This window comes from Natator depressus, chromosome 22, assembly GCF_965152275.1.
Source record: "Natator depressus isolate rNatDep1 chromosome 22, rNatDep2.hap1, whole genome shotgun sequence".
In the NCBI taxonomy this organism is placed as follows: domain Eukaryota; kingdom Metazoa; phylum Chordata; order Testudines; family Cheloniidae; genus Natator; species Natator depressus.
The window spans coordinates 10428529-10568508 of NC_134255.1; the positions used below are offsets into that span (position 1 = coordinate 10428529).

Below are 139980 nucleotides of genomic sequence, written 5' to 3' on the forward strand. Positions count from 1 at the left end.
TCTCTACACATTTCAAATGCACCCATCACTGCCATATGTAGGCTGCCTCAGAGAGATGTTGGGGAATGAATTAATCATGGTAACGTGCATTGTGTTCTGTAGATCAAGGATGCTGCTATATAAATGCAAAGTATTATTACTATTATTAATGAGGAAATAAGAGTGGGCGGTGAGTGTCCAGCACTGTGCTGTTCCATGGCACATAATGTCTGGCAGCTGGGCTTGGAGCCCTGTATGTACTCCCCTTGTCATGTTAGCTTACTCCTTCATCTGCCTTCTCACTGCTCCTTACAGGGACCTTCTCCATGTCTGCAGACTGCAACATGGACTGCCAGACCTGCTGCCTCATTGACTGCAATAAGGGTCACTACTACACAGCTGGCAACTGCCTGGAGTGCCCCGTTGGATTTTAGTAAGCAAGTCATCTTCCTCTCTGATATTCCCCTTCCCCCTGCTCACCCTCCACTTGGAAAATAAAACATTAGGGAGCTTTGGAGGTGAGAGACTCTCAAGAAAACTCGAGGAGACAATCTATAAACTGGCCAAGCAGCTAGGGTGAAACAGGAAGTGGTGATATGGAGTCCCTCATGTTTGTAACCTTCTCTGACAATTAATGATGGTGCATAAGGTCTTTCCCCTCCATAACCCTGCCCAGGACTTCGAAATACCCAGTATAGAGACACCCTCTGAGGAATCCACCCAAGCCGTTAACATGGAACTAGTACGTATGAAGGGGACATCTTGGGAGTGCTAGTCCCTCATACATGGATCATCTACTTGTAGCCAAGAAAGCATCTTTTTCTTTATCCTAGTAATGCTACCTACGGATTTCTCTCAACTCCACTGGAAGTCAATGGGAGATGTAAGTGCTCAGCCTTTAGTATACTAATACCAGGTTCTCAATAGGATGGAACCCAGGAGGTTGCAAAGAGATACTGGTGCTGTGTTCCAAGGAGTATAAGCTTGGCAAAGGCCAGCTTCCAGCTGAGTCAAACTTCACAGAGCTCCAGTCTACTCAGCCAAAGAGAGTCAGAACTAACACCAGCAGCACCCGGTTCTGCATTTCAGTCTCAGCTCTCTTAGTATACAGGATGCACATACAATGCATCTGGCCACTGGTTAGAGGAATCCTCTGCTATCAAATCTATTCCGCTTTCTGGACAACTATTTGCAGATGTGCCAGTGGAGAAATGTTGTGATAGTTAGGCATGGAGTGTTAACCTGGAGTGCTGGAGTCCAGCTACAAAGAGGAGTGAAGAGAGAGGCAGCAGCTTGGACACCATTTTCCAAAAAATGCTGATCCACGATACACAAACCTGCCAGCCAGCCTGGGTTAAATTCCAACTGAGTCCCAGCTGAGGCCTATTTCTAGCTGGAACCATGCCAAACTCTGCTGGGTCATCTGCAATTCGCTAGGAAGCAGGTTCTGCTACCCTGTAATGAAAAAAGTACAGCTACTCCCATAGCTAGCTACTGTCCGACTTGAATGAGGGTGGGCAAATCTGGCCCTGTGTGGTTTTGGGATCATTCAGGCTCAGAAGCTCAAAGCCAAACTCGGGGTGAGGGCACACACAAACCCAAACTGGAAAGACAGGTTGCTTGGACCCTGGTGTACCCCACGCCCATGTTTTCCTGCGCCTCCTCCTGAGAATGCTTCCCACTTACATAATCTGTAACTCAATATTTTATGCAATGAAACCGAGGGTGTGGGCTGCTCAAGGGAAAAGCTTAGCTAGCTGCCAGTTATTGATGATTGGTATAAATAGTGCTCCTGTAATACCAGGTCCCCCTTGTGTGCTGTACAAACACACAACCAAAAGATGGCCCCTGCCCCAAAGAGCTTAAATCTAAGTATAAGACAAGAGACAATAGATGGATATAAACACACAGGGGAGTCAATATGAGACAATATTGTCTAACCAGACAAGAGAGAACAGGGTGCGGGGAAAGGGTATAACACACAAGTAGAGTGGACGGTGTGATATTCCACAATTTCTTTGGTTTGGTTTGGTTTTGGTTTGGGGCTTTTTGGGGTGGGTTTACCTGAGGAGGGAGATCAACTAAATGGAAAAACAGGGAAAGGAAGGGAGGTGAGAGGGGCAGGTATGGAGTGAAACTGAGGGGAAGAGACAGCGTGGGGGAGAGTTGGAGCCAACAGCCCAGGGCGGAGACAGTCAGAACATTCTAGATTGCTGTGGAATGTCCAGAGGTCCCTGCTTGGGCTGCTCCAAAGGCGGGAATCTCGGGCTGGCTGCTCCCTGCAGTTTTCCCCCAAGGCCACACGGCGCGGGGCAGAGGCACCATCTGGATCCTAGTGCCCCCAAAGTTGGAAGGGAGGTCTCCCCTGCACAGCTGGGCTGCTGGGGGCAGGGGTTGCCATATAACCCCCTCCCTCCCAGTACAGCAGTCCCTCCTTTGGCTGCCTCTGGTCCTCCTGACTGGAGTTTCTGACAAGGAGATTACTGCGGGCCTTGGATTTGAATGCCCACTACTCAGAGAGGTCGAATGGTGTTTGAGCAGCCAGTGTTTAGGGCACTGCCCTAGGGAAGCTGACAGTGACACCAAACTTGCAGGGAGTGGGGGGAGCAAAAGACACAGGAGTGAAATGGCTAATTTAAAAATTAATCTGGCCTTGTTTTTTAATCCAGCTGTCCAGGAGGTCGAGCAGCTCCTCGGAAATGCCCAGTGGGAACAGCCAATCAGCTCACAGCTCAAGCAGATATCACAGCCTGCCAGGTGAGCAGGTGGATGGGAGTGGCACGCCCCGTCTGTACACAGAGATGGTGTGACTTGTCTGTCTCCTGCCACCTTCTCAGATTTTCCAGTGTAGTTTTAAACCCTGTCACGAAATCCACTCACTTTATCTGTCAGGGATATCTCAGTCAGCCGCAGAGAGAGCAGCGGGGCTCTGCAAGGGGATACAAAGCAATGCAATGTCCCTGTTCAATATTTACACTGCTGGCAATGTAATGCACAGTGTTAGGACTCCTCTTGGAACACAATGCATACTGGGCCAAACAGCATATGTCAGTAAGTAGCCCTCACAGTATCTGAGTGACCATCTTTTGTTTAGTTGTTACATGTCTCAGCAGAGGCATGACACCTCCCTTCACAGTCATGTGAATCAGTTTGGCATAGTCGAGAGAGCACTGGACTGGCACGCAGGAGACGTGGGGTCTGTTCCTTGTTCTGCTGCTGCGTGACCTTGCACAAGTCACATCCCATCCCTATGCTTCAGTTTCCCTATCTGTAAAGTGGGGAGAATGATGATACTTAACTCCCTTTGTAAAGCGCTTTGAAATCTACTGATAAAAAGCATTATATGAGAGCTAGGTGTTATTAGTATTATCCTTCGCCACATCCCATCCAAGCATTAGTGCTTTTTCCAGCCATCATTAACACATTAGAGGTGGACAAAACTGCAAGTAAATGTGTGTTTTCAAAATCTTGTCAGCTGCTCTAGTTTCTGTCTAGGTTCCATTTGTCCAAACCACATAGCTTAGGATGGGGTCAGTTCAGATTCTGGCCCTTCTCTGATTGTGGTGTAAAACACATATTGTCATCACAAGAAATACCCAGGTTGATTTCAGGGGACTCACCTGCTCCATTCCCCTACAAGGAATCATACTTTTATGTAGCCCGTTGGCCTTCCTTCCAGGGCTCCGAAGAGTAACAGCAAGGAGATTGAGAGGGATCGTCCATCTATTTCCTTGCACTTACCACACTCCCAGATTTATTCACCAGCTCCCCAAAGGCTTGTGATTCAGAGGGATTTAAAGAGGTCCTTATTTTGCAGCAAGAAGAGGCCAGTGCTTGGGCTGGGTGCACGGAGGAGCTCCTTATTTACTGATGATTGTTCTGCAGGTTATGGCTGTATTTCTGTCACTCATCAAAAAGTGGGACTAATGTGCTCAGCCATTTGCTTGTTGATGTTTCTAATCCCCACTGACAGGCTTGCCCGGATGGCTATATTAGCTCAGAGACCAGATCAGGGTGTCGTTTGTGCCCAGACGGCTATTTGTGTGATCCACACAGTGGTTTTCAGAAGAGTTGCAATCCTGGTCAGTACTCACCTGAGGGAGAGCTGGAGTGTTGGGAGTGTCCCCAAGGATACGTCTGCCCTGATGGACGAAACAGACAGGTACTGTGTGCAACACAATGCTGTTAGAGCACCAATCCCCATTCATCCTAAACGAAGGTCTGAAGATGGTGATGTGGGTGTATCATCAGGAGACGGCATGTCTCTGTGGGGTGGTAATAGGGCATGGAGCCTTTTGTTGTCAGGAAGCTAGTTCAAATACAGTGAATCTTGGATTTTCTATAGATGGCCTCTGTGAAATGAATTTGGTGAGTCTCAGTCCAGTCCCCAGTAGATTTGTGTCCCTGTCACAAAAAACCTAGCATCTCAGCTGTGGATTGAAAGAGCCATGGAGTCTGGAGCTCCTTCTTGCCTCCAAAGATGGTCCCCCTAGAACAGGGCTGGAGCACTTTAGCTGGGTAGCAGCACTGAAAGGTCGCTCCAGCTCTGTGCATAAACAGAGATTTGGCCTTCAGTCCTGTCAATCCAGCACCTTTTGCCAGCTCTAAAATATAGTCCAGTGCTGGGCAGGGTGCTTTATTTGGCATTGTACTGACTGGGACACAGTTTTTGACTTTCTGACATCACTGAGACATCAACCTTCACGACATTCAGACTCTGTTTTTTCCCCTTAGCATTGTTCAGCTGGCCAGAAGCCAAACCCCAGCCGCACGCATTGTGTAACCTGCACTCTCGGTTCTTTCTCCACCAAGGAAGCTCTGGGATGCCAGCCCTGTCCAGCAGGTAGGCAGAGCGCTATTCAGCATCCTCAAGCCCCTTCCTTAGCCTTTAAACCTGAGGTATGAGGGAGTCCTAACAGTAACAAAGCTTTGCACATCCCGGGATTTTGGAGCCCATGTTCTCTCATATTGTACATTGCAATGCATGGGTGGTCCCCACCTCTGACCAATACTCCACTCACTGCCTAGATCCCAAGGAACTGAGCAAATGTGAAACTCGTTTGTATGCTGTAGGTAAGAGGTGGACCTGCACCTAGTTAAGGGGGAGAGGGAAAACACTCTTGTCCACCTCCTCAAGAAGCCAAGAAGCAGTGGCAGAGGATGGAGAAGGAGCAAGGCTTCCACGTGATGATGTCATATCAGGAATAGTTATGGATCTGGACTGAAACCCCAAAGCTACAGATCCACAGCTTTGGCATGATGGTGGAGTTTGGGAATATGAAATCAGATCCAAAATTTGCAGTTTCATGTCCACTTCAGTCAATATCTGATGAAGTAGCTTCAAGACACAATGCAATGTGACAACACAAGTGTTGCCAGGCCACACGGCAGTTACTTTCTGACACTATTCAATGACAAAGCGGCTCTCACTCTGTGATTTTAACTGATCACATGTGTAACTGCTTTGAACTCAGTATAGCACTTTCTATTTGAGGATCTTGTTGAGCTTCACCTTCATTCATTACCTTTCAAACATACCCATGAAAAATGGGTATTAATATTCCCATGATATAGATGGGGAAACTGAGGCATGGAGTATTCACGTGACTTGGGCAAGGCGACTGTGAGTCTGTGGCAAAATCAGGAATAAAAGTTAGGAGTCATGACTCCCAGGCTCCTGCTCTAACCACTAAACAATGATCCCTCAAACACAGATTTATTATTACTTTATAGATTGGCTTTTAAATTGGAACAGAGAGAGAATTTATTTACCAAGGGGTTTGTTGTGCAAGCAATTAAGTGAATTTTCATTTCTGTTTTGTGAGCTGCTATTTGAAGAGCTGCTCACTTTTACTGCCCATTTCCTCTCTCTCTGTTTTTTTCCAGTAAAGTCCTAATAATCCTGTCTTGAGGACATCATCGTCTGTCATTGTGGGAATGACAGGGGTGTCACACATTCATCATTGTGATATTAGTGCAGAATCAAGTGCAGCAGGAAGATGGGCTGGGAGGGACTTGACTTTTGTTTTAAAACAATTGTATTTGAAAATTATGAAAGCGTAAAATATTATGCAGATGATTGATTACGTCAGAACCAGCAAAGAAAATGAAGGATAAACATGTGAAAGCAACCTAGTTCCATTTCACAGGCACTTGCTGTTCAGAAATATTCCACACCACAAACATTTCAGTTGAAATTGACCTAATTAATTTTGGGAATAGTTCCAAGCCTGGGAGTAGCTGTGCGTACCCCGAAGCCTGTACTCTTGAGGTATGTCCTCACTGCAGAGTTAACTTGGGCTTTGACTTGGATGTTGCCACTAACCCCTCTCCCATCCACACACACAAGCCTCTGACCTGCATTTCGTGCTTTCAGCCCAGGCTGGTTGGGGCTGTAGGCTAATGCTTCAGTGCAGCCTTCACTTGAGGGGGTAGCCCACCCACTCTGCAGTGAGGATGCAGGCTAAATCACTTCACACACACAATCCTCTCTGTATGCCCAGAAGGACAGACAAGTTCTACCGTAATTCACTGGGAAAGAATCATAGAGCGGCTCTGCTCTACTGTAGCACACAGAGCCATGGGATATGCCCCCAGAAGTCCTAGTGACACACACAGGGAAGTGCCACACCAGTAATTCTGGTAGGGCTTTGATGTGTGGTTGCTAAAACCTGGCTAGGTTAAGCTGGATGCTCAGACCCAGGTGCTGGTCACCCAAAGGAACTCTAAAGTGAAGACATACCTTTGCTGTTGGAAAGGCTGGGAATGGAGTGCCTCCTGCTGTCCTTGGGCACATGAGTGGTTGATACTATTAGTGGGGCGACAGGCATGAGTTCCCTCAAGCCACCTCTTGTGCAGTCAGAGAGGCAGGATCTGAAGTAGCTGTGAGGTCACTCAAGTTTGCTTCACTGTACTATACTATTCCCTATAATATCCCCAGTTGGAAGAGGCTGGGAATGGGACAGGAGTAGCTGTGAGTTCCACGATAACCATGACAACCTACACTGTTCCTTGCATTGCCTGTGTCTGTGTAGGCTTTTGGCACTGTCTATATTTTGCTAGCCCGACTGATTCCTACTACTGCCTCCTCCTGGGAGAAGGTGGAACTGTAATAGCTGTGCATTTGTGCACGTGAGTGGTTGGTACCATTACTGGGGCCACAGTTCTTATCTTCAGTCGTGCTGGCTTTCCTTTCCTCTGAGCAACGTCGCTGCATCTGAAGCTGAAGTATTTAATGAGCAGCTGCAGGTGTCTCCTGCAGAGTCACTGAACCCAGTAACTTGATTCTCATGTCGGTAATTAGAATCCCTCTTATTAAATAATGAAGTGTTCTTGTATTCTAGTTGCCTTGCTTGTTGTCTGATAAAAGGAGAAATGGAGTGGCTAGAGAGACTGGGATAGCATCAAGGCCCCAGCAGTTCATATTCAAAAGCTGTTGGTAATTCACTGCTATGGAAATTGAACAACACACGCTGGGGTTACCAAACTTCCAGCTGCTGGGACTAAGGATATATGAAAAATAGCACTCACCTAGGAGAACTGAGTAAAATGTGGGAGGGGAGGATGGTTTAGGGTATGTGTGTAATGTTACACATCATTTACTATGCTGTATAGAAGGTTGGGCATGCAATGTTTGCTGCAAACAAAATCCAGGAAATGTTGGCTTCTTTAGACTTTGTGAAGCATTTGCAAACCAGCCCTGCTATTTGCAAAACTGTTGAGTACTTGCAAATATTTAAGCAAGTGAACAAATGGCAGGCTATGGCCAGATCTTGGATATTACAATGATGAGACTATTACTTTTCTTATTATTCATATTGCAGTAGCAACCAAAGGCTCCAGCCAGGATTGGGCCCCCAGCACACTAGGTGCTCTATGTGCACATAATAAGAGAGACTCTCTAGGTAGGTGACAGGTGAAATATTTACAAAGTATCCATGTTGGATTTTAATATTTCAGAGTCAAAATTAGTCTTCCTTCCATTCTAATGGGTAGAATGCATGTGTTCTACGTCAGATATAAGTCTGATTGAATCATACAGACCATTTTTTGAAGCTCAAGGATATTAAAGAGTTTGGATACGGTCAAAAGGAACTGAAACCCTAGAATTCATGATGTTCTTTTCCACTGTTTGACTGACTTTAATTGTGTGTAATCTGTATACTGAATATCGTGTGTGAGAGAATAAAAAGCCATTGCTATGCAGATAGATAGCAATATATTTCAGCATAGCAATGGCACTTTTATGCCACAGTTAAATCCTTTTATTTTTTTCATTCTTCAAATAACCATCTGGAGTTTAGTAAAGCATTTGATACCAAGTCCCACAAAATCTTACTTCGAAAAAATAATTCAAACTGGCTTGGATGTGAGTACTTTGTTGCTAAATGAAAACTGGCAGAAGGACCGTAAATAAAGGATAGAGATATCTGGCGATGCATCGAGTTGTTGGGGGACATCTGATGAAGTAACAGGACTCAATGGTTTAGGTCTGATCTCATGTATGAACTAGGAAAAGACGTAATTGGAAAAAAGGAGGAAAATTAAATTTTTAACAACAAAAAATCTTCATTTTTTTATTTTAAATTTCATTTAAAAATGAAATGTTGTTGGAATTTCGAAGTTCAAACACTTTTTACCAGCTCTATGGTTGGTTCAAAAACAAGAAACATTTTTTGGTGTGAGTTTCACCTGAATTTTTTCCTGATTTTTTTTTATAATTTTGAAATTTTGTCAAAATTTGACAGATTTTGGCCAGCTGTAGTACTTGGATTCTATGAAGAAGATGGATTGGGTGACTTAGTGGGACTGTGCCATTTGCTGTGTCCATGTGTCTCTGTTTATAATGCAGACAGAAGTTGATATTCTTCATGGCAGCATTACTTGGCACTTCAGAAATGAGTATGCTCTTGGATAAAAGAACAGTCAGTCATGTAAATTGCAGCTCTCTGAGCTTATACAGATTAGAGCTGGAGGAAATGGTTTTGAGTTTCAAAATCTCAAAGAAATTTTTCACTGAAATTTCACGACAACTGAAAAAACATTCCAATCAACATTTCACATCCCTCCCTCCTCTTGTTTTTCAACCAGCTATAGGGATGGTTGCCATTATTCAGATTTTAAAATTTGGGTGTTCTCAGCTTTCTAAATTTTAATAAAAAAGCAGGATTCTCTTTTTTTCTTTTTCTTCTTTTTTTAATTCAAAAATTAAAATTTTTGGAGCTTTGATAGAAACTCTCTCTCTGGATTTCTCACCCATTCTTCAGTTTTGGTCTCTCTCACTGTAAATGCTGTAAAATTGCTTATCTAGGTCTGTTGGCTGTACCTGCCTTTGAAAATCAAAGTGCTTTACAGCTCATTTGTTGACTTTTCTGGGGCAGTTTCTAGTGCTACCCCCAGATGCTCCTCACCTCTGATTTGAAACAGTTTAGCAGCTGATATATATCTATTGAGTAAGAGAGCTGGAGTCAGAGGGAGATGGAGTTGGAGATAGGTAATGTGAGTCTGGTTTTGACCTCCAGTATCACCTGGCTTTCGTTCACACTCTGTATGGAGTTTTATTGGAGCTCTGGGTACTGCAATATTTTCCTTTCCCTTCCTTTAAGTGACTCTCGCATTTCATGGCCAATAGTTCTGAAACCCTTTTAATGTGTAAGTTATCAGAGCTTCAAGGAGGACAGTGCACTAACTAAGCCACCAATCATGTACAGGTTCTGCACTGTTCCTAACAATAATGTACCAGTTTGCTCCATTACCAGGGGCCATTCTCGCCTCAGCTGCTTTCTTTGAGTGCATGAGGCATGCATGGGCACTGAGAGATCGTGTGCTGCTCTATCACGTTGCCTCATCACTCACTGTTTAGTTTTATTTTAGGGCATTATTGTCCTCACATTGGTACCATCCAGCCTCTCCCTTGCCCACCTGGTTCCTGCACTGATGCCCCTGGGCAGAGTGAGTGCCAAAAGTGCAATGAAAGCTCCTGCTGTTTGGATACTGTGGGTCAGATCCAACAGGACCGTGAACCCGTTGAATCACTAGAAGACCTGCAATGCCCACCATGCCCATCAGGTGAGCTGCACACTTTTTAGTGTTTGTATACGTCCACCCATCTAACAGGCATTTATAGAGAGTGTGAGCCAAAACCCAATGGAATGACCCCCATTGACTTCAGTGGGCTTTGGCTCAGATCCCAGAAGACCTGAATTTGGGGTTCCTTTTTCCAAGCAGTACACCATACAGTTAAACACCCACCCCCTCTCCTTGCATGTATCACTCTTCAAATGGAAGAGTAAAAGGTGTGCTTGAGTAGTGAATCACCTGCCAGACTTGTTTCACACATTGAGCTCTGCAGTATGGTGTAGGCTTTGTCAAACCCCAACACATTGGGGCTAGGCATCAGCCATCGATCCACAAACTCAACCTGCATTGTGATATTATGATATTTACATCACTGTGTCATCTTCAGGATGTCCTAATGCCAGAGCTTTGAGACTCGACCATTAGATAGGGGCAGAACAGATTAGTAGGCCACTAGTATGGAACCTGTAAGCATTCTGCTGTCTTCTCCTCAGCCCTGCAGCCCATAAACACTCTAAAGCTGAGCTCCCAGAGCATGGCACAGTGGGACTTGTAACTTGCCCATACTTACCCATGTGTCTGACTCAGTGTGGCCTCCATTTGTTGATCCATGTGGAACAGCCTAGCAATGAACTATCTCCTCTCTGGAGTGGCCTCTCGGGAGACAGAGCTGCACGGAATGCAGTTTCCCAGCCATGTACGTTGTTCTGACTGCCTCTTCTCTCAGGTCACTTTTGTGCTGATGGATTTACAGCCCCTCCGTGCCCAGCAGGGAGCTTCGAGCCCCGAGAGCAGTTCTGCAGACCCAGCGACAGCTCCTCATGCTTGCCAGGTCTGTGTTTTATTTCAGCTCCATTTTGCACAATGGGGGAAAATAATTCTGGATCTAAATCACCCTGCTAATTAGTTGCTTATACAGGGTATGACAGTTATAGTGCTTATTTACTATCCTCTGGCTGAGATGGTATTATAGAGCACAGAGAGGAGAACACCTCGGAAATTTCCTACTCACCTCCAGATGTGAAGCGAAGCTTTCAGGAATTATTAGAACCTTAAAACAAGATAAAATTGGGTTATTATGTGCAATGGAAGTTATTTAAAATGCAATCGAAGGGGAGATTTAAAATAAATTTTGGCTGGTGAGAGGAACAAGATTAACAGTCCCAGAGATCAAAGCCTTATGCTGAACCTCTTGATATGTAAGATGTGGACAGTGGCAGAGTAATAAGCAGTCAGTAGTGTTTGAATCTAGATCCTTCAGATCTGCAGCACAGAACTCTGCCACTTGAACGAAGGGAGTAATTCCATTAGCTGCCTTCAGTAGTAGTCTGGGCTCCGATAGCAGATCAGCCACTAGAGGGGGATGCAAAACGCGTTTTGCAAGGATCCTGCACAAGCCTCTCCAACCCACTGAACTCCAGCCAATCATGTCCTGGAGGGACCAGCCTCCCAACAGACATCGGATGATGTTGATGATTGTCAGTTACTGTAGACATGGGTCATATTCACAGCACTATGTGTATAAGGCAGTGAAGCTACTCACACAAACTGACTGGCCAACATTCAGGTTACTGAAACACGGGCATTTATGCCATTCGTTGACAACTTTATCAGTGGAATATGCATCTGAAAGACTTTGGGGACATGATTTTTAGAGGGGCTTAGCACCTACAGCTGCTGTTGACTTCAGCTGTCAGTGCTCAGCACCTCAGATCTTCCCAAAAATTGAGCCACAGACACGGCAAAGGAATCACAGGAGGAGTCACTTTTTTCCAACACTGAACAGGGGATTTTATTGGAATAAGGAAACCTATTCCTAAAACTTCTCTCTTTCAAGCTGCTTTACTGCAGAGCTTCTGTCTAGTTCCTTCCCCAAGCCCTGCCTGCCTGCCTGCCCGCCTGCCCATAGGTGCTGGGGGTCCAAAGCACCATTAGCTCTCACTTTTTAAATGAGGTGGTCGTGCCTACCCTTTTGAAAACCTGAATTTGGTGGAGGAACAGCAAGTAGGGAACGGAACAGGGGGCCCAGCCCCCCTGACCAGAGTTGAATGGCCTAACAGCAGAGCATCATCCTGCTGGCAAGTCAGAGGGGTGGCTAAGCCAAACCTGAGTGACTGGTGTTGCAGCCTGGTGCACAGGATCACACCACCACTCAAATTTGGCCCATTTTGGTTGCTTGGTGCCCACACATTTGCACCCATGTGCCTTCCTGCCACAGATTCACAGCCACCCAGCTTATTACTAGCTTAAGCTGCTTAGTGAGAGAACTGGATACAGAGCTGCTATGACTGTCCACCTGGAGATGGACAAGAAGGAAACTATTTTAATGGCCGATTCCAGGGGAATGTAGAAGAAATGTTGTGACATGGGGAAGAGGAGGTTCAAATAATGTGTCCACAGTTTAAAAAAAGACTGAATTACTTTATGATCAATAGAAACATCTCTATATATTTATGATCAGATAGGGGTCAAAGCTTATGTTTCAGGGCATTGTGGGTGCAATTCACTCTGGTGCAGAGAGACAGCACAAAATTATGTCCCCCTCAAAACAGGAATTAAGTGGGCCTTGGGGGCTGGCCCTCTGCACAGGGGTGACTTCGCACTAGCTGATCTTTGCAAGCGCCAGGAAGAAATTTCCATCTTTGTAGAGCATTGCACAATGATTAGATGCTGTATGGTTTGTTTGGTCTAAATTGGTATGGCAAAGCCTATGCACCTAGCACACAAGTCACTGATGAATGTTTCCTGTTCTTAATATGTGAGGGAGAGGTCTGCTACTGTCTGCTGTGGGTAACTGAATATCCGGTCCCCCTGCATGCAGCACAGCATACATATCCCTGCAGACATGCTCTTGAAAAGATGAGGTCGCTCACACATTCCATTTAAAAACAGGTTTATTTTACTTACATGTGGCATCCATTAGAACAGGAGATCAATGGTTTGGCCACTGGTCTCTGTCTTGATGTTTGTCCTAATGAATGACACCTGTAAGTGAAAGAAACCTGTTTTTAATGGAACAGACTGCATGAGCAACCTCCTCTGAAACAGAGGGCACCTTCATGAATATGCATCCAGTGTGCAAAATCAGGGCCCAATCCGGCAAACACCCCACTAGTCTCACTGCCTATCACCCTATGAGAACACTGATGCAAATTAGTCTGTCTCTCTGTAAAGCAGTTAAATCCCAGGATTCCTGAGACATATCTTGAGAAAACCTGGACTGTGTCAAACCTGAGCTGTTCAAAGTTCTGTGCTCTGACTAAAAATGATTAGGGGACTGGAACACATGACTTATGAGGAGAGGCTGAGGGAACTGGGATTGTTTAGTCTGCGGAAGAGAAGAATGAGGGGGGATTTGATAGCTGCTTTCAAATACCTGAAAGGGGGTTCCAGAGAGGATGGATCTAGACTGTTCTCAGTGGTAGCAGATGACAGAACGAGGAGTAATGGTCTTAAGTTGCAGTGGGGGAGGTTTAGGTTGGATATTAGGAAAAACTTTTTCACTAGGAGGGTGGTGAAGCACTGGAATGTGTTACCTAGGGAGGTGGTGGAATCTCCTTCCTTTGAAGTTTTTAAGGTCAGGCTTGACAAAGCCCTGGCTGGGATGATTTAGTTGGGGATTGGTCCTGCTTTGAGCAGGGGGTTGGACTAGATGACCTCCTGAGGTCCCTTCCAACCCTGATATTCTGTGATTCTATGATTCTATAGAGCAATGAATTGGCCTTCAGTATATGACACCAATTGGGCTGCTCTCATGAATAAGGATTTGTAGGCTTTAGCCCCTGGGTTGGCTTTATTTTATTTTTGGAATTTATCTTGAAGGGTGCTGAGTGCCCTCAACATCCAGAAAAGACAGGAATCCTTAGCAGCTCGCAGAATGATGCCCCCAATAGACTTGTCTCCATGAGAAAACCAGATCTTGTTACCTTGAGGAGTCCTGTTACATAGTCAGCATAAGGCCAAATTCTCATATAACATTCATCTTTTTCATCTGTAGATATCAAAGCACCATGCAAAGGAGGATAAATATTATGATCTGCATTTTGCAGATGGGGAAACTGAGGCACAGAGCAGTGAACTTGCTCATGGTCACCCAGCAGGCCAATGGCAGAGTCAGATGGCATAGCAGTCAGTTCAGACAGGCACTGTTCTGTCTAACTTCATGTCAGCCGGTGAACTATAGGGTGAATCAAGAGTTGACACTGCCTGCTGTGACAGCAATGTTGTGCTTAACATCATGTTAGTTAACAATCTCCTCCAGGCCATGCTCTAACCCAGCTTCATTTTCAAACCTTTAATGAGAAGAACAGCAGGGGAGTAATGTACTTAAGTGATAAGCTCTTTGGGCAGGGACCCTCTTTTTGTTCTGTGTTTGTACAGCACCTAGAACAATGAGGTCCTGGCTCATGGCTGGGGCTCCTAGGCACAAATGCAGTACAAATAATTAGAATTAATAATAAGTCTTTGGGGCATGGTTTTTGTGTGTGTAAAAAAAAATATGGAAAATCCCAAGAAAACCGGCCTTTTGAAATCAGCTGCTACAAAATTGCGGATTATTTTTTCCATTTGCCTTCTGCATTGTTGTTGTTGTTTTGTTTTTCTTACAGTAGAACATTGTGAAGTCAGGAAACCCATAGAGAATGACTGAATATTGCAAATTAGCAAGTAATTGGGCAAACTCAATTAAAAAAAGAGGGAAAAAATCCCAGAATGATGCATCCCAAACTGTACTTGGTTCATTTATTTCGATAATTGTCATTTGTTTTTAATTATTTATTTTTCATTGTGTATTAGTGAGTGGAATGTAATATATTTGGGTGAAAATAATCATATTTAACTAATAGGCAGCTTCAGTAAAGTCTCCTCTGCTACTAAATCTTTGCCAAGGCACAGGTAAGGTCTGTTGCATTTCAGTGTGAATTATAATGGGTGTGGATTACCGACATTCTGCTACAATCATGATACCTTATGTGTTCACACCGCCCTGATCTGACAAAGAACTTCGCAAACTCTAACAGTACCCTGTAACATCCTAACAAATAGGTTAACACTCTTTTTCAAATAGGGAAAGTGAGTCACAGAAAGATTAAAGGAATAAACCAAAGTCCACTGAAGTTAGTGGGAGTGTTTCTGTTGACTTCTTATCCGGCCCTAAATAATTTGTCCAGGGTCTCACACTAATGAAGTCATAACTGGAAACAGAACCCAGGAGTCCTGATTCCCAATCCCCTGCTGTGACCACTAGGCACCACTGCCTCTCAGATGCACATTTATTAACAAGGTAATACATTCCTAAAACTAAGGCATATTTTCTTCTATCTGATCATTTCTTGTAAGTGGACAATTCGGCTGCTAAAGCATCCTAACTATTAAATGATTCTTTGCTCACCGGCTAAGACTAGGAAATCATTGCTTCCCTCCCGCTTCTGAAATTAAAATCAGAAGTGAATTTTCACAGCACAGCTAGGAAGAAGTCTCAAATCTCAGCCAGACAACAAAATTCAATAGACAGACAAGGCCAGCGCCATCTAAACAAACATCATAGATGGTGCAAAGTAAATTAGATTTTAAAAACTCCTTCAGTTTAATAATCTAAACTGTTAGCCTGCAGCTGTACTACCTTCTGTGATGATCGTCAGCTCTGCTAAGCAGAGGTAGATGGTTAGTGTTTGGATGGGAGATCCTCAAATAACACAAGTAGCAGTATGGAGGAGTCAGAAGGTAAGAGACACTTTACTCTAAGTCAGGGTGACACCCAGGAGTTCTGGTAAGAGATTGATCTTTATTCCCTGTCCCGACTCACATGGCATCAGTCATGATTACAAAATGTTAAAACTGCTGTGTAGCAGAGTTTAAAGCTTAGATCCTGGCAATTCACGGTCATTTATTCAATAAAACTAGTCAACAGTTTTTGTTTTTTAAATAAAAAACTAAAACTGAAAAATGTTTGGTTTAGAAAAACTTTTTTGGTAAAATTTTCCTGTAGAAAGTTCTGGGTTTTGGAAATGAAAATTCAATATTTTTTATGAATAACCAAGCCAAAAAATACCATAACCTGCATATTTGTACCAAAAAAAATGTTCAGATTTTGTTGTTGTGGTTGTGGTGGGAGTGGTAGGTTGTTTGTTATTGAATCAGATAATTTTGATCAAAATGGACATATTTATTTTGGTTGAGAAGCCATTTTTCATTGGCAGAGGAAGGAGAGAGGAGAGTAGATTAAAATTTTTGAGCACCTCTAGTCTTTATAAATTCTCATGTTAATCCTCGTATCCTACACAAATCCCAGTTCAAGTAATTTCATTTTTCCTGCCTAAAATTCCTGCTGCCATTTCACTTCGATAAGGTTTTCTTCCTTTCCTTTCCTAAATTGGTATACATGCTGTCTGCTGTTTAAACAGCTTCTATGTTCCAAACCAGAAGAGGCTACTAAATTTGTGTTTCGTTTAAGGATGTAAAGCACTTTGGGATCCTTGGAGAGGCATGCACTCTGTAAACCTGGGACAGGAGCAGCAACACTGGAAAGGAATGATTTTTTAATTATGTGTTTTTCTTTTATCTCAACAGCATCCCCTTAAGTCCCCTTCCTTTGTTTAACACACAGGGTTTCAGAGACTGTCACGTTTGCAATGTTTGTCATTCAAGCAGGTATCTACATGTTTGGGCTGAGTATGTCTCCAGTCTATGAAACCCGTTCATCACTCTGTATTTAGAATACAAACATGGCAACAGCTCAACTGTTATACAGACCAGGCTCTCTCAAGACCAGAGTCCAGATATTGGGGTATTAAATACATTAATAAGGGGACCCTGGCAAACCTGCATCAATGTGTGTTTGCAGGCTGATGTATTTATTTGTTTTTAATGTATCTATTCCTCATATTATCAGCTCAAAACACAATCCAGATGGTTTTATTGCTTCCAAAAGTGACTCAACTATAAGGAAACATTCAGCTAGTCCAACATCGCCACCCTCTGGTGCTGCAGTGATTTTATCACCCTGTCTAGGAGCACATCTCCATCATATTTCCTTGCAGTAGGACTCATCATGGTAAAAGAAAGGGAGCCACATTTTGTACACTACAACCCTTTTTGCAATTTCAAGGTCTCTAGAGGCCTTAAGTGTTCTCTCTCTCCCTAGGAATCAGACAGTGTCTCAAGTGCCCCACTGGGTATTTCTGCCCTGCTGGTGCCCGTTACCCACACCCATGCCAGGCAGGTACATATAATCCTCTCCGGGGGCAGGATGATGCCACAGACTGCAGAGCCTGCCCAGCAGGTAGAGTTTGTACCCAGGCTGGCTTGACCCAGCCAGACTCGGAGTGCATGGCTGGGTAAGTATCAGTTATTTGTTTCTGTGACTGTGCTCTTTGGTTCTGCCTCTTTTGTTTTGTTAACACGTGAGGGTGTGGGGGAAGTGAGTTGTCACCTTTCCACCTGTCACTCAGGTAATGTCAGCCTAGCAGGAAATCAGAGCTTTAATAGGACCATAAGGTCTTTAAGGAAGGGGCTATCTTTTCTTCTGCATTTGTACAGCACCTAGCACAATGATGTCTTGCTCTGTGATCAGGGCTCCTAGGTGTTACCTATAATATATATATAATATATAGTATAAATAATAATACAAACTCATCGGGTCTCAGTGAGCATATTCATAATGCATAGCATCCCGATTCCTAACATCTAGATCTAGTTGAACTTTATTTATTGAAAATGTAGAACAAACTATTTCATTCAATGTATTTCACTGTAAACGTTGATATTTTGCCAAAATATCAGACCAAATGTTTTATTTCAATTTTTAGTCTTTTCATTAAAAATTTTAAAAATTAGTAGAAATTGAACGGTTTTCACAAAAAGTTTCAATTTTGACAAAACTTTTTTGAGGGGAAACAAATTCCAATAAAATATTTAGACCAGTTGTGCTGACCTCCATTGTGGGAAGGCTCCAGAATATCAGCTTCACAAGAGATATGTGAAGATAGAGGCATTGTCAAGATGTAAAGGAACTATAGGGGCATAATAAAAGCTCCTTCAGTTGGGATGAGAAAGTCTGATAAGCCCTTACATTGTAAATTCTATTAATTTTTTTGTATTGCCTAGGAGCTCCAGTTATACACCAGGACTCCATTGTGCTAGGAGCTGTACAAACAGAATAAAAAGATGGTCTTCTCCTTCCCCCTACACACCCCCCCCCATAGTTCCACTTCCGGCTATTCACAGATATGCTGCCCAACTCTCCTCCCACATGGTAGAGAAGTGTCCTGACCCTGCTCCCATCTTTATGGCTTTCCTGCAACTTCCTAGGCAAGTTTCCTGTCTCCAAACCAGTCGCTCAACCTACCTCCCACCTCAGCAGAGGCTGCAAGCCCTTATCAAGCAACCTAACTCATCTGCAACATCAAGTGGCCCAATTTCTGCTTAGCTGCAGAATTCTTCCACAGCGCCCTCCATGTGACAAGTGGCCCCAGTGTTTGGGGAGGGGCAGGAAGGGCTCTGTAGTATCTGAACCCTTGACACAGCCAGCTTTCTTGTGTTTTTCTAGTTATGTGTGTCCAATGGGGTCTTCCAGACCTCATGCTCCGAGCAACGCCTGCCCTCCAGGCACATTCAGCAACCATCTCCACCTTTTTGATAAGTCTCAGTGTGAAACATGTCCTGCCAGATTCGTCTGTACGAGAGGTGTGTTATTCCTTGGACCCTTGTGTCTCTATGGGAATGACCCAGTGCTATGGGTCATTGGAAGGGGGCTTTTCCAGGCCCTATGGGTCTGTCTACCCAGCACACTAAGCCCACTCTCTGGCTCAGGTTTGAACCCAAGCCACGCTTCTGTCCACACACAAATCAGTCTGACTCAAGTCAGCAAGTACTCAGACCCCAGGTCCTAGGACCCTGCTAAGAGGGTGGGTCAGAACCCAAGCCCTGCTGTGACTTGGGTCCAACCCTGTCATTCTGCAGTGTGGATGTAGCTCAAGCCACAGACCTGAATCAGACGGTGTGTATAGTGCAGTATGGACATGTTAGCAAGGCTGTGAGACCGAGGTCCAGCAATGGTAAACCTAGGTTACAATGCAGTGTGGATGCTCAAGTGCAGGCTTTGAAACACTGAGTCCAAAAGCCAGGCTCCCACAGACTTGGGTTTACATTACAGTGTAGACATGCCCTCTGAGGGTACCCTCGTGCCATGGGTAAAGGGACTTGAGTAGCTTCTTTTTGCCCCTTCTGAGATAGCCCAGAGCCTTGGGCAAATGGAGCGCACTGGTAAGTTCCAGTCTAGTCCCAGTACCCCTGCACTATGGCCAGTAGCAGTGAGTACCTTCCCAGGGGTTATTGCCAGCACAGACTGCTCAGTGCCTTGGGCAGATTTCATAGAGTGTAACTAAGCTGGTGCCTGTGCCATGTTAGATCTTAATTTGAATTTAAGGCTTTCCTTGGTTTAAACCAATAGGTGCTGCTCTAGCACAAAAAGGTCGTAGCATGAATAAACAGACCCACAAGCAACCAGGCGTAGGTTCCCAAATCTTGTAATTCATTCATTGCCTCATCACTCTGACCACTCTCCTTGGAATCAGTCCCTGGAAGACTCTTCAGAGTGTTGCCTGCAAAGTGACTCACTCTCTGATCAGTATAATAATTATAATCCCTAGCTTTTACATAGCACTTTTCATCCATAGATTGCAAAGCACTTTACAAAGGAGGTCAATAACATTATCCCCATTTTACGGAGGGGCAACTGAGGCAAGTAAAGATGGAGTGACTAGCCCAAAGTCATTCAGCAGGCCAGTGAAAGAGCCAGAAACAAAACCAAGGTCTCTTGAGTTCCAGTCCAGCGCTTCATCCGCTATGTCACACTGCCTTTCCTAATGTCCATCCTTGTGTTTGCAGGAACAGGGGGGAAGCAGAAGCCCCCTGTCCCATGTCCAGCTGGTCACTACTGCCCCCCAGGCACAAAACATCCAGCACAATACAAGTGTGCCGCAGGCACCTGGAGCAATAGGACAAGCCTGGCATCAGAGGAGGAGTGTTTGCCCTGTCCTGAAGGCTGGTTTTGTGTGGCAGGAGCTCGTGTGCCGTCAGGGAGATGCAGCCCTGGACATTACTGCCCAGATGGTAAGTAGATACTAAGCAGAGTAGGGGGAATTTAGCTCATTTTTGTGTTTAGTAACTATCAGCACACAGAGCACGGTTTTCACACATTTGTTCATTGTTTACTCAGCCAGTGTTTTGCACCAATATATTTCAGCCTGCGGGTTGATAGCAAACTGTGCTCTCTGAGTATTTGATATTTGAAACTCAAGCTGTTTGGACTGGCACGTAGATCACATGGTATTTTCCATCCCTTGATTGCATCCGCATAAAATTTAGAATCAAGCTTCTGGTGCAAATACTTATGATTCCAAATTCAAAACTGCTTGCAAAGTGTCTGCAATATCTGCCATGTCAATGATTACACCTGCTGGTGAACTTGTTCACCAAAGTATAGTTAGATCTAGGTGGGGAAGCACCTTTCCATTCTCTCTCACTTAGAGAGAGGATTAGTGTTAGGATCTCCATCACCTCCTCATCTTTGGGAAAGGTACACGGACAAGCACCCAGTTCCCCTGTCCTGCGGGAACCTACAGTACCAGACTGGGAAATGGCCGAATGGACAACTGCACTGCCTGCCCTGTGGGATCGTACTGCACAGATGGGACCTCCAAGCCAACTCTGTGCCCAGCGTAAGTAGATTGTGTGTTGTGAAAAAGAGACCTTGAGACCAATGCGCTGACCCATTTGAGCAGGGCCTAAAGTGTTACCCAGGTTGGACCTCAGAAATCTTCCCTATCCCAATGTATGCAATATGTGTGTACATTATAAGTGTGTGCAAGTGAAGTGCTCCATCTTAACCTGCATGTTTCTGAAGGTCAAGGGTTTGTGTGAGTTCCATCATGGGTGGGACGTTTCCTACCAGCTCTGGATATGGTGAGTTTCCTCCTGTGGTGTCTTCTCTGTATTATATCCAAGGAAAGAGCAACACCCAGGTTGCACCAAATTTGCTGCCATGCGTGACTCTGCCTCCTCCCCTCTATCCTTATTCAGAGGAACTTATCGCAAGGAGCAAGGAGCAAAGGTGGCTGGAGACTGCATCCCCTGCCCTGGAGGATACCACTGCCCTGAGCCTGGCACTGTGGCTCCCCAAGCATGTGGTGCTGGCAGCTTTTCAGTAAGTGGCAATTGTTTCATTCTGGTTGCTGTGCAGCACAAGAATTGAAGGGTGGCAGGGAAGGAAGCTCAAACCATGGACCAAAATGGTCCCTTCCCTTTGGGTTCCAAGGCTGGGTCTGCAATGAGCTTTTTCATAGCTTTTTCACCCTGGCATTGACAGTGGAGGGAGCAAGAGTGGGAGCCCTAGTGTAAACGAGGCACTGGCATTACTACTGTTCTGTCACCTAAGCATACTGAGAGCCAGTGTAGATGATACGGTGGTAAAAATGCCTGTGGCCTGTCTGCACTAGTGCTCTCACCATTGCTGTCAATAGTGGAGCTGCACTGGTAGGAGTGAAATGGTGGGGAATGTTAAGTTAAATACAGACAAGACCTCACAGTAGAGTCTATTTGACTGTGGGGTTGTCTCTTATGGAAAGCAATGGAGAAGCATTGTCACCGTTGTTGTTTTTTAAAACTGGCTCAAAGAAAGGCCTGGAGAGTATAATATAGGGAATGATCCTGCCGGTTCGGGGTTCTGAGTCTCTGCACAGCCCTGTCCAAACCCTAATTTCCATGATTAGGAATGCAAGTTAAAGGAACAGCTGTAACCACAATCCAATTACCATGGAAATAGCGATTGTGTGAATAGGTTCTGGTTTCATTTGTTTCCCCCAGCTGGCTGCTCACAGTTTTATAGATGTTTGTAATTTGGATGGGTTTTTTCCCCTTCAGTGTCAGCTAATTATTGCAGAGGAATGATGGGGAGGAGGCTCCTCTGTTCAGCCCCAGCTCCGGGGGGATTGCAATAGAATCAAATGTTCATTTGACTGTGGAAGGTAAAACAATGGGTCAGATCCACAGAAGGGGACAATGGGTGAGATAGCTGTTCTGACAAACAAAGCTGGGTCTATTCCTTATTTGTCTGTCACTAAGCTGTAATGAATAATTCTAGTGATAATTACCAAATTTCCATATTGATGGGAAACCGGCATGTCATCGCTATCAAATCACCCTGCTATCTCCACCCAGGCCAACTTTCTATTGCTGCAGAGATTTGGTAGTTATTGCTGGAACTATTCATTAAGATCAGAGGGGAGATAAATGATGAATGGGGATTTATGTATGACAGATAGACCCAGATTATCTCTCTGTGGTGCTTTCCAATCCATTGTGACATGGAGAGGCTGGGGGGAACAGGGGATTTCAGTGTTCCTCTCTTTTCCTAAAAAAGAAAAGGAGTACTTGTGGCACCTTAGAGACTAACCAATTTATCTGAGCATAAGCTTTCGTGAGCTACAGCTCACTTCATCAGATGCATCCGATGAAGTGAGCTGTAGCTCACGAAAGCTTATGCTCAAATAAATTGGTTAGTCTCTAAGGTGCCACAAGTACTCCTTTTCTTTTTGTGAATACAGACTAACACGGCTGTTACTCTGAAACCTCTCTTTTCCTATTGTACTGATGAAAGATGTTGGATTGACAGGGTTGGGAAACAAAGTCCTTTATCCACAGATAAGCCATGGGCAGTGGCAGGGGGAGCTACCCAGTTGAGAGACTGTCTTTCGTGCTTCCAGGGTAAATAAACTGAATTATATGTTGTTTGTGGTCTATAGAGGTATGTTTTGTGAGACCTTAAAACCAGGGTTCCTCTATTTTCTTTGCAGGTATTAAAGATGCCATGATACTTTCTGTAAGAATAGGGGTTTGTCATAATGTCCTGGGTCTTGAGTGTTTCTACCCAGCTACAGTGTCTTTTGGGCAATTTGTTTACCTATGTGCAGTCTCCATCCCAGAGTTAGCTGCATTCCTTTGCAAAGTATTCTGTGCCTGAACATAGCTTTCAAAATGCCTTGAGGTCCTTTTGTGCTGTGAAAATGTAAGCTGTATCATGTGTCCACTATCCCGTAGGACCCAGGCTCTGCCTCCTGCTTGTCCTGTCTCGCTGGACATTACTGTGCTGATGAGATCACCAGCAGGGAGGCCATGCTGCTTGTTATGGTTTGCCCTGAAGGCCTGCTGTGCCCCGAAGGACAGGCAGTCGCTCCAGATGCCAGTGGAAATGCCTGCCCGAGAGGATACTACTGTCCCCGGGGTGACGTTGTAAGGGGATCTATTTGGTTATTGTTATTCACCATTCTCTCATCTTCTGGGCTTTGCTTTTTGGGAAGCTAAAGTGGAGTCAGTCTTGCTGCCGGAGTCCTTACCAGCTCTAGGTTGTTTGATCTTTTTACTCTGGTTTCCATGATTTCCTGGTGTTCAGAGAGCTCGGTGTTTGTCATAATGTTGGGCTTCTTTACCTTTCTCTCTGACTTCTTTCTTACCTTCCCAGATGTATTTTAAAGGATGTTTTTAGGATTTTGGTTTCTCTTGTTGGAAATTGCATTCAGTTTTTATTAAGGTTTTTATATTATCTGCATGTAATTAATACACATTTCCTCCTTACTGTTATTTGTATTCCGTCCACATTTAAGTCATTTCTACCATGCTGCCTTCAGAGAACTGAATTAAGATGTATGTTTTATAAAATAAAAACATGTTGTTTCCCTTCCTTTTAACTTCCTCTGTCTACTTGTCCATGTGTCCTTAGCCTGGGAGCTACTCAGGGTAGGCACTATTCTTTTCTAAATGTCTGTAGAGAACCCATCACATTGTGGGTGCCGCTGCCACTAGATACTTTTAATTTAATAATAATAATTAAGTAATAAAGAGATGAAGAGATTTAATACCTGGAATAAGAGGATTCACTAACCTAGACCCACTTTTATTTATTTATTTCCTTATTCATATTGTGTTTACATCTAAGATCCTTAATCATTGACCAAGGCCTTCAGTGCAAGATGCTGTAGAAACACAGAACAAAAAGACAGTTCCTGCTACAAGGCGCATGAGTCTGGATAAGAATTCTAGAATCTAGAGTAAGGTCTATGCAGTTGCCTTTCAGCGTACTGTCTGTTAGCCAGAAAGGCAGGAATGGAATTAGTACTCTTGAAACATGTAGACCAAGCAAACACCTCTGTTACGAAACAATCTGCAGAATGGAAAGATTGGAGAATCGCAGCTCCAGAAGAAGGCAAAAGGATTCCCAAGGGCCCTAACCGTGTCTGTTAGGAATTGTGGGGACTGGCAGGAAAATGCCTTCCTGAACCACTGGATTGTACATGTGAGCACCAATCCCCTTGGTGAAGCATCTAACCCTGTAGTTGGTTGGGTACAGTGTGTAGCTGCACCCATGAGAGACTGAGGCACCTTGACAGATCATCACAAAGTTGAGTGTAGGTGTATGGCTGCTAAATGTTGATGCCTCCCTCTGCTCTCCCCAATATCATCTTTACTGCCTCCACATCTGGCTCCCAATATCCTTTCCCATATGCTTGTTTCCAGATCCTGAGAGGAATTCTTTTGTGTGTTCTGCAGTAGGAGGTTTTGCATTGTGGGATGCAGTAGTGATAACACTATGTTAAAGAGCAGTCTGTGTTTCATTTCCAGGACTCTCATGCTAGACCTTGCCCTAATGGAACCTACAGTGAGCAGAAGGGCCTGGGCAGAGCAGATGAATGCTTGCTATGTCCTGCAGGGAAGTACTGCTACAGGGAATGGAGAGAACCTCGCGGAATTCCCCATCCGGTGAGTGCCCTCAGACCTAAGAGCCCTACAGTGACTCTGGTGATGGAGCCTTCTCAGTAATAGTTAGCATGTTGCTTGTCTATCCCGTGCTCCTGCCTTATGATGCTCTGATGAAAGACAGCCCATGAAAGACACCCCAAGTGCTAGTAGCTGGTGCCTCTCTGGCTCTTATGGGTTTTGGTAGTCCCATCTCCAAAGACCTGGGACTCTCACATCACTAAGAGATGTAAAGAAGAAATGTGTGTTAAAAATAATTAGATTGGAGGTTCAGCAGCATGGAGGGAGCCAAGATTTTAGCGGAGAGAGAGAAGTTTGTCAATGCCATGTTACCCTTCCCTCCTCAGTGCAGGTAAGTTTATACTGTAGCTAGGAGCATGCTTCCCACCTGCTTGAGCTAGTTCATTAAAAATTGCTGGGTAGCCTGGAGTAGCACAGGCAGTAGCTTGGGCTAGTCGCCTGAGTACAAACCCACCCAGCCCCCTGGATTCATACTCAGGCAGCTAGCCTGAGCCGCTGCCCATGCTACCTCCCTGTGGGCTAGTATGTCTGTCTACCTGTGCTGGGAAGCATGCTCCCTGCTACAGTGTAGGTGTTCCTGAGGGAAGAGTCTCAGCCCCCAGAACTCTGTAGGCATCCCAAGGGCCCAGTCATTCCACACTGTAGCAGGACTGAGTGGGAGGGTCCGTTGACCTGCAGTGGGCTCAGATCAGGAGACAAAATGAGGCTGATGTTCCACAGTTAGGTTCTCTTGTCTGTGCACCTTCATTCACCCTGCCTTTTGCTCATGCAACAGCCTCCCTCTTTCCATCCATCAAGCCATCCCCTCTTTGTACCTCAACCACACTCCTTTTTTCTCCCATCCCCTCCATCACTGATCTCCCACACCTCTTTCTGCTCTCTTCCAGCTCCCACGCGTCTTCCTTTAACAGCTTATATTGTGAGATATGGACTGTCTTTTCTAACTGGGCTTTTTATAACACCGAGCACATTGTCAGCGCTCAGCAAAATGAACAAGAATAAATAAAAACAGGTTTCAGAGTAACAGCCGTGTGAGTCTGTATTCGCAAAAAGAAAAGGAGTACTTGTGGCACCTTAGAGACTAACCAATTTATTTGAGCATAAGCTTTCGTGAGCTACAGCTATGTTCAAATAAATTGGTTAGTCTCTAAGGCGCCACAAGTACTCCTTTTCTTTTTAAGAATAAATAAACAAACTTTTTGGACGTTTTTCAAAATTTGAGATTTTGTTGACTTTTTTCATCAACATTTTGACTGATCCCCTAAAACAAACAAACACAGGGAAATTGTAATTTAAAAAATGTTATCGGATTTTATTTTTCTTTTGCCTTTTCTGCTCAACTCCAATAATAATTAAAGTTTCCAACTCTGGCCAAAGCTCAAGCCACTTCTTATTGTAGCTGAAATGACTCACCCATCCCATCTTGAAACAACAAGGACAACCCCAGGACTGACCATCCCTTTTGTCTTTTGTTTCCCAGACTGGAGACTGCCCCCCAGGATACACATGCCCCCCAGGGACTGGATTCCCCTTCTCTTTTCCCTGTCTTCCTGGCTTCTACTGGGATAGTTCTGCTGTGGAAGGAGGAAACACTTGCGAACCATGTCCTGCTGGATACTATTGTGACTCTCCTGCCATGACGCAGCCCAAAACTTGCCCAGCTGTAAGTTGTTCTGCGGTGGTTTTGTAATAAAAGGGGAGGCAGATGGGCCCAGTCCAGATTTGTTGTAAGAGCTTTTAGCCCTGTGAGAACCTGGCTTTGTTTTGCAGGGTTCTTACTGTGCCAGAGGCAGCTCCCGTCCTGAGCCCTGCCCAGAGGGCACATATGGTAACAGAAAGGAGCTGGCTGCGCCCCTGGACTGCAGCCCGTGTGGAGGTGGATTTTACTGTGCTGGTCAAGGACAGACAGGCCCCAGTGGCCTCTGTGAGGCTGGGTTCCATTGCCGGGGCAGAGCAGTGACACCAGTAAGTTGTGTGTTAAGTTCCTCTTGCTCAAAGCCAGGCTCCTCTGCCATCTTCTCCATCATTGGCCCATGAGGGAATGACTCCAGGGGTAAGTCTACACTGCAGCGGGAAGCAAGCTCCCCAGCCCGCACAGACAGACTTGCATTAGCAGGCTCAAGCTAGCACCCTAGAAATAGCTGTGTGGATGTTGTGGCACTGGTCAGGGCTGGGCCCAGATACCCAAGCTGAAGCCTGTCCTACCCCCAGGTCCAAGCTCAGGTGAACCCATGCTGCCAGTGCTGCAACATCCACACAGCTATTTTTAGCACGCTAGCGCAAGCCCTGCTAAAGCGAGTCTGTCTACCTGGCCTTGGAGGCTTGCTCCCAGATGCAGTTGAGACGTACCCCAGGAGCCTTAGCTCGGCAGCCCTCGCTCCCCACTGTGTGCCCATGGCTGTCTCTGCTGCCAGTGATGCCAATGGGAAATTTGCCTGTGACTTAGAAGGGTGTAAGATCAAGTCCTATGATCTTGTTAACCCAGTCTCAGCACTTGTAACTGAAAGGACAGGGAGTCGGTCAGGCTAAGTATCTGGAGCTGGCCATATCTTCAGCTGGTGAAAATTGGCATAGTTTCGTTCAAGTTACCGTCCCATGCAACACTATTCAATTTTTAAAAATCCATGAATACAGTGCATTTTCTTCTCTCTGTTATTGGTGAACGCTATCTATTATTCAAACTAGATATGGTCTTGAGTTGGAGAGGTAGGATCTAGATTAGAACAAGGATCCAAACAGCCACAAACTTTGAGAAGTTTGAATTCTGGGTTCTGATTCAATGGAGAAGCCCAAGAGGCAAAATTAGGCCCCAGATTTAGACCCAGATCTGAACCTCTCCAGTGTTCAGAGCTTTGGACTCCCATGTGCCAATCTGGGCCCATCTATCATTGAAAGTGAAAAGATTTTCAGATCTACTTTCCTTTTCACCAGTAATGGTCTCTGTCCATTTCCTGCATTGCTCTCAGCTTGGACATCAGAGAGAGACTTATCATTATCACCTTTCTTTATAGTCAGTTTCTCTTTCTAGCTCTCATGCATTAGCACAGTGCTGCAATATTTAGGTTGTAAACATGGTAAGGGAGTGTTTACATGCAAACAAAAAATAATGTCGTGGGAATTAAAAAAAAGAAAGGAAACCACTTCCATTGATGTAAGGGTCTCTACAGACTTGGGACTAAATCAGTGCACCCCTTTAACTTACTCGTCTCATTTGATACAGTTACTCCTTTCTCTAGTAATTGTTAAATGATCTGTTTTCCAATTTCAGTTGCCCACAGATGGTGTGACAGGTGATATCTGCCCTGCTGGAGCATACTGCCCACCTGGCTCCCTGTTACCTACACCCTGTCCTCCGGGGACCTACAGTAATGTGAGTGGGTTGAAGAGCCTGAAGCAGTGTTTGGACTGCCCACCTGGGTGAGTTTCCCATTCTGCAGAGGAACATTGCTCAGTTTTATAAGGCTGCAGTGTGGTTGCTCTCCCGTTGCTATAAACCAGGCCATGTGATCGTCAGGGGACCTGCAGTGAGGAACCTTCAGTGGGAGACTGATCCCATTGGCTCTTCACATGCTTAAAGTTTGGCTTGCTGAATCCAAAGTGCATGATGCCATGACCTAGAGACCCTCCACCCAATTCATGCTAGTCTTTGTCAGGTCGATACCCTTTGTTGTTTAGACTGGGTGAGGGTATTCACCCCATTGTTCAATGTGTGGCATTCCCATTGACTGCCATGGTTTCCAGTGGCTGGAAGCTGAAGCTAGACAAATTCAGACTGAAAAAAGCATACATCTTTAACAGTGAGAATAATTAACCATTGGAGCCATTTACCCAGGGTTGTGGTAGATTCTCCATCTGACCATTTTAAAATCAAGATTGGATGTTTTTCCTCAAAGCTCTGCTCTAGGAATTATTTTAGCAAGTTCTCTGGCCTGTGTTATGCAGGAGGGCAGATTCAATGATTGCAATGGCCCCCCTCTGGCCTTTGAGTCTAAGAGTCTGTGAAACTGCATGGATGATTATGAAGGACAGTGTATGGCTCTAATAAAAATTATAAGTGTTTCATCCTCTAGGATACACACAGCTGCTGTCTGATATTAGTGGGTGGGCATACATAAAATAGTCAGAGAATCATAAGGCTGTGACACATAGCAGCCACTGGTGAGGAATGTAAACTTAAGGCTGATGCTCCTTTGGTTTGGTGCATCTCTGTATTCTAGTAAATGCTGTCAGTAAAAACATCTGGTGTTTGGTGGCCCAATCAATTTCCTTTATAATTTATTATGAAGGGGACAACAAGTCTGGATAAAATATTAGCTCTCCCTCACCAAGATCCAAAGCTCAGAGTGAATCCAAACCTTCCCTCCACCCCGGTATTTTCCATTACTGCATTCCTGTGCACCCTGTTTCCAGCCAGTAAGATACATGACAATATAACAGAGAGGTATCTGATGGTATTTGTGTTCCATCCAGGAGTTGGAATCTACCAGGAATCTCATGAGAATATCTCTCTTGTGAGATTTTCCAAACCAGGCTTGCGGAGCTAGGAATTTGAGGTTTGTGGGGGGAAGGCATCTGAACTTTTGTGAGCTTATCTGATCTCTACTGAAAAGTTTTGGTTCATGTTTCCCTAACTAAGGGAAGGAAGCTTTATTCTTCTCAGTATCAAACTGTGAAATGTAAGAGTTTACTATCTTGATGAAAATAATTAAATTCTGGATGAAGGATGGCCTGTCCTGCATTATCCCTACAAGATCCATGCATATATGGGATCTGTGAATCCTGTGTGATTCCAGCCAGTTAGTGGGGCATTTATTGTTTTAAGACAATGCTTTCCTGTGAAAAAAGGAAATGTTTCTACTTACGATGTGTGTTTTCCCAACCCCAGGCTGTACTGTGATGGGACAAACAGCCAAGCTCCCACTGGACCCTGCAAACCTGGCTACTTCTGTACTGGAGCTGCCAAAACTGCCCTTCAGCATGTGGCCATGGAGGGGTATTATTCATTGGCAGGAGCTTTCAGACCAGAACCCTGCCCTCTTGGGAGTTTCCAGCCTGTAAGTGCAGTGAACTAAGCTACAGACTATTCTGAGTCCATAGAAGCCTTCAGAATCTGAATCAGGGAGCAGATATGTGTGAGATGTTAGCACCAGACTAGTGAAACTCTGCTGGCTTCAGGTTTTCTCTCAAGCTTGACACTCACCCAGCTGCAACAGACTAGATTCTGACCATGTCTGGTGTGGGATGGAAGCGGGACAGTATGTCCTGCAGTCCAGGACAGGGATCTGCTCTGATGTCTTTAGATTGCTTTGTAAACCGTACCCTTTCTGTTGCTACCCAGACACATGGTGTTATCCACAACAGCAGGTGGGCCTGTGACACCTGTTCCACCCTTCACATTGCTCACAACTTTCATTCTGAATGAGCAGGGGCTCTGACACTCAGTTCCTGCTATGTTCCCCTCTAGGTCCTTGGTCAGTCTCTGTGCAGAGAGTGCCCAGAGGGGACGTTTTGCAACCAGACAGGCCTGGCTGAACCTGTGACTTGTCCCAAAGGGCATTACTGCCCAGCTCGGAGTATCCTGCCTCTCCCATGTCCAGCGGTAAGAGCCAAGTGTGTTTCCTGCCATCTAGAAGTTCTTCCTTGGAGACTTCTTGCCCTCCGAGGGCTTCAATAGCTCTCTCTGTGCAGGGCACTTACACGGACATACTTGGTGCCATGGGGACAGGATCCTGCAAACCCTGCCCGGCGGGCATGTACTGCAGCACAGCTGGTCTGGCCACTCCTGAGGGTCTGTGCCAGCCAGGATATTATTGTGCCCAAGGGTCCAACAGCACCTCACCCGTGAGTATTGCACTGGCTGGTGAAGCCCGACTTGCTAACGCAGCGTGAAGTGCATCAGGCATAATATCCACCTTGTTTTCCTTGCTCCAGGTGGGACTTCCTTTTGGTGATCTTTGCCTAGCAGGATATTACTGCCCTGCTGGCACGAAACACCCAAGAGAGATGCCATGCCCTGCTGGTACCTGGAACGAGAGGAGGGGAGCCCAGGATGCCAACTGGTGTCTACCCTGTCCCCCTGGGTTCTTCTGCAATGTGGCAGGCCAGGTTTCCCCTGCAGGGCTTTGTGCACCAGGTGAGACATGTCAACAGCTTTTCCAACTACCAGCCAATTCACTCACATCATCGTTATAATGGTTCTTATTTTCTGCTGAGTGCCCTCCCACTCCTGCAGCAAGACAAGGTGAGTGATGGAGTCCCTGTGTTCTCTGCTTTCAGGCTATTACTGCACAGGAGGGACGCGGACCCCAAGACCACTGGATGCTGTGACGGGGGATCTCTGTCCCAAAGGACACTTCTGCCTTGCAGGCTCAGCAGCACCCTCCCCATGCCCAGATGGGGAATACAGCAATGCAACAGGTCAGGAGTTGGGGAGAGGGCTGCTTTGCTTGAGCTACCATCTAACTGAGAGGGAACTAGAAATCCAGTTTGGACTCCACAGCTCCAGTGTTATTCTCCTGTTACTCTATTACGGTGCAATATGCCTACCAGACCAAATTACTTGCTGGCATAAGCGTGAGGAACACCATTTGAAGTCCAGCAGAGCTGTGCCACCTAGGAGTTAGCAGTGTGACAAGCATTAACCCCTACAGCATGGTTATGAATAACCCTGCAAGTCAAAGCAGGGTCTCCACCTATTCTGATTGGAGTGGGCAGTCCCATGTCCTGCAAGCTGGGCTGAAAGACACGAAAATACATCCCCAAATATCTTCAGGGCTGTTGCACTGTCATATCATGAGGATGCTGCATCATGACGGGGAGACAATTGTTTCACTGTGTCCTGGGGTGATGTGTCCCAGAGGACAATGTTCCATACGTGACACTCCTACAGCAGCAGCTCTCGTTCTATAATAACAGAGCTGTTAAATATTCAGCCAGATTTCCTCATTGTGAATCCATCCAATGGGCAGATCTGGAAGAAATCCCCTTACAGTGGCCTCTGGCCTTTTGGGTAAGCACTCAGAAATGTAGATGCTTCTGCAAACTTCCTGGACCTGCAAACCAGGGCTGGAAAGCTTGCTAGAACAAACTGCCGCATGAGCTCTCTAATAGGTATAAAGACCAGTGAAGCCAGGAAAGCAAAGAAAATACCATTCCAGTCCTCCTATTTCAAGTCCAGGACCAGGCAAGTAAGAGTCCTACAGAAGTGAGTCCATTCAGTGGTGCTTTTTCTTTCCTTTCCTGAACTGCCCTCTCAGGTCAAGACAAATGCTTCCCATGTCCAGCTGGGTTTCACTGTCAGCACGGCATAATGCAACATTGTCCACCTGGCTTTTACTGCCCCCAGAAGACTGGAATCAGCTTTTACCCATGTCCAGTTGGGACTTACAACCCATCTCATGGACTCAGCCAGGCCGAGAGGTGCCAGCAATGCCCCGCAGGTAAGAAAACCTCTTAGAGCAGTAGCTCTCCAGCTCTCCCATCCTGCAGACCGCTCTGTAAGAGAGAGATCGCTCCATGTGCCAGCTCTTTTCCCAAACCAGCGGTGCCAACTCGGAGTTCAGAGCGGGCAGCCCCCCGCCCAAGATTTTTGCACTTTCTCACAATTACATAGGCTGTTGAGTTGGGGTGGGGTGGGGCATGGGCTGACTATTTTTAAGCAGTGGTCCTGTACTGCTGCTGCATGGTTGCAATGCCACTCAAATTTGACCTGTCTGCCCCTTCATCACAGCTGGGACAAATGGTGTTGCAATCTGGTGCATAGGGAGTCGGGTCCAGTACAGCAGAGTGCAGGGGAGTCCGCTGAGAACCCCACTCCTGGGGGCACCAGCTCATGCATTGTGTTAGTAAGAGAGAGGGGAAACTCCAAGCCCAAGGGAGAGTGGGGATCCCTCCAGGAAGAGGGTTGGGGGGATGAGCAAGAACCGGAATAGGGTTCCTGCTGGGAAGGGCAGGGACTGAAATTCCCCCACCTCCCAAGAAATGTTTGAATTGGTGCCACTGTCCCAAACCCCTAATGAATGCATTTCACCTCCAGGAAACAAACGTAAAATAAACAATGCTATCAAAATATACTTAAATACTATCTGTAGTGTCCCCATTGTGAACCAATGTCTGCTAATGCCCTGGAGGAGACAAGGATGCTCTAACATCCATGGTGTCTCACAGGAGCACAGTTTAAATTGGAAAGATGCTTTTCCAATTGTGATGATGCTATGATGGGATCTTTCACTGATTCACCCTCTCCCTGCTCAGAAGTGCACACTGTATGCTGGATTTCCCAGTGCGCTTTCCAGTTAAATGATCCTCTCTCCCCTGTGTATTTCTCCAGGGATGTTTTGTGGAGAATGGGGATTATCCTCTCCGAGTGGCCCCTGCTGGCCAGGATTCTTCTGCACAGCAGGTACTTGACTTAGCGTTCCCAAGGGCAAAGGGAGGAAGAGAACGGGGTCCTTATCTTCTCCATATTCCCTGAGCTCTTCTATTCTGTCTAATTTGTCCTGCCCCCTGCTGGAAAGAGAGGTTGCCGTCAGGTTGCTAAGGCATGAGGTAGGTATAGAAGCTTTGGATGGGAGGATGGCAAAGTGGGCTGGTGTGTGAGGTTGGCATGTTAGCACTGTGATAGGAACCTGGTGCATTAGCATTAATATGAGGTGATGGCAGAGAGGCTTTGGAGCATGAGGTTGGCATGATGGTGTTGGCACGCTCTGTTGGCATGAAAAACAGTGTAATCTCTTAGACTATCAGTGCTTACTTGGCAGGATGGTGCTAGAAACTATGTATCAACTCTTGGCAAGTGACAGGAATTATTTGCAAAGTATGGGAGGTTGATTCTGGTGCATGAGCAGATGTCTTGGCCTCTCTGCAATGACACTCATAAAGAATCAGAACTCAGATATCTCAGAGCCATGGGGCTGCAAGATGGGAGGGGAGCAGCAGCAGCTCTGGGTTCTGGCCAGAGCCAGTGCTTCTGTATAATACAAAACACTCTGTAGGTTTTGTTTACCAAACCTCATGGGTTTCTCACTGATGAGTCTTTGTGCTGCCAATGTCCAGAATATTTGATGTTTTTCTTAAAGCCCTCTGGTCCTGGATTCATGTGATTTCATGAGAATTTCAGTGTTGATTTAGAAAAAAAGTAAGTTTCTAGTCCCCATGGTTGTGGAGCAAAGCCTGAAATGTGACCCAAGTGCAGCCGAAACAAATCAAATCAACCCAATTAAAAAAAAATTAAATTCTCATGGTTTTTAAAGGCCTGAACTCATTTTTTACTGTGTGGGGTTGTTAGGCCTGGCCATTCCTTAGATTAGTATCAGATCTTTACCCATGCGCTTTCTCTCTCTCTTTCTCTCTCGGGAGATTCTCATTAATATTTTATTGATACTGAGTCCAAGTCTAAGATTTTCCCCTGGACGGAGTCCAGTCCACATGGAATATTCAGAAACAAGCCTCCATCAGTGATTGTTGCACCTTAATGCAAGGAAAGCTTGTGTTAAACACAGTACATACCTTTGTTTATGCCAGGAGTGGCCAAACTTACTGATCCTCTGAGCCGCATACAATAATCTTCAGAATTTAAAGAGCCAGATGCACCTGCTCAGATCTTCTGCTCTGCAGCAGGGTGGTGGAGCTCAGGGCTTCAGCCCCATGGGAGACACCTGTCAGTGCTCAGGGCTGAAGCCCCGAGCCCTGGCAGGTGCCTCCTGTGGGGCTGAAGCCCCTAGACCCCCTCCCTACTGGGCAGAAGCCCCTAGCCCTGTCACAGCAGGAGCCCTGTGCTCCCCTCCCCCCGGTTTGGTAGATGGAGAATAGGGGGTGGGGGGCTCTGCAAGCCACACTTTACCTGTAAAAGTCCAGTTTGGCCACCCCAGCCACAAGGGCCAACGTGGCCAATGAATTGCAATGTTTGTCACTCAGGATTTGTTTTCCCTTTGTGTTTCAATACAGGAGCCAGTGTCCCAAACCCTGATGGAGCCACAAATACAAGCACTGGAGGCCCGTGCCCACCTGGGCATTTTTGCCCAGCTGGCACCAGCATCCCATTTCCATGCCCTGTGGGCACATTCTCAGACAGGTGAACTCTTTGGCTGTGGTCATGCTGGCTTGAAAACAGAAGCTCTCTCTTTCTTCTAATGTTCCCATGGGCAGGTGGACTATATGCATTCTTTACCCCGCTTCTGTAGTCTCTCCCTCTCTCCTCTAGGTGGTTTTTCATACTTACTCTTTAAGGAGCAGAGTGCAGTTCTGTATGGTTCACCATGCAGGTGCCTCAGGCTTCCTTCAATCCCCCATAAGTTGAGGCTTGTTTGCAGTGCTGGTGCCAGCACATTGATAGTGTAGTTGCAAGACTGTACAGAATGAAACACAGGGAAAGGACGGAACCACACTGGGGACAGCATGTGAATGGAAAAATGAATGGAGAAATGTACTGGATGTTGAGCGCTGGGCAGTGATGTGATTTATGATATTGGAGGGTAGGTTGTGGGACTGTGGCGGTGGTACAGAAGCGGTGGAGCTATATCGTGTTGTGGTTTCTGGATCAGAGAAGTGTGATTTTTGTCCCTAGATTGATATAAAGAGCAAAGTGGCTCCTGCAAAGAGGAATATTTATCACAGCACATGGTGCTAGGTATTGGTGGCAAATGGGATACATTGGCCTTAGCTGCCCTCTTTCCCAGCTATGCCACAATTGTCTCCCCAGACTCTACCTCTGGCTGGAGTCCAGCTGCACTGTGTGCCCGCCTGGCTATTACTGCAGCTCAGCCGGTCTAGTGGCTCCCTCAGGATCTTGCTCAGCTGGCTGCTACTGCCTATCTGGAGCCTTCTCCTCATCCCCAGCAGGTGAGGATGTCACTGGGTGAAGGTACGATAAACCTTAAGCCAGGGTGATTCACTGTGAGTGGTGTCTTCACCTGCCTACGGAGTTCACTATCGGGCATTTGACTTTGCCTAAAGCATTGCCACCTGGCCACACTGGGCCTAAATATACCTTGGGGAACAGGACCTGATTTCCCAAGATTCCCCCATCCCTCTAATCACTCCCTCACTTGCTGACCTCATCCCCTGCATCTCCCTAATAGCTATTGTCTGCAGCCCACTCAGCTGCCAGATCCCTCTCACTATGCTTGTTCCTCTTATCTACTTAATGCCTTTGTATATCTTACTTTGGCCAGGCCCTCACATAAGCCATGCCCATTGCCCTCTAGGAAAGGGTATTTGAAACAACACATGCACATGTGAAATGGGAAGCATGTTCCATTGGTCTACACTATCCCAATAGCTGTGTATGTTGGGCATTGCAGCAGAGTTAAGTTACAGGCTCCACACCAGTAGTGAAGGTGTCCCACTCTCCCCCCATCTTTGCCTTTGTACTCCATGCTCTCTGAAGAGAAATAATTTCCTAGGCCTAGAACCTCAACTTCCCCGATGGCTGTTCCATCTCCTTCCACGTTCTCCAGAACTGGTTCAAGTGAGGCTAACGCATGAAAATGTTTTCATGGAAAAATGTAGGGAGGCTAAATGTTAGGTAAGACTTGGCTCAGTCTTGCCTGTGAAGTACATTGTAAGGAAGGACTCTGTGCACACTGCTTTGATTGTTTCCACAGCTCAGATACCCTGGAAAGTGGTGTCTGGTAATTTTCTAACCTGGCACTGCCTCTTCTCAATCTCCCTTGTGGGATCACAATGGCCACAACAAAAGAGAAACATCCAGTGGCTGGGTGCAATCTCCTGCCTTTGTTCCCACTGCTTTTCACTTTCTTCTTCACAGACGTATGGCACAACGGAGGCCCTTGCCCTGTGAGCCACTTCTGTCCAGAAGGGACCAGCTATCCCCTTCCCTGCCCTTCAGGAACTTATAACAACCTCACCAGACAAGCTGCATGTTCACCTTGTGCAGCTGGCTACTACTGTCCTGAAAACACCACCAGCTACCATACCTACCCCTGCCCACCTGGCTTCTACTGCCCCAAAGGTAAGAAACAAGCCCTGCTCCTCGGACACGGGGTTGGAGTCCTAAACATGCCATTAGCCAGATTGAAATAGTTACGTTCTCAATGCAACAGTGGCTTCCAAGAAATGAGCTAGCTGGTCTCAGTACAGTTCTTTGTGAACAAGTATCTGGATCACACAAATCATTAACACAACTTGAATCCCCCTTATCTGCAACCTCAGCAGAGTCCAGAGACTGACTGGGTACCCCATATGCAGGGTGAGCTGAGACACACCAGCAGGGGCAGTGTTCAGTTATAATGTAAGAGCTGAGAGCAGGAATTGTATTTAAGTCCTATGAATACCAGGAAAAGTTTTCTCTCTCTCTCTTCATTTCTAAGCAACAAGGTTTGCCACAGAGTTTCCGTGCCCCCGGGGTTATTATAACCCTGACCCCATGACCCAGAGCCTGGATAGCTGCCTGCCCTGCCCCCCAGGGCACTACTGCGGAAAGGAGAATTTAACAGCCGTGTCAGGAAAGTGTGATGCAGGTGAGTCCATGTCAGTTTGGCTGCACGTTCCGAAGGGTGGAGTGGTCCTATGAGTTTCCCAACTAGCTCCCATGCCCTGCGTGTATGTGTAGATGCAAGCAAGTGTGCCGGCACGTGTGCACATTGCCCTTACCCTGAGATGGCTCTTCTGTCTCTGTACACAGGGGCACTCGCTCTGTAACTCATGTAGGCTTTAAAGACCTGATCCTCCTCTATGTGAAGGGCTCTTTACAGCCTCAATGCAAATGAGAATTCAGGCCTTGGAGTTTAGCCCAGCAGGAGCAGCACTGTCTGCATACTGGGCACAGAGAATGGTCTCCTCTTAGTAAGGCCTGAAGATTGTTTGGCTGGTCCTTGCCTAAATGGGCCAGATGTGGTGCCTTCTAGAGTCTCTCTGTGAAGCCACCTGAAGTGGCTGGATGGTATTGTTCCTTCCCACTCAAGAGACTGAGAGCAGCTCTCTCTGCAGCCTTCCCAGTCTCTGCTAGCCCAGGCAATGAAGGACTGAGTTTGGGGTTATTATAGATTTTATCGTTATATGCCATGGTGGTGTTACATGGTTGCACCATTACACTGTTATATGCATGTTGTGTTTATCTTTATACCATGCTGGTGTTATGCTGTTGCACCATCAGCCTGTCACATGCACACCATATTCACTATTACACCATGGTGGTACACCTTGGCACCATTGGCCTGTTTCGTGCACAGTGGATTCACTATTGTACCAAGGTGGTGTACCATACACCCTTTTATCCGTGGTAACTCTTTGGGTTCCGCTGCTGCTGTTTTCTCAGCCACGTTGTTTGTGTGTTCATTGCTCAGGCTGGTTCTGTGTATCGGCTGCATGGACCGCACAGCCCTTCGACCTGGATAATTACACCAATGCCAACTGCCTGTGTCCAGCCACAGCCACCGGAGGGAAGTGCTTGGCTGGGTTCTACTGCCCTGAGGGCAGCCTTGAGCCCATTCCCTGCCCTCCGGGGTTTTACTGCCAGGCGTCAGGTGAGGATACAGCCATGCAAATTGGGGTTGAGCTGTCACGGGGCAGTTTGAAGGAGAGAATTTTGGTGCAGATATTTGTCTTTGTTTCCAGTGAGTTTGCTATTTCAGCACTGCCTCCAGCCACTGAACTGACACTGAGTTCCCGTTAGGGAGCCCGGGGACCTACGGTCTATTCCTGACTCTGCCGTAGGTTCACTGTGTGACCTTGAGTGAGTCACTGAGCCTCCTGGTGGTTATAGCCAGCAACATTCAAATCTCATAAGGTTTTGTCTGGATAAACACTTGAAAGTGTCCTGAAGCTGAGCCCAGCTGTCCGAACTTCTTGGCTCAAAAAGGTCAGGCTGTCCCATCCGACTCATTTCATTCTCTGCTTCCACTGGGGCTGGAGATATTGCTATCACAGCCCTTGGTTCATTTTTTCCCAGCTGCTTTTATTGTTCTTTCCATACCATTTTGGTGTGTTTAACATAAGCTGTTATTAGCTTCATACTTTTCAGGGGCACAAAGCTGCTTATGACTCGTTGAGCCCTGCAGATCAGCCAGAGCTCTTGTGTGAGAATGCGGCTCAGCTATCTCTTCTGATGCTGCCCCCTTGGGAATATTTGAGTCTGCTGCCTTGCAGGCTGTTGATCCATGTGCTCCTGCTGCTTCCACCCCACTGTCGCAGCGTTTTGCCTCAGGTTGAGCCCCTTTGTGTTTTCCATCCCCCAGGGCTGTCTGAACCCAGCGGGAAATGTGCCGCTGGGTTTTATTGCACAGGAGGAGCAGCCAGCTCTAAACCAATGGATGGTGCTACTGGGAATATCTGCCCCCTGGGCACCTACTGCAGTGAGTATCTGGAATGCCCTGAGCCAGGAATGCTTGGCCTGCTGATCAGTGATTTTGCAACAAAATATTGAAAGTCAGAGTGGACTGGTGGATAGAGCACAGCCTGGTAGTCAGAGACTTGAGTTCTATTCCTGGCTCTTCTGTTGTGTGGCCTTGAGCAAGTCCCTTCCCCTTTCTGACTCAGATTACCCACCTGTAACATGGAGCTTTGTAAAGCACTTCAAGACCTATGGGTGAAAAGTGTTTTATAAGAGATTGACTCTATTATTTCTGTGTCAGTTTGGCCTCCTTCAGTCCTTGTTTCCTGAAGGCAGCAGCCTTTAGACTGTTTCATAGTCAGTTTGTTATGTTTTGCTTTTCTTCTCCCAGCTACAGGGTCAACAATGCCCAGGCTCTGCCCACCTGGTACCTTTTCCAACCTGCTAGGGCAGAGCATGGTCTCTCAGTGCCAGCTTTGTCCTTCTGGATTTTATTGTGAAGGTTCTGGCCTCAGTGCCCCCACTGGAGAGTGCTGGGAAGGTAAGGCACGTGAGAGCAAACTGCAGCATCCAGTAGAGGGCAAGAGTGATTCCAGGGGCACAGATGGGTGAGAGCCCAAAGGAAACAGGGAGAGGCTTTTGGGGAACAGAGCGTAGGCATGTGTGAATTGGCCAGGAACTTGGTACAAGCAAGGGTGTTACTCACTAATTTAGTGGTGAAAAGCCAGAGGTGGTTCCCTTTCAGTGATGGAGATATAGACAGGAGGTTCAGAGAATGGCTTCAGTCCAGACAAATATCCAAGAATTTGGAATCATAGTCAACCCTTTTTCCCAGTATGTGTGACTTTCCCTCTTGGCCCCCATGCGATGCACCTCCCCCCAAAAGATCTCTATTCCTTACCTGGTCACAGGTCTCTTTCTGGGTCTCTCACCACCTGTGGTCTCTCACCACCTTCCAGTGTCTGGATTTCTATTTAGGGGGCTACCTGGTAGGCCTGATCCACCTCTAACCTGCTTTCACTGGGTAACCAAGTTCTGGTCCTATATGGAAATATCACTAGAAGGGGCCTCTCTATTGGCACTTCAGAAATGAAACCAGAAGTGGTAAAGTTAGCAGCACATTTCTGAAGCCTATACAAAAAATATTTGGGTTCAGATTTGATTCTGCATATGAGCAAAAACTATGCCTTTATCCAAACTGATTTTCCCCATCCCTATGGGGTGATCCCCACAGATGGCTTGATTCTGCTGCTGCTTCAAGTAAGGATGCTGACAGATAACAGTTCACAGATCAGATTTTTTGTAGTGTACTTTCAAAACTGTAGATACATTGTAACACACTGCTGGGGATATCCAGAGCTGTGAGCCACTGTTACCTGTATGCCTCAGCATGCATGAGCTTTGCTGGAGATTAAGCTGTGTGTCAGCTCCCTGATACAACTGTCTGTCTTCCTCACCACTAAAATCCTCCCAAACCTCACCTAGCAGGTAAAAATCCATGAACTCCAGCCCCCAAGCTCCTCAGAGATACTTCTCTGCAATGCACAGTCCCTTCCACTGTGCAGTCACAGAAGATATTAAATTTGCTGCTCTTTTAAAAGTCAGTCTATTACATTTTATTAATTTAATAGGAGTAAACACACCCTTCCCTTCAAATGCAACACTGAGGTGGTTTATAGTAAAAATAAAACAAGTTTACTAACAAAGGACATATGTTAAGTGTTACTAAGTAACAGGGATACATGTAGAAATGGTTACAAGCAAATAAAAGTGAAAACACACATCTGAAAGACAACAACTTAATCTAGCAAGTTACAGTCTTTGTTCAAGATAGTTTCTCTCACCCACAGTTTCCTTTCCAGTTTTTACTGGCCAGGATCCATCACAAAGATCAAATCACTTGATTCCTTTGTCTCCTAAGGTGAAGGATAAAAATGGAGCCTCCCACTGTTCCTTATATTCCCAAAGGGAATGTCTTTGTTTTACAAGTCATGAAGGCCTCATGGGGATTCAGTCTCCTGTGTCTCTGTGGTGCAAGTGCCATGCTGATTTTCTGTGTCTCAAGTTCAGGAGCAGGAGAACCCCCCACCAGATTAGCTTGATGCTTTTTTTTTTTTTACTCTAATATGTAAATTGAGGTAAACCCACACATTCATTTGTCTAGGACAGGCTAGATTATCACCTTCACCTAGGCTAGGCTGTCTGGCCTTAAACGTGTTCTAGTAACATCATATAGAGGGAATTCATAACTTCACATATAACATTAACACACACACTTCACAATATTAATAACCAGGGTGGTGTTAGTTTTCAAATGGTACCTCACATGGCATATTTTGTAGTGTTCAGGGTGTGAATACAGGAATGCCTAGAGTCACAACATGGGGCATGAACCCATGAGATAGTCCCCTCAGGTAGTAGTGTGAGTTTATGTTGCAGTGCCTCGACAGCGGCATACTCACAGACATGGGAGAGATATCGATGATGTAGATTGTGTAGCTATATTTAGCTGCTAGTGTGTGATATAATCCCGTTCTGGAGCCAGTCTGATATGCAGTACAGAAGGGAGCAGTTTTTGTCATATTCATTGTGGGAGGATCAACACTGCAACACAGCCCAGCAATTTATAGATTATGACATGGGCTTTCGTAGTGCGGGCCACATCTTAATATTGAGATTCATTCATGCTGTCCCCCTCCTGCCCCGTTGCATTTTCTGTGTCATGCACCACCTCTCGACCCCATTCATGCTCCACCTCCTCTCCCACTGCCAATCAATGAGCATTCCTGTGGCAAAGGCAACCCTGACTTACATGACACAGTGACATTAGGGAGAGGTGCAGAGTATTTTCACCTTCTTTTAATGGGATGTAGCAGCTGGAAGCAAGGAGGAGGAACCAGCACCATGTGACCAGCTAGCTCTCTTGGGGAACATCAGTAAGTGCTCTCGTGATGGCCAGTGACCCACGCTCTGCTCACCACTGGCTTCTGACATCTCTTTTGTATATGTAGTGGCTGGAAAACTGTCTATCTGTTCCAGCAGTGGTGTAACTGAGATCAATAATAATTAAAGATCAGTAATAGATTTCTTCCTTGAATGGCAAATTGGAAACTTTTGAAATCCTAAGAGAGCCTGATGGAGTTCTCATGTGTAAATGAGTAGATATTTAGTAGCTAATATCTCCCAGTAACTGAACTGGTTTTTCTTCCTCTGCCTTCCCTTCAGGTTATTACTGTGACAGCAGCCAAGGGCCAGTCAGTGATTTCACCCTTTACCCATGCCCGCAGGGCTTTTACTGCCCACCTGGGATACACCAGGGCACTCAATACAGCTGTCCCCCAGGTACCTTTGGTCCCAGGCAGAAGCTGAAGAATATCCAGGAATGTCAGAGATGCCCACCTGGAAAATACTGTGAGCTTCCTGGTCTCTCAGCCCCAACAGGTATGTTGCCATTCATCCTTGGGCAGTCCAAGCATTTTCTGTGTGTCTAGTTGGGGGTGTTGTTGCCTCATGATTAGAACAAAGGACTGGGAGTCAGGACTCCTGGGGTCTATTTCTTACTCTGGTACTGACTGACTTTGTGAGTTTGATCAAGTTATTCCCCTATTGGTGCCTCATTTTTCCCATGTAAAATTTGGGTAAGATCCACTTTGTAAAGTGCCTTGGGATATTTGGCTGAAATGAACAAGTGGCTCATCCTTTCCCTTCCTGATCAGATTATCCTAAAAAGAAGGAAATGTTCCTTCCATTAAGTAAAATTGCCAGGCTGAATGGTTGGAGGGAATGGAACTCAGATGCAGACGCTTTAACTTTTAAGATACCTGTTTGATTGTCTCCAGGGCTTGTAGCTGCCCAAGATCATAGCTGTTTGGTAGCCTAGTTGAAATTAGTTCATAGTTTCAGTCATAACCCTAATGGGCAGGTGTCTATGTAACAATAAATCCTTTGCTGTTCGGCTCAGCAGAGCAGGTACGGATGGAACAAACCACTTTGATTGCACTCCCCTTTGATTCCTAGAGATGGCCCTTTGAATCAAGGGTGGGAGGGATAGCTCAGCGATTTGAGCATTGGCCCCCTAAACCCAGGGTTGTGAGTTCAATCCTTGAGGGGGCCATTTAGGGATCTGGGGCAAAAATTGGGGATTGGTCCTACTTTGAGCAGGGGGTTGGACTAGATGACCTCCTGAAGTCCCTTCCAACCCTGATATTCTATGAATCAGCATAGGGAAAGTTATCACTGCTCCAACTCAGGCTTCCACTTTGTGTCTGTGTCCTGGAACTTATATTTAAATCCTCATTATTTTCATTTAATTTCGTTTATATGTATAAATGTGTATCCTGCCTTCTAGGGGACTGCTCTGAAGGATTCTGGTGCAAGGGAGATGCCCTAGTAAGAGATCCAGTGGATGGAGTAACAGGGCTCCCATGTCCTCCTGGGCATTATTGTCTTGCAGGTACAGTGACTTATTAAACATAATTCTTCTAAATTCCTGTGAAGCATGAGCTGGAATTTCCCTGCAGTGTTTCCTGCAGAGAGACACTGGAATTCCAGCTCCCCCAGCACTGCTGCCTACAGTGCCTTCGGCTCAGAGTGTCTGGAACTGCAGTAGCTGCTAGCTCTAACTATCTTAGTATTTATATGGCCCCATTACCATAGTACCTGAATGTCTCATAATCTTTAATGTATTTATCATCACCTGTGAGGTAGGGCAGTGCTATTATCCCCATTCTACAAATGGGGAACTGAGACACAGAGAGGCTAAATCCCAGATTTTTAAAGGTATTTGGGCTCCTAACTCTTCAATCTGACCCTAAGTGACGTGCCTAAGGTCACACAGGGAGCTTTGTGGGAGAGTAGGGACTTGAACTCAGGTCCCAGTCTAGCACCCTAACTGGACCAGCTTCCTCTCACCTTTTCTGTAGCCTGTACTCCTATGCTATCCCATAGCCACTTCATAAACTTCAGTGGGATAAAGCTTTGTTGGGCTCGCTCTGCTCCTGGATCAGGCTTAGCCAATCGAATGTCTATGACCAGTTCACTCTGACTTCAATGCCCCTCTGTGTGGCCTGCTGCCTTCTCCCCATGTTGATACTGAGCGGACTCTGAAGCACTTTATCTAATCAGGAACACTCACTCCATCTCTGTGCCCACATGGCACCTGGTCCAGCAATGAAGGGAATAAGAATCTGCTGGGATGCCAGCCTTGTCCTGGAGGACATTACTGCAATAGCACTGGACTGGTAGCACCATCAGGACACTGCAGCCCAGGGTAGGTACAGTACGGTACACATTTCTTTTCTGTCACTATAATGAGAGACAGGTCTGACATGAATAACCCACAACTATTCACTTGAAGGGACCACACTCTCTTGGACCCTGAATAGGACCAGCTATCTGCAGTCAGTGTGCCTTGTTGTCAACACAGGGCTTGGGATCTGCAGAAATTCTCCTTCACTAGGTATAAAGAGGATCCAGTATTCCTCACGCTCACCGCTCAGTCAGTTATCCACCTGTGTCCTTAGGGGGATTGTTTCTTTGACTGGAGGTTGTTTGTGTTTGATGGCTCTTGTTTCTGCTCTTGCTACTCAAGGTTTTATTGCATTGCGGGGGCCAGAACACCGACACCCACTGATGGCCTCTCAGGAGCTCCATGCCCTGTGGGACACTCCTGTCCCCTGGGAAGCAAGAGTCCCATCCCCTGCTCCCTTGGCACTTACATGCCACAGACACATGGAGAAGAGTGCTACACCTGCCCAGAGGGTAAATACTGTGTCCCTCCTCAGAAGCCACAATTTTGCCCTAAAGGTGAGTCATGCGTTCACTAAATGCCTAGTTTGTTTTGTGCTTTCCAAAGACTTTCTTTAAGCCCCTGTGTGCAGGAGAGATCTTGGGCCATGGAAAATCAATCAGGGCATGAGTCCTGTCTCTGTTCCTTCAGCTTCATGCTCAGTCCAACAATTTCAGCCCAAGTGACCCTACTGAATCTATAAAAACATGTGGAGCCCATTGCTGGAATCTCAGTTACTGATTTGTCATCTTTAGGTCTCTCTCCCACCCAGAAATATGACGGTGCTCTCCTTTCAGGCTTCTTCTGTCCCGAAGGAACAGGTCTTGACTGGCAGCCTTGCCCACCAGGGACCTACAGCCCTGAGCGAGGGCTGGAGAACAGCACTGGATGCAGAACTTGTGATGGAGGGAAGTTCTGTCTGTACCATAATGCAACAGACGTGACTGGAGAGTGCTGGGAAGGCTACTACTGTGCACAGGGATCAGACAGGCCCAACCCAGAGGCCAGGCTCCAAGGTGCTGTCTTTTTCCTTTGCTAAAACAATATTGGTTTTTGTATGTGTTCAGTCTAGTGGCCCTGTAGTGATGCCCACTTCAGAGTCGAGCCCTTGGGCCTAGTTCTTTTCAGGTTCCTGGTTCAGCCGCTTGTTTAGAATTCCCCTTTCTGGCCCCCTTCAAAAGCCCCTTTTGCTGTTTGAACCCCAGATGTGTGAATTGTGAGTAAATGACTCAGCACCTGATCTAGCCTGTCCTCAGCAGCAGAGAGCAATAGTTAAAGGTCAGGACTCCTGGGTTCCAAGTCCTATTTCCCAGTCCCAACGACTAGACGCTCTAAACCTGATTTAGGAATAGAGCACAGGTATCCTGCCTCTCAGTCCCCTGGTCTCATCATTAGATCACGCTCACTCCCTGAGCTAGCAACAGAACCCCAAAGTTCAGATTCCTACTCACCTTTTCGAGCTATGAGGCCACAATGGCTCAGTGACCTTGTATGGTAGCTCAGCTTTGTCCCATGTGGGAGAGAATTAAGGAATTGTGGGCAATCTACAGATGAATTGCTGCTGGCTTTAATAGACCATGGCTATTATAGAAGCAATGAATGCCTTTTATATTCATTTCCATCCATAGCCTTAATCAGCTGAACGTCTTTCTCAATTGTTGATTGCAGGTCAGGCTGGCCCTTGTCCTCCAGGCCACTACTGTCCAAAGGGCACTGCTGTCCCCAAGCGTTGTCCTGTGGGAACCTTCAGCACCAGAATCAAGTTGAGCTCAGAGGTAGGAAAATGCACAGGGTGAACTAGCGACTAGCAATGTTGCTTCTGCACTTAGAGAGCTTAACTCCACCTAGTGCCTCTCTGCCTGAGCAGACATGTGAAGACAGTTTAAATGCTTATAATCACTTGAATCCTTCCTTAGAAGAACACCGCAATATCCCCGAGTTAGAGCCTGTGGCATCTGAGGCTATCAAAGCACTTTACTGAGCCTCTCAGCATCCCTATGAGATGGGAATGTTACTGCCATTGCATAGATGAGGAACTTAAGCTCAACGAAATGACATGACTTGCCTGAGGTCCCAGTGGCAGAGGCAAGATTCATATAGAATCATAGGACTAGAAGGGACCTCAAAAGGTCATCTAGTCCAGTCCCCTGCACTCATGGCAGGACTCTGTATCATCTAGAAGATCCCTGACAGGAGTTTGTCTAACCTGCTCTTAAAAAACTCTAATGATCGAGATTCCACAGCCTCCCTGGGCAGTTTATTCCAGGGCTTAACCACCCTGACAGTTAGGAAGTTTTTCCTGATGTCCAACCTAAACCGCCCTTGCTGCAATTTAAGCCCACTGTTTCCTGTCCTATCCTCAGAGGTTAAGGAGAACAATTTTTCTCCCTCTTCCTTGTAACAACCTTTTATGTACTTGAAAACTGCTATCATGTCCCCTCTCAATCTTCTCTTCTCCGGATTACACAAACTCCGTTTTTTTCAATCTTCCCTCATAGGTCATTTTTTCTAGACCTTTAATCATTTTTTTGGCTCTTCTCTGGACTTTCTCTGGTTTGTCCACATGTTTCCTGAAATGTGGTGCCCAGAACTGGACACAATACTCCAGTTGAGGCCTAATCAGCGTGGAGTAGAGTGGAAGAATTACTTCTCGTGTCTTGCTTACAATATTCCTGCTAATACATTCCAGAATGGTATTTGCTTTTTTTGCAGCAGTGTTACAGTCATATTTAGCTTGTGATCTACTGTGACCCCCAGATCCCTTTATGCAGTACTCCTTCCTATCTCTCCAGAAGTGAGAATGTGGATGTTCCCATTGATTTCTCACAGACCCAGTGCTCCCCCTGTCTACCTGGACATTACTGCAACTCCACTGGCCTCCAGGCCCCTACAGGGCAATGCAGAGAAGGGTTCTACTGCACACTGGGGTCCACCATTGCCAGTGTTCCCATCCTGGACAAGACCGGAGGCCCCTGTCCCACAGGTAGATTGTTTGCAGCTCTTGGTTCATATCAAGCTAACTGGTGATTGGTTACTAGCCTGTTGAGTAAGAATTATCCAAGCAAATTCCACAGCAGAGTCTGGGAGTTCAGCAGGTCAAGAAGAGAACTCCTAGCAGGCTGCAAGGAGCTCTGAGAAATCACTACTTAGAGTTTCTCAAAGCCTGAGGGTTTGTGCATTGCCTGTTTCAGGATATGGTAAGTCCTGGGTAGAATTTGCCCTCTAGTCCTGACCTTGAAAGAGTCTGCTGATTCTGCCTTATTTTTTCTTTTTCAGGATATTTTTGCCCCAGGGGCACATCCATTCCACTGGCTTGTCCAGCAGGGTCATATAACCCTCTACAAAGGCAAGCCAGCTGCCTTCTCTGTGCTAGAGGGTAAGAATGAGAGAGTGCTCATTACTGTGTGCAGTATAAATAAAGGATCATTGCCATAATTATTGTTCCCAGCCACCTTTCAGCAATACAATATGTGGCAGACAAGAATTACTTCCCCTCCCACTGAAGTACACCCATCTCTGAAAAGGAGCATAGCAACTGTTTAACAGCTGCATAGCAACACTACACAAATGATTAGCATTGGAAATTAGGTGAGCTAATTTCCCCTACAGTGGCAGGATTTAGAGCAGAAGGTAATTGAAACTGGCTGCTGGCCAGGAAACCACTAGTACCACCAATGGTTGTGCAAAATAAATAAATAAATAAATGAAAAGGCCATGGCCCTAGGTGATAAAGGACTTCACTTTCATGTTTCTTCCAATAAACAATGTCTGCTAGCACCATGCTGGGATATTGGTCTATTCCTGTCCCAGGGTGCCACCCATACCACTTCTTGCTGCACCTGGCTTGTCCTTGGAGTACTCCCATCCAACTACTGACCAGGTTTGGCCTTGCTTAGCATCTAGAAGCTGAGGAAATCACAGCCCTAGTGTCTTATGGCTGAAATTAAGACTATTATGTTCCTATGCCTTTGGCAATTATGCCATCATAGTCAGTACACTTCGTGCATTCAGCACGAGGAAACGCTTCAGAGAAGGTATTTATATACATGAGCAGGTCTGATATATTGCCTATCCAGTACAGTGCAGCATGCACAAGGACAAGTCATTCACTTCACTGAGTCGTCAGTGTGCGTATGGATGGAGTGTTGGCCTGAGAGTTTTAACTTCCCTCCTTCTGCTCTTTCCTCTTATGGGTGCAGGTTCTTTTGTCCTAAGAATTCCTCTTCTCTTGCTGGGAGTGAATGTCCAGCTGGTCATTACTGTCCTCCTGGTACAGCTTCAGCGACTCAATACCCATGCCCCAGGGGGACCTACAATCCACAGATTGGCAGCAGTCATGTTTCTCACTGTATCCCTTGTGATCCAGGTAGGATCCTAGTCAACATCACCCTGCATGGCATAAGAACAGTGTGTGCTAGTGAGTTTCAAAATGCTCCAACTTCAGGAGTGGTTTGGGTGGCTCAGGGGATTGATAATGGGTTAGGAAGCTCTTTGCCATGAGATCATTTGTTGAAGTTTGAAACAGAGCCACACTCAGCTGCATGGAGAACTGAGCTAAGTTCTGGGGAAGCCACCCTCTTAAAAATGACCAACCTAGAAAAGACCCACTGGTCCATTTACTCTGATGTCCTGTCTCTGATAGTGACCAATGCCAAATACTTCAGAGGGAGGACTTACCCTTTTGCCCCAGGATGGACCTTTATGTACAGTGCTACTATATGGAAGGGGGAACTTCGTCATTAACTTATAATCCATTTACACAGCAGCATATATGTGCCTGGTGCTTTCCATGCTTAGAAAAGGACAAAGGGAATTTACAATTTAGTTAGTCTGCTGATCATCAGACCTCATCTGCTGACTGACTTATGGCCTGAGTCATGAAGGCTGATATCCCTTAAACCTTTTGAACCTCACCTTGATGCAGTTGCTTTTCTTATTTGTATAAATATTCAACCCTTTCTTTTAAATACTCTCCTGTTACTGTTCGCTAATACTGATTCCAATGCACTGCTCTTTCAAGTCATTACTGTGCATTAGCAGGACAGTCACATGTCAAAGGACTTTGTTCAGCTGGATATTACTGCAGTGCAGGGATTGCCACCCCAACACCTACCAGCGGCCTGGTGGGGAATATATGCCCAGCAGGAAATTACTGCCCTAAGGGATCTGCTCTTCCGCAGCCATGCCCTCTTGGTTATTATAGCAATTCTACCAAGAATACTGAGATGGGAGACTGCCTCCTCTGTGATGCAGGTACACTAATGATAGATGGATCAAGGAGGTTCTAACCAGACTATAGCACTCGTGAAGCCCTCTGAGAAACCAATCTTTAAATATTCATGGTAAATACGCCTAATGGCCTGTGATGGGATGTTAGATGGGGTGGGATCTGAGTTACCCAGGAAAGAATTTTCTGTAGTATCTGGCTGGTGAATCTTGCCTATATGCTCAGGGTTTAGCTGATCGCCATATCTGGGGTCGGGAAGGAATTTTCCTCCAGGGCAGATTGGAAGAGACCCTGGAGGTTTTTCGCCTTCCTCTGTAGCATGGGGCACGTGTCACTTGCTGGAGGACTCTCTGCTCCTTGAAGTCTTTAAACCACGATTTGAGGACTTCAATAGCTCAGACATAGGTGAGGTTTTTCGCAGGAGTGGGTGGGTGAGATTCTGTGGCCTGTGTTGTGCAGGAGGTCAGACTAGATGATCATAATGGTCCCTTCTGACCTTAATATCTATGAATCATTAGAGCATGCAATTAGTGACTGCTCTTTCAGGGATACGTAGGTAAAAAGGATCATAGAGAGGATAAAGTCTCCCACTTCCTCACCCCAGGAGAAGGTCTTTCCAGTGTTTTGCAGTGTCAGAGGCTGACTCTCTCTTTCCCCTTCAGGATGGTTTGGGTTGGAGTGTGTTGGTGGTGCAATGCATGCTGTCTCTCTAGGCATGTTAGGTATGTTCTATGTTAAAGCTATTCTGAATGGAAATATCTCCTGTAACGTGTATGTGGGTGTAGCCAGACCTCTTGATTTTTATGTGGGATTTACTCTTCAGTTTTCACCTGCTGCTGTCCATCGGTCTGTCATCCCAACGCCACAGACGTGCTGTTATGCCTCTTCTCTCTTTCAGGATATTTCTGCAATGGAACTGGACTCATATTTCCTGCGGGTGTCTGTGAAGCTGGGTTCTATTGCACCAGAGGAGCTGTTTCTCCTAGACCTTCCATGGTAAGCTGTGTCTGGGTTATAAACATTGTGAAACCCAGAATTTCTGGATGTAGAGAACCAAATGTCCATATAGTTCTTCTCTTCCTGCCATATGGGTCCCACCACCCATTGCCTGCAGGGGGCATCAGGCATCCATATTTGCAGTTCCTACATGAAACCCTCTCCCCTTGATTTGTCCTTGCCATTGACCGCTTGTTCCGTCAGCCCCACCATCAGTACCATGCCCAAAAGCTATTGTGTGAGGGGAAGAATTCTAACCCAGACAAACTTCTCTCTGGATTTCTGAGACTGTTTGCATAACTTCCTTTCCCTGATATATACGTCTAGTTTGTTAAGGCTGAAGGAATCTAGAGACATCAAACATACCCAACCTCCTCTCTGTTCTAGGTGTAAAACATGTCCATAATAGTTCAGCCCTTTCATATCCATGCTGCCTCACTCCCATTTGTCCTCTTTTGATGAGTGGACAGAGATGGGTGAATAAAATTTTTTACCTTTCATCGCCAAGAATCCCAGAACATTGCAAACTATACACAGCAGTTATTCACCCAGTGCTGACATATATCCACCTCTGGGGTCGAATTCATGACCTCTTACCAGCACACAGCAACACTACACAACATGAGAAGAAGTGAAAAAGAATGCCATTTCCAGCTGGCATTACAGAGGTCTGCAGAACTCGAATGTGGACAGGGCACTGGATCTATTGACACGGCTCTTACACAAAATATCTTATGAACTTTAAAGACCGCCGGGCTCAGGATCTTGGTTTCATGCCTCAGTACCTTTCCCCCAGCCCAGCAGCACAGCACCAGGCTGACTCTGAGGACAGGCAGGACTACCTACCAAATTATCAGCACCACTTCCTGCAGCAAACCTTGGTGTTCCTTGGCAGTCGCCCAAGCACCTCCCCTGCTCATTTTGTGAGCTACGATGGGATTATAGCAGAAGGGATTGGCCAGAAGTGAATGATGAACAAAGCATTTTCCGTCACTCTGGCTGTCCTCCCCATTAAGATTTGGTGTATTCCTGCTGCAAAATACATTTCTTCTGAGGTTGCAGATAGGCCCACATCCACACAGATATTTAGTATTGTAACTTCCATTGAAATCAGTGAAAGTTAGGAGACTAAAGACATTTGAGGATCTCTGGGCCACAGTGAGAATAGTGGGAACCTCTTCTGTAACAACAGCACTTTGTCTTCACAGACCACCAGCAGTGGGGGGCCGTGTCCCCCAGGGCACTACTGCACAGTGGGGAGCAGTAGAGCACAGCCATGCCCCGCAGGGAGCTACAGCCCATTCTGGGGAAAGGTGCAGTGTTTGGAGTGCCCAGAAGGCTTTTACTGTAAGGCTGGTTCCACCAATTATACAGACTGTCCCGCAGGTGAGTGCAGCTGCAGTTACACCATAGGGAATGTGGGGAACAGTGTCTTGGGGGCACTAGCAGCTCTTTGTAAGGCTCAGCACGAAGGTAAAGCGCTATTGGCTTCACTGAATGCTTCCACCTTGGCTGGAGCTCCTGTACAGTACTGAGGAGTCGTACCATGGACTGGTTGACACATCCTGGGATCAGTTCTTTTGGGGAAACTGATGGAGAGGACACCCCAGTGCCCTTGCTAACAATATGAGATATTGCAAGCATCTCTTAACCGTTAGGAAAACTGTCATCTCCCTCCTAGGACATTACTGCCCAAGGAATACGGAGTTTGCCACACAGTATCCCTGTCCACAAGGAACCTACAGCCAGGACTTAAACATGAGGGATGCCTCCAAGTGCCAGCTGTGTCCCCCTGGAAAAGTCTGCTCCAAATCAGGCTTGACGAGTCCTGACGGACCATGCATGCCTGGATGGTTTTGTCCACCCGGATCAGCGTCAGGCGAGCCAAAATTCCTAGGTAATCCACACTCCGGCACTGAAGGAAGCAGTGGAACTCAATTATTATTATTATTATTATTTTATTAGATGTGGTGATATTACAGAAGCGTCAAGAAGTCCCAGCTGAAGAAAAGGGCCCATGAGGTGTCTTTTTGCAGTGCTGGTAAAAGACAGAGTGGAGAGAGGAAAAGACGCTGCTTCATGCAGTCACGTGAAATGAAACGAGACCCCTTGTTTGGGGTGGGGATGTGTGTTTGCAATGGGTCTGTGATCTTGGCAGGAGTAGATCACTTCCCTGGGGAGAGGCTGGGTGGGTGTTTGCATTGTGGGAGGATGTGCATAGGGAGGAATTTCCACCCACCTGGTGCATTTCACATACTGTGGTGATGAAGGTCATGTGCTGTAAGTACCTTGAGAGCAGAAGAGGTTGGGACATGGGAGTGAGGCTCTGTCTGTTGCTGTATGTTCCTTTGCCTCTCTCAAGTTCCGTCCGTTCCATTAGCAGGGTCAGAAGCTTCACCTCACGGGTCCTTCAGACTGTGCCAAGCAGGAACGTTTTGTCCTGGTGGCTCATCCCTTCCTATTCCCTGTACCCCAGGTAGGAGAGAATATATTATTTTTTGCCAAAGAGACAAAAATGTTGATACAAACCCTTCCCCCACCCTGCCAAACTCCTCTGACTCTCCCAGTTTGGTGCTGTCACCACTAGACTGCTGCTGTCTCCTGTTGGCTGTTGCTATGTATGTATGCTATGACATTATTGCAGCTCAAGTGCTTTGGGAATCTAGTGGGACAAGCACAGAGACAAGGAGCCTGAAAGAGAGTCTCCCTTCTATTCCCTGTTCTAGGCTCGTACTGTGCATCTGCAGAGCTGGCTGCACCATCTGGTCCCTGTGACGCTGGCTTTTACTGCACTGGGGGGTCCACGCTTCCCAACCCAACAGACGGGGCAGTGGGAAATATTTGTCCTCCAGGCTATGTGTGTCCCCAAGGAAGTTCTTCTCCATCTCCATGTCCCCCAGGTAGATCAGACAGTGGCTGCTGGGTGCCCTTCTTTCCTTTACCTGATGCCTTGTGGGAACCTGATTTCCTGACATTGTTTTAAAACTTCTTGCTGTGTGGCACTGAAGCATGCCCCAGCAGTGCCTAAGGGGCGGCCTCTGTCAGCATGGGATCTTAGCTTTTACTCTGAGGCTGTTAAATGAGGAGCATCCAGCCCTAAATGTGCACCCAATAACAGCTATGCTCCAGGAGGTGGAGAGATGGCTTTGCCAAGCCACTCTGGGGAAATGTGGCAAAGCAACAGAGAGCTGAAAACATTTAAAATCCTCCGTTTCAGTTCCTTTCCCTACAAACAATGGGAACTGGTCTTTCACGTCTTCATTAGAAAAGCGTAAGGATTATGGCAAGAGGAAGGAGAGAGAGACACACTTTTTGGATTGCTTAGTTTTCTGGTATTGGCATGTAGATATTGTAAACCAGAGCTACGCCTCCTTAGGTAGCACCAGAATGGTTATGAACTACCCAGCAACTAGCGCTCAAATGCCACCTCCTATACCATCACATCATAGGGAAGACTGGGACTGCATTACCTGTGCAGTCCACCACAGCCAATGCTCATACGCTATTCCCTTCGGCATCTCCTGGCCAGAGAGGCTGGAACTAGACTTGCTGAGAACTCTCCCTCCAGCCTTTCAGCACTCCTTCCCCTCCCACCCCCGCAACTCCCACATCCGTCCCCCCCCCCCCGGGATATCCAGGCACATTCAGGATGCTGGGAGAATGTTAATGTGTATTTTTTTTTCTTTTCAAGGCTCTTTTTTGGCCCATCATGGTGGCCAATCAGCACAAGACTGCCAGCCCTGTTTAGCAGGATGGTTCTGTTCCCACCGAGGTCAAAGTACACCAGAGGGGCTGTGTAAGGAAGGCTGGTTTTGCCCAGAGGGGTCTGTATCAGGCCTTAATCCAGGTAGGAAAGTTCTTGGATGACCCTTCTCATAGGGAAATGAGTGAAAGTAGCAATAACGGAAATGTTCCAAAATTGCTAGTTACTGTGAGGTATGTCCCTTTAAGTACTGTACCCAGTTTAGCCAAACGGGGGAGCAGTGAGCAGTTCTGATAAAGCCACCTAAGCACTATCACCAGACTCTCAGTTGCTGAGCTGAGCTGGGAGTGAATCTGTATGGTTGTCCAGTTTGTTCATTGTTATTTCTATTGCGGTAGCCCTTTGCAGCCCCAGTTGCGGACCAGGACCCCTTTGTGCTACGTGCTGGACAAACACAGAACAAAGACGAAGTCCTGACCCCTCAAAGAGCTTACCCTACCTGTGGCTATAATTATGCAAAGATTATCCCTTTGTGTCCATGGACTGGAACAAATGAAAGAGGAAATCCCTGAAGAACCTATCTCAAGTTTTTCATAAGGCCCATTGTGGGTCAGGACTCGGCTTCGGGAGCTTTAGGGTATACTCTACCCCCAGTTGAAGTCAGAGGAAGAATTTCAATGGCCGTTGAAGCTGTTCCTTAGCGAGCCCCTTGTAGGCCTCCAGCCTGGCTGGATGTGTCTGATAAAGCTGTTAACATACCCGTTTCTCTTCAGTTCTTTATGAAACGTTCACCATATTAAATCTGCGAGTTCTTTCCCTTTGACACTGTCCCTTACTACGGCTGGCCATTACAGCCCTATGCAGCAGCACACAGGAGTTATGCACAGTCTCAGCATTAATCCAATCCATTCTCTTATTCCTAGATTATATATGTCCTGTTGGCCACTATTGCCCCACAGGCAGCCCAGAGCCCAAAACCTGTCCCTCTGGGAAATACCAGGACCAGACTGGTCAAAGCCAGTGCAAGACATGCCCAGCAGGAAAGTAAGTGGAATGCATTTAGCCTGCTCCAGTATCCTGGTTCTTCTACTGGGAATTAGCATATGAATTCCCCTCTTGATGATTTGCCTTGGGCTGTTCTGTTATATCCTTTGATATACATGGCTGGTCTCCTTGATCGTGTCCTTGTATCTCCTTCCTTCTCATTATATCAATTTCTGTATTGTAAGCCCTTCATCACTGTAGAAGTGTCTCCAGGGAGGTGCAAAATGGTCCCAAAGATAACAGCTTCCCACAGAAAGGCTTCATCTGAGTCCTCATTTGTTTCCTGAAGGGCATTCCACATTGCCTTGTCTTGCAGTCACAGACTACGGCTGTTGCATGGAGAATGACCCTTCTTTATCCTGGCAGAATTGTGGGCTGTGACAGGTTAATTCCATTTAATTGGCCTTTTATTGGTAGGTTCTGTGGCCCAGAAGTCCAAATCCAAGATCACAAGGAGACCTTTTCACATGGAGCGATCAAGCCAGCAGATTGCCCAGCTGGGTACTACTGCCTCTCAGGAACTAAAGCTGCCAAGCAGTACCCGTGCCCTGAGGGCACCTTCAGTAACCAGACTGGGCTGAGCAGTTCCAAGGACTGCAGGGCTTGCCCTGGGGGGAAATTCTGTGCAGATGCAGGTAAGGAGCAGACAGGTGGAGATTATCTTCCCTGTTCAGGCTGGGAAAATCCTGCATTTTTTCTTGGAGGGTCTAACTGAACTTGGAATGAAGACAGTAGGTCTTGATTTCATGCATGAGAGAGAAACCCCAACAGGGAATGTGGCCTTAGAAACTAACCCCTGATTAGCTTGTTTGAACTGGGATACCTGTTTGCCCATTGAATATACTTATCCTTCTTTAGTCCCTCTCCTGCACTGTTGTGTGGTGACGCTATGTCCTGGTAAACAGCTGTTGTGCTTCACCCCAGAAGTGGCCACATTTCAGCAGTGGGTGAAGCCATACCTGCACAGTCTTTTGCGGGATTTTTGGAGATGAAAAGTGGTCTAGATATAGAAGATTCCAATGTCATTCTAAACCTTCATCTCCGCTAGATAAATAGAGATGGGCAAAGACAAAGATGGTTTTGGTTTGGCCAGACCCAGTTGGTGAAGGATTACAAATCCTGAACCAGAGTTGGTTTGGGTCTGGGATTAATTTATCCTGTATTCTCTCTCCTTGGTCAGGTGGATGTCAGGTTCTTCGTTAGCCCCATCTCTAAATGCCTCTGTGGATAAATCACAGTGTGGTGCAGGAGCAGGAGAGCACTGCATGGGGCATTAGACATTAAATGAATCTAGATGCCATGGCTTTGCCAGTTTTTGCAGCCCTAAACCTGTGAACTACATAACACCTCTGTTTTTTGTTTTTGTCCTCCTCCTCACCAGGCCTCTTGACCCCGAGTGGTCCTTGTTTGCCCGGGTATTACTGCATTTTGAAAGCACGTGTACCTAATCCTGTTAACGATGAAACTGGAGACTTGTGCCCAGCAGGACACTTCTGCCCACTGGGTAGCAGCAGCCCAGTGCCTTGTCCCACTGGCACCTTTCTACCCCAGTCTGGGATGGCATCCCACAATGCTTGTCTGCCCTGCCCTGGGGGGAAGTTCTGCCAAGGAGAAGGGTTGGCCAACGTTTCAGGTGAGTAGTATACATCATGGATCTGTGTGTGTATGTATGAGATTCATGCCGTTGTTTTTATTCCACAGCATCACCAATCGGTAGCTAACCTAGGGTTGGATCTGGCCCATTACGATTTGTAGGACACCAGCATGCTGGGGAGGGTCATGTTCTGAATCCTGTTCCAGCTTGGATTGAATTGGAACTAAACTTGGAAGATCCCCAGCCAGACTAAAAGCTGGAAGAGACAGAAATCTCACAAATCCTTGTGAATTTAAGAGCTGGATTTCTAGACCAAAACCCTCTAGACAAGACCAGCTAAGCCACCAACCCACTGACAGTTCTGAGATTCACGTTTCTTAGTCTTTTTCCTGAAATTCTCTGCTTTGCAGGAACCTGTTATGCTGGGTATTACTGTGATATGGAATCCACACAGCCAGACCAGAAACACTGTCCACCTGGATCCTACTGCCCCAAGGGCACTGAGTCCCCAATCCCATGTGGTGCTGGAAGCCTCAACCCACACAGTGGGAAATGGCACTCAACAGACTGTCAGCCCTGCCCAGCTGGATATTTCTGCAGTGGTATGAGTCTTCATCAGTGTTGTTTGATATTTGGGGAGGAGGAGGTGGAGTAGCAGACAAGTGGGAGTAGATGCTCTTCCCAGCCTGCAGATTTGTCTTGACAGACATTCCAGGATCTAACCTGTTATAACTGCAGATAATCACATTAGATCAACAGCCCAATTCCTTTGGCCAGTGCGGGGTGGTTTCCTACAGGGTATTTGTCCGGCCTAATTTTACATGTCTCAAGTGATGTGTCTTCCAACACTTGCCTTGGGTGCCTCTTCCAGGCTCAGACATTTCACCATTCAGAAGGGTTTCTTGGTATGACAATGGTTTCCTTGGTTCAGCTTCATCCAGTTTCTCTTTACTACCACTTTGGGCCGGTCACACTTCCTCTGCCCCCTTGGGGTTTAAACCCTTAAAAAGCGGCTGACACTTGTTACCACATTGCCCACATACTCAGTGCCAGAGTCATGAATGAAATATCTGGTGTGGCTCAGGAGAGTGAGGTAGCATAGGACTTTCTCAATATCATAAATAAAGATCCAACAGAAAGACAAAGGCACTGTATGATCTCAGTGCCAGAGATGTCTCCCTCATAGTCCAGGGACAAGAAATAGCCTGGCGGACAGGTGTTTGACACTGGTTAGCAGCCATGAGCTACTCTAAGTGAAGGATCATATTACTGCTCTGAGATAGCTACTACTGTTTGTGTGGTCTGCGCCTTCTGTCTGTCTACCCAGGCATTTATTTGTCCCCTATCACTGTAATATCTGAGCACCTCACATGCATTAACTCACTTGCCCTCCTGCACCTGGCCTCAAGATAGAGAAGGATTCTGTCCTCATTTTACAGATAGGGAACCAGGGGTGAAGTGGCTTGCCCAAGTTCACACAAGAAATTTGTGGGAGAGCAGGAAATGAAACTCAGACTTCCTTGGTCCCAACTCAAAGCTGTAACCAGAACCCCATGCTTCCCCAGGACAGCTACTGCATAGCAGAGCTCTGCTTTGATTGGTGCAGTACCTGGCTTGCCTGGGTGATGCAGTAATAAGCGTCTGACTTTCTGAGGCTGGATTTTTACTGTGGAGAACATTTGTTGCCTGATTTGAACTGGGCATGTGTTGAGGTCAGGCACCAGAGTGATAGGATGGGAACCAAAAGGCTCTTCTTCCTCCATAACTGCAGGGCTAGGAAAGACTGCTGCAGAGGGACTGTGCTCTGCTGGTTACTACTGCCCACCAGGCCAGACCTCAGCCACTCCTCTCTCCTATCGCTGCCCCCGTGGCTTCTCCTGCCCTGCAGGATCTGCCATTCCCATGGCCTGTGAGAAGGGGACCCACCAGACACAGGAAGGGAAAGAATCATGTGACATCTGCCCAGCAGGATTCTTCTGTGAACCATCCAGCAAAAGTGAGGGGATTCTGGGGAGGGCTGTGTTTTTTTGATGTCTGTTGCTGAGGGAAGGCTGAGAACGGTGTCTTCCGGTTAAGCACAATGGGGCAAGTTCTCCGAGACACACAGGTGCAATTCCCATTGACTTCAGAGTGTCCTTATTCACTTCAGTAGGCCTCTGCCAGGTGGGCACAAAATGCATTGGTATAGAGGGGAAGGGTGGCAGGTCAGTTCCGCCACTGGGTGAAGGAGAAATACACCTGTAAGAGTGTCAAGCAGCAGGCCAGTAGGGGTGGGACAACGCTAGACATTTCTGCCATCCTCAAGCCATGAAGCTTTGCAGCCAGACAAATATAGCAATGTAATAATGATGATGGACATTCCTGTAGCACCTTCGATTCACAGAATCCAAAGCACTCAGCAAGATTTACTTACAATGAGCATTTCACGCATTGCCCTGACTCTGCCCAGTCTTGGGAGGAAGGTGGCATCCTCTACATAATGCTCAGTGAATTTAGGACTAGAGCTGAGACATCCTGCATTTAGCTGAGCCAGCAGTGGGTCAAGAAAGGCTTAATGTTCTGGTAGGAGTTTAGGGTCAACACATAAAAACTCCCTAGTCACAAGAAAAACAATCATGAGATCTCCAGAGCAAGTTGCCATTCTTTGTGTTCTAGGTTCTGGGATACAGACACCCAGGCTGTGCCCTAAAGGGTACTTCTGTCCACCCGGCACCAGCTTTGGTACAGAACATCCATGTCCCAGGGGTACATTTGGACCCAAGACTGGTGCCACTGGTGAATCTGACTGTGAGCCCTGCCCACCAAGTAAGTAAAGGTCTGGCACAAGTAATCTGTAGAGCATCTGAGGGAAGACTCCGGGGAAAGATGAAAGGTCAGGTTCTGCCTTCAGTTACGCCCTGCTGACTTTCTCAGCAGATACAACATAGAGGAGCTCTGGAGACCCCCCTCACTTTGGATTTCTTTTCTGCTCATTTCAGGCATGTATTGCTCATCTACAGCACTGTCCCAGCCATCGGGGCTCTGCCACTCGGGCTATTACTGCACCTGGGGAGCCATCCACCCAGCCCCCATCAGACACAAGGTGAATGAATGCCAGGCTATGGCTTGGCTGCCCACGATGGCATCCCCAATGCAGTGATCTTGGGTTTGAACTAGGGAGTAAGGGCTTCTATCCTATTACTAATGATAACACTATAATGTTCTAGAGTAATCACTCCCCAACACTCCAGTAATGCCAATGGAAGCTGCAGTGTGTGGGATCGTTCCAGCAGAGTACTGTGATGTTTCACATGCTGCGGGTGAGCTCCTTGGTATTGGGAGGCAGCTCCACTCCTGATAAATGCTGAGAAGAGTAGGCAGTGGCCTTGCTGCTGAGATGTGATGATGCCTTGGAATCAGTCCCTGCCATGTCTTTATTCCTGCACCTCTCACCTGGGTGCTGTGCTGCCTAGAAACCCACTGGCTAAGTCATGGCACAAATGTTGGCCAACATTGGACCAACCAACATGCCAGGGGCCGCTTTTAAGCCAGTCCAGTCCTGCATTGAGAGCTCCAGTGGGAGCAGACCTGCAACACTCAGCTCACATCCATGCTTTCCAGTCTTTCCGCAGCACTAACTGGGAAAGCCATGTTTCCTATGTGTTAATTTTCTCTTCCTCTCTTTCTCTCTATTTTTTGTTTCACAGGTGGAATCTGCTGGCCTACCTCTGCCTGGAAATGACATCTGCCCTCCTGGGCATTTCTGCCCCAGTGGCACAAGCCATCCTATGCCCTGCCCTCCTGGAACCTACTCCACCTCCCTGGGCCTGGGAGCAGAGAAGCAGTGCCAGCCCTGCCCAGCGGGACAGTACTGCGGTCAGGCGGGATTGTCTGATCTGTCCCAGACAGCGCCGTGTAATGCAGGGTGTGGCAATGTGGTCATTCTCCTTTTCATATTGACAAACCGAGACCTGCAGGCCTCCTTTGGGAGTAACATCGGGGAACACAATAACATGTCATCATTGACAAATAGGGGCATAGGACTGAGATGACCCTGTAGATTGGTAACAGGATATAAAGCTTTTGCCTCCTAGGTCACCAGTTAGAATCCAGCCCAAATTGATGCTCATCAAATATCATTGCCATCAGGTGGCTATTCACAGACCTATGCAAAACGCATTTGTGATAACATTCCAGTTCTGCTGGGACAGGAGTTCAAACCACAAAAGACATTGGGTTTGAATCTCTGTTGTCCTGCACCTTGTGTGTAATCATTTATACCAGCTGGATGTAACTTGCAACCACACAACACCTGGTTCATTTTGTAGCCTTCTTTGCACTGGTGTAAATGACTGCACAAGTTGCAGGGCCACAGAAAGTCCGGTCCAGTGACACAACTGGCCCTCTTGTTGACAATCTCCAAACAGATGTCAAGGATTAACAGAACCCCAGAGACCATACTTTTCTCACTCCTGGAGGGGTGCTGGTCCTTTCAGGTCAATTATGAAGCCTGCACTTGGTCTGTCTGTTCTATAGATGGTACAGAAGCCTTCAGTCTCCATGGCTGTCAATCTTATGCCTTCCACCAGCACTAAATTCAATACAGAGATGTTTAGTTCGCTACAAACTCATGATTTAGCCCAGAGATCTTTCCTTGGGCATCACAAAAGGAATGTACCATTTGTCAACACAGAACATTTTGTTTTTGTTTTCCTTTCTCCTCCTGCATTAAACTCATCTCCCACAAGGGGGTGCAATAATCAATAAGAAGGCAACATTACAATCCAAGACTTTGCAGATGGAAAAATGCCCTTAGGCCATTGTCCATCCATCTCACAAACCTCCCTTACAGTGAGGGCCTGAAAATGCTCCATGTATTTAGTTTATTGAAGAGAAAGTTAAGAGGTGACATGATCAGGTGACAAGCACCCACATGGGGGGAAGCTGGACCCCATTTGGTATCAGAGAGATGGCTTCTGGCAGGACAGCCTCTCTCGGGGAGATTGGGAAGTCAGTCCCCCTTTGGCCTGAGGTCGTTATCCTTTAGGGCATGCTGCAGGGTCCATGTGGTCACCTTAGCCCATAGGGAGATGGGAGAGGTTGTGGGGGAATGAGGATTTAATTGGTCGAGCTTATTAAATGCTTGTTGTATTTATGTCACCACTGGGGCAGTGATATCCATAGGTAATTACTGTAGTCTGTTTGCTGTTATGAGATGTAGCTTAAAGAAGTTGTTAGGGGTGCCCAAGCTTGGAATTGGTGTTCTGTGGAGCAGTGTAGCAGAAATGTGACTCAGTAATACATAAACAAAGGTAGGGACGCAAATGAACGTGGCCTGATGCTCAGTGGCTGCACCCTTACTCTGACTGAAGACAAGGGAAGCTGAGCAGTTTAGCCCTGTTCATTTAAATAAAAACTGGGGGCATGTTGTGGGCACTACGGTACATCTACACTGAGTGCTGGAGGTATATTTTTAGCACTGGATCAGAGCTAGCGCAGGTATGTCTGCTCAAGCTGGAATTTATACCTCCAGCTCCAAGTGTAGCCATACCCTCCGTTGCAGTAGCAGAAACAAATAGATGTTTTACCAGTCATTTTCACTGAAAAGAAAAAGTCCCAAATGTGCCTAGCCCCCCCATTCCCTTTCCTCCATCAGAGCAGTGCTCGGAGGCCCATGTTTCAGCTCTTTGAATTCTCTCTTCCCACTCACAGGTATGTTTGCCGTGAAGGAAACTCTGCTCCCTGCCCTTCCGATGGGATTCGTGGTTACAAATGCCCCAGTGGCTTCTACTGTCCCACTGGCACCAGACTGGAGATACCCTGTGAGCCAGGCACTTTCAGCCCTATGCCTGGAGCAAGCACCTGCCTCCCTTGCCCGGCTGGTATGGCCTGCAGACATGCTGCCACTGTGGAGCCAGTCAGCTGCCCCAGAGGTAAGGCAGCCAGCTGTACAGCAGAACAAGAAGGGAAGATGCAGTGTGCGAGGGGGAGCCCATAGAAATGCACACAGCTCCCCTTTGCTGCTCACCCACCCCGTGCACCAGACCCAGCAGTGCCTTCCTTTCTTTTAAGGGCAGTAAATATTGTGAATGAGCCCAGGGCTCATGGGGTGGAATCCTGGCTGCTTTGAAGATAATGGGAGTTTTGCCATTAACTGTCAGTGGAGCCAGGTTTCCAAGGCAGGTGCTCTGTCTGATGAGGAGTGCCTAATTCACCTCTTTGTATTTACAGGTTACTATTGTCCAGCTCAGGCTGCAATGCCCCTGCCATGCCCTGAAGGTACCATGAACAATCTGAATGGGGCACTGTCCCCTGCTGCATGCAAATTGTGTCCAGTGGGGAGGTACTGCAGAGGGGATGCTAACTGGGAACCAGATGGTAAGTTGTCCTGGTAGACCCAGGGCCACCAGGCACTGGAGGTCCTTGAGGCTTACACCTGCTTCATGTGGGGAGGGCAGGGAGTGGGGCTTTCTGAGCTGGATGAGGCCAGGAGGTGGTGGAGATTCCTAAAAGATCAGAGGAAGGGAGTTAAAGGAACCCTCCAAACCCCTCCCTCTCTCTTACTCTCATTCACTTCCTCGCTCTGTCATTCTGTTAATCAAGTTTTTGTGCAAAGGGATTTGAATCTGTCATCTTGAGTCCTTTAGCTTCCCCCTCCCAATTCCTTTTCTTGTCCCCCTTCTCTCTCTCCTTTCTTCCTGCTCTCTCTCTCTCTTTTCCTACTCTTTTCTACCCATCTCTCTTTTCTGTCTAGCCCCCCAGTGCTCTCTCCTTCTCTGCCGTCTCCTCAGCTCATCTCTGTCTCTCTCTCTAGCACAGAGCAATTAAGATGATGCCAAGATGCAAAGGTTTGAGTTATGAAGGAAGAGAAGAAAAACTGAGCTCATTCCAGAGGACATTGTCACAAGGGGAACCAGGAGATGAAAGAAAAGCCTGGGGGCGTCTTTGTGACTGACTGCGGGGGAGGATGTAGAGACTGGGGGAGGGGAGGTCAGGCGAGAATAGAAGGGCCCAGCAAGTGAGAAGATGGAGGTGGGGACATAGGGGAGCCCCTGGTGGATGCTATCTGTAGAGGAGACAGTAGAAAGCTGCTTTTGTCCTGGCCCAGCTTCCTAGTTCTGGGGCTGGGGTAGGTTCTTCCCCTGACCTCGCTGGAACTAAGTGCCATGGGCTGAACCCTGAGCACCCTCTTTTTCCCAATGGCAGGTCTGTGTTCAGCTGGATATTACTGCTCAGGAGGAGCTGCCGATGCCATCCCACACAGGACACCCAGGCTCCCACTCAATGGGCCCTGTCCACCTGGACACTACTGTCCGGAGGGCACTCAGTTCCCAGTCGCCTGCCCAGTGGGCACCCTGAATAATGCCACAGGTGAGTGCGGCTCCCCTCATGGATTTCTCCTGGGATCCACAAAGCAGCGGGGCCTAATTTCGACTTGCACAGCATACAGTAACAAATATGTAGCTACCTGGGAACATTATGCTGGTCACAATGCTGGACACCAGGGCCGCTAAGAAAATCCAGGACAACACCAGAGATGCAACTCAGACCTGTCAGCTACAAAAGCACAGGCCCCTGTCACTTGAATTAAGGGACATTCTCCCTTAGTGGTCAGCAGTGTAGTGCCTATGACACACAGTAGGGCAGTTCTGTTTCCAGCCAGTTGGGGGCAGTGGTGTGCATCCTGGCCAGCTGATTGCAATATAATTATCATAGCAAATACACACTGATGTTACTGTGGTTCAGATGGGCTCTTCCTCCCCCATCTGCATTCCCCTGTAACTCTAGCTCTCCCCACCCCTCAACCCAGGTGGCTCCTCCCAGGACAGCTGTGTGCCATGCTATCCTGGATTCTTCTGTGCTAGCATCGGTCTGAGCTCACCTACAGGACCCTGTGCTGCGGGTTTCTACTGCCCAGCAAACTTCAGCTCCTTCAGCCCCACCGCATTCCTCTGCCCCAAGGTACTGTCCTCTGACTGCAGGTTGAGTCTCCATACCCATTCAGTCTTTGGCACCTCTGCCAGGATTGCCCGCTGGTGACAGCCAACAGTGCCAGTTAACATTAAGATAAAGAGTTTCCAGCTTTCATGTGAAGAGAAGCTGCAGAAGCCACGGGCCTCTCTTAAGTCAAGTTAAGTCAAGAGGAGTTAAGTCAAGAGGAGTTTTGCCACAGGCTTCAGCAGCTCCAGTAGTTGGCCCTACAAACAGACCCTGAATTTGTTTGGATCTCTGTGCATTTCTCTTCCTTCTGTTTCTGATTCCTAGGGTCACTTCTGTTCCTCTGGGTCTGCCCACCCAGCCCCATGCCCCACTGGGGAATACCAGCCAAACAGGGGTTCTGAGTCCTGCATTCCTTGCCAACCAGGCTTCTACTGCCAAGAGGCAGTTGCAGGAGATCCCCAGCCCTGCCCTCCACACACCTACTGTCCTGAAGGTATGTATGGGATAGTCCTTCACACACACAGCAGCACACACTAGCTCATACTGCTCTCCTGGCCTGGCTGTATAGCAAGTGCCAGTATATGCCCTTCCCCGTCACACTGCGACTGCTACTTCCCCTTCCGCTCCTTGTCCCTTCTCTGCTGGGTATATGTCTTCCCTTTGGCCCTATGTCAGTGCGTCTCACTCCAAACAAGGAGGGATTCTTCTAAAGGCTGGGGAATGGGGGAGCAGAAGTGGAGTAAACCTTGGGCCATACTTACTTTTGCCTTGTACCGGGTGGAATCATTTACATCTGTGTGATATGGATGTAAAACATTATCCAATCACAATGCACTCCCTCTGCACTAGTGTGAATGACCAGGTGGCAGGCAGGCAAGATCAGGCCCCTTGTGCATACCTTCCTCCAACCTGGGGTGGGACAGGGAACAGGGGAGAGAAGAAGTGGTGTAAGTATGTGTGAGACGACAAGCCGAGAGCAGGTATGGGGGAACTGCCCTGGGGCATGAACAGACAGGTAGGCACCAAGCAGAGCCCTTCTTCATTCGGTGATGCCTTGAGTTCAGGGTGCAGAGATTTGCTCTTAAGGGCTCTGCAATGCCCTCTGCACTGATCAGACCCTGATAACCTGGAGTAATTCCATGCCAGCACAGAGCATGTGAATAATTATGCCCTGTGAGTGAGAGCATGCTGGTGATGTGGCTGGTTTTGTCACCCTGAGACATGGGACAGGACTTCCCAATTCAAAAGAGTATAGTCACTGCAAATAATGGGCTTCCTGCATGACAGAAGTACTGTAAAGCATTTCCAGGCCCTCTCTGGCTTTATATTTACTCTCATGTTTCTGTGTTAGGTACACTGGTTCCTGCTCCGTGTCCTGATGGCACATTCACCCCTCCAGACATGACTGGCCTCAGGGAGGAGAGAGAATGTCTGTCCTGTTCACCCGGTCACTACTGCAGGTCCTTATTCTGCCTGTTGCCTCTGTAGTTTCAGTTGGAGCTGGTATTCTTCCTCCCTGCCCTAAATAGTTGGGCTGCATTGTTGTGCATGGTTGAGCAGCTACTTTGTTCCACCCCAGAGGTGGCTGTACTTCAGTCGTTAGTGAAGTGACCCCAGTATACATACTGAAACCTTCACTCCAGCCAAGATTGTGCCACTGAGAGCTGTGTGGAGGGAGCCCTCCACCTTTGCCTCTGCACTGTCCTGCTTTGGATACTGTCTCCAGTTTCCTGAGACTCTCTCCTTGTTCTTGTGCTACGAGAGAGGGAGACCATAAGCGCCAGGTCTCCCTTCTGTAAACCATTTGTTATTTTATAGACATTTATCATGTCGTGACAGACATTACTAGAAAATTCAGGAATACCCTTTGGCCTTTCCTCAAGCAAACTGAGGACTCAGCTGGGACAGTCTGCTGGTTTCATTCAGTCTTGGAGTATGGAAAAGTGCTTAAAGTAGTTTCTGCAGATTATTTCTGCTCCCAGAAAGCAAGTGAAAATGATTCTGCTTAGCACTTCACTGACTCTTTATATGAACGTTAGCTATTTAGTGCTCAATAGCCTCATGGTGGGGGGGGTCTATCGCGATGGGCCCCAGGCACAAATTTTGTAGGCAGAAGTGAACTTCGCAAACCATTGGCAGTGTTGGGCTGCCGTGTTTGAGTTCAGGCCCATTTCTCAAGGATAGTAAACATTGTCACCCCATCGTATAGAGGGGATGGTTGACTGGGGCAGAGAGAGGTGACGGGTAACGTTTTTAAAGGCATCAGAGCAACTTAGAAGCCTAAGACCCATTTTGAAAAGTGACTGTCACTTGGGAGCCTGGGTCTCACTGAATGTCCTTGTCAATTATACCTGAAGTGACTTGTCCAAGGTCACGGAAAGGGCCTGTGTCTGAGCCAGCATTCCAGCTCAGGAGCCCACCTCCCCTCTAATTTCTGCCTTTATCAAATGGGGGCCCAGTCCCGCAGTCCACCTGCGCCTTTTATGGCTATAAAGTCCTCAGTTTGCCAGCAATGGGTACGTTGCAGGCAGGGTCCAACATATGAGCTAGTGTTTGCCTTCAGCACATCTCCACCAGCTTCCCATGTAAATTCCCACTGCTCTCTTCTACACCAGGGGCGGGCGGCTGGAGGGGAAGTGTGCTGCTGGGTACTTCTGCCAGGCCGGGAGTTCTGAGTCTACTCCCCAGGGCCATGACTTTTCCTGGAGCTCCCTGACTGAATGCCGCTGGGGGCAGGTGCGTGCGGGTCTCTGCCCAGCAGGTGAGTGAGAATCACAGCGGTATGTGAAGTGTACAGTAGATATCTGGTTTCAACAAGCCAGGGACTCTGAATGAGCAAGTGTCTGATATCTCTGCATGACCTGTTCTGACCCCTGCTTTGAAGGTGCCGTCAGTTTAGGATGAGTAAAGAGGATCTTTATCTGTATTGAAAGTGCTGCATTCATTAGTGCCTCCTCATCAGCTCCTTCCATTTCCCTGATTTCTGAACAAAGACATACCTGACCAAAAATCCCAGATCCAAGCAATCCTGGTGCCCAAACCCAGAGCCCATCTGAACTCTGTGTCTCAGCCCCAGTCTAGCTCCAATGCCTCTTGTCCTAGTAAGTGCTGCCCTAAGGGGCTGAGCAAGCTGTCTGCATGCTGGTCCCTGTTCTGTGCTGAATTCAGAACAAGACCCTTGAGTCCTAAGCTCTGATCTCCTACGTGATAATTCATCATGCTTTGCCCTTTGGTTATGTCTTGGAATGCCTTGGTGTCAAAAGGGGACATTGAATTAGTGTTTTGCATGGTCAGTTTTGGCTTTATCACCCCCAAACAATCCACCCTGGGCTGGAGATAGGGTCCCAGAGTGTGGGCTCTTCTGGCTCAGCTGCCAGGGGAGATAACTGGCCCTCTGGCCTTAGCTTTATGTTGGAGCGGGACTCCTGGGGCTCTGGACTCTGCCCACTGTCAGTTCTCACCTCTGACTTGTCAGGTGATGCTAATATCAGGAGGTGATTGATGGAACATAATGATGCCAGTGTCTGCTGGTGCAAATTCACAGTGCTGGATTGTTGGCCTGGCAAGCTCTGAATGTGACTGTTGTGGCTCTTTGTGCGAACAGCGCACCCAAAGCCCTGCAGCTGCTAATGCAGTGTCAGAGGGAGATAGCCACTGAGTCACCTTGCCCATCAGAAAGAACATTTTTTTGTTTCTCCCTTAGGTTTCTATTGCAAGGAAGGCTCCGAGGTGCCCACACCATGCCCCCCCAACACCATTGGAGCTGTCCCAGGGGCGAGGCGGAGAGAGGACTGCCTGCCCTGTCCACCTGGCCACTGGTGTAAAGCAGGTTGGGACTCGGGAGACAGTGGGAATAACTGATTATGTGTCACAGAGGAAAGTGTATGTGTGAGATCAGTGAGCCAGTCAAGTGGGTACTGATGTAGGGGTCTGGAAAGTGAAACACAGGAAGCTTGGACAAGTCCATGGTCCATCCAGTAAGGTACCCTGTCTTCATCAGTGAGTGACCAGTGCTGGATACTGCAGAGGAAAGAATAAATACATACTTTATGCACCTTATACTTTTATTATTACTATTAATTTGTATTATTTTATGAAGCTCTGTAAATGTAAGCAGGGCTTTATAATCTAGGCAGTGGTTCTCAACCAGGGGTACACATACCCCTGGGGGTACTCAGAGGTCTTCCAGGGGGTACATCAACTCATCGAGATATTGGCCTAGTTTTACAACAGGCTACATAAAAAGCACTAGCGAAGTCAGTACAAACTAAAATTTTCATAGAGACAATGACTTGTTTATACTGCTCTATATTACTATACACTGAAATGTAAGTACAATATTTATATTCCAAGGGATTTATTTTATAATAATATGGTAAAAATGAGAAAGTAAGCTATTTTTTCAGTCATAATGTGCTGTGACACTTTTGTATTTTTATGTCTGATTTTGTAAGCAAGCAGTAAATAAGTGAGGGATAACCTGGGGGTACACAAGACAAACCAGACTCCAGAAAGGGGTACAGTCATCTGGACAGGTTGAGAGTCATTGGTCTAGAGAAGGGCCCCAAACCAAATTCAATCTCCAGTTCCCCTGTGCTCTGTAGTTCAATCTTCCAGAGAGGGGTGGTGTCTGTGGCTGGATTCTGTCCGTGTGGGTGTTTGAATAGGATCCAATGAGAGATGCCCAGCAGGAGGCTTGGGAAGAAGGTTCTGGCTTGAGAGTGAGAGTACCTCTGCTGATGCTCCTGTTTTCTGTTTGTTCAGGGGATCCAGTGACCTACCCATGCCCCCCTGGACACTACTGTGGCGGCGTGAATCTCACCGACCCCATCACTCTCTTGGCACCTCAGCAATGCCCCGAGCACACTTACCGCCCAGCCCCAGGGGCACAGAGCCTGGCAGATTGCCAGCCTTGCCCCCCAGGTTATCTCTGCCAAACACCAGGTGAGCTGCCAGCCGAGGGCCAAATATTGCTGCTGTTGAAGTCAGATGCAAATCTCCCATTGCAGTGGGCTCAATCCCTGAGACAGGAGGGGGTGGAAATTCCAGGGTCTGCTGTATGAGCCACTCATGTTCACGGAGATGGTAGAACCTGGGCAGCTTGCCACCCTTTCCCTTCACAGCCCTTCTTTTCATTCTCTCTTCACCAGGCCTTACCAGTTTTGAGGACTACCCCTGCCCCCCCGGATATTGGTGCCCAGGTAAAGGGGACAGGTTTTTATGCCCACCTGGTACCTTCAGGACCGAGCCTGGTGCAGCATCTTTGGAAGAGTGTGACCCCTGCTCTCCTGGCTGCTATTGCCCAGACCCAGCAGAGACGGGGCTGCCCAATGTCCAAGGAGCTCTTTGCCAACCCGGCTACGAGTGCCCACCAGGTGAGATGCCCAGGCTTCTTGTTTTTTGTCCTTTTTCTGCCAAGCACAACACTGAGCACAATGGCTCCTGATTGTAGCAGGCAGTGATGACCCTGCGATCGCTTCCCTGCAGTGAGCCTCATGGGTGCCGCTCACCCTGAGGTGACATCGTGGGCAGGCTGAGCATCCCAAGGCCCTTCCGGACTCCCATCCAGAGTTTTGCTGCGATTGTGACACCCAAGCAGAATGAGCTGGGACTGGAGAAGAGCAGGTGCCTTGCAGCAGCCAGACATGAGCCAGTCCCTTTCTGTGTTAAAGTTTAAGTTAATAGGCAAGTTGATGGATTTCCAGCAAATGGGTCTGTGTCCGTCAGTGAACAAGGTGGGGCATATAGGGATGGTACTTTCCTCCCTGGCTCTATAGACCACAGAATTTCCCCCCACCTCTTGTCAATGGCATATTTTTTCCATTGATGGTAATTCACGTTAGGAGCTCTTACGTCTTGTTCAATGTTATCCCTCCATCGGTTCCTTGGCTGGCCATGGGGTTGGGTACCATAAGGATGTCCTTCCATGAAACACTGAGCTGATCTGTCCTCCATCATCCTAACCACATGTCTTGCCCACTGAATGATCACAGGGTTTAAATATCCCCCCTCCCCCATCTCCTTCTGCTGCTCCCTGGGAACGTCACGTTATCACCAGTTCTTATGTCCCCGTCAGGTTCAGTGAATCCAACCATATGCAGGGGTGGCTCCTATTGTGGGCTCCACACAGGGGTCCCTTCCATGTGTCCAGGTGGATATTATTGTCCAGAAGGATCATCCAAGTACAACACCCCCGAGCAGCTGTGAGTATGGAGCATTCTTGGTGAAGGGTCCTAGCAGCTCTGTATACTCTGAAATCCACCTGCTGTAAAATCAGAAGGTTTTAGTCACAACCTTCATGCATTTTGCAAATGTTTCAAAAATATTTTCCATCACAATTGCAGATTTTGAAATAGTAGGACGTGTAAACTATTGGGGCCAGTTAGGGTGATCCTCAATTTGTAGCAGTCAGCCTGAGGTTGGGGTGGGGAATGGGACAGGGAGAAAGAATTTGGCCTGATGAGACCCCTTTTAAATTTGCACTGAGCTAACCTCTGAATTTTTATTTTCATGGTTTTGGAAATTCATTCTGGTAAGCTGTAAAAGGCAGATTTGCATGTCTACATGGTATCAGCATACACATGCAAAACAGAGTTTGTGTATGAGCCATGACTCTGTAATCCAGAACTGTGTGCTTAGAAATGTGTGAGCATTTCCAAGGGTGCCAATTTAAATGGTGCTTTTGCAAATTTAGTATGATGTGTTATTTTCACATCCAGTCCAGTATTGCTAGTGCAGAAGGTCATTCTGAATATATCTGTGCAAAGCGTCACTCTCCACGTAGTTCTGGGGTTTAGACGGCTGTCAGGGCATTGGCAGCTGCTTTCAGGGAACTGTGTTATGGTGAAACTCTGTTTATAGTGTAGTGAGAGAAGCTTCACTGCATTTGAATGGACTTTCACTGATTATATAAAGACACTTCACTCCATTTGAAGCAGGTTCCATTCTATCACTTTTCTTAAAATGTAGCAATTATCTTCTCCCAGGTAGGCATTTAACTGCTGCCTTCCCAGGGGATTATCTCCTCCCTCTCCTCCTCTTCATTGCCTGTCTCCTAGGATGCTGTGAAGACTTGTTCCCTTCCAGCCTGGCCACCAGGAATTGCAGCCAAGTGCTTTTCCCATTCACCTTGCTTCCTGCCTTTGTCTCTCCCTTTAGGTGTGTGTTCCCCTATTACTGCCCCCCAGGCAGTGCCCATCCACTGCTCTGCAAGGGAGGATACACAGCCCTGAATGTGACTGGCCCAAGGGACTCCTTTGAGAAATGCTGCAGGATTTGCGATCCGGGCACCTACCGTAGTGACTCCCTCATCAGCCCATCCTGCCAGCCCTGCCCATCAGGCTTCAGTTGCCCACAAGGTAACTGAGCAGGGACTCCATGGAATAGAAAGCTGGGGTAATATAGGGGACATGGCTGTCAGTCTGGGTTGTGGGAGGCCTGGTATATTACAGGGGATCCCGCTGTGAATCTGGGTGTTAGAGGGCACTCAGGACTTGCCAAGTGACACTGTTGGCTTTCAGAGGAGAGGAAGACTCATCTTTCAAAGAGCTGATGGCAGGTTTCCACTGGGATCCTTTGTTAAGCAAGCTGGGCACATTAGTTACTTGTGCAGGGCATGGAGAGCCTCACGCATACACCACACTGGGTGCCACTGGCTCCATCTGAGTTGAATAATTTCATCCCCTTGACTGTCTCCAGAATTGCATTGGGCTGGGTCCTTCCCATTCTGTTCAGTGTTTCCCCAGTGGAAGGGACAGCAGTCTCTGTGTCTGAAATGCCCCCGTTGCTTTCCCCAGGCAGTGCAAGTTATCTCCAGCGGCCCTGCCCCAGGGGGTATTACTGCCCTCTCCGGGCACCTGCACCCATGCCCTGCCCCCCGGGGACCCACGGGAACAGCAGCTTGGCAAAGCAGCCCGAGGAATGCCATGCCTGCCCTGCCGGCTCCTTCAACCACCTCTATGCTCAGACAGGGTGTTTCCCCTGCGGGAGCTCTTCCTCCTCACAGCCAGGTGAGTCACGCCCTGTGCAGGGGAAGCTGGCTTGCTTGCTTAGAGAGTGGTGGTAAAACACCAAACCGTTGGCCTCTGTGCTTATTATGAATGACTTCCTCAACCAGGAACACGACAGCCAACTGGGGCCTTTGTGATGCTCTGTGTTTGCCTCCCACCCCCAACGGCCCCCTGGTCTGTCCTCCAGCTGAGACTGAGTGCACGGCCTTCAAACCTGCCTCCTGCCCCACACAAACTGTGAAAGCTGAGGGGATTTAGTCCCATGGGGTACAAGTGGGAGGGAAGAATACATAACAGACTGGGGTCTGCCTTACGGCATAACTCTAGCATTTCAAGTCACCCCTAGTGGGCTGGGACCGGCGATCCACAGAGCCCTCAGCTGGCCCCATCCTGACCCAGATGGTTCAATGGACAAGTTAAAAGAGGGCTTGTCTATCTGTCACTTCTGAAAACCCCCAGCTGGGCCCCTCCTGCCTCTCAGTGCAAACGATCCTGCCACAAGAACTTCTCTGATGATGGAGTTGAGACTGCATAAGGCAGCTGAATCAAGCTGTCCCTCCACCCCCCACCACATAGCTGTATCAGCCTTCCAAGGATAAAGTGACTGCGCACTTGGGCATGTCAACAACATCACAGATATGGCATGAAGCCATGGGGAACAGATGACATGGGAAGAGTTCCCTTTTTGTGGGCACAGTTTGTTCCGCAAAAGATGTTCCCTTCCATTGATTTGAAACCTAATTCCATGGCACTGTTGCTGTTGTCTCCAAAGGGGCTAGCAGCTGTAGCTGCCATGGGCTGAACCGGGCTTTTCAGGAGTCAGATGGCTCTTGTGTCTGCCAAGCAGGGTACGTTTACTATGATGAGAGAGGCAAGAAAAATTCTGACACCAACAGTGACCAAGACTGCCAGCCTCAGGTAAGATTGCTGCAGCACAGCCCTTGTGCCCACTGAAACTGAATGGCTCAGGGGATGGGTAATGTAACACATGGGAGGATGGTGCAGTGGTTAGAGCACAAACTTGGGACTCAACAGTCTGGGATCAATTCCCTGCTCTGCCACAAAATCCCTCTGTGACCCTGGACAAGTCTCTCTGTGCCTCACTTTCCACTCTGTGAAATGAGGATAATACTTCTCTCCCTTCCCAGGGTGTTGTGAGGTGCTTATGTACTATGGTAACAGAGGCCAGATCTATGAGACTTATGTCTCTGGGGTTGTCATTATGGCACCTTTCAATTAGAGCTGGTCGGAGAACTGTAATGGAAGTGAAATCGTTCTTATTCTTCCTCCCTGTGTTCTGACCAGTGTTTTTTGTAACAGTGTTAACTGCGTAAGAGGTTACCCTCCCAATGCTAGAGTTCAGCTGTTGGATGGGGTGGAGACAGTTCAAATGGTGCCATGGCCGTGGTGTAACTGCTTGACCCTATTTCACATGTGTGTGCTCACGTTGTTGTTGCAGGTGGAGGAGCGCTGTGCTCCTGGGGAAGTCCGTCTGGCATCCACACGCAAATGCATTTCCCCCGAACTATATGACTGCTCTCCCTTCTGTGGTATGCTGGGCGGAGAACTCAGTGCAGAGTTGGGCATGTAAGTCTCACTCCAGCTTCCTATTATGAAAACTCTGGCTAGCTCAGAATATCGGTGATGGCTTATGTAGCCAGTTACTTCACACTCAGTTCATAGTTTGAATCTGCCCCAGACCAGTAGTGGATGAAAGTGGTGTGACTCTTGTGTGGGCTGTGTGAAACAAGGTGATGTCCTCAGCCCATTTCCTAACTGTAGAAGAGCCCACATCACAGCTGGCCTCTTTGTAGGAAAGTTCAGTAGTGGGCCCAATTGTTGAATGGATCATGGAGAGTGAACTCCAATCGTCCCACCCTAGAGGGGGCCGGGGGAGATGGGGGCAGTGTCTCTCCATGGCAGGGCTGAATGGGTATGAAAACTTTTCCCTTTGCAGGACTTTTTCTGTGGCTAAATATTGGCCTTGGGTCTCCAGCTCCATTCACTAACACTGACTTCACTCTGCTAAATGAAGAACCATAAATACAAGGCACTCACATTTTCAAAAGTAACTAATAATATGGGTGCCCAACTAGAGACCTCTGAAAGGGCCCTGATCTTCAGGGGGCGAGTGAGCAGCACTTTGAGCTGTCTTAAGTTGGGCTCTGAAAATCATTGGTCACTTTTGAAAATTAAGACCAAAACTGATGATGAATTCAGAGTTCACTCCTCATTCATCCTTTTAATAGAGATGCTTCATTTTTGGTCTAAATCTCTTTCATGGTTTCAGGTAGAGGCTCTTGAATATAGAAGTCAGTCATTATCTGTAGGACATTACCCTGTTCTGTGTGAGTGAACTACTGTACCTCAAAAACTCCTCCAGAGAGTAAAAAAGTAGATTGCATAGAAACGTAGCGGGAGAGCACTGAATCACTATGTGCGTTGCTCTCAGTAAAAAGTCTGGAAGGGATACAAACCTTATGCTTCAGGACTTAAACTAATGTCTATGAGAGACCAGGATGAGACACAGGTCAGAGGGCAGCTTATCCCGTGTCTGCCTGCTGCGGGGTTCCTACACCTTCCTATTAGGCACCTGGTACTAGCCACTGTCTGAGATACTGCAGTAGATGGACCTTGCATGTGATCAACTCTGGCAATCCCTGTTTTCCATTTTTACAGAACTGACCACCTAACTGTACAGATTATAGAATAATGGAGCTGGTCTGACCATCTGCATCTTGCAGCTGCTTTCCCAGTGACTGTAAGTAACCAAGACCCTTTCTCTCCCTGGCAAGGTGTCGTTGTGAGCAGTACGTCTCTGCCGAAGAGCTGTGCAACCGAGAGTGCTTGCTGAACACCCCACAGATCTCTCTGAGCCTTGGCATCCATTCAGAGCTCCTCCTGAGTGTTGAAGAAGGAGAGGACAGAGTGAGTAGAGACAGGCTGGGCCCTGCTCCCCAGGTGATGTGAGGCTGGAGAGAGCTAATAGATTGCAGCCAGGTAAGGGGATTGTGCTGGATTTGAAGGCAGGGTGTTGGTGTGATGTGGAGGAGCCAGACTGTGCACAGAAAGGAAGGAGTGGCTCCATATTGTTCAGAGGACATGGAATACGGCGAAGGTGAGAGGATGATGAATCCCTATGGAATGGTAGTGACTGAATGTTGGGGGGAAGAATCACTAAGACAGTCATAGGCAGATTAATTAAAGGTAGAGGTGGCGCTGGGACATGGGAGGTAGCCTGATTCCAAGATTAATAGTATCACTGGTAATTCTCTGTCCTCCTGAGGCCCTGCTCTGTTTTGCAGGAGGTGACAAACATTCTGGGCCCAGATGAACATGTGCAGAAGAGCCAGCAGGTGCATTTGGTTCTGTTTGGCTCCACTGGGGTATTTGGTTTCATTATTTCCAGCACAGACATGCTGGATACATTCCTCACAGGTGAGACGTGAAAACTCGGTAAAGATGAAGAGTCAGCAAATAGACTTAAGTTTCCTATGAGCTACATGGGGCAGAGGGAATTTGTTTTCAAATGCTCCACATTACACAAGGGAGTCCTCATTTTACAGGAAATCTTGAATGTGGCCCTGTGTTCAGAGGGACATGAATTGGCTGCACTTTCAAACCCCTCGGGCACCTGGGAATTAAGTAGTTGATAGTTATGAGCTCACTCCAGCCTTCCAAGAAACTAGTGGAAGATTCTGTATCTTCGCAGATCAATGCACTGACGAGAAAGGGCCTGATGCTCCTCTCCTACCGGCAGATGTTTGATTTCAGTTGGGTCAGTCCTGGTTGACACTGGTCTCAGTGAGAGCAGAGTTGGGCCCCAAGAGTAGGGTGACCAGACAGCAACTGTGAAAAAACAGGACAGGGGGTGAGGGGTAATAGGCACCTATATCAGAAAAAGTCCCAAAAAATGGGACTGTCCCTATAAAAATGGGACATCTGGTCACCCTACCCAAGAGCAGAAAGATGGGAGGGAAGTCGAGGGGTAGATGCTGTCTTATGCTGCCTCTTTGGCATGTGCTTTCCTGGCAATGCACCCACTCCTGCCCTTTTTTTCTCCACTGCCTGCCCCAGGAGATTTTTGGTTGGATCTGCCATTGCAGAGAGTTTGGCGCAGTGAGCAGACTGTCTCCTACAAGGACACCCATCCCTTACCCTGCATCCCCAACCCTATTGTGTGTTTGAATGTGGGAGATGCCATCCTTTTCCAGCTCACCATCCATCCCCGCAGTGAGTCTTGTCGTGTGGATTCATATGCTGTCTACTCGTCTGTCTAATCATCCTATGTGCCTAGACCCACCACGTGTATGACTGTTTACCAAACTATGGGCTGGTACTGCATGCCTGCATCTCTTCTACATGTCCCCTGCCTTTTTACCTTTAGACACGCCTGACTGCAGGGGACTCCTGGGTTCTATTCGAGGTTCTGCCACTGGCTCACTTTGTGGCCATGGATATGTCACTTAACTATTGTCTTAATTTTCCTGTCTGTACAATGTGGATAAAAGTACCCCCCCACCCCCGATTGTGAGGCTTCGCTAGTGTGTGTGTGTGTGTGTGTAAAGCATTGTGAGACCCTCAATGCTGGGACGTGCAAAGTGTTATCATTAAATGGTGTAATACCCCTTGGGTCCCACGCATTGCTCAGTACAGTGCAGCTTGATTGCATCCATCCTAACCAAGTGGCTCAGAATTGCTAACTCTGTGCTGCTCGTTCCCAGATCGCACTTCCAGCCACTACCCCATCTATCAGAAGGAGCATCTGTACAACAGCAATCCTGGCTGGGATTTTGGTCATTTCCGAAGGCTGGACCACCTTATTCGGGAGACTCACCTCAACATCTCCAGGTAACTCCTAATGCTAATGTGGAAGGGAACTCAAGACTGAGTGATGTTGTTATGACGAGATATGTTGTACGTTTCCCTTCTTCCTGGAGGAGGGTGGTTCCTTCAGTGAAAGGCTAGGTCTGTGGCAAGGAGCAGCATGTGGAAATCCAGGACTGAGGGTCTGATGCACTGAAGTCCGTGGAAAGACCTCCCATTGACTTCAGTGAGCTTTGCATCAGGCTCTGAATGAGAATGGACATTAAGTCCTCCCAAGAATGGTTCTTCCAGATAAGGCATTTAGCTTTCGGGCTGGAGAAGCTAGTGACTAGATCCTAACACTAAAGGCGGTTGGATCTGCCTGAATTTCCTCCTTCTCTCCTTCAGGTTTGCCCATGTTTTCCTAGATCCTGGGAGATACGTTTTCAGGGATAGCACCATCCAGGAACGTATCTTGATCGTGGTTGTGAACGAGGAGAACATGGGCTGTGACCCTGTCAGCGCTTCCTTCCAGCCCTCCTCTCCATACCAGCTGGCCAGGCATGGGGTTCTGAAACATCGGGCACTAAATTTAGCCCCTGACTGGGCAACTATCTCAGGTACAGCAGTAAAGGCAAATTGATACTTTAAACCAAAGGAGCTTGTTGGTGACCTTCCTTGTACCTGTGTGTGGGAAATGAGCTCCCATTTGATACATACCCTTTTAATAGGGTTCTCTTTCCACTAACCAGAGAGAAGGACCTTTATAGGCATCATGCATTGATGGGCCAAACCTATCCCTGGTGTAAACCCCTTGACATTAGTGAGATTGCTCCCAGGGTTAATTTGGCTGTCCCAGTCTACTCATGTACCTCCTGAAGGGTCAGCTGCTGTAATTCATGGGGAGCATCCCCCAGTAGCCTCGCCCTGCAGAGAGACAGACGCATTGAGCTGAATATCGTTCGTGCATGTGCATGGCAAGCTACATTCTGCAAGCTTCCAGAAAGCCCAAATTGTTAGCGGGAGCAGCCACAACAGGGGTTATTGGCTCCCACTGGGGCAGAAGTTCGCTGACAGTGAGGAGGTGCTCGTAGAACTATGGCCTTTAAGGGGCTGTGTTAGGGATGGAAAGGCACCATGCACTTCATAGCCCTTCAGTGGTAAGCCCCTGCCCCTGCAGGGGATCTTGTTTATATTTTAGGTAACGGGTCCCCATAACTTTCCTCTTGCACCAATGGCAGAGACTTCCTTCTCGTTCACTCACCAGTCCATCCCCAGATGCACCAGAGGGACAAGGGTGCTTAAGCCCATCAGGCAACAGCTACAAATGCTTAAACCAGTCTGCCTCTCTGGAAATAGCATCAAGCCCCTGGCCTTTTCCTGTTCTCATCAGTACCCTTCCCTCCTGGAGCCAACCATCCCAAGGCTTCCTGCTGCCCCTAGCTAGGAATAAGCCTGAGGCAGGAGTGAAATGGGGGAGATACCAAGAGCAGACACCTTCCCCTCCCACCCACCCCCAGTCCCCATGGGAGGAATGCAGGTAATCAATGGCTACCTTCCCCTCAGCACCAGCATGCCAATTGTTAGTGTTTCCTGATAAAGTGGAAGGAAATAAATTCATTGTAAAAAATTTAGGAAGGGTCTGATCTCAGGAGCACAGCTTTGGAGGGGGCTCTCAGAGGCCTAGCTCTGTTATCCCTCAACTAGCCAAGAGAGACAGCAGAAATATGCATGAAAGTGCGGCCCGCAAGTGTGAGCACCAGCTTCCATCATCAGCTTCAGCTGTCCGGGCTGTACTCCCCTTCCATCCACACGCATGCCAGGCCTACAGGGATCATTCTGCAGTCCTCCCTACCTGAGTGTGATTAGTGAAGGTGGGGTGGCTAAATGTTCCTCTGGGCTATGTTGGGGCTAAGGAGAAAGGGAGTGCTTAGCCAAGGGGATGGAGGTTGCTAGATGTCCCTGTTATTGGGTATGGAGAAGGCAGTGCCCCTCTGAAGCACGTCAGTGGTGATTGCCACATGCCCCTCTTCTCCCGGGCATAAGAAATGGTGAGTGCCCCTCCTGCTGTGGATGCTGGAGGCATCGGTACCAATGGAGGAAGGCAATGGGATGCTGTTGATTCCATTTGCAGGTGGCCTTTAGGGTTTCCCTTGTTGGATGTGCAAGACCAGTCCATCACTAGGTGATACCCTTTCCATGATTCCCCGAATTATACACTAGATAAAAGGGTAGCCCAGGCCCCAACCATTCTGCACTGTGGTACCATCCCAGGTACTGTGGCAGCACTCAGCCACTGATGCTGACACATAGCTCCTTCACCCGGCCATCTTGCCTGGTCTTTCTAGCAGTGCTTTTTGTCCTGGGCTTCTTGACGGTTGTGCTGATGACCCTGGCTATCATGCTGAGGCCCCCCATTTCCAACCCCAGTCCTATGAACAACTGGAAGCCACGGTGGAGGAGCCTGGGTGAGCCACACATCCCACCCGAGTACATGCTCATTAAAGACAGGTGAGTCTGTCCGCATGCTGGGACTCCACTAGCTCTGGAGCTTACAAATAGAGGCCTGCAGGATAGAGTGCAAGAGCAATAGAGGAAACAGGCTTCTTACTGCACAGGCCAGGTGGGGTGCTAATCCCTGTTGCCCTTTGGCACTGCACTCCTGTCCAACATCACAGTCTGATGGCTCCTCAACTCCACAGAGATGAAACTTCTCTGCTTCCCCACAGGGTGGTGGTTTCCCATATTGCACTCCAGAGCACTCCCATTCTCATCTCCACTGGCATCCCCTGCACGCTGCCATCACCTCACTCTTTTTGCATGAATCCCTTTGCCTGGTTCTCTGCTCCATACCCCTCTTACTCCAGAATCAACAAGAAAAACGTTAATCTAGCGTCTGAACTGGATTGGTGACACTGCAGCTGCTGCTGCTACTGGGAGCCTGCACTGGCTTGTGAGTGGGTGCATGGAGCGTGTGTGTACTGCTCCACCCATGGATATGCATCACACTCTCTTTTTCTCCCTCTAGCCTTCAGTTCTATGAAGCCCTTGGTCCCCAGGGTTCTGGAAGAGGAGCTGATGGTGGAGAGAAAGGAGTTATCCATGGTCCAGGTAAAGCCCTTTATCAAAGGCCAGACTCTCTCCTTTTGATTTGTTCATACTCATTCCCACCAACTCTGTTTTGTTCTGTTCTCATTTGTGTACCACGCCCATACCATAGTATCCCCGTGCCTGCACACTTGGAAACTCATGCTGATGCCCATACATTTGTGGTCACACACTCACTCAGGCTGCGATGCACTGATGCTCAGAGACACAAACATCTCATAGGTTCCTCCTTCCATTCAAACATTTTCTCTCTCCCCAGTGCGGGTCAGGAGCCTGCCAGCTGTGTAATGGGTTTAAGAGTCCCCCCGGCCTCATACTGAGGAGACTAACTGCCCTCAGGTTATCTGAGGTGAGGGAAAGATGCACAACATTAATAAGCAAAGCCAAGCTCCTGGAAAATGAGGTCCCTGTATTCTGCTGTTGGCTCTTATGTTCTCTGAGTGCCCAGCAACCTACAGTCTTTCTTCCCCTCCTTCAGTGACAACATCTCAGAGGTGATGGGCTCAAAGTGTGGTTCATGCTAATGCAATAAGTTCAGGGCCCAGCAGGTGGCACCATCTACTGGCTCTGGGAACTGTTGTGCTGTAAAAAACTAAAACTAAGAGCCTAACAGGACACAGTGGGCTGTGAGAAGATTCCATATTCTGTTCAGCAAAGGTCCCTTAAGTTCTGAAAAAACAGCACCTGGTGTCTGTGCTCTCTGCCTGTCTTTTCACTGGCTCCTGTTCTAAGAGAGACAGGATGGCTTTGTCATTTCCCCTGCCACGCAGGTCCTTGGATCCATGCATTCATTCTTTCACATCTCCTAAAAAACAATAATAAATATATTTTTAGCATGATTCCAGCTAGGCGCTGCACCAACAGTCAGAACATACTAATATGCAAAAGCTGCTGTGGTATAAACCGCACAACCCCAATGGTAATATCAGAGAATGAATGACATTTAGCACTTAACTGGCACTTTTCAGCCACAGGTCTCAAAGCGCATTACAAAGCCTGGTCTCTTTTTCCTTGTGGGAGAGATCAGCAGAATAAGACACATGCAGGAGATGTGACTTAAGGACACACGGGATGTACAGGGCTGAGTTATGAAACGACTGTAGCTGGCCGTTTATGCATTCCTTCTGCACTCCCTCTGAGACTGGGTTTCTGTTCTCCAAACAAGGAAAGGCCAGTGGCGGTGAATCCAATGAGCTTTGTAAAATAAACGTGCGATTCATCGGAACACCACAGCTCTCCTCTCACATACAAAAGTATCTGACTACATCACCCGTATCCACAGATCCATGAGGGTCTCCCTTTTCATTTCAGAAGACAGATCCATGGAGGGTTCTTAGTTATTAGAACCCTCAAAGCACTTTATCCAGGCACCCTCACGGTGGGCTTTATCTTGCTCTGATCCATTCCCTCCAGGTCTCTAGCATCAGTTCTGACCCTCACAGTCTTGCCATTATTAGGTAAAGGCCTTCTGTTCTGAAGCCACTTGCAGCTCCAGCCATGTGCAACAGCCTCCCTGTATCTTCTGCCGCATCGACTCTCCTCTCCTTTCCTCCTCCACACCACACTTCTCTCTCCCGCATTACCGTTTATTGCACTCTGTGAAGCATGCTGGGATTGGTATTAAAGACCTGGCCCAAAATGAAATGGTGTATCATGAGATCACAGCCACTTAGAGATTCAGCTGGTGACTCTCAAGGAGAGAAATATCTTCAGGCCTTTCAGTCAGCAATGGGAAATGAGAGGTACTTTGTGTTTCAGGCGAGCAGCCCGCACTGAGGGACCTGGAAGATTTCAGCGTCCGCACCCTATATGATAAACTGGAGGACCAAAACCTTCACCTGGCTTCTCAGATGGCAAAACACAGGATGGATGTGTTGGCCTTTTACAGGGGGATCTGCCAGAGGATCCAGGGGCTGATGGTCAGTATGGAGAGGAGCTTAAGGGAGGGGATCTCAGAACCTTGGAACTTGTAGCATACATAGTTTACGGGGTAGGAATTTACTCAGCATAGCTGCTGTGTCTGAGGAGTCCCAGTAGCAGCAATGGCCAGAGAGACATGCAGCTGGGCAAGAGATTCCATCCTTCTGCGCTCATCTCATTGTGGTTAGCGATGCCTTTGTTACCTCTACATAGGCTAGACTGCAGCAGCATGCTCTATCTGGAGCTACCCTTGAAAGGCTACCAGGTGCAGCATACAGCTGTCCACTCTGTGAGCAGGGCAGACCAGCAGGAACATATCATTCTGCACCGGCTACCAGTCCACTTCTGGGTGAAGATCAGGGAGCTAGTGACTACAGAGCCTGGAAGTGCCCAGAGCCCACCTCTCTCAGGCAAATGCTTCCCCTTCCACTTCCATGTAGCTGGAGTCCCTTGGGTGCCAAACGGCATTTCCTGGCTTTCACTTCTGGAATTTGCTCCCAGTGGAAATACCTCTGAGCCTGATCTTGGCTAAATAATAGTGCAGTATTGGATGAAACTCTTTGCTCCAGCTTTTTGCTACCCGTGGGCTCTGGATCCCTGGTACTTAGCCTATTAGCTAGATTTTCAGCTTCTGTTAGGCCTGGTCTGCGCTGGAAAGTTGTACCAGCAAAACTGATCCATTTTCGGCACAGCCTCATGGTTGTCCACCCTTACTTCTGTCCCCGAACAACAACACCCTCTGCTTTTTCTGGCATTTCTGCTCCCTTTGGGGAGAGACATGAGCCTCCTGCCAGTATAGTTTTGTTAGCACAGTGGCAGTATGGACACACACATAACTATACCGGTATAAGCGGTCCTCTGGCTGCAATCCCACAATGCAACATTCCTTTCAGCAGTGACCTGTCAAGTAGCACTTTGGAACTCGGCTGCCCCGTGTCACGGTGACCAGAAGCGCAGCTCATTTTATATGCCCAGTGTGGTTTCCATAGCCACAAATGTTTTTGGTACCTGCTTCATTTTTGCTGAAAGCTAAGCTCCTTGCTCTGAGTCTCATGCTACTGCCTGGTCCAGGAGAGAGGTGCTGGATTTATTTGCACTGTACAGACAAGAGCATGGGCTGGCAGTTCTAGTTCTGCAAGGGGCTGCACTGCATTTGCTCCCTAAGGGCTCTACAGAGCATTTAGGCACAGCCATGGGGCTTCTGGAATCCTTTCTGGAGCTTCCCAGTGTTCAGGAGATGCACAGCCACTGCTGCACCTGTCATGTGGGATACAGAATACTCTTGGAGTCTTATTCTAAGCCAAACAAAGCTCACCTGATACTACAGTGTTCTTATAAATGCACGTGATCTAGGGTCAAATTCTGCCCTGGGATGCCAGCATGGGACCTGCATGTGAAGATAGCATTTAGCCTGTGGTGTCTGTGTGCTTGGTTGGAGAGGCTGGGAAAGGGAGGAGTGAATACAAGAGAGGTAAAGCATGATGCTGCTGCTCTCTGTAACTAGGACATGGTGCAAACTCTGGACTCTGATGGGCTGAAAGACCTCACCAAGCAAAGCATCTCTGTGCATAGAACCCCGGGGAGCACCCGGGCAGCCATGGGCATTGGGCAACATGACGAAGTGACCAGCAGAGACTTTCAAGCAATGGGCCACACAGGTGAGAGAACCAGAGTGGAGGGAAGGGAGCAGTAGCGATTGGATGGCAGGTAGTGGTCCATGAGCCATCCACAGCATGATTAGGAAAGGCATGGTTCATGTAAATGGGGAGAAGAGACAACTCAATATCCCAGCTTTCCATGTCACTGCAAGTCACAATTCCCATAGGAATTGATGGCAGCTCCTTAGGTGAGTTCCTTTGGGGAAGAGACCTATCAAACAGGATGAAATCAAAAGAATCCTATAGAAATGTAATCGTATTCTATAGACATTACTGTAAACCTTAAGAAATTCAATAGGGGATTATCAACTTTTTCCATTGGCTTTATTGGACCCAACCTATAGGATTCCATAGCAGAGCTATAATTCTCTATTAAATTCTATGGAATGGCATAAGATATGTTACAATTCTCCATTCAATTCCACAGAGTTCTAATTTTGAGAGACCCTCAGATATTAGCCCTATTACATTCTAATCTGTAGGACTCTTCCACAAGGGCTGGAGCTGAGATGCGCTGGTTGCACAGTGTTACAGACAGGTATTAAGAACATAAGAATGGCCATACTGGGTCAGACCAAAGGTCCATCTAGCCCAGTATCCTGTCTTCCAACACTGGCCAGTGCCAGACGCTTCAGGGAATGAACAAAACATGGCAATTAGCGAGTGATCCATCCCCAATTGTCCAGTCCCAGCTTCTGGCAGTCAGAGGCTTTGGGATACCCAGACCACGGGGTTGTGTCTCTGACTGTCTTAGTTAAAAGCCATTGATGGACCTATTCTCTATGAACCTATTGCCATCAGCAGCAGTCTGGATTCATAAAGCTCAAGTCAAGCCTGGAACTAGGCTGTCTCCTGAGCTTCCTTTCAAATGAGATGTAAAACTGAGGCTCTACTAAGGTTGTTAGTCCAAACCTCAGTGCCCCAGTCAGGTCCCAGCTCCGTTAACTCCACTGAGCTTCTGTACATTCTCCCAGTAGTGTAAGTACAGCATTCTTAGCTTCCTGTCCTAAACTACCATGCACTTATAAACCACGGCCACATTGGCTGCACGTCAGTAGTGGATAAATGAGACTTGTGTATAGGTTTTAAAGCACTTGGGAATGAGTGAGGCTTGATAAATGTGTGGAACCATCTTTGATTATTGCTGTTGCTGAATTCATTAGGTGCTGAGTGGCGGGAGGCAACAGAGTTAATGAAAGCTCTGAAAATCCTGCTTGGTAAAGTCCATTGTGGGAAGACGATTGTGAAGCAAGAGCCAGCACAGCATGTACAGGGACAGGATGGGACAGCAGAATCCAGCCTGGCCAGTCAAAGGAAAGCAGGAGCAGAGCGAGGGCAGGTGAAGAACAGCTGATCCAAAATGAACCTCTGTATTATTCCCAATGACTCGTGTCTCTGTCTATGACACTTGGCCCTTGTTTGTCCTACAGGATCCTGGCGGGCTCCAGCAGCATGGACGCTCCAATAGGAAAGGCCCCTTTGTCACTTGCGAAGAACTAGGTAAGAGCCATGGGTTCAGCTGTGGACACGGTAACAATTCAGGGGGTGCTGTAAGAGGTTGCTTTGATAGATACTTGGTTAAAATAATCACCAGAGTGTCTGGGTAGCAACACTTTTTTTCTTTTTTTAATTTTCTTTGGACATTTTATAATTACTATTTACAGGGAGGTCTTTTTATGGTGGTGGTAAGGTGAAGGAGCATTTCCCAGTAAGCTCCCATTACACACCAGTCCAAGACAGGCCCTACAGCAAATGGACCCTCGCCCGCAGTGCATAGAACAATACTGTGGTGGGGGAAAATCCACAACAGTCCTAGCCATTTTGCAGCCATGTACTCAGCAACCACCTCCTGTGAAAGATTTTGGGTGCCGCTCCATTGATCAGCCACTAGGTGGATGCTGTCTGGAGAACCGGACACCACAGTTGCCAACTTTCACGCAGTAAATAAGCACCCCGACTTTCACAATAAGCCAAAAATCAAGCTAATCCCATTTCAAAACAAGGCCAAAACAAGCCAACCCCTAAGAACCCCCACACTCTATGTGACTAGATCCCCCCGGTGTGCAGTCTGGGACTGTGGTGGGCCTGCAGTGCACTCCTGACTCCCCCACTCGCCTCTGCTTGCCGGGAGCCAATCAAAAAAAGAAAAAAAAGAAGAAGCAGCAGCAACAAGCTACAACAAGCAACAAGCTAAAAAGTAGCCAACAAGCAACTCACAAGCCAATTAAGCCAAAAACAAGACCAATTTCTGCGTTTTTTTTTTTGCGGGTTTGGCATGTCCACTGGACACCATCTAGATGGAGGAGCATTAGCTCCATGATTCTCTTACCACCTGGGGCTCAGGAGAAGCATTCTCTCTAGGCACTACAGTTCTTGCGTGTGGCAATGTGTTATGCAGTAACTGCCCACCTGCCCAGCCATCTGCATGAAGCCACCTCCTTTCTCCAGGCCTGGAGGTGCTTCTCTAGCTGACATGCCATGTCTGTGTTTCCCAGGGCTAGGTCCTCAGCCTGGTAGGGCCACACTGGCCTGTCTGACTGAGCTTGAGGTGGAGAGTCTAATGGCAACTTCCCCCCTCACCAGGACCCTGCGTGAGATCAGGCAGGCTTTGGAGAAGCAGCAGCAGTGTCCTCTTGTTTCTGCTGCAGGTAATGAAGCAAAATTCCTCTTGAGTGTCCTGCAGCCTGTGCCCCTTGAGGTGCAGAATGCAAACATACAGGATTGATGTCGGGGGGAGGAATCATTAATTACCAAGTCCACTCTACATTTGTGCCCAGATGAGTGACTTTTACGTAGTCTTATACATAAAATATCTCCGCAGTTCATTAACTAGTTTAACATGAGTCAGAGCTGGTGGATTGACCTCCTTGGAGAATGAAGTCCTCTGTTGATCCACAGGTTCAGCATAGGTATGAGAAGGGCAAGCTTCCCTGGCAGTGTGCCTCAATCCTGGCCAGGAAAGATGAGAGGGAAAGTCAGCCTCTGGGGCCCATTTACGACTAGGTCTCTATGCTGAAAATGACAGTAAGAGTGACAGTGCTTAGGTGAGACTGAGGATACCTCTCCTCTGGGGACTGGACATGTCTGAGGCAAGCTGCCAAACCTGAAGATACAGGGAGCCTTCAATCATGGCTAGATGGGAGGAATGGGAAGTAGAACCATGTGACAGTTTGTATATGGAGACCACAAAAGCATGGCTTGGCAGCGGATACTGGGCTCGCTTGCCCCAGCCTGCTTTAAAGAACCCAACAGTTTATAATGGCATAATCCTCTGTGCAGGGTGCCATTACACCTACACTCTGTGCATCCCCAGAAAGTATCTCTCTGGAAGCCTGTGATAATGGGAAGGAAATAGCTTGCAGAATTGTAGCTTATTGTGGAGAATTTCACAGAGGAAAGAGGAGAGCTGTGGATAGTGGAGGGATGGTGCTTGTTTACAGGTGGAGGACATCCCCAGGGAGCAGGAAATGGTATTGGTTGACAGAGGGAAGAAGACCGCTCCAGGGAGCAGGGAATGATGCTAGATTGCTTACCTGAATTCCTGGGTCTTTTCTTTTCCAGAGGCATATTTGAGTGACAGTTCTCCAAGGTCCACCAGGAATTCACTGATCACCACAGATCTGGCCAGCTTGTCCCCTCGCCAGTTTGTTGTTTACCGCTTTGGCTGCACTGTGATTCGCCTGCTAAGCAGGGCCTGCTCCCACCCAGCTGTGGTACTCATGTTGGCTCAGACAGTCCCAGACCAAAGCCCAGAAAGGGTCCAAGAGGCTCTCCAAAGCCCTGGAGATTCCTACTATGATGCTACCAACAGGTTCCTGTATATATGTTCAGCACGCCTGGAGAATGCCGGGGAATTTATAGCCATCCTGTTGAATGCCATGGCATGGATCAAAGCAGGTATGAGTGCCAGCAATCAATGGGAGCAGGGTGTCTGCTATTTATACTCTATTTGTGACTCAGCAGGTGAGGAACAGGTTCTTTTATAGGCATGTCTTCATAGCCCCAATAATTTCTTTGTTGCTTGGTAAGAGTTTGCTGTCTGGGAAAAGTTTGGTTTTCTTTGCTCCTGGACACAGCTCTATCTAGAGTCCTGCAGTGCTGCTCTACGTGACATCACTTGTGTTATTTCCTTTCTCCAGATCCTTCGGGCCCTTTCTGGCCTGGATACTGAGGCCCAAAACTAGGAACAGAGGAGTAACTTCAAAGGCCCTGGGCACTCTCCAGCAGTAGGATCACAGCCCAGTACAAGGGAGGCTTTCATTGAGTGTTTGAATCCTTTGAGAGCCAGGTCTCCAGCTGTTAAAATTATAATTATAATTTGTATTAACATGGTGCCCAGTCATGGACCAGAACCCCATTGTGCTAGGTGCTGCACAAATTCAACATGATAGTCCCTGCCCCAAAGACCCTACAGTCTAAATAAATCTTGGAGTCAATGGAGCTATGCTGATTTTCACCAGCTGAGGATTTAGCCTTGATTTCACTCTTATTTTCTATCCCTTTGCAAGCTTCAGAGCTGATGAGTGAACAGGTCTGTTCTTTAAAGGTGTTTGCACAATTTTTTCCATAGCTCCAACGCCTGACTATCATTACATCACTGCAGAAAGCAGCTAGTGGTGTTTGTGCGTCACAGTGGATCATTGGCAAGAGAAAGAGAGCATGCATCTACCCTGTAATTTACTATGCAAATCACACAACAAGGAAATGTCTGCCCATCACATGCAGAGCTTTGGAATTCAGTGATGCTTCAGAGCCACTTTCTATAACTTCAGCTAATGGGTTTTAGCAGTCTCTATGCTGCTTTTGAGCTACTGATCTGAAACCAATGGAGCTGAATCCCAAAGCTCCTAGATCATCCCCAATCTCAAGATTCCCCCCTCTGGTCACTGAACTTAATTACGCTTTTGTTTATATCTATATATATATATGTAGAAAATAGGTCTAGGTGTATGCTAGATGGGTTGTACATGTCCAAGGATAGTGAAAGTAGCATACATTTGCTAGCTGGGTTGGCAGGCTGCTGAGTATCCAGGTTGATTCCTTTAATTAACTTTAGGATAGCATCATCATCAATCCAAGTTAGACATTCCCCATAAAGAAACATGGCTGTTGGTTTTTTCCATATACCGGCGGCCAGAGGGGTTGTCTCAGGACTCTGAGTATCAGGTTTGAAATGTCTGGAACTATAGGTTCAAATACCATTAAGCTCAGCTCAGCCCTTCATCCTTCTGACCAACATGGAGTTTGCCTTAAAAGCCAAGGTCCCATCTTCCTGATGTGGACATCAAGGACTTGCTTCTCTTTTGTGAGAATAGAAGCAAGCCCTAAAGATCTCATGGCACTTTTTGTAAGAATAGGGGTTTGTCCCAATGTCCTTGGTGAACATTGTTGTCCCACAACTACAGCTTGTCTTTGGTTTGTTGGTTACCCCCTTGCATCACTGGAAGGCGGCTACACATATAGGGCCAGATTTTCAGTGGTGATGGGCGCCTACCACCACAACTGCAGTCCTCAGCATCCCTGAAAATCAGACCTACAGAGTGTAGGACATACTTTGAGTTCCATTGGAACACAATGTATTACACACGTACAATGTTACTGTGGCATTCTGAACATTATACTGTCAGATTGACCAACTTCATCCTTGCCATTACAATGTGTAATTCTGTTTTTGCAATGAGGCGTGGATTTTTGTTTATTTCTCTCTCTCTCTCTTTCTTTGTTTAATCTCTTGCTAATTAGCATTAGTAAAGGAGAAGGAAGTTATTGTTTCTAGTTGTAGCTGTCCTGTGGTTCCACCAGCCACAGTCCCTTTGACACTATCAGCCTGTTTACTGTGGGGATGTGTCTCTACAAATTCTTACTGATTTTAAACCTGGTTCACATAAACTAGTTGTAAAACCCAACTGCAGTGTTTGGGGAAACTTCCTCAGTGTGTATGGAGACCCTGTGTCTCTCACTGTCATCCTCCATTCTTTCTAAAACTGTTTCTGCTGGACAGATGCTTTGGTTACTTTTGCCTTTGCTGCTATTTTGTCTGCTACCATGTGCACTCAGTGGAGAGGCTATTTAATGGCTAACAAGGTTACACGATTGGATTAAAAGGACTCTGATCGCTAAAGATGAGTGGTGTGAATGGGGTCTGACTCTGTCTACTTTTGTCTTTCTCCAGGATCGACAGCAGCTGCCAGTGCTCATTCTTGCTTTCAAATAGAACTCAACAGAGGCATCACAGCTCTAGCCAATGCCTTTTTCCAGTGTTCCTGGGGAGCAGTAGAGAAGGTAGTTGAGATTATGTGACTTCCATTAGTGGCAGTGAAAATCACACATGCAGATCAAGGGGACAGTGGATTAGAGCAGTGTGAAATGTGCTCCAATACACCCAAAATTGCCTGGTTTAGCTGGGTTTGTTGCAAATTCAAATTTCATGCAAGGTTTGTTGATGCATTAAGAAACCTCCTGAGCATATCTGGGGCTGATTGATGGTTTTGATGTGAATTCATTACACTTTAGCGGGTTTACATGGTATCAGCACCAAGCTCGGAGGTACTGCTGAGTTTCACTTTTAACAACCCAAAAGTGAAACATGGGAAGCATGAACCTCAAACTTCAGGGGGAGTCTATACTCTGCTCTCATTCCACATCCAAAGTGCTCTTTGATCTCAGGGATGAATAGTGATCCACAGTACAGAGCAGTGAATAGAAATTTACCCTTAGTCTACAAAGCTTAAAGAATGCCTTCTTCAGATGAGTGGCCTTCTACTGTCCCTCGTATTTGCTTTGTATGTGGAGTAGAATCAGACACACAATAAAACCTCAGGTCTGAAGTCTCCTAAACCATGGGGATTGTTCAAATTCTAGATCTGGATCTGAACTTAGTGGTGTGTGTCCATCGCTAGTTTAGATAAAGAACCTCTGAATGGCAATAATTCTGCAATGAGAGGCAGCAATCCTCATCAGGTTAGTTAGTTAATTTCCCTGCAGGACTTTTGCAGTATACAGTGTGATCACAGAAGAAACGTTGCTCTTTTGATTGACCCTCTGGTGTTTACACTGTTGTTTCCTTACTCTTGGTGCTCATTTTAGGATCCTGCAGAAGACAAACCATCCACATGCTTTGACTCCCAGACAATATTTGAAGAACTTCTGAGCATCCGAATGTCACCAGATCCCCAATTCCTTGAGAAATCCCAACATGAGAGGTACTGGAGATCAACACACAGTTAAAAACAATTATGAGCCATATCAACTGGGAGGAAGAATTGAATCAGAAAAATGTGGATGATAATCGGGAGCTGTTTAAGAACACTTTACTAGATGGCGCAAAAGACACGATTCCACAGTCAAGGAAAAAGGCTTTTTTGGTTAAAAAAACAACCTAATTTAGAGGGGAAGTAAAGGCAGCTAGCTAGAGAGATAGAGAGATAATTGACAAAAGGGAAAACTCATAGTAGTGAACATAAATCAGAAGATAGGAATTGTGGAAACAAATTTTAAGGGAAGGGACACAAGGAGAAATCTATGGCCACCAGAGTTAAGAACAATAAGAAGAGGTTTGGGTGGGGTTTTTTTAAGTATATGAGGAACAAAAAGAACCCTGTCAGTGGAATTGGTCCGTTAGCAGATGGAAATACTACAATTATCAATAATAATGCAGAAAAGGCAGAATTGTTCAATAAATATTTCTGTTCTGTATTTGGGAAAGGACAGTTGAAGTAGTCTCATTGTATGATGATAACACTCTTTCCATTCCACTAGTATCTCAGGATGATGTTAAACAAGAGATACCGTATATATTCGTTCATAAGCCGAATATTTTTGGTAAAAAAGTGATGCATCAAAGAGCAGGGGTCAGCTTATAAACGAGTCTACACCAAAATTTGATGATTTTAAACTCTATGAAATCATTGAATTGAATATCTAATACATTGTCATTTTTTTTACCTGAAGCGTCTGCAGGCATGGAGGCCCTCAGTTCCCTGTGGCCACAGTTCGCCCGTTCCCAGCCAATGGGAGCTGTGGGAAGTGGCTGAGGGGCTCCATGCCTGCAGACACTCCAGGTAAACAAAACATCCCAACCCGCCAGCGGCTTACCCTGACAGGCCGGGAGCCAAAATTTGCTGACCCATTTATTTATGTCAATACTGCAGCCTTTTAAAGTTGCAAAGGCTTTGTTTAGTGGACTAGATTGGTTTGAACGGAATACTAAAAGAGCAGTGCTGCAGATCTGCATGACGTTTGACCCATGCATTTCACAAAATGCTCTGCCTTACAAGCCAATCAGAAAAATAGAATGAACGATAGTACTATAGCACTGGTGTCAGTCCTGGTGTGTAATTTGATCTCTTCATACATTTCTACCAATGGACCTCATAAGCCTCAAGCCAATGTGAAAATATATAGAGATAGAATCTCTAATAAAATTGAAATAGCCTGTTATCGCCACAGACATGCCAATCTACAGGGCTGCTTTGAAATAAACAAAGAACAATAATAATTTGACAGTGATAAAGCAGGTGATATTCCTCTATAAAGTCCTAAAAAATCTGTAACTACAATAATAATAATCTATTTTCATACTAGTATTTAAAACGAACAACAGTGAAATCAAAAGAAAAAGGTCTGCTTATCACACAGCGTTCAAACTTAAAGTTGTTGAATATGCAGAAGCAAACAGTAATTGCACTGTTGCTCGTGAATTCTGTATCAATGAGAAGCAAGTAAGAGATTGGCGAAAACATAAAACAACACGAAAAGACATGCCAAGAAGCAAGAAAAAATGTCCAACGAGGTGCGCTTCATTTCCTGAGCTGGAGAAAGACCTACATAATTGGGTTGTTGAATGTCGACAAAATGGGTACATTGGCACTAGAACTGGAATTGGTCTGTGTACTCTGCAAATGTCGAAAGATGACAAATACAAGTCAGTAAAGCCATCAATGTTTGTCGCATCAGCGGGTTGGTGTACTCGCTTCATGAACCGTCATGGTCTCTTGGCTTCGTCAGCGAACAAAGATAGCGCAAAAGCTGCTGAGAGGTCTGGAAGAAAAAATCGAATCTTTCCAAAGGTTTATTATAAAATATCAAAAGGAATATGCATTTGAACTGTCACAAATAGGAAATATGGACGAAACACCGATGACATTCGATCTCCCGAGCAACAGAATGGTAACCGGTGTTGGTGAAAAAACAGTTTTAATTAAAACCACTGGCCATGAAAAAATCCATTATACGGTGGTTTTATGATGTTGGGCAAATTGATCAAAGCTCCCTCCTGTTGTTGTTGTTGTTAAAAGAAAAACCTTGCCTAAAATCATGAAATTTCCTGCTGGTGTCATCGTACGTGCACATGAAAAGGGATGGATGAATGAAAATGGGACTACTGAATGTCTGAAAAAAGTGTGGAATCAGAGACCAGGAGCACTTTTCAAGAAACCCGCTATGCTTGTCTGGGACATGTTCAGGGCACACAAGATGGATGAGGTGAAAAATGTGGCCAAAAATATGAAAACTACTTTGGCTGTAATACTTGGAGGCTTAACTTCAGTTCTACAATGTCTTGATATTTTTTTTGCTTGATGTCTGCCTGAACAAACCCTTTAAAGACAGGCTACGCAAAATGTGGTCTGAATGGATGTGCTCAGGCATGGCAAAGTTGACGAAAGTCAGGAATCTTATGAAGCCAGAAATCAATCTGGTCGCCCAGTGGATCAAGGACGTGTGGTGTCCATTCCCTCGGAAATGATAGAAAAATCATTTAGGAAATGCTGTATCAGCAATGCACTCGACGGGTCAGAAGATGGTGCCATATTTGATGATGACACAACAGAGGCTGATGATGAGAAGGAATCTGAGTCTGAAGTCTACAATGACAATGCAGGTGCAGCTGTGACTGAAGCAGAGTTTAATGAACTGTTTGGTGAATCAGAGACTGATTCAGACTTTGAAGGATTTTAAGACTTTTTAAAATCTCATATTGTTCTAAGTTACTTGTTTTAAATATCCATTTACTGATTTTAAATATTGACTGTAATTTTGAAGGTGAATACATATTTGTTCAGTTATTATTATAACAACAACAGGTTTTTCATTAAATTGCATTAAAATAATTCTAGCAAAACTTTTGAGGGTTTCCTGTGACACCAGCTTTTAAAATATAGCAGGGGTTGGCAAACTTTGGCTCCTGGCCCATCAGGGTAAGCCGCTGGCGGGTCAGGACGTTTTGTTTACCTGGAGCGTTCACAGGTACAGAGCCCCTCAGCTCCCAGTGGCCGCGGTTTGCCGTTCCCAGCCAATGGGAGCTGTGGGAAGTGGTGGCTGGGAACGGCAAACCGTGGCCACTGGGAGCTGAGGGGCTCCGTACCTGTGAACGCTCCAGGTAAACAAAACGTCCTGACCCACCAGAGGCTTACCCTGATGGGCCAGGAGCCAAAGTTTGCCAACCCCTGAAATATAGGGTTGGCTTATGAAAGGGTCATACAGTTTTTACTATTTTTTCCTATCCATCTTGGGGGGGTTGGCTTATAAACAAATGGGCTAATGAACGAGTAAATACAGTACTAAAGGTAGACATGTTTAAATCAGTCAGTCAAGATAAGTTGCATTCAAGAATTTTAAAAGAGCTGACAGCTGACAACATTAATGTCGATTTTCAATAAGTCTTGGGACACTGGGGAAGTTCCAGAAACTGTAAGAAAGCTAACATTGTGCCACTATTTAAAAAGGGTAAATGAGATGGCCCGGATAATTATAGGCCTGACAGTCTGACATCAATCCCAGGCAAGATAATGGGGTGGCTGATAGGAGATTCAATTAATAAAGAATTAATGAAGGGTAATATAATTAATGCCAACCAACATAGATTTATGGAAAATAGATCCTGTCAAGCTAACTTGATATCTTTTTTGATGAGATTACAAGTTTGGTTGATAAAGGTAATAGTGTTGATGCAATATACTTAGACTTCTGAAAGGCATTGGACTTGGTACCACATGACAGTTTGATTTTAAAAAAACTAGAACAATATAAAATTAATATGGCCCACATCAAATGGATTAAGCTAGCTAACTGATAGGTCTCAAAGTATAATTTTCAATGGGGAATAATCATGGAGCAGATGTGTTTCTAATGGGGTCCCACAGGGACCTGTTCTTGTCCCTACTCTATTTAATATTTTTAATGACCTGGAAGAAAAGAAAAAAATATCCCTGATAAAGTTTGTAGATGACACAAAACTGGGGCAGTGGTAAATAGTGCAGAACACAGATCATTGATACAGAGCAATCTGGATCGCCTGGTAAACTGGGTGCAAGTAAACTATACGAATTTTAACACAGCTAAATGTAAATGTATACCTCTAGGAATACAGAACATAGACCATACCTACAAGACGGGGGACTCTATGCTGGGAAGCGGTGACTCTGAAAAAGATTTGGGGGTCGTGGTGGATAATTAGCTGAACATAAGATCCCGGTGCAATACTGTGGCCACAAGGACTAATGTGATCCTTGGAGTCGTAAACAGGGGAATCTCAATTAGGAGCAGAGACATTATTTTACCTCTATTTTTGGCATTGGTGCAACAACTGCTGGAATAGTGTGTCCTGTTGTGATGTCCACAATTCAAGAAGGAAGTTGATAAATTGGAGAGGGTTCAGAGAAGAGCCACAAGAATGATTAAAGGATTAGAAAGTCTGCCTTATAGGGATAGAATCAAGGAGCTCACTCGACTTAGCTTCGCAAAGAGAAGGTTAAAGGGTGGCACTGCTCACTTGATCACAGCCTATAAGTACCTACATAGGGAATAAATATTTAATAATGGACTCTTTGATCTAGCAGAGCAAGGTATAACAGAATCCAACGGCTGGAAGTTGAAGCTAGACAAATTCAGATTGGAAATAAGCCGTACATTTTTAACAGTGAGAGTAATTAACCATTGGAACAATTTACCCAGGATCCTTGTGGATTCTCTGTCACTGACAATTTTTACATTAAGACAGGGTGTTTCTCTAAAAGATCTGTTCTAGGAATTATTTTGAGGAAGTTCTCTGGCCTGTATTATATCGGAGGTCAGACTAGACGATCACAGTGATCTCTTCTGCCCTTGAATCTGTGAATCTATTAATTGCTCCATGTGGAATTACAGCGCAAAAGTGCTGTACATTCCTATATTGAGTTTTTGCCTAATTAGATAATTGGTATATATCTCGCCTACTCTTGTGTTAGTCTACTTTGCTTCTGCTTTCAAAGTTGCATTTGGATACAGATCAAAGCCATGGGTGCAGCTGTTGCCACTGATATTGCATCCGAGTTGAGTTTCTGACTATGAGCCCTGGAAAGGATCCCAGAGAATGCTTTGCGTGCAGTGAGAGAGGTGTGGTCTACTGGTCTGTGCACTCTAGGGTTCTAATAGTCAAGCAAGTGACTCACCCTCCCCCGTCTTAGCCTCAGTTTCCCCATTTGCAAAAAATGGAACTAATATGACCTACTTATTTCACATCAGGGGCTATGAGGTGTACTTAATTAATATTTGTAAAGTACTTTATTAAAATTATTGCTATATAAATGTAAAGTTGTAATGAGGATGAGAGATGTCGCAGTTCCTTCTCCTTCAATCTGCCAGGAAGAGTTCTATGAGCCAAATAACACTGCAGGCTTTCTGCAATGATTTATTAAAAGAGCTACCACTGAAAAATGGGCAGCGTAGCTTGAGGGTGATGTGACAGCTATCTACAGGTACATGAAGGGTCTAATACCAAGGCGGGAGGAGGATTGCGATAGGATGGACCATTGAAGGAATAACAAGATGAGACTGAGCTAAGGAATATTTAAGCTAAATAGCCGGGGGAAATTCCCAGCGATTAGCATTATTAGACTGTCTTCTCCACACACACAAAAATGGTGGGAGTCTCATTGCTTGCTTTTGGTTCCACCCCTTATGCCATATGAATGTTCTCTGTAGGACAAATTTCACAGTGTACTTATGCTGCATGGACCTGCAACAGGTGCCCAAAATGTGTCAAACCCACCCAGAGCCAAGGGAGAGTTGGAATGTGCTGGATATTGAGTAGCTTTGTTAGTTGTAATAGCTTTTTCTGGAGAAAGGAAACTATGAAGTAGTCAGATTTTGCTCTACTGAAGCTATGTGGGCCCTAGGGAAAGGGGTGGGATTCAGAGCCCGAGCCACAGCTTCAAAGCACTGTCTACACAGCTGTTTTTACAGCACTAGCACAAGACCTGCTAGCTGAAATCTCTAGACCTGGGCTGTGTAGACATACTCTATCAGACTTGCTTCCAGGCTTGCGATGAGTTTGCAAGTGAATCCGTTCACTCTCTCATCCTCTTTCCCCAACTCCCTTCCTGTCTATTGCAGGTGAAGAAGGAATTAAAATGGAGACTCTGGAGGGTGATCAGAGGAGTCATACTGGAAGTACATGTTGTGTTTTCTGTGTCTAGGTTGCAACATTACCGATGTTTTCAGCTTCAGGCGGAGATTCAAGATATGATGCAAAGTTCAGGGAGAAAAGGAGCAATGAAGTGGAGTGGTGAGAGCAATAAGAGAAATGCAGATTCCTCTGGCATTGAGGTCAGTTGCTCATAGGCTGTGGGCCTGTATCATAGGGCGACCCCACGTGGCATGCTCTCCTGCCGCCATGGCATGACAGGCCCACCCATCTTACTTTCCATCCTCCAGAATCCCCAGAAATAGTCCAAAGTGTCCTTGAGTACAAATGGCCCTTGTGGGGATAATTTATTACAGAAGAAAAAGTCACGCATATAACAAATACCAACACCGTAATCCAGGCAATACATCAAATAGAGCTCTGGCATTCCATGCCCCAGCTCTCTGGCCCAGCCCTGGTATCCCTCATCACGTCTCGGTGTCCCTCAGTATGCCCCGGCTCTCCAGCCCAGCCCCCGTGTTCCTCGCCATGACCTGGCTTTCCAACCCAGTCCCAGCATCCCTCTCCATGCCCCAGCTCTTCAGAGCAGCCTCTTTGGCCCGCTGGCTTCAGGTCTCTGGCTCGAGGAGTCAGAAAACATCTTCCTCTCCTGCTCTCAGCCTCCAGCCTTCTCTGGCCTTGACTGTCTCAGGTTCAGGAAGGACAGCTGGCTAGACCCTTCACTGACTTCCTGATAATTCCTCCCTCTTTCCAGAGAGGGTGTACTGAGAACTTTCTGCTCTCTGCAGCTTTCCCCAGAGATCCCCCTCCAGTCTCCTGAATTTTCTTAAATGACACTCACCAGGTCTTTCCCTGACCTTTTATAGCCTCTGGTGCTGCTCACCCTCTTAACTGGCCAAACTGGGAGCCCCTATTGTGGCGCAAGAGAGCTGTACCTGCTTCATTCACAGGTGCCAGCCACTGTGTGACAATCTGATTCTCCTTCAGCTCATTCAGTTCTTCCCTGATGTTATTCCACCAGTGTCAGTGGAATTACTCCTGGTTTTCAGCAGCATAAGAGAGAGGAGAATTAGACCCCCTATATATTGAAGAAATTGAATTTATGACATTTTCCAGTCTTTTATTTTAAAATTTCCACCGTTGCCTCAGTTTTGAGGTGCGTGGTTTAATGCATCCTAAAGGGGCAAGAAGGTCTGAAAGTGCTAAGCACCTGCACTCTGGAAATCTGGCCCCTTGAAAGATGGGCACACAAAATTTCTAGTAAGTTTTGAAAGCCTTGTCAGTATGACAGACAGACAGCCAACTCTTAGAAGAGAATAGGTGCTCCCCCCAGTGTCACTGCTCTACCACTCTCTATTGTCACTCTTGGTAAGACAACCCGGGGGCTGTACTCACAGCCATTGCTCTGGTACTCTTTCTTCTTGATGGTATTACAGCACCTGTGACCTCCCACATGGCTTGCACATGTTACCATCCCCAGCAGGGACTCCTGCTGGGAAAGGCTGCGATTAGGTAATGTGAGCTCTCCAACACTTTTTATCATATTTATTCCACCTCTGCATCCAAGTGCTGTGTATTTCCATGTGGAAAGGATCGGGGCTTCAGTTTCTTTGAGTGTCAATTGGCTTGGTTGCACACTGGAGGGCTCTTTTGACTGAAGGGTCTCAATAGCCTGTGTTTTCTTGTGGAAGGTTGTGAAGCTGGAGAAGATGCTGGATGGGCTAAATGAGGAGTTCTTCCAGCTTACAGTGCAGGCCTTGACAAGCCAGAAGGAGGAAGAACTACTGGACCAGAAGCTCAGAATCCAGGAGGAATCATTTGCGGTATGAACCACTTTTCATAGACTTGGTGCATTTACCAGCTTCACAGAGGTGTCCACAACAGCTCACCTTCGCCTTGGTGCGGCCCCTAATGATTCAGCCTCCTGTGCTGCAAAAGGTGAGGGTGAAGAGCCAGGATAAGTGAACAGTTCAGACATCCCTGAACCAGTTGTCTCCTTTCCTGCAGACCCATCAATTCCAGTATCATGAGTTCAGTTCATCAGAGAAGGGGAAAGTTTTTTCTCCAGGATAAGTCTTTTGTCATACAGTTTGTCCTGTAAGGTTGTGTTCCCATCACTTAAGTCTCCTGTTGTGACACAAATGGCATGGCATCATTGCTTCATGCAGGCTGACAACCCTGTGCTCCAGGAAACTAGCCCCAGAATATAGGTGGCAACAGACGGTCAGACATTTACCTGTGCAGATCCAGCCAAACAAGATATCTGCTGAAGCACAGGGAAAAGGAGAGGAAAGCTGGTCTTCGATTCTGCAAGCTTATTGAACTTCGTGGTTATTAATAGAACCCAAACTTCTCTAAGCCCCTAGCAGGGCATGGTGTGATCTAGAAGTCGGATAACTTTATAACATGTATGTGGGTCTCCATAAGATCAGCTTTTGCTAGAACAGTAAGGCAGTGTAGACTAGTGGTTTGAGCAGGGAACAGCATCAGGACTCTTCAGTTCTATTCCCAGATTTTTGCCTGGCTCCATGTATGATCTTGGACAAGTCACTTTACTTCTCTCTCCCTCTGTTTCTACATCCATAAAATGGGCTATAAGTGATACTTTCACAGCAGTTCTGAGGTTTAATTCATTGGAACATGTAAAACACTTTGCAAACTTTTATGTTGCTATAGAAGTATTGAAAGGTATAGTTAATCACAGTCCAAACATTGCACGTAGCTACAGACTCCAGATGAAATTGCAGCTTTCCAGAGCCCTCTGTAGAAAACTTTGAAAAACATTCAGTTGAGAACTAGTCCTACTCCTGTCTCTCATTTCTTGTTGTTCTTTTCCTTCATATCTTGTCACAGTGAGCAGTTGCATGAATATAGGATTTCTATTTCCTAAGAGCTCACCTGTCAGAGCTTTCTGTTTGTAGCATCACAGATAGTTGCTGTGGAGATGGATTATGAAGCAACCAAGGTTTGTGACTTGCAGTGGGGATTAACCAGCAGGAGAATGAAGATCCTGGTTCTCTTTATGCAAATATGTCCCTTTCAGTAAACAAGAGGACAAAAATATGGATATAAAGGGAATGGCTTCCACATGGAATATATTCCTGGAGGTGGCTGTGAATCTTTAATAGATGATGACCAATGTTATAATTTGGTAACCAAAATAGTCAGTGTAAGATAGTGGGTATGTCTACATTGCCAATGAAGGTGTGACTCCGGTACATATAGACATACCTGAGCTAGATTTGATCCACTTAACTCAAAAAGCAACGGCACAGACTTCAGTGCTGCCACATCTTCACTGCTATCGGTGCCCAAGCTAACTACATGAAAGCTAGCTCAGATATGTCTATGTATGTGCTGTAATCACACCTCTGATTGCAGTGTAGACATACCCACTGAATCTGGGTCTTAGGATGGATTCCCTATAAGCAAAGGATGATCATAGTTGCACATCGAAAGCATTTTTGAACCCTTGATCTTGGTGTGCTCTACAAAGGCGGGTATTGTACAGACATGTGATTGACAGTTTTTCATTTGCTCAAGGTCACTAGAACCCAGGTCTCCTGGTTCTCAGTGCTACGTTCTACCCACTAAACCAGGCTGCCTCAGGAAAGATGTAGCTGCTAGTTGCTGCTGTCTAACTCCATGGGAGTGTGCTGTTGTTTTATTTTACATTTTTATGGCAGACACTGGGCAGGATTCATGAGGAGGAAGCACAACACTTCACAGAGCAGCTAGAATCCTGGGCCGCGAAGAGAGACCAGGCCCAGTTGCTGGAAATTAAGAGGAGCTGTGTTGCTCAGAGAATTAAAGACACAGAATCTGAGCTGTTTCATCTTCTGCAAACCACAACGGCTACCAGCTCATCTCCTGAAGGACTCCAGCAATCCTTTTGTACCAGCTAAAAGCATCCAACTGATGATGTTCCATCATTGCTGGGACGAAGAGCACTGTGCACCAAATTTCCATGGGACAGTCATACATGTACATACACACGGTGACATGCATATATGAGGATACACAACCTTCAATACGCACACATGCATGTTTTGGGTTATTTGGGCACTATCAGCAGATAAATACATGCACAGAAACAAAGACACTAATGGATACAGTTTGATACAAATACATATGTTCATGAACAGATGCACATGTACAGAGAGAGATGTTCATACGCACACTGATAGATGCATGCTGTAGTTCCTACATATATACATTCTTTACAGCTGTGAAGGCATAGACTCAAATGTATTCCTACTCACTGTTAATCATCCATAATTGTGCAGGGCTGAAAATGATATCAATGTTCTTAACTTGGTTCACTGGTTCTGAATGTACCACTCTCAATAAGTGAGACAAAAAGTGAGTAGGAAATTAAACTCTTCACATACATTGTAGGAAATCCCTGCCCATCAGCAAAATAAATTATGTGCCTCTCATGCAGGCTACACCCTTAAGGTTATTTGTTTTCCTGGAAAAAAGGTTGCTTTCATCCTACCTGGTCTGATTTTTAATAGCTTAGGAACATTAACTCAAGCAGTAATGTCAGTTCCAAGAAGTGTGGATCAGGAAATACCAAAGACATCTGTGAGGATATTGCGATTGTTGCCCCTCATGCTGAATTTCATAGGCCTGTTATCAAATGGCTAATTAATAATAAAACTTGGCCCTTTCCATCCATGGATCTCAAAGCAATTTACATTGGAATGGTGAAATTCAAACATAGAAAGAAAAAAATGTTTTAAAAGGTAAAAATGCCAGCGGCGGGCGGGGGAGGAATAGTTGCTGTGATTTATGGAGTGGATTTTAAAGTAATTTATTTGAAAAACTTCAGATCCAAAACATACGTGGGAGTCCAAATCATTCTTGTTCTTAGGTTAAAATGACAGTTTTGTGTTGTAAATTATTCATGTCAAAAACCAAGTGAAATGAAGAAATAGGAAAACAAATGGACAGAATTTTAGCTAGTCTGGTCCTTGTTACTGTCCCACTTGTTCCATGAGGCCCTCTTGTACCATACGCATAACTACCAAGTCTTATTTATTTGAGCTTCGTTTTTGGTATCTCATGCTAGCAAGGAAGGATTTTGCAATGAACTTCAATGGAACATTTAAAATCTCCCTCTCTTAAATTGTCACTGCACTCACTTATCCTTTTTTCAACTGTTTGTGCTATAAATTAACGTGAAACTGAGTAACTCCACTCTCTAGTCAAGCTGGGAAAGTCTTGAACAACTTCCTGACATCCAACACCTTTTCCTGCAGAGACTCCTGCTGGGAGTGTCTTTTGAGCCAGTGCCCCAGTACTATTCCTAGGATCAACTTCTGCTGCCAGACACTAGGACTACAGTAGCTACAAACTCTCTCTGCAGCCAGTGTGCCTCCATTATTCTGGACAGCATTTTTGCTGGGAGAGGGTGAGGCTGGTGTGTAGCAGTGAGATCTCCCATCCAGGCATCCAGCACCCCTACACCAGTGCCTCCAGTGATTCCTGCTGAGATTAGAGTGGCTGCCCACAGCCCATATCTTGGAAACCTATTCCTGAAACTGAAGATTTATGACCTTTTTCAAAAATAAAAAATCTGTCACATCCTCAGCCCTGCCTGTAAGGAAGGCAAATGGAGTCTGGCTTGGCTGTGAAATGTGTCTGACTTCTGCAGTGCAGGACTTGAGCCTCCTCCCGCCCCCCACCCCCACCCCCACCCCCAGGTGTCTTCAGATCTCTTCCAGGTAAGGTATAGTACGATAAAGCTGCCTGGCTGGGAGCCAGCATAACACCTTGGCAACCCACACAGGCAGGTGCCTGCTAGTAGATTCCAGCCGCCTGGACCGGGCCCCTTTAATTGATAGAAGCAGTATTTATTCAGCTGTTGCCTCAGGAAGAGGCTTTTGAGCCCTGCAGGTTCCTAAGCACAAACAAATGTTTACAGAGCACTTCTGCGTGGCGTATCTACAGGTGGCGTCATCAGCGAGAGAAACAGGGCACGCTGGCACCTGGCAGCCAGGACAGACGTGCTCAGTTTGGCTTTTACAAGGTGGTTGCCTGGTCAGATGTGCAGGAATTTCAGAGTCCTTCCCCTGAGGATTGTTTTTCAGGTACCTACCCCTCTTAGATGTTGTTTCCCTCACTCCTTCTGTGCCTCGGTTCTGACTTTTCTTGGCCTGCACAGGCAAACTGGAACATGGTGTCTGGTTACCGTTGCAGCTCTGTCTTGGGAGAACATAGCCACTTACCAGCACCCCTGGAGGAGCTTTTAGCAAAGGACAGGGCAGGAGGAGTCTAGGGAACACAACTTGGTTAAGAGCAAACACCTAACTCAAAGCATTCGCAGCGGGCCAGGCTCAGGGATTGCTTTCCTGTGTCAGTATAAGATAGTGGGAAAGTTGTCACTGGTCTTTTGCTTTTTTTTTAGGTTACTGGTAGAAATGTTTATAACAGTGCTTCATGGAGGTAAGTGACTTGCCAGCCTTGCATTTCTGTTGCCCCCTACATGTCCATAAGGAACTTAGTCACTCAGGACAAAAGAGGCAATAAAGCTAGCATTCCTGTCCCCACTTGGTATCCTGTTTTTGGCAGGAAAAAAAACCAAAATATTGCATAGAAAGTGATTTTCTTTTTCAAAATTTCCTACAAAAAATACTTGGCATTTTTTGTCCAGCTCTAATGTTAGGAGAAGGTAAGTGAAAAGTTTCCGGGGTGAAATTTTCAAAAATATTTAAGTGACTTGGGAGCCTAAATTGCATTTTCAAAAATGATTTAGGCCCAGATTTTTCAAAGGTATTTAGGCATTACTAGGCTCAGCATTGCAATCCTTAACTGATTCAGGCACATAAATCTCATTTTCAAAAAGGTTTTATGCCATTAAGAGCCAAAATCCCCTTGACAGTTGATGAGATTTAGGATCCTAAGTGTTTAATTACATTTTAAAATTACGTTTAGACTCCTTAATCAGTAAGGCATTGCAAAGCTGAGTTCAGCAGTGCCCGAATACCTTTAAAAATCTGGCCCTAAGGGCCTGAAGGAGCCTAAGGCTTGGTCCTAAAATGTAGGTCACCCTAGCACTGTGTGCTAGGTGGACCTACATTTTATTCACACCCCATGCTCTGCTGTTAGGTCGATTTAACCCCCACTGTAGATGCAGCTAGGTCATCACAAGAATTCTTCTGTCAACCTGGCTATCGCCTCTTGATGGGGTGGATTTACTACAGCAATGGAAAAAACTCGCCCCCCCTTCTGTTGCTGTAACAAGTGTCTACACTACAAGAGTTACAGCAACGCAGCTGAAGCTGTGCTGCTGTAGTGCAGACATATCCTTAGCCTCACCAAGAGTCAGGGGGACTTAGGCCCAATCTAAATACCTCTGAGGTTCTGGGCCTCAGTCCCCTAAGCACCTAAATCACTTTGAAAATAGAGCTTAGGCTCTTAAATTACATAGGCATGTTTGAAGATTTATCCCAGACCTCAGTCTTCCAGCAACTAGAGATGGAGGTAAGCTGCAAACACTGGAGCCACAACCAGTTCCAAACTTCTGTCAATGCTGGGTGTTGGGACCCTGGATTTTACTATAGCAATAAACTCAAACAAGGGCATGCATTAATGGTCTGCTGCCTGGTGCATCCCTGGGGCGTGCCCTGCAAAGCAAAAGGAAGAGGAGTGTGTGCCTTTGCAGTCTGAGAAGAGTTCTGATACCCTGCTAGCCACACACCCTCCCTTGGCTCATGGCCATTGGAGTACGGCTTTGGAGTGGACTTTTATGCAACGTATCTTTTCATTTTCCATAGTAGCTCCTAGAAAACGGTAAAAGCAAATAAAAAAGAAACAGAAAAATACCATTTCCATGCTATTTTGAATGTATTTATTGTTTGCAATTGTTTTCTAGCTCTTTTGTCTATGCTGATTCCTGCCGGGAGCTATGTTGAGACTGGAATAGCTGTGATCTCCTAACAGCCAACACTCAACCATATCCCACAGTGATTCCTGCTTAGAAAAGCAAGGGAGGAGGAGCTGTGAGTTCTTCTTCGAGTGCTTGCTCATGTCCATTCCATATTAGGTGTGTATGTTCGACACATGCACCGGTGCCAGAAGTTTTTCCCTTAGCAGTATCCACAGGGGACCGGCTCTGGCACCCTCTGGAGTAGCGCCCGCATGGCGTGGTATAAGAGGGGGCCACCGGCTCCCCCCACCCTCAGTTCCTTCTTGCTGCCAGTGACGGTGCTGGAACTGCTGCTGCTTCAGCTAGCTTTCGCTTAGTTCAATGTATCTTTTGAATGTTTCTTTGTAAACTAGTTGTATATAGTTTAGTATTTACCCTTAGTGTTAGTTCTAGTTAGTTGGTCCCAGACAGGACACAGCCTAGGGACAGGGCATGCCCTGGTCCCCAGGCTTTAAAGTATGCAATCGTTGTAAGCGGCCCGTGCCCATCAGTGTCCCGCACATTAGCTGTTTAAGGTGTCTAGGAGAAGGACACATAAGCGACAAGTGTCACATCTGTAAGTCTTTCAAACCCAGAATGAAAAAGGAGAGAGACATCCATCTCAGGGCACTCCTGATGGAGCTGGCATTGACCCCAGCACCGGAGCAGAGGTCCGACCTGGCCCCGAGCAGCGCAGCATCGGTACAGACCGCCCCGCTGGTGCTGTCTACGAGCCAACACTGATTCCCCTCCCTGGCTCTGGCCCTGGCCAAGAAGTCCAAGAGGTCTGTGACGGGAAGATCTCCCACATCCTGTAAGGGAAAGGAAAGGGCCAGAGGAGAGCCAAGACCCGTGCTGGGCAGCTCAACACCTCCATCAGGGAGTCGGGCCCCAGCTCATGTCAAGCGGTCGAGCCCCTCCTGTACTATGCCTGCCACACTGGACAATGAAGACCGCCTCCGTCAACTTGAAGTCCCGTTGATGCCCAAGGCCCTGCAGGCAGCTCAGGAGATCCTGACGCTACCGGTGCTGCCCACGCTGGCTCGGCGGTACCCAAGCCCAGGGGTAAACCTGCCTTGGGGCCATTCCGAGTGTCCCCACTTCAGCAGCACTGCTCCCCGTCGTGGGAGACATCCCACTAGCACTCGCCCACACGGCACCATCATGCCTCGGACGTTGGGAGGCACGGTCAGAGAAGCCCTCGTCTGTCTCCTGACCCTGGGCACCAACAGCGGGATTCGAGGCACAGCTCGCCGGTAACCTGCAGAGGCTCGCGTCCCCGGCATGAGCATCAAGACCGACCCATTGTGTCTCCAACATCTCTGTGCCGGTCCTGCAACCGATCAGCAGAACGGGGTCACCAGTCACCCACCCACCGGCACCCATAGCCAGGACGCAAATCCTCTCGATCGGGGAGATTCTACCGACGACCGGCCCACTCTGACTCCTGGTCCTGCTCTAGATCCTGGAACAGGTCAAGCAGCATAAGGCATAGATCACCAATCTACTGATGCAGATATGCCAAATGCCAAAGATCCCCAGGGTCCTGCGGGAGGAACTTGTCCCGATCTGATAGGTCAGCACTGAGGCACAGTGGCCTACGGATACTGCTAAGGGAAAAACTGCCGGCACCAGTGCATGTGGCGAGCACACATACCTAATATGGAATGGACATGAGCAATACATCTCGAAGAACACCAGTTACGGAAAAGGTAACTGTCTTTTCCCCGCTCATCCAGAATTCAACCGTCCCCTAAAGTGACTCCTGTTGGGTGAGGCTGAGCCAGAATAGCTTAGGGAGAAAGCTTTTGGTTTTGTGCAGAGCTCTCAGCCAGGCTGACAAGAGGTAGGGAAAGGGAGACAGTTGTACTGAGGCCCCAAGCTCAATATCTGTAACTGGGGTGAAATGGGGGCAAAATGGTAGGGGTGGGGCCTCAGTGAACATCATGTACCAGAGCCCCATATTTTTCTCAATGGGCCTGCTCCCAGTGGCCAAAACTAGTCGAAGTTTTGCCTCATGAATTATGTCTTTCTCAACAGAAAATGAAAAGACCCTTTTTAACATTCACTGCAAAGTCCAGCTTCTCCTGGAGAGCATCAAACACTGCTGTGGCTGTGAGAATGAAGGTATGGTGGGTTACTGTGCCTTTCCAGGGGCACCATCTTGTTACAGCTGTGCTTCACCATGCAGTTTGACACTAGACCAGGTTTCTGCTGACTTTCACTTTCAGGATGGGGGCGTCGTCAAGCCTTATAGGGTTGAAGTCTGAAAGAATGTTCACGCTAACTCCCTGCAGATTGTAACTATGAAGTCCCATGTGGCTCTACTGATATTCCAGTTCAGATCAGGCCACAGAGGCCAACCTCTGGTGCTCTTGCATATAATCCCATGTATAGTTGCATACAAAGGCTCCAAGCTACCATGGTCTCAGTGTGACATAACAGGAAGCCAATGTCTCTAAGGAGGCCCCATGAGCTTGTTAAATCCCATGAAATAAGCTAATAAGATGTATATTTTAGTTACCTGTTATGGATTCTAGCTGATCCTGTGCAGATTTCATGCTCAGAACAAGAAACATTTTCATTTTAGAGATGGGCTTGAATCATACTCCTCCTGCTCCCAGACTTCATTTGCTTGCTGGCTTTCAGCCCTTCTCTGTGCCATGCATTGCAGGTGAAATTGAGCTGGCAGACGTGAGTGGCCAGGCGAAAAATTTGCTTCAGAACCAACATTGCTATGCCTCAGAGCTTCTCAGTGAGAGAGAGATCTGTGTACTCCTCAGTGTCACACGTAGGTACAGCATTGTCAGTCCTGCGAGAAGAAAATGCCTCTGCATTTCGGCCACTAATGTTTTGATGAATATGGGGGGGTTTATAAAGGAGCCCAGCACTTGGAGGGCATGGTGACAGCTATCCCTAGCATTCCAGATGGGAGTGGTGAGATCTCCTACATCCTCTGATACTTTGCCACTCAAGATGCGGTACAGGGCATGGTGACCATTCTCTTTTGGGATAGGCACCATCACACCTCTAGCCTACCACAAGGGTCCTGGAGTTGCAGAGCACTTCCCAGACTTATTCACAGGTGCTGTCTATGCTTTGAGCATGTTCATGAGTGTTTCCCAGCATTGTGAGAGAGGTTTCCATTTAAGAGCAAAGTGACTTATCTTGATCAGTCCCTTCTGTAACCTCTTCCAGAAAAAAAACAAGAGACTTTACAGTTTCAGGTTATATGGCAACTTTCATCTGCAGATCTTACAGCCCTTTGCAAAGCAGGTATTATCAGATGGGGAAACGGAGGCAAGGAGATGTTATGGATGAAATGTTCAATAAGGATTAATTTGCGGGTTTCCCAACCCAAGCCACAGATTTCTTAATAGGCAGCAGGTTTAAAACAAACAAAAGGAAGTATTTCTTCACACAATGCACAGTCAACCTGTGGAACTCCTTGCCGGAGGATGTTGTGAAGGCCAAGACTACAACAGGGTTCAAAAAAGAACTAGATAAGTTCATGGAGAATAGGGCCATCAATGGCTATTAGCCAGGATGGGCAGGGATGGTGTCCCTAGCCTCTGTTTGCCAGACGCTGGGAATGGGTGTCAAGGGATGGGTCATTTGATGATTACCTGTTCTGTTCATTCCCTCTGGGGCACCTGGTATTGGCCACTGTTGGAAGACAGGATACTGGGCTAGATGAACCTTTGTTCTGACCCTGTATGGCCATTCTTATGGTTTTATGTTCTCAGAAATGCTGAGCACCTACAACTGCAGTCAAAGTCAATGGGAGCTGCAGGTGCTCATCACTTTCTGAATATCAAGTCCAATGTGTCTAAAGTTGGGCACCCCCAATCAGAGGCGACTTCTGAAAAATTTGGCCTGAATGACTAGGTCAAAGCTACATAGTGAGTCACTGTCAGATTAAGATTTCCTGGTGCCTCGTCCCAGTTCTGGCCACTAGACAGTGCATCCTCAGGATAAATATTTCTCTCTTTATGAAATTCCTTTGTCCCTTGCAGGTGGTGAAGGTTCTTCAGAGGTAGTATTTACACCACTACTGAAAGATGAAGGAGTTATTAACCCTAAATTCCTTGGTAAGTAGTGCTACTGAGTTAGATGGTCTGATGAGACTGATACACAAAGCTTGTTAGGACGTTGGGTTTATTTCCAAGATAAAAGAAGATACCATCTCAGCAGTATTCCTCAGGAAGGGATCAAAGCCCAAGCCAAGAGAGAGAGATTTAAATTTGCAGTCAGAAATATTTCTGTGCAGTTTCTTGGAGCCAAATTGGCATTGTCAGAGGGCAGCAGGCCTACCTTAGAGGGGATGAGACAGCTCAGATTAACTAGGAGTAGTTAATTCACTGAGTAACTGGGAGGTAGTCAATTAGGCAGGGAAGCACCTGGGCATGATACAAGGTTAAGGATCTCAAATAGAGAGGGAACTTCTGAGCAGAAAGGCTGCTGTTGCCAGTGAGACTGAGGGGTTGCAGAGAGGGACTCCTTCCAACAGACTGGTGAGAAATTGCCAGACAAAACCAACACTCCAAAGATGGAGAAACAGGTTAGGAGGCTGGGGAAGAAAGACTAGAGAGGGAGGAAATAGCTAGGAGGACAACAAGGGATGGAGAAGGACTCGTTCTAGCCCTTTCAAACAAGGGCCCTGAGCTGGAACCCAGGGAGTGGGTGGGCCTGGGTTCCCATACCTACCCCAGCCAGGGAGTTTTAGAGAAGAGGCTCCTAAACCCTGGAGACCTAGGGCAGATTTGCCCCTGCTAGAGCCATGCTCAGCTGCAAGGGGGTGCTTAGGAAGCAATGGTGCCCTTTCTACAGGCATTTATATCCAAAGTGTCTCTGAATTTCCTTCCATTTGGGGTGGTGTATTGGAGTCCTAGACAGGAGCAGACTTGTCTCCTACTTGATTAATGAAAGTTTGCGTGCTGCAGGCAACACATTCCGCTCCTGGGAAAGAGTGTGCTCCTTTGTTTCAATTTACAGTTAAACTAGCCCAGCATTTCCTGGGAGCGATACATGTTTTGGCTAACACATCGCAAACCATAGAGAGGGTTGCAAAGAGCAGGGAGAACTTGTTTGAAGACCAACCTTGCTGATTGCCCGTGTGGCTTTGCAGTGGCCAAAACCAGTTACCTAGTAGTGCTGTGGCCCTGTGGAGCTCTTGACACAATGGCTGGATCAGATCAAGACAGGTAGCCAACATAATAGTCCATCATAATGTCAATCGGTGTCTGAGATGATTTATTTATTCTGCATATACTCACCTTCAAAGCCTGAGTAGTTGATTACATTTTGTAATTATATGGAATACTTTATCTGAAGATCTCTGGGCACTTTGCAAATGTTAAGTAATTGAGCCACAACTCTCCTCCCAGTACTTCTGATCAGTATTTTTGTTGTCATTTTACAGTAGTGAAATTGAAGCACAGAGCAGATGAATGACTTGCACAAAGTCACCCAGTGAGTCAGTGGCAGAGTTGGAAATAGAATCCAGGAGTTCTCATTGTACCGCCACCTTCTGTAATCACTTGACTACGCTCCCAGAGCTGGGAATAGAATCCAAGAGACCTGACTCCCAGTCTCTTGTGAGAATAACTATACTAGACTCCTCCTTAATCTTTTATTATTATTATTTTTTGGCCTTTTTATTTGTGCTTTACATGATATTAATTGTAGAATTAGTGCTACGGTTGGTTTGGGTGAAATCAGATAGTGAGTGCCATGGAGGTACAAGTGTCGAAGTTTCTGACCTTTCCAAATCAGAGTGCTTTTCTCCTCTCTCTGAAGCTAAACTTTGGAAATGGGAAGATTCCAAAGTCTCTTCTACCAGAGTGAAATCCAAAAAGGCTGGCAAAAAACCAACACGGCTCTTGGAGGTTCCGTCTCCAGAAGGTGAGTCTCGGAAACCTAATGAGGAGACCATAGGGTTTAATCCTGTTATGTTCCCTTTGGATTTCCAGCACCCACCCATGAGCATTGTGTGTTTCTGCTGCAGGTAAACGGAGTCCATCGCCTCAGGGCCACAGGACTAAAACTATGGTTTCCTCTCCGAAACAATCCAGGAGACCCTGATAGTGGCAAATCCCAAGGGATGGTTGGTGCTGAGCTGTTGGAGGACCTCTCCTTTCCAGCTGCTATTTGAAAATGCTGTTTCATGTTTGCTGGCTTGTTCCTTGGTGAAGCACCTGTTGGATGGGTTGGGTCCAGGAGTCTGGAACACTAGGAACGTTACATGCATGTATTTCCTTTCATTCTGAATGATCCCAAATTTGCTGTGGAAAAACACTTCCATTCTCTGCTGGCCAATTTGAAAGGAAGTGAGATAATGGCTTCTTCCAGGATGGCTCACAGAAAAATGCAAAGTTGCATCTCAAGAGGGAGTACCATGAACTAGTGATCTAAGCATGGGCATAGAAGGGGAGACCTCCTGAGCTGTAATCCCTTTATTGAGCCCCACTACACTGGACCACTGATTTATTGTTATTTCAGCAGCAAAGGTGCATGACAGACCCATTTAAAATCACAGCTCCATACCCCAAGGAATGTACAGTCCAGCTAAAACTCTTTTTAGTTGGTGACTAATCTCACTGAACTACTACTTCAGTGGGATTACTCACATGCTTGGATTTAGGCACATGCTTAAGGACCTTGCTGAACAGAGGTTGTAATCATCACTTTCTGTGAAACATACTATAGTGCTAGAGTGGAAATTGGCTGACCTTCCTTTTTGTAAGGCCTGGGTCATGTATCTTTTGTCCTTGGCTCTTCCTGTGGATGATTCAGATGGAACAGCTCAGAACATTAGCCTCGCCTGGTGGCTTTCTTTGCACTGCTACAAAAGTGAAAACTATAGGAGGATTATAGCTAGCTAATCAGGTGAGCTTATGCAGGCAAAATATTCACTGAAGCCTGAGTAAGGACCACAGGTTCAGGCTCTATAAGATTACCAGATTATTGGATGTAAACTACAATATACAGCCTGCACTGATGTCATGGTTAATGTGTAACCGCTTTATGGGTACCAGTTGGAGGTTCTTTTGCTGCTTGGCTATTTTCTCTGTGATTCAGAATTCTACTTTGCTCCTTCTGATTCATGTAACCTTTGCTTTATGTTATGTACTTCATCCCTTGGCGTGTCAGTGAACCATTAGGACTGTTTGTGTTGAATAGCTTTTATACATGTTTCCCTTACAGAGAGAGAAACATTAAAATAGTCGGTTTCTTTGGAGTTACTCTGCGTTTATACCAGATTTCAGAGTACCAGCCGTATTAGTCTGTATTCACAAAAAGAAAGAGTACTTGTGGCACCTTAGAGACTAACCAATTTATTATCTGGCCCATGACCCTCAGACTTGTGAATGTCACTCCATGGTAGAGCCTGCAGCCCAACACGACCCAGCCACGAGTGTCGTGTTTAGGGTGGGTCTGGTCAGAAAACTATGCAATTCTCTGACCTTGGGTCACGTCCGCTCTACTCCTCTTGCCCGTGAGGCTGGTGGCTGTGTCTGCATGCCCCATTCCTGCTGGATGCTGCCATTCTGCTGTAGAGTGAACGTGCTAAGGAGTTGCAGTGCCTCTCATCGCACAGCACAGGAGCAGGACAGGCAGCCACCAGCTCATGCGTCTGTGGCCGCACCAACCCCTGGGCAGCAGTGGTGCTGACTCTGGTTCAGGGGAAAGGTCAGGGTCGGGTGGGAAAACTACTTAACCGGCTCAGATGGGTGTGGGCCCATTTCAGGTCTGGGTCAGGCTAACAACTTAAGCCCAAGCAGACCTCTACTCCGTGGTACCAGGATCAGATTCAGTTCTCATTTATACTGGTATTGAATCCAGAATGGGCCAGTCCAGATGGTCATAGTGGATTTCATTCTAGGATCTCAAGTACATTGCTAAGGTGGTATGTTATCCTCATTTTGCCGATGGAGAGACTTAGGTTGCACAGACAGGTTAAGTGACTTACCCAAGGTTTTTCAGCAGCTCGGTTACAGAATAGAGGTAACCCTCCCACTTCTGCACTCTGATCACCAGACCATGTTGCCTCTCATGTTTAAGCACCTCTGCAAAAGAAAAATGTTCCTGGGTTTAGTGTGAGTGAGGCAAGATGGACTGAGACTGTTGTCAAGGTGAAACCATCGTAGCAAAGAGACAAGCCCCTAGTGATCTAAGGTATAACAGTGGAGTCCCTGAAAGGCAGGTGCTGTCAGATGACAGTCATGCCTCAGGATGAGAGTCAAGGAATGTGGTCTCCCCTACAGGCAAGGTCTGCACAACAGACATGATCTTCAGAGGAGTGGAACTCCCAAAGAACACAAGTGAAGTCAATGGAAGCGGTGGATGCTTAGCACCTCTGAAAATCAGGCCTTCTGTATTTAGTGTGACTTCAGCACCTAGACACCAGACTTCCAACAGAGTTCAGCATCCAATAGCTAAGAGGTACCTAAATCTATGGTAATGGCAGATACAGGAGGCTGAGTGCTTCTGGAAACACTTGCCACATATTTAGATTCTTAAATGGGAGCTGAGTAATTTTGAAAATGTCTGGAATAATACTGTTTGTACTGTGTGGAGGGGTGTTTTGTTGACCAATTTCTGTGTATATACTGAGGGTGAAATCCTGTCCCCATTGACTTCAATGGGGCCTAGATTTCACCACAAATGCTATTAATCTATACAATGAGTTGGTGGGGGAGGTGGTTATGTTGTTGCATGTGCTTATTTTGTACCTCAGTGCAACTAGGGTTAGTTTGGATCGTTTGGCAAACAGTGACCTGCTTGCATGTGCACTGAGTAACTGTATGCACCTAATATATGTCCTGTCTGTTCCATCCTCACTCATGTAAATATAGATGCTAGTCCTATTAAGTATCTCAGTAAACTAGGCATTTCATAGGTAAAACATCATCATAAAACAATCGGGGTGAGGACCATACTTTTTATTAAGGAAATTAGGATGTTTGTAAGACAAATGACAGCATGTTAAAACAATTCTGGGGCCAGCTTCTCTCCCCACAGGTGGCTCAAGTTGGGCATCTAAAAGTAGTGAACATTTCTGACAATGTTGCCATTTGTGTCCTGGTGTCCCTCTCTGTAAAATAAGGATGATAGTTATTTGTGTCACAGAGGTTCAGAGAGGATGAATTAATTAACCATTTTAAAGCCCTTTGAAAATGAGAAGTGCTACAAAATGGTAATTACAGGTTTCAGGGTAACAGTCATGTTAGTCTGTATTCGCAAAAAGAAGAAGGAGTACTTGTGGCACCTTAGAGACTAACCAATTTATTTGAGCATAAGCTTTCGTGAGCTACAGCTCACTTCCGATGAAGTGAGCTGTAGCTCACGAAAGCTTATGCTCAAATAAATTGGTTAGTCTCTAAGGTGCCACAAGTACTCCTTCTTTTTTTGAAAATGCTAATTGTTACCTGAAACTCCTGGCCTTATCTATGATATTTCCATTTCCCCCCCCGACTCCTTTAAGTCTCTCCTTAAAATACCCTTCTTCCAGGTGGCCTAAAACCACTAGTCTCTCAGCTGTATGGAAACGTTAACAAAAAGATGACATAATTAAAGAGATTTTAATAGGATAAACAAATAAGATGTGCTATACTTCACTGCTGGATATGCTTGTTTTTTTTCTTGCATTCTATCCTTCATCTTTGGTCTGTCCATTGTCTATGTGGGGCAGGGACCTTTTCTCTTTATTATCTGTAAAGTTCCCCATACTGTTTTGGCATTATACGTGTAAGAAGCGGAGATGAAATTCTGTCCCCCTTGAAAGCAATGGGAGTTTTTCCCATTGTCATCTTTGGGGCCAGGACTTCACTCCATGTTTCTAGGGAACTTTGATAGTCAAGTATAAGAGGGGTAGCATCTGAAGAAGTGGTGTTTTTTACCCACAAAATCTTATGCCCAAATAAATCTCGGTCTTTAAGGTGCCACTGGACTCCTCGTTGTTTTTGATAGTCAGCATTCTCATACTAATCAACCTGCAGGTGAATTTGGAAGTGGCCATTCAGCCACCCAAGAACACCATGAGGAGAATATTTCTCCCATCCTTGATTGTCAAAGAAGCCTCTCCTGGACACATGTATCCATAGTCAGTGCCCAAGCATAGCCTTTAGCCTGTTTCACAAGACATAGTAGAGCAAGACATGGTTGAAAATTTTCAATCAAAATATTTTCCCCAAAGCATAAATAAATGAAATGTTTTTTTCAACACACCAGAACTTTTCTGTCCTGGTCACAAGCAGTTTTCTATGTTGGCTGGGGCGGAGACAAAATCATCAAAGTTAATTGGGGTAGAGACCATCTTTTTTTGTCTGTGTCTGTACAGTGCCTAGCACAGTGGAGCCTGGTCCTTGACTTCGGCTCCTAGGCCCTACAGTAATAGAAATAAATAGTTCTGACATTCTCCCTTAACTACTCTGAAGTGTTTGCAGAGAGGTGACCATATTGAGCCATTCTTTTCCTTCCTACCTGTTTTTTCACACAGCCCCGATTGAGCTAAACCAATATATTCGTACAGGAAACACCCCAATAACCAAGTCAGTACATGGTATTGATAACTTACTACAGAACCGCTCCAAATCCATCACAATGACCATCACATTTGACCTCATACATAACCCATGTCAGAGAATGTCTCTTAATAATTCCTACATGCAGACAATATCCTGGGGTTGAATTTTATGGGAATTAGTAGGAACTCTTGTTTCGAAGTTACACTCCTGACATCACCAAATGACAGTCCTATTGCTTTCCATCTGTCAGTTTCAAAGTGCTTTATAAAGAAAATTATTCCCATTATACACCTGTGGAATGTAGCTGAAGAGAACAAAAGAATGGCCATACTGGGTCAGACCAATGGTCCGTGTAGCCCAGTACCCTGTCTTCCAACAGCGGCTGGCAGCAGGTGCTTCACAGGGAATGAACTGAAGAGGGCAATTATTGTGTGTTCCATCCCCTGTCAACCAGCCCCAGGTGGGTCCAGCCCCAGCCCCAGGTCTGGCAGTCCAAGGTTTAGGCACACCCAGACCATGGGATTGCATCTCTGACCACCTTGGCTTAATAGCGTGTCCTCCAAGAACTTATCTAAATCTTTTCTGAACCCAGTTATACTTTTGGCCTTCACAACATCCACCAGTAATGAGTTCCACAGGTTGACTGTGTGTTGTGTGAAGAAGTACTTCCTTAGGTTTGTTTTAAAACTGTTGCCTATTAATTTCATTGGGTGACCCCCAGTTCTTGTGTTATGTGAAGGGGTAAATGGCACTTTTTCTCCACACCATTCATGATTTTATAGACCTCTATCACATCCCCCTTTAGTTGTCTCTTTTGTAAGCTGAACAGTCCCAGACTCTAAACTTTCCCTGTCCCCATATGGAAGCTGTTTCATACCCTTAATCATTTTTGTTGCCTTTCTCTGTACTTTTTACAAGCTTAATATATCTTTTTTTAGATGGGACTTGCCCAAGGTCACAAAGCAGGTCAGTGGTAGGGTCTGAAATAGAAACCAGGCTTTCCGAAGCCAAGTCGAAAGTAACATGCAGTGTAGGATTAGTGACAATGTAAATTTAGTTTAACATTATTATATTTGTGATATAAACATATTACATTGTTATGATAGCTATGAAAGAATGTGGATCCTTGATCCTTATCTCTGCCTTCTTAGAATTTTATATAACTGTGCCAGAGAGCTGTGTTTTCTGTGCAATATGAGTGCTGATGTTAAAAAACGAACTCCAACAATTGAGACACAGGACTTGAAAGAGCTCAGTCAGAAAGGGGGAGAATCTCAGCTAATTGGGATTGCTGGCTGGATGTCCCTCATTGAATCCTTCCCATGCTGTCAAGTGCTATTTAGGGCACAAACAAGGCTCTGCAATCCCTGTCTATCCTGGGCTGCTGCTTGTATGTCTTCTGTGTTGTTAAGTCCCGCAAGTTTTCTCTCTCTAACTAGTGTTCTCCAGGGCGAGTCCTTCAATCAGCCCCTTTTTCATGTTCCTCCAACTGGCCAATGGCACACCTGCCGTAGCAGGTGTTTTGGCTTCATTCTCAATACATGTCCCAGATATTTCCATCATCTTTTCTCGATAGTTTGGGAGATAAAGAGTTGTTGAAATCTCTGAGGAGCAAGATAAATAGTTTAAATAACCAATTTTAATCCTGATTTAAATTGGCAAGCAGAAAACCTTGAGTTCATATATTCATTTTCATCATCTTTTGCATTTCTATTTTGTAGTTTATTTTCCTAAAGAAAGGTTGATTGTCATTGGTTGGTAACCATTTTGATTTGCAACTAAATATAGCCATTACACTAAATTTGGTGCTTCTTTTTACTAACTAGAAAAGTACACTATATGCATACACGTTTATTTAAGCATTTATATAGCTACACTTACATTTATTCAGATTCTTAATTTGTGACACTTTTTATTATGTTAGAAAATGATGAATGACACATCTCTTAATTACTAGATAAGTAATTTTTCCTTGTCATTTGTGTCGAGCTCTATTTGAATGGAAATTCAAATGCAATTAAAATAAACAAAAACAGCATTCTAATTACTTTATTAAATAAAACTGTCTTAAATGTGGGGGATACATAAGAAAAAAAGTATATCAAAACATGCTTTAAATTTAAAACTAACTTTATTAAACAAAAAGTACGATCTGCATGTTTCTGGTCACCATGTCCTTTGAGATTTTAGAACTAGTAGATCTCCTCCTCTTACCTAGTTTTTATTCATAGATTGAAAGAAGAAAATGAGCGCTCCTGCTTTTTCAGCTCCCAGCTGGTTTTTTAACTTTGAAAGAAGTAAGCGTTGAATTGAACTGGTTGCATGAACTGAAAAGAAGAAAATTTTCTCTCTGCATCTGCTTGTGCTATTGCTGTCAAAAGCTAGTTTAGCATTTCAACAATCTCTGATTGCTAGTGACTTCTAGAAGTTCAATGGGGTGACTTTGTTTAAAACTTGTACCTAATTTTAAATTATTTTAATCGATTATAATAAGCCTATGCCTTAACATACATTGTTAATTTCAATTTTAAATAGGTTTTTTTTAAAAACCCACATATTTCATTTAAATTTAAAAAATTTCAATTTTGTTTTAAAAAAAAGATTGCTTTTTATCTACCCTGCTGAGGAGAGAGTATCTCTTTTATATGCTTACAAAGGAAGGAATTTGTGACTGCACCAATGCAGAGATGAAAGTTTGTTGCTTATATTCCCCTCCCTGGGCTTGGGTCTCATTTGGGCAGCACGTACTAACTGGGGAATAGTCTGGGGGTAGGGCTGCCCTGCCTGCACTGCTTCCTACCAGTGGGATATCTCCCAGCCTTATCTCTTATGTGTCATGGAATGCTCCCTGTGGGGGTAGAGGAGGCTCTTTCACCTACTTGGGCCCACTGGAAAAAGGTGGCAGTGGTAGGGGAGGATGGCTGCTTTGTTTCCACTTTGTGCCACCCAAACTGCTGCAAAGTGGCCCCAGGACACCCATGAATTAGGCCCAGAGAGTACAAAGCAAAGACCAAGGGCTTGTCTACATTTAGAGCGTTGTAGCACTTAGTGAAGATGCTGTCTACACCAACAGGAGTGCTACTCCAGTGGCCCTAGGTATTTCACCTCCCCAAGATGTAGTATCTATGTCGATGGGAGGAGCCTGGGAGTTCAGGTGGTATAACTGCATCTCTCTGAGCAACCTCGTTATACTGACATAATTTGGTTGTGTAGACCAGGGCTAAGCCTGCAGAGCCTGAAGCTGCAGGGGGATCAGAGGAAACTCCAGTGTTATTAGCTCTTGACATTTTGGGGCATGTTTGTTTAAAACCCTGGAGTCACGTGAATACAACAGAAGTTCAGGATTCATTGGGAGCCAGAAGGATGTTTCTCATTTCATGGTTGAAAAATGTGTTCCCTAGCTGAGAGCTGAATCCGAGGTACATTATGTCGTCAAGGACTCCAAAGCTGATGCTTATTGATATTCAAGGGGAAACTGTTGATTCTGTGCCCCCTGTAGGTGCTCAGCAGATCTTTGGACTCAGATTTCTGGCAGGGGTGAAAGTTATTTTTAGATGTTTAGTTTTAAACTCTAGATGCTATTTGTACTTTAAGTAACCAAATAGTCCCAGTTAATGATTTACCACCTTACACAGTTTCCCTTTAATGTATTTACATATCCTTTCTTACTTGAAGGTAAATGTAAGAATGAGGAAGACGTTGAGGCTGTGCTGTAAACTGTCTGGTTACTTTGGCTTCTCCAGCACAACTTAGAAAACTGTTCTTGCAAAACAACCTGATCTCTTGCTCAAGCTCAGAAAGAAAATATTGACTTGGACTTATTCTCCTTTGTTTTTTTCTGATGTGCACCCTAGATATCATTCAGGGAAGGAATTTAAGACTTCATGGCAGAGACCTTGGACTGAAGGTATATGGGTAATTAGTATTATAAATAGTAGAGGAAACTTTTCCTGGGAACAGGTTATCCCATAACTGCAGTGTTTCTTGCACCATCCTCTGAAGCAGCTGGTACTGGTTGTTGTCAGAGACGGGACACTGGGCTAGGTGAAGCACTGGTCTGATACAGCCTGGCAGTTTCTACTTTCCAAAGATGGGAACTCACTCTTCATGGTTTTCAGACTTCCTGCTGAGAATGCCAGCTACGATGTTGGGTTTATGATATTTGGTTTGTGTTTGTGCACAAGAACTGGACCTGCTGAAATGCTGTCGTAGCTCTTCATTATGAGACACATTTGGTATGGGGTCCAATAGCCCTGTGACAGTCCTGGCTTCTGTTGGAGTTTTCCAGTTTATGCATCTGTCTCCTTTATCATAGTTACATAGAAGGCAGCTTTTATGTGATCTGATTCTCAAAGAAGCTCACAAAATACTTTGTAGAAAAATATATACAAGAGAGAGAGAACTAAATTCCACCAATGCCTGCCCTCCCCCTGCAATTGAAAGAGAGAATGGGTATGATCTTCCCAATGTTGTGCAGAAGGCCAGCATGAGATTTGTACACCACTTAACCCCTTGCTAGGTTGGCATCTGCCTTGAAGCATGAGCATTTATATCCCTCTCCAAACTCTTGCTTATTTTTAATACTTACCATTATAACTCTGGATATTCTCATTATCTATACATCCATTATCTGTATAAATGTCCAATACAGTTTTTCTTTGCTAAGTTCTTGCCTCCAATGATATCTTGTGGCAGTGATGTCCACTGATTGACTGACTGTGTCTTGCGTGGGACCGGTGTTTGCTTTGGTTCCCATTATGGGTCCCTTCATCTCATGGATTGGTTGGGTAGCATGGGTGGGGTCTTGCATTGCTGCTGCCCATGTTGCACAATGGATAAATCGAAGATTTCAGCATCCTGAGAGCTTAATAGACTGGCATATTTGGCCAGCACAGACTTCACTTTAAAAAGAAAATTGAGATAAAAATATACGTAAAAAGATAAGCCCCCTTCCACAGAATAGCAGCAAGAGATGGCTAGAGCCAACGAGACATTAATATCCCACAGAACAACTGTGCTGGGAGAGCAGCAAGGAAAGCCAGTGCTTGACTGAAGAGGCGCAAGACATAAGCTATGACACCTTAGTTTTTTCGGGCAGGGACCAACTTTCTTCTGTGTCTCTGTGTGCATGACTTTGGATCCTGGGCATTTAATAATAATAATTCATCACTGAAAAATCCTCTCTGCAGGGAATCAAGGATCCACTGAAATGTGTAAGGAAGCCACCACACTATTTCTCATAATAACTTCACTGGAAATGCTGAAATGAAGACTCAAAAGAACAGCAGTGTGCTGCTGCATTGACTTGTGGATGCCTGTCTTTGCAAATCATGTGTATGTGAGCTGGGGACTGAAAGTTGGGGCAGGTGGGTTCTGTCCCTTGCTCTGCCACTGACTCGCTGCATGATTTTGGGCAAGTAGCTCAACAGTTGTGCCTCAGTTTCTCCATCTATAAAATGAAATACCTACCTCACAGGAGTGTAGTGAGTAGGTATGGCCTCAAGATGCAAAATCTGGATCCAGAAGCAGAAATTGAGAGCATTCAGATCTGATTTTGATTTGGCCCATTTTTTAGAGATGGGAGCCAGCTGTGGACTTTGGATCCAGTTGCTTTTCCAACTTTTCAGGCCCATGTGTGATGAGTAAAGTGCTTTGACCTCTTCATCTGAAAGGCTCTATATGCAAGGTGGTGGTGTAGTTTGCAGTCTTCACACTAGAAGAGCCAATGAAGTTTTATTCGCACAACCAGAACCAGACAGCTGAGTCTTCTCAGTGCCCTTTGGAACGTCAGCTTCTGGCATCAGGAAGAGAGTGAGAAATAGAGGTCAAGTCACTGGCTTAAATTAAATTTAATTATCAAAATCATAGGATCCCCATAGACAGCCACGTTTAGATTTTATACTCCATTTATTTTGAGAATTTGAAATAAACTCCCTTGAAGAATGAGAAGGGTTTGAAAGAGAGGGAATACTGAGGAGTCACTAGAAACAATATAGATGGTGAAAAAATGAGCAAACTAGAGAAAGGACAATTAGCAGGTGATAGTGTGCAATCCAGTATATTACCCACTGGAGTCTCTTTATTAAATGTTACAGTCATGCCCCTTTTGTGCTATCTCTGTTGCCCATTTCAGCTTTATTCAGGTCATACTGCCATGATCTGACCTCAAAGAGGATCCACAGGACACTATTCTACTGTTGAGAATACAGTCTGTTCCTGGCTCTGACACTGACTTTGGCTGTGTGACTTTGAGTAAATCATTTAACCTTGCTGTGCTTCTGAGTTCCTCCTTTGTACCATGAGATAACAGTACTTGTGCCCTCTGCAAAGCACTTTGGGGGGGAGGGATAGCTCAGTGATTTCAGCATTGGCCTGCTAAACCCAAGGTTGTAAGTTCAATCCTTGAGGGGGCCATTTAGGGATTTGGGGCAAAAATTGGGGATTGGTCCTGCTTTGAGCAGGGAGTTGGACTAGATGACCTCCTGAGGTCCCTTCCAAACCTAATATTCTATGATCCTCTACTGAATTATGGTATGTAGATTCAAAGTCATGTTTTAGAAATGAGCCCAAATGAAAACCCTGGCTCCAAGCATCCCAAAAACTGCTGCGGTGTCTACAATGTTGCATTTGAACAACTGCATCAAGCCAGGAGTTTGTTTTTAATAAAAAATGGCCCAAAATAAGAACCATTTATCTGCACTCTCCGCCCCCCTTGCTGCACTTTAGGAGCTCAGATGAGAGCTAGATCTAAACCAGCCCTGGCTCTGGTTTTGTTAAACACAGGGCGGTGCCTTTTAGCAAAAAGCTTCACCCCCTCTCAATCTGTTTTGTCATTACTTTGACTTTTGCGTTTGTACAGACCACTATTCTTTGTTATGCAGTTTGTCTTCTCATTTTGTTACAGCAACAGCCAAAAATTGAAATGTTGATGCTCTCCCTTCACAAACCAGCTTTTCTTTTTTAGAAAAGGGTGAAAAAAGTAAAAGGAAATTGCTCTGGAGGTATCTTTAAAAGTAATTTTTTTTTAAAAAAAATTTTTTGTTGTTGTTCCTCTGTCACTGCTCCTCTTCACTACAAGTCTATGGATCCCCTTTCCACCCCATGCGAACAGCATGACTGGTGGGCAGAGAATCAAAGGGAGACCCAGAGGTGCAGCAAGGTGTTTGTGAACTTTGACATCCCCCCCCCCCCCGACTCTCCGGCACCACTTTTGTTTCTGGGAGATGGAAAGGCAGATTCTCTTGTCGGTTGTGCTCTCTGTTCTGTGGCTAATCCATTGGCCTTGGCAAGGCAGATATTTTCCACTCTTGCAATGTTGCCAACTCTTGTGAGAGAATAAATAAGAGAAGCCAATATCTATTATTTTTTAAAATCTCATGATTTTAAGCCACTCTCGTGATTTTGTGACTCTCAATTTTTGGATGCTCATAGCTGGCAAAACTCCTCTCTTGCAACTTACTCAATTTGCTTTATGTGCAAAGTTTTTGATATCCTTCTACTTGGTCTCAGGCACTCCAGCCATTCTTCACTCAGCCCTCCACTCCCTTGTCTCCCTCGCTCCATCTCTCCTTCACTTCTTTCTCTCCCACGCTCTTTCCTCTTTCCCTGTTCCTTTCTCTCACCTTGGCTAGTATGTTGTTTAGCACTATGAGTATGCTAGGCCCTGTTCAATTTGCACGTATCAGGACAGTCCCTGGCCCAGAAAACTTACTGCCACAAACACAGAGAGAGAGGTCCTCACAGTCAGAAGGGATGAGCACCCAGAGCTCCAAGGGAAATCACTGAGAGTTATCGGGGGCTCAACAACTCTGGAAACCGGGCCCTGAGAGAGCACAAGGAGCTGTGAGGTACGTGGTACACAGCCTGGCCCAGCGAGTCTCTGAGCCCAGGTTGACAGACTCTATTTGCAGGGCTTGAGCCATGGCACTGTAAACAGCCATGTAGATATTGTGGCTTGGGCTCTGAAACCAAACCCCCACTCCTCCCTCCAGGCGTCTGATCCCACAGCTGATTTTAGCAATGTAGTGTGAGCCAGAGTCTGTCAGCCCAGGCGCTGAGTCTTGCTGCCGCTTGCCTTGTAGAGATACCCATAGGGGGGAATTTACATAGATAATAGATATGTACGGTTTGTGGGGCCTCATGGGGAAAGTGAGTCTTTAAGGGGGGTTAAATAAAGATAATTCTGTTCTTTCCCTCTCTCTCCATATCCCAGCTACCTTGCTTCATTTCTCATCCACCTACCTTCCCCCAGCACAAACTGAGAGTGATTCTTGTGTGCTGCGGGAGTCTGACCTCTTCTGACCCAGCATGAGCAGCCCTGCGTGACAGGGAGGGGACCAAAGAGGAGTGGTCAGTGCCTGGAGGGGGGTGTGGTGCATAAAGACAGGAGAATCTGCTGGTACCAGCAGACAAGAGAAGGTGCAATTTATCCATGAATCCATCCATCGCAAACAGTTCCCCTCCCTTCTCTGCTGGTACCAGCACATCTCCTGTCTCAGGTACAGGCTGGTACCAGCAGATTTTTTTAAGTGGCCCAGGAGACTGAAGTTTTTTCTATTTATCCATGGTAGTAGTCATGACAAGCTCCCTCCATCAAGGTGGCCTCAACAATCACCTAGGAATGAGTCAGAGGTCAGAGCATCCTTTGCTTTCCCTGGACCTGATCCAGGGGAGTGTTTCCATGGGCTTTGGATCAGGCCCTGTCTCCCCGTTAAATCCTTGGTACCTTTTCTGCTGAGAGGCCAAAGGGGCCCATAAATGTCAATTACAATGATGTTTTGTATTTTGTTTTGTTTTTTGCAATATGCACCTATTCAAATGGGATTTAGCCCCACCAAACTTGTCTCAGATAGGTCTCTGAACAAGCCCCAATACACACAGGGACAGAGCAAAATGAGACAGAGAGAGAGACTGACTTTTGGGGAGTAGAAAATAAAAAATTGCTCATCTAAATGCTTAATTCTTATTTGCAAATGTATTTCCCTTGTCCTTCAGCCAGGTTCAGCCCTAAGTACATAGGTAAACTTGTGATCTGATGTACCTTCCGCCTACCTAATCCCTGGAATCTGGACCTAATCCTGCAAACAGTTCATTCGGGGAAGCCAATGGGCATCATACCTATACAAAACTTGCAGAACCAGATCTCGCTGCTTTGCTATCTTCAAACAACGTTGTCCCGGTTTCTGCTCTGTAAGCTGTAACAGGCCTGCTGGTTTCCAAATATGCCCTTGGATCTGCATAAGATGCACTGATGCTTCAGAGGAGGGGTTAGTGCAAAGACTCATGGATGGGGTGTCTGGGTTTGAGGAAGGCTGGAAGGCATAGCCTCTGAGCTAGAGAAGATCAGCTTGGAACTGACTTGTTAGTGACCAAACAGAACAGTTACTGTACTATTGCTGTATCTCTGATATGTCGTAACAGTCTGTCCATCCCTGACTGCATTTAGTTCTGCTGTCAGCTCCAAGATCATGAGTTTGGAATAGGTGTTAAATAAATAAAGCAAACTGAGCACGTTGGCCAAGGCAAGACTGCTACAGGGTCACTTAGAGACGCTTGGGGTATCAGAGTAGAAGGTGGCTGGTATCAGCGGCCCCATCTCAGTCCTGGTCTGGGATATTATAACTCAGTTCCACAGGGCTTCAGTCCTGGCAAGCTGGCGTGATAGGACTTTCACAGGAGAGGCTGGCCTGAACAGAACAATCTGGTTTTTCTAGTAGCTTCTTAGTAGAACAGACTGAACAGCCATCTGCTTTCGAGTGTGGGAAATTTTACAAGACTAGTGGCTGGGGAGGTATGGAGACTATGTGGTATTAGGGTAGGGGGATAGAATTGGGAAGCTCTAGGTGATCTGAGTTCCCCAAATGGAAAAATAAATAACTCAATCATTTGCAGTATTTTCATTATCAAGATGGGCTTTGGATCAGGACATTCCTTGCTGTCTCTCACCAGGTGACTGCCAAATCATCATCCCATTGGAGTCAGTGGGAGGTCTGTTGTTGTCTTCAGTGAGACCAGAATGGCCTGAAGTTCCATTCTTATATACAGTGCAGTCCTGCATTTTGGTCTGTCTGTGGCTATGGTAGATGTGTTAGGTGAACCGGGGAGGGAAGGAGGGGGCGGCGGAGTTGGAGGCTTATGCAGATTTAGGCTGCAGGTCAGGCAAGTAGTAATTTTTTGCACATGAAATTTCTGGACCTTTCCATTTCCACTGCTGCTGGAAATAAGGCAAGAAGAACCCATCTCACTTCTGCTTCCAGCTCTGGACACAAGAAGATGGTTCAGAGGGGCAGCAAACATTACAAAAGTTAAATTGGAGAGCCAAACTTTTCAAACCTCAATAAGATGTTGAACTGGAGGTTCTGGACGACGGTTCATGCTAGCCTTTGCTTTATCCAAACCTCTTTCCAATTCTTCCATATATGTTATGTCTCACTTGCTCAAAAAATATTGCTCTTATCTTTCTACAGGGCTTTCCAGTCAAGGATTCCAAAGCTCTTTGCAAATCAGTTACTGTGAACATTTTAAAACACAACTAGTAGTTTTAGATGCCCAACTTGAGACATTTTAGAGGATGTGAAACTGCTGAGCTCCCACCCTTTGAAAATCAGCCTCCTTTAAAGTGTGTCAAGTTGGGCACTGAAAAATCAAGTGACTCAAAATTGTTAGACACTTTTATCTACATGTGATAACACTCCTAGGAGGCAGGGAACTCCTATACTATTTTAGATTGAGACTGATTTCTCAGAAATGCTACTTTGTTTAAAGGCAATGGGATTATGGGTACTCCACAACTCTGAAAGCCAGGATCTAGTCACACAGGATCCCTGTGGCAGATCCAGGAATACAAACCAGGCTTGTGCTTTAACCGCAAGACCATGTTGCTTGCCTTATAAAGGTGGGCATGCGAATCTCTGCCTATTTCTCTTTCCGTTGACAATGGGTAGGATATGTTGAACAGACCTCATTTGGCTTGACAGTGCAAGTTTGCTGGTCTGCAGGGCACAGTGGAGAACACATTGGGCCAAATCCATCCCATTAGTTAGATGAGTTATTTTAAAATATTTATATTCTAGCAGCAGCAAGATATCCCAATCAGTAATGGGATCCCATTATCCTGGATGCTGTACTAATACCGGTGATGTGTTCCATGCCCAGAAGAGTTTATGTTCATGCACGTTGTCTTTCTACTGTAAGCTCAGTGGGACAGAGATACGCTTTGATTTTATAACCCTAAATCCTTCCCATAAGTATAATCATGCTTAATTTTGTGCCTGTTTGCAGAAGATCACCGCTTGCATTTACACAGTGCCCAGCACAACGAGGCCCCAATCCTGTTGATGTCATTATGCCCTAATGTTTTTCTAATAATAATGTCTATGGTCCCAAATACATTGCTTTGCTTTTTATAAAAATGTTTTGCTCATACATCTGAAAACATACCCTGGCTTCAGTAAATAGGCAATTAATATATATTGTTTAATTCCTAAAATTTAAGAATAAAACACAAAATTATCCCAAAGGGTTTTATTCAAGAAAGTCTGCAACTGAAGTTATTGGGAGTTTTCCCTAAATCAATACTTAGCAAGAGCTTCAAGGTTTGACCTTTTTAAGAAATAAAAGATTTCCAGTAATGAATTGAGCTTAGATATTAGTATGCAAGCAGAAATGAAGCATGCTTTGATTTCAGGAGCTAACTCAGAGAAGCAGATATACCTATTGCATCCATATAGAGGATGTTTTGTTCAATCACTGTCTGTCAGCAAAGTTATAACAAGGAATTACTCTTTAATGTCCAGATGATAGCACTTTGCTGTTGTTTCATGTTGCTGACTTGTCTCAACTCCCCTGCATTTAAACAGCTCCCCTTAACGAGCTATCTGAAATCAGATGTGCTCTACAACTGTTAATCATGAGGTATTAAGCACAGCTGGGCTGCTTAAAAGTGTTCTGATTCTTTGCTGGCTGTTGCTAGCTGTCTCAGAATGTGCTCAGCCTTTGAGTTAGTAAGTTGAATATATAAAACTCTTCTGCTTTTCTGAAATAAGGATATGTTGGAGGTCTTCATGAGTTAAAGGAGCTACTACTGCTAAGCTGTGAAGTTACAGCCACTGCAAAGTGAGGAGCTGAAAGGGGTAATCAGCAGAAATCAGTGCTTCTGAGAGCTTTGTGTGTGAATTTTTTTGTTTTTTATTCCTTTAAGGGCAAGAGTCTGACTGGTGCACTGCACCATGGCTGAAGCTTTTAGGGTCAGTCCTGGTTGAATCAGCAGAATTCCTGGTAGGAGCTTATGGGGTACATATGTTGAGTCGCTCCTAGAAAGAGGTGCAGCGTTATGCTCCTTCTCTGTGCTTAGCCTGCTTTAGTACCAGGAGAGGGGAGGAGAGGAATGTCAGGCTGTACTCTTACCCCTTTGATTTCCATCAATCTAAAGGCATCCGAAGGAAACAGGAAATGTGCTCCCTACAATATTCTGTGCAAGATACAATGGGTGGGGAGCTCCCTGCCCTTGTGCATTTGTACATAGGCTGGCCTGTAGGTGTGCGTTGGTGTCTTAGGGCTCATCTTCACTGCTGAGTTAATTTGAGTGTTGCTCCTAACTTGAGCTCTATCCACACTCGCAAATGCTGAACTTGAATGTGGTTATGTTTTTAACTCCAGTTGGCTGGCCTATCAGAGGGCACAGGCTAAAGCTTGAGTGAGCTCAACTCATCATCTACTAACAGAATCACTGTGTGTAGCTTGAGTGTTGTTCCACACTGGAGCTAGGCAAAGGTGAGAGGTGAAAGCTCAAAGAATCTAACGGCTGAAATTTTTTTTAACACAAGGGTAGAGTTATAAAATCTCTGCCTTGAAGAGCTGACAATATGAAAATCTGATCTGATAAACCCTTACTCACAGGTGTAACCTTTACTTAGCCCTTAACGCCCCCCCCCCCCCCCCATCAAAGGTCTTGTCTTCACTGGGAGGGGGGGGGGAGTTAGTTCTTAACTCCAGGGAAAATCCTATTGAAGGCAAGGCAGTATGCCATTTTTACAAGAGTCAGCAGCAAAAGTTTAACCCTAAGCTCCCCCATAGTATTTATCTTGAGTTGCTAACTTCTGTACGAATGACAAAGTGCCTTGTCTTCAGGAGGATTTTACCACAAGTTAAGAACACACCTTTTTGCCCAGGGAGACTCAGACAAAGGGGGCTAGTTGTACAAGCAAGGAATATTCATGTGAGTAAAGGCTGCCTGCCAATAACAGGTATTTAGGATGGGGATTAACCCTCCATCTAGCCATTGGTGTATCTACCCTGGGGCAAGCTCCAAGCCTAGTCCAGGAAAATTGCCATTTGTATTGGTTCAGCTAAACTGATGGCTGAAATGAAGGCTAATCCCTGATGCAGACAAGGCCTTAGACCACAGCAGCACTGCCATCCCCAGGTGTTCGGAAATCATTAGCTTTCACTATTGTAGTCAACAGAACTACCCGTGCGTCTCTGAAAATCATGCCACACCAGACCAAGCATGTATGGAAGTGATTTACTTACTGAGGAACTGTGCTGTGTAAACACTAATAGAAGAGAGTTGAACTTTATTTCTTTTTGCTGATATTGACTCTGCTGCCCCAGGTTACGCTTTCAGTTTTGTGTGCTAAAAAGACTAAGATCTTCTGATTAGTTCTCTGCTAAGTACCTTCTGTGAAATGGCGCGCTAATGAGCACTGAATTTTACTCCTTTGTGTCGCACTAATTGCTATATTTCCATGGCTAAAGTTGATTACTTCAGACTAGAAATGATGGGATGAAGAACTTGGAGTCCTGGGAACTGGGTTTCCCTTTCGCCACTGTGGGTTTTAAAGTTTAGGGAATTCTAGTCTAACCTTTTATGTACAAGGGATTGGTCAGCCAGTAAAGGTAAGCGCTAAACTCTCAATAGACTCAGGGCGTGTCTACACTATGGGTGCGACAGTGGCACAGCTACAGTGCTACAACAGCACCCTAGTGTAGCCACTTCCTACACCGACAAAGGGGGTTTTGCTGTCAGTGTAGGTCAGTGGTTCTCATCCTTCCCCAACTACTGTATCCATTTCAGGAGTCTGAAACCTGAGCCCAGCCGCCCGGGGTTGCAGAATGTAATTTAGTTTTGCCGGGAACCATGTGGTGTGGAGCCCCGGGCAATTGCCCTGCCTGCCACCTCCTAAGGCCGGTCCTGCACTTGCGACACCCTTAAACCTGTCCTGTGACCCCTAGGTTGATAAACACTGATCTAGATAAGTTGATGTCCCCCCTGGAAGACCTGAAGTACCCCCCAGGGGTACGCATATCCCCAGCTGAGAGCCACTGGTGTAGGCAATCCACTCCCACGGTGGCAGGAGGTAGGTAGATGGAAGAATTCTTTCATCAACCTAGCAGTGTCTACAGAGAGTGTTATTTCAGCTTAACTATGGTATTCAAGGGTTCTGGAGCTTAGGAAACAGCCTCTGAGATCCAAATCTGAACCCTTCTCTTCTCTGCAAGGGCATGATCTAAAGTCAATGGAAATATCCCTTTTGGCTTCAGTGGGCTTTGGATCAGGCTCCACTTGCAGAGAGGGCCCTGCCTGCAGCAGAATTGATCCAGGTCTACTCCTCTGGGGTAAAGGGATTTCAGAAGTCCACACACAGCAGCAGCTCTCCTTGGATGGGTCAGGCAGGGGTTGGAGCCAGTGGGTCTGCTGCCCTATGGACCCACCGGGTATTGACCCAATTTAGGAGGGATTTTGAGGACATTTCTGACCTGAGGCTGGACTTGGAGTAGTGACCTTTGCCTTGAGATTCCTTTTAATCCACCCCTGGCTTAGTGGAAATTGTCAGCATAAGGGTACATGGGCAGAGAGCTGGGGGTGGGATTTTCCTCCTTAGGGAGCAGAATTACCTTTCTTATTTGCAACAGCAGCAATACCTACTGAATTAATACGACAAGGTCAGGGTGGTGGAAGAACAGGGCTGCAGGCTAACAAACATATAAATGCAAATGCTGCCTGATCCTTCAAGTCATGTCAACAGTGGCGGATTTAGCGTTAGCGGGGCCCTGTGTGCAGCTTCATTTTTGGGGGGCCCCCCTCAGGACCCAGCCAAGAAAAAGAACATTTTCTCTTATCTCCCCCCCCCTCCATTTTTCATTCTTTTTTTCTTCCTCCTCCTCCTATATTATACGTAATGGGAAGTAAATGAAAATAAAGTGAGGTATCTTGATTGGGACACAGGGTTGGGGTGCAGGGTGTGGGCTCTGGGAGGAAGTTTGGGTGCGGGGTGTGGCCTCTGGGCTGGGACAGGGGGTTGGGGTGGGAGAGGGGGTGAGGGATGTGGGCTCTGGGAAGAAGTTTGGGTGTGGGCTCTGGGCTGGGGTGTGAGGGGGTGTGGGATCTGGGAGAACGTTTGGGTGTGGGGTGCAGGCTGGGGCATGGGGTTGGGGTGGGGGGGCAGTGCTTACCTCAGGCAGCACAGCTCCCAAAGCAACCAGCACACACACCCCTTCAGCAGCAGTTCCTAGACCGGGGGGGGGGGGGTCTCCACGGACCACTGCCCGCAGGCGCCGCCCCTGCAGCTCCCATTGACTGCAGTTCCCGGCCAATGGGAGCTGCAGAGTCGGTGCTCGGGGCAGGGGCAGCATGCAGAGAGACGCACACAAACACCCCGGGGCCTCAGGGACATGCTGGCCACTTCCAGGAGTGAAGCAGCATGGAGGGAGGGAGGCAGAGCAAGCAGAGAGCTGCTTTAGCCCTGCTGCTGGCATGTCTCTGTGTGCGCTTGGGGCGAGCGGGGGCAGCGCTGCCTGGGGCATGCAGAGATGTGCCAGCAGCCGGCCGCTTCCGGGAGCGGCGTGGGGCCACAGCATGCAGGCAGCCTGCCTGCCTGAGCCCTGCTGCGCTGCTGGCTGGGACTCAGGGGCAGGTTGTCAGATATTTGTCCTGCATTTTGGGGCCGCCCCCCATCATTGGTGTCTTTCTGACCTGAGGCTGGGGTTGGCACCATCTCTTACTATTTTCAGAGTAACAGCCGTGTTAGTCTGTATTTGCAAAAAGAAAAGGAGGACTTGTGGCACCTTAGAGACTAACCAATTTATTTGAGCATAAGCTTTTGTGAGCTACAGCTCACTTCATCGGATGCATACTGTGGAAAGTATAGAAGATCTTTTTGTCTGTACAGTGTCTGGCACAGTGAAGTCCTAATCCTCATTGGGCACTGCTGTAATCTAGGTATTGCTTTAATACCAGTCATAATAATTCCTTAAAACTATGCTGTTCTTAAATGTAGAAGACACATGGCTGGAGGGAAAGCACCTTTTATGACAGTGATGGGGAGAGACTGCTGGGTTTTATTCCCCTTTACCTTTCTGTCTTACGTTACAAACAATTGGCCTGATCCTGCAAACTTTATTCATGTGAGTAGTCCCAATGACTTCAATATATAAGACGTGGTTCTACAACCCTTACTCATGAGTAACCCATTGAAGTCAATGGAATTCCTTGCATGTAAGTACAGCTTCCTTGAATTCACTGACAGTCCCCTTCTCCACAAAGAATTATGGAGGAGCAGAATCAGGGCTATAATTAGTGGGCAACATACTTTGGTATCCAAGTTCCTAGTTTTCACACCAATGTCACCATTTTATTTATTTTGTGTGTGTGTGTGTTTTAATTTAAGTTTCTATTAAATACTTTGTCAAAAATTTCAAGCTAGCTCCAAATCTGGTTGAAAACAATTGGGATGGAATTTTTGCAAAATTTTTTGTTGAAATTTCAACCCATTTTTCCCACTGAAATTGCAAATTCTAGAAATTTTTGACCAAGTCTAGTTGCCACTCTCCACCTCAAACATGACTGCACCTCGGTGGTGCTATATAAAAGCCGGGATGCTATCCCAGAATAGCATTTTTTTTTTTTGACACTTCAGGGCATGGAGTAGCCCAGGCATTGCGTGCAGTCCTGTGTACCCGATTCATTAGGCAGCAATGAAGTGGCTTATTGCCATTCTGTTAAAAATTTCTGGCAAGATACAAAAATAATCCAACAGCACTGAACTAGTCAAAGTCGATTCCAGTTGAGTTTCCTAAATAGCCATGCTTAGTGATGTTAGCATTTAAATGATCCTTAATAAGCTTTGAAGATAACATCTCATGGCAGTTTAAGGACACCACACAATAGTCCATACTTCTTCAGCTACCATCATTCAGTCTAGAGATTATTTCCACCAGGCTTTCTAGTATAGCCAAAGCACATAGGGAAAGTGATCTCTGCAGCTGGTGTTTCTTTTCTCCAGCCCACAATTTTTCATCCATAATTGAAATTTGTGATTTCTTGCCTCACCTTACAAATGGACTGATTACAATCTTAAGCTAAATGGAATCCAATTAATGTCTGAATAAGGAACCAACTGCCATTAAGAATGCAAACTACATATTCCTGTATGGTGCTGTGACCTGGGGGCTAGATAGATCGAGTGATTATTGGGAGAGGAGAGATGGAAATTTGCAATGTAGCCAGAAGGCCTCCATTCATAGGATATCTGTCACACTGGTGGGTCTGTACTAGTTTTTCAGTCACTTTGATTTGTCTTGATTTGGAAACGGTGCATAAGTTTTCCTGATCAGAGCAAGTTTATCAAGCGTGTACAGACACGATGTAGGAGATAAGGCATTTTTCGTGTGTGTGAAAGCTCTAGTACCAGCAGACAGGGAAATGCCTGAATTTGCCAGTTCACAAGGACAGAGTGTTTCTGTTAATCTTTGGGACCTAGTAGTTGGCTTGGGGCCTGAATTTAAATCAGGGGTGCCCCAAATTGTGCAGTGCTCGACACCACACTGGAACCTTGTCAAGGCCCAAGAGCAGCACCAGGCCCGTTGAGAGAAATTTGGGAGCTTGGTCCATCATTTGCTGGAGCTCCTGTCTCTCCCATACACTGGTGTTTATGGGGGAGCCCTAAGTTCAGGGCCCCGGTACAACTGTCCCCCTTTTGCTTCCTCTTGTCAGTCCTGAATATCATCGTTATTATATTTTGTGTGCAATGCAATATATGTGCATATGAATGTACATAGTTTTAGACACAAAGTCAGAACATCTTGCATTTCTGTCATGCCTGATAGATGACTAGCTACTGCTCACTGATAATAAATCAATAAAACCCTGCAGTTAGAGGGATAGGCAGACAATAGGTTGGATTTGTCTCTCCAGCATCACTAGGGCCATTTCTATTTTTAATAGACATTGCAACTGTAATGAACCTATTGGAAAACCAACAGCTGTTGGGAGATGTGTGGGGGGAAATAAAATTAACACCTACATTTATCTTCTTCCCACAGCCACACACAATGTAGCCACTGACCAGCTGTGCTGTGTTGATCTTTGGAGATGGCCCATCTTCCGGAGGTGGCACTGCTGGAAAGGTAATAGAAAAATTCCTTACCCATGTAACTTGGCTATTGTTATGTTTTCAAAATACAAGCCCTACCTCTGAGTTAATGGCAGCAGAGAAGCACTCCACTGCCTAAAATTACAAGTCCCAGAGTCGTGACAGGCCTTTTTAAGTGGCCTGTCATCTTATGACCTATTTGGTCAATAAATGTGTAATGCCAAAGCTAGAATTAGGATTCCTGATAATTAGGGTTAGGATAGTAATTCTTCCACTCTACTCCACGCTGATTAGGGCTCAACTGGAGTATTCTGTCCAGTTCTGGGCACCACATTTCAGGAAAGATGTGGACAAATTGGACAAAGAAGAGCAACAAAAATGATTAAAGGTCTAGAAAACATGACCTGTGAGGGAAGATTGAAAACATTGGGTTTGTTTAGTCTGGAGAAGAGAAGACTGAGCAGGGACATAGTAACGGTTTTCAAGTACGTAAAGGTTGTTACAAGGAGGAGGGAGAAAAACTATTCTCATTAACCTCTGAGGATAGGACGAGAAACAATGGGCTTAAATTGCAACAAGGGCAATTTAGGTTGAACATTAGGAAAAACTTCCTAACTGCCAGGGTCACTAAGCACTGGAATACATTGCCCAGGGAGGTTGTGGAATCTCCATCATGGGAGATTTTTAAGGGCAGATTAGACAAATACCTGTCAGGGATGTTCTAGATAATACTTGGTCCTACCATGAGTGCAGGGGACTCCCTTCCAGTTCTATGATGAAGCAAGAATATCCTGATAAGCAGGCTGGTGAGTGTTTCTTATGGTAGTGTCTGTGCTCTGCTGGCTCATCAGTCTATGGATTGAAATAGTCAGATCACCCAAAGACTGTTTGCGCAGCAGCAGCCCCATAGTGGGAGCACTGAAAGTGTCTGCGTGCGGGAACATAATTATAACTTTTCAGGATTCAGACTCTGAGCCACTGGGTTCTGAGGATGGGAACTATATACTGCTTGAGGTGCTGACAAAAGGGTCCAAATAGTGCCCTCATATAGGCATGTGAGTCTCCTGCTGATTCCATTAGGAGTTGCACGTGTGGATCTGAGAGCGGCATCTATCCTACTGTATATAAGAGCTACAGCTTTAAGTGCTTATAGCCACATAAGAGTGAGATATTATTATTAATAATATAGTATTTAAGATGGATTAATACCAGGATGAAGTGCCCATGCCTCTGTCTCCTCTGAAATCTGAGTGCTTAGAAGATAATACAAACTCCCAGTGTCTGAATGCAGTAGGGATCATGACGAGCCTACTACTTAGTAGGGATCATGCTCCCAATCTCCTGATGAAACAGGGTGTGCATGCATGGGCTCACACACACAGCAGGACATTGGTAGTGCCCGGATCCAGACCTCAAGCCTCAAAAGCGCACACTTTGCCTGTGTAAATAGTGGTAAGGAGTCATTCACCTTATAAAGTGAAGCTTGCTGCCGCTACAGAATTCCCTTCACTTGAATGCAGATAAACACTTCACCTTAAGCCAACTTTCAGGTTTCATCTTGTGGCCTCTAGACCAGCAGGTAGGAATACCCTAGCAACAAGACACACAAAAAGAGAAAGGTGTGTGTGTTGGGGGAGGGTGGTGAAAGCTAGTTCAAACCAGAGAAAACTGTGCAAAGAAATAAAGTGTAAAAGGGGACAAAGAAGGCAATGGAAAGTTAAGTAGTTCAAATGTGAGCAGTAAGGACATCCGGCCCAACTGGTTTGGCCAAGGCCGAAGCAAGAAAGCACAATTTCATATTTTTTTAAAAAGGCATTAGTTTATGAGCTAGAAACTTAACTCTTGGCATCCTTGCAGCACAGCTGTAGAAAGATACATGACTGACTGTGTAAAGAAGTTACCTTCTGATGTAACTTCTGCTCCCCTCCCCGTGTGTCTTCGATCAGCCTCTTACTTGGCTGATCGAAAGCAAGGTTGGAACTCTTTGCCAGACGATGTTGTGAAGGCCAAGACTATAACAAGTTTCAAAGAAGAACTAGATTAAATTCATGGAGGAAAGGTCCACCAATGGCTATTAGCCAGGATGGGCAGGGATGGTGTCCTTAGCTTCTGTTTGCCAGATGCTACAGTCTTGGGGGATATGTAAGCACTCACGTAGATTAGATGGGGTCTGATTTTTCAGAGGTGCTGTGGACCTACAATTCCCACTGCCCTCAGTTGAAGTTCTGCTGTTCAACACTCGAACAAGCAGGCTCATATCTTGAAACATCCTCTCCCCCACTCTCAAGTCTATTTGATTTAATTGATTCATTAATAAATAAGGCACAAAAAGGCCTTGCAGGTTTTCTTTGGGATGGAAGAGGCTGCCACACTTACGTGCTTTAATTTTGTTTCACTGACTCTGAAATATCACCTCAAGACACTCCTTGATTTGTGCATGTATGTGTATAAACCTCCCACCTAACCCTGTTTAACTCTGCCAAGGCATATGCCTAGTCCATGTCCTCAACTGATTGTAAGAGACATTAGATGATTTGTGAATATATTGCTTTAGAATCTTTTTGTTTGTGTGTTTAAGGGGAATTAGTTGATATTCAGCAAAGGCAACTTTTGCCAAGCCAAGAGCTAACACTTTGTGACATGTGGGGAAAAATTTTCTCCAATGAAATCAAATCAAAAGCTGGATGCACTTCCAGGTCTGAACCCTTCTGTGCTGCATCTTGGCCTTGAAAATTTGGACAGTTTTCTCTAAAGCTTGGTGATTTTGTATGTTTTCTCTGTTAGATTTTTTTATTAGTACAGAGTCATCCCTCCAGCCCACATTCTGCAATCCCATCCATCACATAGGGACTTCCTCTCTCCCATGTGTAAATAAAATACAAATATTTCACTCCCCATCCACCGTGTGACATGCCTTTTCTTCAAACCCTCCTTGCATCCCCACAGCTCTGTCTGAGAAGACACCTCTTCTTACGAGAGCACTTTAGATTGGCTTTGAAAAGTAATGGCTGGGATGCTGTGTTATACATCCTCAACAGAGGAAGTGCTGCTCTTTATTTTCGGGTGGTCAGAGGGACTGGGGGAATATGAAGTTTTAGAAAGGAAAACAGCTCTCTTCATAAGCACTTTTGTTTTAGAAAAATGGGCTTGGTGGGGAACTATACAAAATGCAAAGAATTGGCATTGCTTCTTTTTGATCTTTAGTCAGTCCTGCATAGAGAGCAAAGGCTCTACCTAGCCAGCATGCTTTCAATGTACAATTTCGGCTCATTATTGTGGAATGCAATGTTATTGACAAATCCTATATAATGATATTGCCATCATTTATTCTGTATTTGTGCAATGCCTTGCACAGTGGGGTCCTGCTAGGAACTACCACAGTACAAATAATAAATAGTGTACCAAGCCAGGGCAGAAACAGGAATAGAACCCAGAGTCATGGCTCCCACTCCCCTGTTCTACAAGACCGCATTCTCCCACTCTTAACCTGAAGTGTTTATAACACCAAGATAACCTCTTTATAAGAATTCCTCCCACACTGGGTCTCTTGGAGCCAGGAGACATCAGACTTCTTGATCTGAGATTGTTTTTCAGGTTGTCATTTTGATTTCTCAATGCTTTTATGATCTCTTGGACTCTGTGTAAGAACAGTCTTTGCCTTTTAGCATTGTCAACTCATTATACACATTGTAATCTAACCCAAATCAGTTAGAAGGGTGCCTCAGGTTATTTTATACTACTGGGGAGTTTGTGTGTGGTAGACAATGCTTGTCTAATATTGCCTGGATTTTAGCAGAGCTGTGCAAAATTCATAGACTTTGTCTTATGGAAGTTCACACACCTCTTAATTTCACTTTGACAGTTTAAACAAAATGGCTCTTTTCTCATTGAAAAGCTGGTTTAAAAAAGAAAGTGAATTGTTGGATGGTTTCTATGAAGAACTTTCTTTTATTCCCAAACTGAGTACATTCTCCCCTTGTTTTTTGGTTTATAAATTGCACCCAGTTTGCCTGAAAATGGTCTACTTTTTTGAAGTGAAAACAGGCTGTGTTTGCACACAAAATCCTGGTGCTTTAACAAAATATTTTACAAAACTGTGGTCATCTTTGAGCTCATAATGAAATGCAACCCTTTTCTCCTCATTCTTCAAATTTCAAGCAGTGTAGCATTGTTATGAGTATTTTACACATTGCTGGATTTATTATTTGCACTGTGGTAGTATGTAGGAGCCTCAGTCATGGACAAGGACCCTATTGTGCTAGGAGCTGTACAAACACAGAACAAAAAAAGTCACTCCCCCACCAGGTTTACAATCTAAGTAAAAGCCTCTTTCCTCTGAAGTAAGTCAGTGCAGGAGGCAGAACAACAACAAATCCCAGGAATTCATTGTCCTGATCTAGTATGGGAATGTATGCTTATATCTTGTTTGGCCTCCACTTCAGCAAGTGATTTTGACTAATTAATATAAGACCATGACTGGGAAGGGTGTTTATGTACACCCAAACACAACAGAGAGTGTGGGGGTATGTGTATATAATGTATGTGTGTGTTTGGCAGAACAGCACACTTCCTTCCTTGCATCTGTGGAAGGACAATGGTGTTGACAGCTGCTCCTCTGAGTCAGTTCTGTTCCACCCAGCATTTGGTTTCTGCTGCTAGCTGTCCTTGCTTTGGCTCCTGAGGTCTCAGCTGGGTTGTGGACTGTGTGACAAACAGCTTGAGATGGTGGATGCTTAGAATCTGGACTCGCCCTCACAATTTGTTTGCGTTGCTGTTCCTCATTCTGCTTTAAGTCCTTTTACTTGTGTAAGTGCATGAGGATCAAGGATATCTTGTCCAATAGCTACATGTGATTGCTATCCTGACAGTAGATGGAATGCAGGGAAGAGGTCTGGGGAGGGAGGGTTCAGAGTTCAGTTCAGTCACTTTTGACAGGTGCACAGGTGTGGGTGTCTTGAAAGATTCAGTCCTTATGGCTAAAAGCATCTCACTTTCCTTCCCCCTCCCTGTTCTTTTCACTATACCTCTCCCAGTTGTTGTCTGTCTCCCTAACCCTTGCTCTTCCTGCCTCTTTCCCTAAGGCTTTGTCTAGAGGATGAGGAGTTAAAGGTGTATTATTGGAGCATATTAGCTGTAACACCTTCTGAAGCTCTCCTTCAAACAAGACAAACTGTACTTCAGCATATGCTATGCTGTTCCCTACTAAGCTTTAACTTGATCATGCTGCATCGCAACTTGCTTTGCCTGGCTGAGAGTTTTAGGTGTCTATTAGATCAAGTTAGTTACGTAAACTAACATCACACCTTTACAAACTCAGAG

At 46.1% G+C, this 139980-nt stretch overlaps 2 protein-coding genes and 8 long non-coding RNA genes across 10 annotated transcripts; all 10 read left to right on the forward strand.

Annotated features, from left to right (window-relative positions):
• Positions 1-9856: 9856 nt before the first annotated feature.
• On the forward strand, positions 9857-18695 carry LOC141975854 (uncharacterized). The gene is made up of 4 exons (XR_012636017.1): positions 9857-10047; positions 10784-10888; positions 17198-17390; positions 18602-18695. It is a non-coding gene; the product is annotated as an uncharacterized LOC141975854 (long non-coding RNA).
• Positions 18696-30904: 12209 nt separating this feature from the next.
• Positions 30905-32228, forward strand: LOC141975936 (uncharacterized). Its single transcript, XR_012636027.1, has 3 exons — positions 30905-31018; positions 31162-31302; positions 32142-32228. It is a non-coding gene; the product is annotated as an uncharacterized LOC141975936 (long non-coding RNA).
• Positions 32229-34848: 2620 nt separating this feature from the next.
• LOC141975937 (uncharacterized) lies at positions 34849-36662 on the forward strand. The gene is made up of 3 exons (XR_012636028.1): positions 34849-34957; positions 35585-35724; positions 36653-36662. It is a non-coding gene; the product is annotated as an uncharacterized LOC141975937 (long non-coding RNA).
• A 3-nt stretch (positions 36663-36665) lies between these two features.
• On the forward strand, positions 36666-38294 carry LOC141975935 (uncharacterized). Its single transcript, XR_012636026.1, has 3 exons — positions 36666-36856; positions 37215-37364; positions 38190-38294. It is a non-coding gene; the product is annotated as an uncharacterized LOC141975935 (long non-coding RNA).
• Positions 38295-43537: 5243 nt separating this feature from the next.
• LOC141975933 (uncharacterized) lies at positions 43538-44972 on the forward strand. The gene is made up of 3 exons (XR_012636024.1): positions 43538-43628; positions 44300-44444; positions 44766-44972. It is a non-coding gene; the product is annotated as an uncharacterized LOC141975933 (long non-coding RNA).
• Positions 44973-50588: 5616 nt separating this feature from the next.
• On the forward strand, positions 50589-52402 carry LOC141975938 (uncharacterized). The gene is made up of 3 exons (XR_012636029.1): positions 50589-50685; positions 51894-52071; positions 52367-52402. It is a non-coding gene; the product is annotated as an uncharacterized LOC141975938 (long non-coding RNA).
• Positions 52403-52555: 153 nt separating this feature from the next.
• On the forward strand, positions 52556-54458 carry LOC141975934 (uncharacterized). The gene is made up of 4 exons (XR_012636025.1): positions 52556-52582; positions 53066-53161; positions 53412-53585; positions 54377-54458. It is a non-coding gene; the product is annotated as an uncharacterized LOC141975934 (long non-coding RNA).
• An 8423-nt stretch (positions 54459-62881) lies between these two features.
• LOC141975861 (uncharacterized) lies at positions 62882-66434 on the forward strand. The gene is made up of 6 exons (XM_074936526.1): positions 62882-62938; positions 63237-63383; positions 64212-64376; positions 64816-64967; positions 65271-65439; positions 66298-66434. The coding sequence occupies exons 1-6, from the start codon at positions 62890-62892 to the stop codon at positions 66432-66434; spliced, it is 819 nt and encodes a 272-aa protein (XP_074792627.1). The 5' UTR covers positions 62882-62889.
• A 1158-nt stretch (positions 66435-67592) lies between these two features.
• LOC141975932 (uncharacterized) lies at positions 67593-70146 on the forward strand. Its single transcript, XR_012636023.1, has 4 exons — positions 67593-67707; positions 68650-68775; positions 69711-69890; positions 70097-70146. It is a non-coding gene; the product is annotated as an uncharacterized LOC141975932 (long non-coding RNA).
• Positions 70147-71034: 888 nt separating this feature from the next.
• On the forward strand, positions 71035-102081 carry LOC141975930 (uncharacterized). The gene is made up of 23 exons (XM_074936634.1): positions 71035-71149; positions 72105-72304; positions 72743-72955; positions 73728-73873; positions 74415-74542; positions 75751-75883; positions 76261-76393; positions 77033-77188; positions 77680-77806; positions 78170-78381; positions 80110-80272; positions 80790-80872; positions 82628-82788; positions 84294-84447; positions 85611-85786; positions 85878-85947; positions 86943-87095; positions 88009-88344; positions 90620-90729; positions 91534-91649; positions 97902-98031; positions 99541-99672; positions 101536-102081. The coding sequence occupies exons 1-23, from the start codon at positions 71088-71090 to the stop codon at positions 101752-101754; spliced, it is 3513 nt and encodes a 1170-aa protein (XP_074792735.1). The 5' UTR covers positions 71035-71087; the 3' UTR covers positions 101755-102081.
• The last annotated feature ends 37899 nt before the right edge of the window (positions 102082-139980 follow it).

What these genes read in the sequence shown, in the direction of transcription:
- LOC141975861 (XM_074936526.1), top strand. Translation starts at nt 62,890, where the DNA reads ATGGCCTGCAGACATGCTGCCACTGTGGAGCCAGTCAGCTGCCCCAGA. An exon ending in GCCAGTCAGCTGCCCCAGAG is followed by an intron (nt 62,939 to 63,236) that starts GTAAGGCAGCCA and finishes TTGTATTTACAG; the next exon opens with GTTACTATTGTCCAGCTCAG. An exon ending in TGCTAACTGGGAACCAGATG is followed by an intron (nt 63,384 to 64,211) that starts GTAAGTTGTCCT and finishes TCCCAATGGCAG; the next exon opens with GTCTGTGTTCAGCTGGATAT.
- LOC141975930 (XM_074936634.1), top strand. Translation starts at nt 71,088, where the DNA reads ATGTGTCCAGGTGGATATTATTGTCCAGAAGGATCATCCAAGTACAAC. An exon ending in TCAAGCAATGGGCCACACAG is followed by an intron (nt 84,448 to 85,610) that starts GTGAGAGAACCA and finishes TGAATTCATTAG; the next exon opens with GTGCTGAGTGGCGGGAGGCA. An exon ending in CAGATTCCTCTGGCATTGAG is followed by an intron (nt 98,032 to 99,540) that starts GTCAGTTGCTCA and finishes TTCTTGTGGAAG; the next exon opens with GTTGTGAAGCTGGAGAAGAT.